The 143,327-nt window shown below is 41.8% G+C and overlaps 5 protein-coding genes and 2 non-coding genes across 10 annotated transcripts in view; 4 read left to right on the top strand and 3 right to left on the bottom strand.

Moving 5' to 3' along the window:
• Positions 1-5,385, top strand: part of HSPA9 (heat shock protein family A (Hsp70) member 9) — a 9,420-nt gene extending 4,035 nt beyond the window's left edge. The window contains exons 4-11 of the mRNA XM_039835930.1: positions 1-123; positions 1,231-1,458; positions 2,316-2,420; positions 2,982-3,099; positions 3,507-3,601; positions 3,949-4,041; positions 4,190-4,330; positions 4,634-5,385. The exon at positions 1-123 is cut by the window's left edge and continues 87 nt beyond it. Of these exons, the coding sequence (XP_039691864.1) occupies positions 1-123; positions 1,231-1,458; positions 2,316-2,420; positions 2,982-3,099; positions 3,507-3,601; positions 3,949-4,041; positions 4,190-4,330; positions 4,634-4,711 (981 nt within the window). The 3' untranslated portion in view covers positions 4,712-5,385. The remainder of the gene's footprint in view (positions 124-1,230; positions 1,459-2,315; positions 2,421-2,981; positions 3,100-3,506; positions 3,602-3,948; positions 4,042-4,189; positions 4,331-4,633) is intronic.
• LOC120581883 (small nucleolar RNA SNORD63) lies at positions 507-577 on the top strand. Its single transcript, XR_005647399.1, has one exon. It is a non-coding gene; the product is annotated as a small nucleolar RNA SNORD63 (small nucleolar RNA).
• On the top strand, positions 1,930-1,994 carry LOC120581884 (small nucleolar RNA SNORD63). The gene has a single exon (XR_005647400.1). It is a non-coding gene; the product is annotated as a small nucleolar RNA SNORD63 (small nucleolar RNA).
• Positions 5,386-16,803: 11,418 nt separating the features above from the next.
• On the top strand, positions 16,804-42,875 carry ETF1 (eukaryotic translation termination factor 1). 2 transcript variants are annotated; one of them, XM_039836228.1, is made up of 11 exons: positions 16,804-16,962; positions 17,124-17,227; positions 33,780-33,955; positions 34,356-34,495; positions 36,908-37,046; positions 37,363-37,553; positions 38,059-38,188; positions 38,749-38,904; positions 39,308-39,372; positions 40,149-40,296; positions 40,563-42,875. In XM_039836228.1, the coding sequence occupies exons 2-11, from the start codon at positions 17,142-17,144 to the stop codon at positions 40,643-40,645; spliced, it is 1,314 nt and encodes a 437-aa protein (XP_039692162.1). In that variant the 5' UTR covers positions 16,804-16,962; positions 17,124-17,141; the 3' UTR covers positions 40,646-42,875. The 2 variants fall into 2 exon arrangements, with proteins under 2 accessions (XP_039692162.1, XP_039692163.1); XM_039836229.1 differs by lacking the exons at positions 16,804-16,962; positions 17,124-17,227 and adding an exon at positions 17,293-17,529.
• A 19,822-nt stretch (positions 42,876-62,697) lies between these two features.
• EGR1 (early growth response 1) lies at positions 62,698-66,564 on the bottom strand. The gene is made up of 2 exons (XM_039836213.1): positions 65,977-66,564; positions 62,698-65,249 (listed from the first exon to the last, which is right to left on the bottom strand). The coding sequence occupies exons 1-2, from the start codon at positions 66,266-66,268 to the stop codon at positions 63,922-63,924; spliced, it is 1,620 nt and encodes a 539-aa protein (XP_039692147.1). The 5' UTR covers positions 66,269-66,564; the 3' UTR covers positions 62,698-63,921.
• Positions 66,565-79,169: 12,605 nt separating this feature from the next.
• REEP2 (receptor accessory protein 2) lies at positions 79,170-85,403 on the bottom strand. Of its 3 annotated transcripts, none has more exons than XM_039836210.1 (8): positions 85,249-85,403; positions 83,339-83,486; positions 82,998-83,074; positions 81,564-81,684; positions 81,218-81,331; positions 80,714-80,855; positions 80,481-80,611; positions 79,170-80,393 (listed from the first exon to the last, which is right to left on the bottom strand). In XM_039836210.1, exons 3-8 carry the CDS (start codon positions 83,063-83,065, stop codon positions 80,325-80,327), a joined length of 645 nt encoding a protein of 214 aa, XP_039692144.1. In that variant the 5' UTR covers positions 83,066-83,074; positions 83,339-83,486; positions 85,249-85,403; the 3' UTR covers positions 79,170-80,324. The 3 variants fall into 3 exon arrangements, with proteins under 3 accessions (XP_039692144.1, XP_039692143.1, XP_039692142.1); XM_039836209.1 differs by having other exon boundaries at positions 80,714-80,861; positions 85,249-85,402; XM_039836208.1 differs by having other exon boundaries at positions 83,339-83,411; positions 85,249-85,396.
• A 1,794-nt stretch (positions 85,404-87,197) lies between these two features.
• Positions 87,198-142,275, bottom strand: KDM3B (lysine demethylase 3B). The gene is made up of 24 exons (XM_039836178.1): positions 141,883-142,275; positions 129,426-129,593; positions 127,077-127,190; positions 125,942-126,047; positions 124,085-124,209; positions 122,275-122,349; positions 119,200-119,799; positions 114,804-116,040; positions 113,689-113,890; positions 110,892-111,106; positions 109,949-110,101; positions 102,357-102,464; positions 101,092-101,219; positions 99,710-99,983; positions 98,716-98,972; positions 96,243-96,509; positions 95,289-95,460; positions 94,845-94,935; positions 94,576-94,706; positions 93,796-93,915; positions 92,699-92,838; positions 92,244-92,420; positions 91,612-91,746; positions 87,198-88,638 (listed from the first exon to the last, which is right to left on the bottom strand). Exons 1-24 carry the CDS (start codon positions 142,081-142,083, stop codon positions 88,558-88,560), a joined length of 5,277 nt encoding a protein of 1,758 aa, XP_039692112.1. The 5' UTR covers positions 142,084-142,275; the 3' UTR covers positions 87,198-88,557.
• Between the last annotated feature and the right edge of the window lie 1,052 nt (positions 142,276-143,327).

The following is a 143,327-nucleotide window of genomic DNA, read 5'->3' as shown; positions in this document are numbered from 1 at the left end:
ATTGTCACTGAGCTGATCAAGAGGACCATCGCCCCATGCCAGAAAGCCATGCAAGATGCAGAAGTCAGCAAGAGTGACATAGGAGAAGTGATTCTTGTTGGTGGCATGACTAGAATGCCCAAGGTATGGACCCATGGAATTCTGGCACGGAGAGCAGAGAGGCCCAGCACATAATGTTTTCTTGGGACAAATAGCTTATATTGTGTAGGGACCTAATTATGTGGCCTTTCTTCCATGTTAACTCTGAAAGGAGGATGAATTTGTTCCCTAATTTCAGTCTCTTTTAAATTCAAAGTATAAGAAAAAGGATCAGGAAGGGCAAAATGTCTTTGGGGTGGTAGCAGGGAGGATGTTGAACTCAAGTCTTGTAGAATTCTTAGGGATGAAAGTTTAAAGTCAGAGATAGCTTAAAACCTTGGTACCAACTAATCTCTAGCGACAATTTTGGGCATGTGTCTTTGCAGCGCAGTTTGGGGTTTCTAATAACATGTCTTCAACAAAGATTTGTGCAGTGATGCATTTTATCAACACATCATTCTGAAAAGACAGGTGTGTGGAAAACTAATTACTGAGCACAGAACCTGTTGAAGATGCAGTTCTCTGTAGCTTTCACAGAATTATCTTAGGCCTTGTAATTTTCTTACTTTTTCTTTTGGAGTACATGGGGCTTAGGAATACATGTACAGAATAAATATGGAGGGGAAAAGAGAGGTTTGGGACCAGGATATCTTCGTGTTAATGAATTGTCCCCGGTGATATTCAGATAGCACTTTTTCCTAGTATTAGTAAAAAAATAAAAGAGAACATGTTCCACATTAGCACTAGTGTTAAATTACTAAATAACCACCACTTCTTTTTAAGTTGGTTTTTAGTTGCTATGTACAAGAGGACTTGGACTATACAATTTCTAAGTCCCCTTGCCTGCACCCTCTATTTCTCGTTTAACGTGTTGTGTGGGAAACCAGGTAAAAAAACCAGGCAAATTTCTCCCAAATCTAAAAAGGCTATGAGATACTCGTTTGAGTATAAGGTATGAGTGTTACCTGCATGATACACTTAGATCATTAACAAGATTCAACTATGAAATAATAGTAATTTGAGTGAACATTCTTGGGTCTGAAGCAACATGTCCTGTGATTTGCTGGAGATTGGGACACACATGTGCGCTCTCCCCTTCTTGGGCCTTTGCTCTGGATAGTGGGTGAAAGATTCTTTTTTCTTGATGCTCAGGTTCAGCAGACTGTGCAGGATCTCTTTGGCCGAGCCCCAAGTAAAGCTGTCAATCCTGACGAGGCTGTGGCCATTGGAGCTGCCATTCAGGGAGGTGTGTTGGCCGGTGATGTCACAGATGTGTTGCTCCTGGATGTCACTCCCCTTTCTCTGGGTATTGAGACTCTGGGAGGTGTGTTTACCAAACTTATTAACAGGAATACCACTATTCCAACCAAAAAAAGCCAGGTAAGAGCCTCCCCCTCCCTACCTTGTAACAAGAGATACTAGGGATGCGATTGCAGCCACTTGGGGAGCTTTTCCTAGGAAACTTCACTTTTTGTTTTGCAGTCCATACTAGTTGAATGTGGATGTCTTTTGTTCTCTTCTTTGTTCCTGGAAAAGTTCTCCTTACCTGTCAGCCAGTGGTGATGATTGCAAGGAAGGTATTAATAGTCTGTCCTTTGCAGGACTGAAATAACTTGTCAAAAGGAGCATCATTAGGGACTAAATTCCCTGTACTCTTCTATTCTCAAAGGCAATAAAAAGAATGGCCTGGCCAGGACTGGGGAATGTGCTTGTCTTATAGGTGAATGAATGATGGGTGTCCTGAGACACTAAACAGGGCTATTTGGACAATGGCTTAGTCTTGGATTAAGAATTATTTCCTGACTTTCCCAATTTTGATATTTTTCTGAAAAACTGGCTATTGCTGTATTTGTGCAGTGATGTATTGCCAACACATCATTCTGAAGAAAAGTGTGGTAACTTCCTGTGACAGCCCAAAATACATGTTCTATCTTGGACCTATTTACCCAGATAAGAATATTTCAACATCATGTATCTTAGCTCCTTCTCGTGGGGCCTTCTGTGCCCAAATGCTGCATCTTTGTAAAATGCATTTGCTTAGCAGAAAGAATAATTACTACATGCCCTTCTGCTGTGCTAATCCTACTCCTTTTCCCTGCAAAGACATAAACCTTTGTTCTGAAAAGAGTGAAAATAGTATACATTAGGACTCTTTTAGTGTTGGGATGTGAATTTCTTTCTTTGGCTTATACTATGTGTAATCAGAATGCCAACCCAAAAAGTTTCTTTCTCCTTAGGTGTTTTCTACAGCTGCTGATGGTCAGACTCAAGTGGAGATTAAAGTATGTCAAGGTGAGAGAGAGATGGCCGGAGACAATAAACTTCTTGGACAGTTTACTCTGGTAGGTGTTGAGAATCCTAAATATGCTCTTTATTCTTTTTTACTGTAAAGTTAGACTATATTCTAACCCCAGATATAACACAAACTGCTGAAACACGGTCTGTATTAACATAGTGCACAAATTCTGCAACTGGATACCCATGGCTTCAGTTTTTCCCTGAAAGCCTTGCTTGTTCCTTAGGAACTTCAAAACTGTTCATATGCAGTGCTAATTAGGAGAAACTCCTAGTTACTAATTTAAGAGACATATTATTAGCTTCTAGTTAGCACTGCTATTGGTTCTTAGTGAGATGAACAATGATAGTTTGTTCTTATTCACTGTAACCCCAGGTACATACAGCTATTAAGATTATTTGCTATAACCAACGGTAACTGGTACGAGCCCTATTTATTTCAGGTAACAAACTACTACCTGTACTTACACACTTGTGTTTTTGTGCAAGCTATCATTTATTCCTCTCTGGAGCCAAGCGATTTGTACCCCAGAAGACCATATAGGTTTGGAAGTAGAGCACTGGATCTCTTTGTGAGAGCTTATTCTAGATTTATTTATTTATTTTAGATTGGAATTCCCCCAGCCCCTCGTGGAGTCCCTCAGATTGAAGTTACATTTGACATTGATGCCAATGGAATTGTACATGTTTCTGCCAAAGATAAGGGTACAGGACGTGAGCAGCAGAGTAAGTATTTTTATTTATCAGACTGTGAGAATGACGTGAAGGACCTTAGAGTTCCTTTCTGTTGGGAACAAGACCCTCTAGGTCATACAAGTCCTTTCTCTCAATCTCAGGGTTGCCCCTTTTTTCCTCAGTTATGAGATTCACATTAATAGATGTGGTGTTTATTTGGCCAAACAGGCACTGAGCCTCTGGATCGCTCAGCTAAAGTTTTGGTAGGCAGGCAGGATAGTTGTTTATTCTTTGTAGATATCAGATCCTTGTTTTCCTTTTTATTATATTACAACGGTATTCCTTGTCATAATTCATATCAAGATTGCCTATTCTGTGCAGAAGTAGTTTCTTATTAATACAGCAGAGAAGAGATAAAATTTTACCTAGAAGGTAACAAAATGCTTTCTTTTCACTAGTTGTGATCCAGTCTTCTGGTGGGCTAAGCAAAGATGATATTGAAAATATGGTTAAAAATGCAGAGAAGTATGCTGAGGAAGACAGGAGAAAGAAGGTGAGTACTTTCTGCTTTTTCAGTTGAGAGGTGAAAATGGGAGTTCAGACATGTGTCCCTGATCTTCTGTCTTCTTTTACCCTCAATCTATCCCTTCTCCCCCTTTGCTCATAACATGTGTGGAATGCCTTTCTTATTCTCAGTATTTCCATATTCTCATGTTATCAATCCAGCCAAAATCTCTTCCAGATATCCCAGACTACCTTAGACCAAGGCGATTTCTCCCCTTTACTGTTTTTACTCTGTAACTATGCAGCAGTCAGTATGTTGCCTTGCTTAGTGAGGACCTTCAGCCATCTGGTTGACTGAGAAGTCTTCATTTATACTAAATTTTTAATTTCTCTTAGGAACGAGTTGAAGCGGTTAATATGGCTGAAGGAATCATTCATGACACAGAAAGCAAAATGGAAGAATTCAAGGACCAATTGCCTGCTGATGAGGTGAGCCCTCTTTTATAATAGTTGTTTGTTTCTCTGTGTGGGTCTTGATAGGTATTTAGTTTTAAAAAAAAAATGTTTCCGAGTATTACTGCTACATGTAACAAGATAAGAAACCCTGAAAAAGTGGAGGTTTGGTTTTGTTTTTAAGTGCAACAAGCTAAAAGAAGAGATTTCCAAAATGAGGGAGCTCCTGGCTCGAAAAGATAGTGAAACTGGAGAAAACATAAGGCAAGCAGCATCTTCCCTTCAGCAAGCGTCATTGAAGCTCTTCGAAATGGCATACAAAAAGGTACAAGGACTGAAAGGTGTTTTGCTCCTAATTTAATATTATAACTGCTCTTGATTACTCACTAATGGCTCCCTGCATAGCCATTTGTAGAACTGGGAGGACTAGAAATACCCTTCCTGCCTTCTTGACTCTACTTTGGGAGTCAGGGCGAGGTCAAAGGGAAGGAGTCAAAAACCACCAGTAGTGTACAAGGAGGGAGGGAGAGTGAAATAGGCAGGATATGACTGCTTCATTTTTTTAGTTCATCTGAAAGCAAACTGTCAGCCTTAACTTTAAATGAGTGGCTCTCAAATATTTTAACAGATGGCATCTGAGCGAGAAGGCTCTGGAAGTTCTGGCACTGGGGAACAAAAGGAAGATCAAAAGGAGGAGAAACAGTAATAGCAGTAAACTTTGGAGCCAAAAGGACAAGGTTATGATGCTTGGGAGTGAAGAGACTTCCTGAGCAGAAATGGGCAAACTTCAGTCTTCTACTGTGTTTTTGCAGTATTCTATATATAATTTCCTTAATGTGTAAATTAGTGCTTGTTAGCTAATGATCACTTAATGAGTGATAATTCCAACAGTGCAAAGTTCACAATGTTATGTCCCTAGTCTATCATTTTTCAGCTACACATAAAAGGGGGGAAGATGATTTCTTGATCATTAGACAACATTGTTTTGTGCTGAAGTAGCCATATTTTCAACGGGTGAAACCATCTCACACACAATGAAGGTAGTCCGAGACCTGGAATGAGACTATATGAAGATGAGATACTTCAAGTTAGCTGAGTATTGCTTACCAACCTGTGTGTGTAAATGAGATTCTTCAACTGAGGCCTTGCAAGGCAAGCCAGCTGTGCCACATTCAGAGGTAGAGCAGGGTAAGCTAGATCAGTGGAAAACTAAGCTAGTTATTTATATTAGGTACAGCTTATAAAACAAGGTAATGTCTCCTAATTTTCGTAAGGCATACTTTTCTAGCTACCTTCTGGCCTTGTCTGGCACCTGTATTCTTGATTGTTCTTTTTGATCCATTCTGGATTTTTTTAAAAAATAAATATGAAAAGCATCTCGATCTCTTATTTGTGAGGGGTGAGAATCTAAGACTTAGAGAATATAACATGTATCGTATTCCCCAATTCCCTGACCTAAGTACCTCAGGTGAAATACAGGATTTCTAACTCCTTAAAAATACCAATTCAAGTTTTGGAAGGCCTGGTATAATGCAGTAATAAGCATTGTCACCGAGGACAAATCTGGTTTAGAGGTTTTCCCCCTTCTTGTAGCCCTGTATGTCTTCGGAATGTTAAAACAGTCTCTAGATCTCCAGCATGAAAACCAAGGCTACTATTTGCAGATTGCTTTCAGCTCTAAGTAGCTTATATATTGTCTAGTAGTAAGTCCTAAGGTATGAGGTTAGTGGCTCAATATCAGGAACTCACTCTTTTCTATACTTCTGCTCTTTCATCCTCAGTGAGTCCCCTTGTCCCAAATTCTGATGTAATTCTAGTTATTACATGCTAACGACTTCAGAAGCAGACAGGCGACTGCATCTTAGATCTCATTTAAGTCTTAATTACTTCCCAAATGTTTTCCAACAGACTTCTGCTCATGTTTCATGGATTACTATCATATCCCATGCCTAAAGGAATCTGTTAATCAAGAACATAGGCTTAGTCTCTATTAGATGTAATTCCTCCTTTATTATATTTTGTGGTGCTATCTAGAATTGACATTCATATATACTAAAAAAATCAATACATTGCTGTAATGTGAAGATGTTGACACAATAATTCCTGGAAAATTGTTCATTAACACCCACGTAAATACTTAAGATTCATGTAAAAAAATAAGTTCTAGGCTCAAGTGTTTAGCCACATGAACATTTGGTGGGAACCTTATAGAATGTGTAGTAATTCTTTATGAAGGATTGTTTTGTGGTTTGTGGTATCTCTGCTTGGCCCTTGCCCACTAAACACATCCAGTGTCTCCTAATCATTGTGATAACAGCCCTTCAAAGATTTCCAGAACATCCCCATTAAGTACTGGCTTACATAATTCAAGACTCATCCTTGGGAGAAGGAGCCAAGCACTCCTTGAACAAAATGGGTTTTGTTAGGGAGAAGAGCTGCTTGGATAGATACCACAACTACTGTCTCAAACTGCCCCAAGTGTAGCAAACATAGAGCAGTATTCTAGTTACCAACCAATAAAACACTGGTGCAATTAGCCTTGAAAGGCAAAAAGATATTTTTTCTTCAAATGCAGTTTCTCTTTTGTGCTGACAAGTGCTCGACAGGTCCCAAAGGAACTTTGGATTTCCCTTCCTAAGTGGTCTTGCCAGTTAAAGGAAATGTGCTGCTTATGATTGCCCAAACCAAAAATACCTGGAGTGAACAAATCTCAGCAAACTTCAAAGTACATCCAAAAACACAATCCCTACTCCTACCACTTTGTATAAATTACTTCTTTGATTATTCCAAGTAGTCTTCCCCACTTAAAATTATATACCTTGCTACTATAGTGTTTTCCCATAGCAGTCAGCAGTCAGAGGCCTACCTACAGGCTTCATGTAATTGGGCCTCTCACTACCTCTTTTTTCCTACCCTCCAACTACTACTTCACCTTGTGATTTCTCCCCCAGATTTTACTTGGTCACCACTCACTTTTCCATAAGGTTTTGAAATTTCATAAAATAGACCCCTCCCCAAGTCATTATTTCCTATCCTTACCCTACTCTTTCTCCATGGCAATGTGTTTGTCCCACTTAATTTGTCTTTGTCCTTCCCCTCACTGTTACGGTCTGAACGTCCCCAACCCCGACCAATCCACATTTGGAATCCTAACCTCTAAGATGATACTAGGAGGTGGGGCTTTGGGAGGTGATAAGTCATGAGGGTGGAAACCTCATGAATGAGTACTGCCCTTGCAAAAAAGGTTCCAGAGATCCCTCATGCCCTTCCACCAAGTGAGGATACAGTGAGAAGTCTGCAACCTAGAAGAGGGCCCTCACCTAATCGTGCTGGCACCGTGATCTCAGATTTCAGCCTCCAGAACAGAAATTTGTAAGCTATGCAGTCTGTTAATTTGTTCCAGTAGCCCAAAAGGACTGACAGCCACCATGTAAACTCCATAAGGCCAGTATTTGTTTTTTTGCTCACTGCTATTTCCCAGCATCTAGAATAATGCCTCATAAGTACTTGAATCTTTTTGTCAAATTAGTGACTCTCTCCCACTGCCCCCAAACTCTGGGTAGATTAATAAGGTCCCTTGTTTTTTAAGTTTGTCTAAACTAGACTCATCTGAAGAGTACTAGCGGTAACTTGCCAAAGCCAGAAACTAGAACCTTAATAGTAAAGATAAAAATTCCTAACTAGAAAAAGAAGCCAAGGTGAAATTGATAGTAATGTTTAGAGGCCTAAAAATGTGGCCCAAGGTTTTTCTGGCCTAGCAATGTGGGGTGGGAGGTAGGAATGACTAGAATAAATTTGCAACTCTATTTTACACTTTCTGGCTAGAGTCCAATTCTGTTGCTACTCAATCTCTGTGATCCTGAAAAAAAATTACATTGCTATTTACCCAGGTAGAATTAACTTTTTCCTCAGCTTTTTATTTTGAAAGTTTCAAACCTACTCTTAGAGAAAAACTATAAGAATAGTATAATGTACACAAACACATACACCTTTCATATAGATTCAATTTACATTTTGCCACATTTGGACTCACATTTGCTCTCGTGCACGCTTTCTCTATATGTTTTCTGAAAATGATACTCCAACCTAAATATCGCAGTACACATCTTCTAAGAACACTTTCCCCAAAACTATTAGACAATTTAATACTGATATAGTAATACTATTATCTAATACATAGCCCATTAAAAATTTTTCCTAGTTGTCTCAATAATATCTTTTAACTTTATTTTTCATCTAGAGTCAAATCAAAGATCATACATGGCATTTAATTATATCCTTTTATCTAAGAATAGTTCTTTTGCCTTTTTTGTCTTTTCATGATACTGATATTTTTTAAGGGTATAGGCCATTCGTTTCAGAATGACCCTTTGGATTCACTCGATTTCCTTATGTTCAGAGTCACGTACACATTATTGGTAGGAATACTACATAAGTGTTGTGTCTTTATCAATACATCAGTTACCAGGGAGACTTAAGATGTCAGTTTTATGCTTTGCTCCATACTTCTTCATTATAAAGAAACCTTTAATAAGTAATCTGTGGAGGTGGCTTCGTTTTTTTAGTATAACATTTATACTAGAAATTCTATCTATAACAGCAAGTAAAAAAATAAAATTTACAGATGGTACATGAATAGATGGGGAATGAAGAGAAAACCCAAATTTTGGAAATAAACTGCTTCAAGCAAAGACCTTTCACTATTTCAGATACCACTGTGACTCCATTCTCCAGTCCTAAGGCTGCTTTTTGAGGGCTGTGTCTCCTCCTTTCCTGTCCTCCAGTATCGAAAAGAACAATGAAATTAGTGAAAGCTCTAGACAGAGGTGCTATAGGGTGACCTACATTACTCAATCTGTGAACAGCATGAAGGATGTAATTCAGCAATTACAGAAAGAACCATTGAAACAGTCATTTCAGTAAGCCAAAAACAACTGAATATCAGCAATTTCACATGGTTAAACCTAATACAATGCTGCATCATCAAAGCCACTTGCAGTAGGTCAGGAAACATAAATATATCTTTACACTAAAGAGAACGCTGCAGCTAAACCAGCCTTTAATAATTACAAGCTTCAACTCGAGTGAGATCAGAAGAGAGAAAATGTTCCACCTAAATCACAGGCTCTTCAACAGGTTCTTGTAGCCCCTGATTCAGAGTGTGAGGATTTAAGGCAATGGTGATGGGGGATGCAGAGTCCACATGAGTGACTTCACGAGGTCCATAAACCACTGATTATAAAATGTAAGACTCAATTTTTCTAGGGAAATGGTCCATTGCTTTTACTGATCTCTTGAAGGGATCTGTGACCAAAAAATGTGTTAAGAAGCATAGATTTCCTAAATGTGAAATCAATCTACCTTAGTGGTCTAACTGGCTTAAATACAAGTCATACCCTCCTAGTTCCTGTCCTGCTTTGCCATCTCAATCTTGCCTTTGCATTTCTTAAGCATTGTTGGTCCATGAAGCCTTCCCCACTCAGCCCACACTGTTTCACTCAAATTCTTACACTCTTATTTTTCAACTTTTTAATGTTCAATTCAGAAACTTCTTATATTCCTCCACCTTCCTTTGGATCATTTTAAAGCAAATTCTAGAAATCAAAATTTTACTCTTAGTATGTACCTCTAAAAGATTATTCTACAATACATCATGACCACATCTAAAAAATGTTAACAAGTTATTATTAAGCAAACACTGGAATGTTCAAATTTTCCTAATTGTTTCATGACTTTTCCAACTGCTAAAGAGTCAGGAACCAAATAAAGGTCATGCCCTATACTAGCTGATATGTGCCCTAAGTCTCTTTCAAACTATAGGTTTCACTGCCTCTCTCTCTTTTTATAATTTTTGTAAGAGTTTGAACCAAACTGACGACATATGCCAAGCAGGAATATCTCAAATGCTCCCTAGGTTTCTTCCCCCTGCTTTGCAATTTCTTTGTTGAGGAAACTAGGCCACTGGTCCTGTAATCTCCTACATTTTACATTATACAGATTGCACTCCTATGTCATTTAGCATGTTCTTCCAGCCCTGCTTGATCTGAGTCAAATTCAGTTTTTGACAAGAATAGATGGTATGTACTTCCATCAGTGGATACATAACGCTGGTTGACTCTACTGTGATGTTAGCAGCCACTAATGAGCATTACCTAGATCACTAATTTCATTAAAAGTATACTACTCTACTTCTATTTTTTCTTCATTTTTCAGCTAGAATACCTCTATAATGAGAAACTTTCCCTAGGTACCTAGTTACCCTGAGGTACAGTTCATATAGGAGAGATTTCTTTACATACTTGTTTTTAGAATGAGTTGGTTCTATAGTATTAATGAAAATGGAGATCAATGCAGTTTCTTGGAAGTTATTGTGAACTCATGGATTTTAACTTATTTTATGTGTTTCAATTCATTGTAGTTGTTCTTAATGATGCTCAAATTGTTCTAACTTTGGCTTCTTGGAGCTTCTTTCTATTGGCTCTTAAGTTCTTTTGACAAGACCCCAGTAGTCAAAGGCAGTCTCCTCAATGAATAATGTTGGGAAAACTGGACAGCCACATGCAAGAGAAGGAAAATGGACCACTATCTTACTATACTCAAAAATTAACTCAAAATGGATTAAACACTATAAGACCTGAAACCATAAAATTTCTAGAAGGAAACATGGGTAGTAAGCTCCTTGATATATGTCTTGGCAATGATTGTTTTGGATTTGACAGTAAAAGGCAATAAAAGGAAAAATAAGCAACTGGGACTATATTAAACTAAAAAGCTTCTGCACAATAAAGGAAAATCAACAACAAAATGAAAAGGCAACCTATGAAATGGGAGAAAATATTTACAAATCATATATCCAATAGGGGTTAATATCCAAAATATATAAAGAACTCATCAACTGTAAAAAACAATCCAATCAAAAATGAGCAGAGGATCTGAACAGCCATTCTTCCAATAAGACATATAGGTAGTCAACAGATACATGAAAAGGTACTCAATGTGACCATCCGAGAAACGCAACTCAATACCGCAATGGGATATCACCTCACGACTGTTAGAATGGTTTTATAAAAAGAAAAAGTAATAAGTGTTAGAAAAGATGTAGAGAAAAGGGAACCCTTTGCACTGTTGGTGGGAACGTAAACTGGCACAGCCACTATGAAAAACAATATGGCTATTCATCAAAAAATTAAAAACAACTACCATATGATCCAGCAATTCTACTTCTGGGTATTTATCCAAATAAAACAAAAACACAAATTAAAAATGATATATGCACCCCCATGTTCACTGCAGCATTATTTATAAGAGTCAAGACATGAAAACAAAAAGTGCCCATTGATGGATGAATGGATAAAGATGTCTCTCTCTCTCACACACACACACACACACACACACACACACGAATACTATTCAACCATAAAAAAGAACAAAATTTTGCCATTTGTGATAACATGAATGAAACTTTGAGGGCATTATGCTAAGTGAAATAAGTCAGGCAAAGCCAAATACCTTATCTCAACTTACATGTGGAATCTTAAAAAAAAAAAATAGCTCATAGATGCAGAGAATTAGTGGTTGCCAAAGGCAGGTGGACAAGCATGTGTGCTTGCATGTGTGTGTGTGTGAGAGAGAGAGAGAGAGAGAAATGGGTGAAGAGGGTCAAAAAGTACAAACTTCCAGCTATAAGTCTTGGGGATATAATGTACAGCACAGTGACTATAGTTAATAATACTGTATTGTATATTTGAAAGTTGCTAGGAGAGTAGATCTAAAAAGTTCTCATCAAAAGAAAAAAAAATTTCTAATTATGTATGTTGACTGATGTTAACTAGACTTATTGTGATCATTTCACAATATAGACAAATAGCAAATCATTACTTTGCACATCTGAAATTAATGTTATATGTCAATTATACCTCAATAAAAAATAAGAACAAAGTCTATCAGGATATTAAAAGTACTGACATAAAAAAAAACCCAGCAGTCTGTTCATTTCCCTTCTTACTTATATAACAAGGTGTTTCAGGCTCATCTTGTTCATTTCTACCTCAGTCCTGTAAACAGCTACTTCTATTATCCCGTCATTTATTTGTTTAACTTTTCTGTGTCCTTTTTCCCCTCTAAAAAAGACTATAAATTTAAGGATTGCACATCTAAATTTTTTTCAGCATTTTCATTCCAGTGCTAAACAGAACAATGGTACACAATAAATATTCATGGACTTGAACTAAAAGATTAGCATCTATCTAGCTATTCTACAAGTATCCTATTGAGTCAAAAAAGGCACCACTGAAAACATTAAGAACTTACCTTTACCCCAGGTGGTCCAAGGGCATGGCTCACTCTTGCCCTGCTAATTATTCTTTCATGTTATAGGAAGACCTACTCCAGTTAGTGAGGGCTCCCTAGAACAGGGATTCTAAAAAAAGAAAAACCATTTTTTTCTATAATGAAAAGAATGAGAAAAAAAAGAATTCTCTATGTGCATTATTTTCTTAAAGTTGAAAACCATTATAGGGTAGCATTTAATAGTCAACATCTAGGGGATCAAACATATGGTAGCTGAAGGAAACTAGACTCTGGGTGGTCATCACACAATAGAACTATAGATGCTAAATTATAATGTACACCCAAAAATTATATAATTGTATTAACCAATGTTACCCCAATAAACTTAAAAAAATAAAATAAAATAAAAATCTTAGAAACTAGAAAGAAATGATCTGGTAAATAACATCTACATTAATACTCAAAAAAATATAGTCATCTTAATTTAACAAGTCTACAAATTTGTGTAAAGATGTTTGGTCATCTAGAAAGGCAACTGCTGTCATTCCTTAGCTGTAGTCCCCCCTCCCACTGAAGGGGGTTACATTTCACCACCTGGTGACCACAGGAGTAACTGACACCTTACACTTGCCCATTTCAAGTCACTTTCACACACACTGCACTCCCCACTTAAGCAACTGTGTCTTATGTCAATTTACACAAATCTTAAATCCTTTTGAGTTTTACATTGTACCACTCACTATAGCTTAGGTCTTCTTCACTGGCTTTTTCTTACTGTAAGATTTCTTTATTTAAGGATGGAATCTACAGAAAAGCATTCCTCAAATTCATTATGCTTAAGTACAGCCAGGAATTTAAGGGCAATCTAGACATTCCTTAACTGATCTCCATCTACTTCATGAAGTTGTAAGCACTTTGACATAGTCTAATTCAGAGACCTTTCAAATTATTTTTTACTTTTCTAGGCACAGAAATATTTTTTTCTTTAAACAAAATTTTATGTGGAACCCTGATTGATGAACGAGGGGCAAGGAAAACACACATATAACTATCAAGATACCTAAGAAAAAGTCATTCATACTATTAATATAGTTAGGGTATATAAATATCCAATATTTTAAACTCCAACTCTGAAAAATTCCAAATTTATAACAATTATTAACACACAAGCCATTGAAGCAGGAGAAAAGATCCCACAGACCTATTTTACTAGCTCCCCGCTTTCTACCAGAAAAAAAAAAAAATCCCTAGGAATTGTACTTTAGATCTGTTCTACTTTTTAGTCTCCCAACATTATTTTCTGTGGGAACATAATGAAGTGAGTAGTGTCATAGGTCCTCAAGAAAATAGTGGAAGAGGACAGCACAAATTAGGAGAAATTCAAAAGAGAACAATGACATTTGCTTGCTGTAAGTAATACTAGGCACTTTACACAAGTTAGTTGATCTAACAGTCCCACAAAATAGGCAGCATCCCCACTTTACAGATAAGGAAACTGAGATTCTGTGAGATTTAAGAAGTGACTTGCCCAAGGTAAGGAGCAGAGTCAGGGTTGAACCCTTCAGCTGCCTAGCTCAGTGGTGTTTCCTTTAACAACCTCATCAAATTCCAGAAGAGTCAAAGGGTACAGCCCTTTGCAAACCTTTCCACAACCACCCTTTCCCCGTCTTCTTCATCTTGACTCCTTTTGAACTAGCCACCACATTACCAACCAATTATTTCATTTTGTACCTAACAGCACTGTATTCTCAAGTTGTTGGTATTTTTAACATCAAAACAATCCATCCCTCTCCTTTCTCCCCCACTCACACTAGGAATGTCATCTATACCCCATACAGTATTTAACTTTATTACCTAACATTAGAGCTGGGGAAGAAGTTCTGAGGTCATCAAGTATAAATCCTTCATTTTTCAGAGAAGGACAACCTGCCATAGGCAATTTTGAAAAAATGTGTATCACCTTTATATCATAGGAGGTTCCTCCAGGACAGATTGGTCATGGTCCTATTTTAAAAGGCTCATCTTTGCTGAAGGAAATAGCATCCATTCTCTGTTCTTCCCAAATCTCTTCTGCTAGAGATCCATGACGGCCTTTGCTTCTAATGCACTGATTCCCAACACTAAATGCGGAGATGATGAATTTGCGGCAACTAGGCAAGTAAGCTTTTGGGTCTACAGTTAAACTGTCCTAGACCATGTTAAGAAGCTGCATATCTTAGAAATCACCAGATTTCAAAGATTCAAAGGTTAACAGCAATTCTATCTGGGATGTCACCATGTTTGCTTTTGCATTAATCACACAGAAAAGCCTGCCTGTGAGGTGGTCTAGAAAGCCTGAGAGACCATCAGACACAGACCTGAAGCAACACTGTAAACATAAAAATGATCAGGAAAGGTGGATCAAGGCAACCTAGTGTAGACAGTAGGAATTGGGGCAGGGAAATGAAGTAGGGAAAAGCTCAGGACATGGTAGATACCTAGTCAGTTAGTAAGCAGTATTTATGACTATTTACTTTAAGCAGGCCTATTACTAAGTACAGTGAATGGCACACAGCAGAAGTACAATAAATATTATGTAATGAGTGAACATATGCTGAAAATTAGAAAATGAAACCCAAAGAAGAGATTCCATACTGAGAATTCATTTGCTGGGGGAGAGAAGATTGCCCTATAGGAAGTCTGTGTCTTTACCATATGGAAATACAAGTAATGGGATTCCTGCATGATAAAATGCAGCGGACACTGATCATGGAGTCCATAAGTAAACTACCTGTGATTCAGAGCAAGTCTCTCTCACCTTTCTTTTCCTCGGTTTCTCAACCTATGAGATGGGGGTAATACTTCATCTCCAAGGTGTGGACAAAGTTACAATAACATGTAAAAAGGATTCAAAGCCCACATAAATGCAATTGCCTGGCTGACATCACTATTTGCATGTCTCATAAGCAATATCAAACTTCAATCCCAAAGTAAAACTTTCTATCTCCCAAAACCTGCTCATCTGTCCCATCTCAGTAAATATAACCATTTCAGTACCCTGGCAGTTATTCTTGTTCTTCCTCCACATCCAACCCATCATCCAGTCCTATCCATGCTAACCACCACTTATCATTCACTTCCATCTGCACTGTCATCACCCTAATCTAAGCTACAATTATCTCTCACTTGAATTACTGCAGCAGCCAAAATGCTCACCAGGCTTCGACTTTTGCCCTCTCCAATTCAAGCAGACCCATCTCCTTAAAAAACATAATTATTCCTTCATGTCATCTCCCTACCTCTAATCTAAACCCTTTAAGGTGTGCATTGTTCTTAAAAGAGGCCAAACTCCTAAACCTGGCTTTCAAGGCCCTACATGGTCTGTCCCCTGCTTCCTTCTCAATCTACTCCCCCCCACCCCCAGCCCATTCCTGACCTTACTCAAGCGCACTAGATTTTCTGTAGTTCCTCATCCTTTGGGTCTCATTCCACAGTTGGGCCTTCCTTCATTACACTCTTCAGAGGGCAGTCTGAAATACTTATGTATCTGTGCAATTATTTTATTACACAAAAGTATAAAATTATAAACGGTTATAAACCCAACTAAACTGAAAGCTTCACGAAGGAAGGCACTGTTATTTGTTTCGTTCATCTGAAAATCCACAGGAAAACCGGGTCTAGCACACAGTTTGAGACCAAAGATTTGATTGAACCCAACTGAGGTTAAGAGAGACAAAGTAGCCAACGAAAAATCCTAAAACAAAAAGATAAAAGTTCTAACTTACACAAGTTGCCCATTTTATTTCAACACTCTCCCCACCTCCACTCTCAACAGCTCAGACCAAACCATTCAAGGAATCAAATACCTCAGGTCTCCAACCTCAGGCAGCCCGTTTTCTTCCCCGCCCCCAAGTCCTGGGGCCAAAGTGAACACATTTTAGCACTTGGGAGAAAGAACATGCCTCTTTTGCGCCTGCAGGTGGCGAGGTCTCGGACCACCCGGGGGAAGTTTTCTAATCCCGACACACTGGCGGGGAGCCTGAACACTATAGTCCAGGCAGCGGTGACATACGCAGGCCGAAGCACTTCGTCAGCTATGAAGGCGCGAGGCGCTTCTTCATGGCTTCTCAGGCGCAATTCAAACCGCGCGTCCGGGCCGGAGGGCCTAGCCGCGCGTCGCAGACGCTCAAAAATCCATTCCATTCAAGGAGAAAGGACAGGACCGACGACGACCCACCCATCTCGCCCTTTAAGAAACACCCCCATTTGAGCCTGGAGGGGCTCGAGTGAACCCTCGCGAGAGCCACCGGCTTCCGCCCGCTTCTTCCTCTCGGTTTGCCGGGCCGGAAGAAAGAGCGCACTTCCCCGCCCCTGGACTTACCTCACAAGGCAGCGCGGCCCCAGCTGTGGCCAATCGGCGGGCTCATTGTAGACCGCGGCTCAGAGAACCAATGGAAAGTCGCGGCGCGCGCAGAGCTTATCCTCTTCCGCACTGGCCCCCCCCTCCCTTCCGCCCGCCGACTTCCAGTCAGCCCCTGGCGGAGGAAGTGATGTCACAGGCCCCATGTGAGCGGATTGCAACACATGCAGCTGCCTGGAGAGAGGGAACCGGTGTCCTACGTCAGAGCCGCCGCCGCGGAGCCGCCGCCGGGGAGGAGCAGCCACTGCCGCCCAGGACTGGGCCCTTAGGTAAGGCAGGGGTAGGGAAAGGCCAGCGACCACCGTGGCGGGTCGCGCGGGGCGGGAAGAGGAGGGCCTCTCGGGGGTGGCAAGGAAGGGGGCCGCTCTGCCCCAGCGGCGGCGCTAACTCTGTGGTCTTGGTGTCTCCGGGCCCCGCCGGGCCGCTCTAGGGAGGAGGAGGCGAGAAGATGGCGGACGACCCCAGTGCTGCCGATAGGAACGTGGAGATCTGGAAGATCAAGAAGCTCATTAAGAGCTTGGAGGCGGCCCGCGGGTGAGCGCTGCGTCCGGCCCCCCCGTGCCCTCTTGGTACCTGGACCTCTCAGGATGGCCGCCCCCGCGCCGCATGGCCGGATGAGGGGAGCCAAGCACTAGCCAACTCCCGCCTTCTGGATCTCTGGGTAGTTGCCCCCTACCCAGGGGCGTGGGTCAACGCGGTTGGCCGGAGAAGGGGTCCTTCACCCGAAGGGGTCCACTCCCGGGGCTCGGACCACTCGACCCCCTCATGGCAGGCCACTGTTACTTCTGTACCCCTTCTAAGCCCTTGAATTCAACTCGTCCTTCGTCGAGTTCCAGGTACTACCACCCAACTCGGGTGCTCTTGGGGGGGGGAGGGCTCGGCCTTCCTTTCCGAACGCCCTTCCCTGATTTCCTCTTTTCCCCCTGCTTTCACGTTCCTTAGCCAGACCTTATTAAAATGGCATCTTTCTCCAAGGTGGGTGAAGTTTGGATGGGGCAGGAAGGAGAGGTGGTCAGGGACAACCTCTCTCTTACTTCCCTTGATTTCTCTGGATCTTGCAACTCTCCCAAGATGACTTCCTCCACATCCTCCAATCACTCTGGAGCTTTCTGCTTTTAGCTATTCCAGGATCAACCTGTAAACTGAAAATGCCAGCGTGTGCAGGGTGGGGGGTGTAGGAGAGGTTTTGGTTGACAAATCTATATCTGCATATCTAGGAAGAATCCAGAGTATGGGGCCGTTGATATGAATTGCAACAGGAAGGGTCCCTTTTAGCCTCTCAGGAACTTCTGGGGATAGAGGTGTCCGATGCTTATTGAAATTCAGAACTGAATTAGGTGGGCTTTGAGTCTCCTTTTGTAAATTTTGGTAAGAAACTCTAGTCGAATGCACTGTGAGACAGACTCCATTAAGACTGATTTATATGCTCTTTTTAAGTTAAAAAAAAAAATCGTTTGAGGAAGGTGTATCAGAAGTATTCCTATTTTCTCACTTATTTTGTTTCTTTCCCATTCATAGAAACTTTTTACTTGTAGGAAGTGGCAAAAAAAGTATTTGGAACATTACATATTTGTCTGAGCATTCTTAGAATAGAGCGACCTGCCTCAGGCCATTATGAAAGTTGTTTTCAGCCCAGGAATTGAACATTTTGGTTTCCAACTCAGGTTTGTCCTTAATTAGTAGATATGCAATGATAGGATTAATTAAGCTCTAAATTATTACTGTTTTATGAAAAATGTGCTTAGTTCCACGGAAGGCCCAAAGTTAAGAGGCTGGTTTTGTGATTGTCTTTTGTTCTTAATAAATTAGTGACAATTCTGCTGGGATGAAGCTTCTGAAAATTTGGCCCTCTTCGGTGACTTGGCCTCTTTTTCTCTAATGAACTGAAGGTAGCAACTTATTCTCTTATTCCTTAGGTTTGTTTTTCTTTGTATTTAATAAACTATTTAGACTTAAAATCTTACAGGAACTTGAATACAGGTAGTCGTGTGCCACCTGATAGAATGAATAATTATTCCCCAAGTTTGAGACTATTGTACAGGAAGGGTGATATAGGTAATGACCCATTACGATGTACTATCAGGAATTAACTGGGTTCTTCTGTTTTACTAGGATCTTCTGTTGTGTTACTTGAATCCTTCAATTTAGTATGGCTTTTTTAATAAATTGCTGTTCTTGCAGTTTTGTTTAAAGTTGAAAGTGACCTGTAGATTTGTTCTCTCAATTTGGAGGTAGGTTCACACATTACAATTTGCATACATTTTATTCTCTAAAGAAGTCTAGACTATGAAATGACAGCTGCACTTTCCTGCTGTGAAGTAACATTGAAGAAATAACACCGCTTAATAAGTAATAGCACTCCTTTCTAATGCTTGATGAAGCTCATTCTTAAATTTTTTCCTAGCCCTTTTACCTAGCCACTTGAAACTTAAGCTTCCCTTTAAAGGTTTTGAAGTTTTTACATCTTTGATTAGCAAAGTTCAGTGAAGTTTAAATGAAGTTCTTACACATAGCTTTTCTTCCAAGTGATGGAGTTAGTTGGACATTTTAGACAGGATTAAGCTGTTTAAAATAGCTGGGGAATAGTTTTTCTCTAAACAGTGTGATTGGTAATCATGTTCAACTTTCCTTTTATTCAGGATTTGGTTGCATCTTGAGCTCATGACAATTTAAAATCTTGGCCATCTCTGAGTGTCAATAAGTCACAGGTTTATTCTGTTTAGCTCAGAAGCTTCCCAATATATATCAATTTATTTTGAGGAACAGGAAAATTGTATTTTCATGGCTGAGTTATATTACAGTCAGACTCTTTAGATTATCAGTGTACAATAAGAAGTTTTTTTTCCTTCTTTGCCTAATAATGCTAAAATATTTTAGTGAGAAATGTAATGGACTTTAAAGACAAATTGCATGGCAAAATGAATCTGTGTGCTGGTGTTTTGGGCACAGTCTGGGTTTCAGGAGAAAACTGAGGTTGTAGTTCAAGCATGGTTATTAACATTAGATAATGAAACTTAGTGATTGATTAATAGAATTGTTTGATTTGAAAGGGTTATAACATGTATAACTTTAAGTTGGGTGGAACATACCTCTTTAGTTTCATATAAGCCTGGTTGAATGTTAGCATTTGCTAGTAAAATAACCAGCCAGTTTTGCTATGCATAAGTGCCATTTAAAGTTAGTGGTTGTTTCTTCCCAGTTTATGATTGCTCCTGGTATATTCTTCACTGTTAACTTAGGGACAAATGTGTACATGAGCCAAAATAGAAACTAGGGCCATGCGAATAGAATGGTAGTTGCAGGTATTCTGAATAAAGAACTAAAGCAGGTGAATGATAGGTGGAAAATTTTAGGGGGTTTTTTTCTAATTTTTTTTGAGCCACCAAGAAATAGTCCCAGAAATAGTGTTGGAACCTTTATAGTTTTCAGGTTATAAAATCATAACCAGAGCCTGTCCTAGCCAAGGACAGTGGTGAGTGTGACAAAGGAACTGCCAAGGTTAATTTGGGCTAAGTTGTGTTTGTGAGTGTTGGAATATTTTTTCACTTATCTTTAGCAGGGAACCTTATATGTTTCAGATATAATGAGGCCTCAGTCAGATAACCCATGTTTGAAGATCAGTTAATAAACGATTTGGGTCTTCTACAGTGGTCTTTAGGCTTTTAAAAAGCCTTCTGCTCAGTTAAAAATAACTTGTAGATACCTTGACTTTGAAAGAATTATAAAGTACCTGGCTATACATGACTCTTTTCTGCCTCCAAATATAACTCGGGGGAGGGGGGGGAGACTATCCTTTACTCTCAATAGTTCTGATACCAGATTTGTGGGTTTTTTCCCCCTACACCAAGCAATTCTCCAGTTCATAGGGGACACCAGCTGAGTGTCCTACAATTCAATTCTGACACTGTGGAATTAGCATCAGATCTCACAAGGGAGAGGGCTCAGTCCCACAGACTGCCCTACTTGCAACGTTTGGGTCTCCCCTACTGACTAACAGGCTGTAAATTGGGGCTTCAGTAATTTGCTGTGATGACTCACAGAACTCAGGGAAACACTTAGGTTTACTGGTTTATTACAAAGGATATTATAAAGGATACAGATGAACAGCCAGATGAAAAGGTACATAGGGCAAGGTCCAGAAGGTTCAAGTACAGGCACTCCTGCCTCTGTGGAACTGGGGTGCACCACCTGGGTTTACCAACCCAGAAGCTCAGTAAATCTCATTTAGGGGTTTTTATAGAGTTTAATCTGCAGCTTGCAACACCCCTTTCCCTGAGGTCCTTGGATGGAGCTGAAAGTTCCTACCTGGGTTAACACAGTCTTCCTGGTGACTAACCCCATCCTGAAGCTGTCCAATAGCCCCACCCTCATTTCATTAGCATAAATTCAGATGTGCTCTTAAGGGACTCCTTATGAATAACAAAAACTCCCATGGGAATTCCAAGAGTTTTAGGAGCTTTGTCAAAAGCAGAGGACAAAGACCAAATATATTTCTTACTGTACCATATAATTATTTTAATCTCTACAAAATTCATCACATTGTGTTGAATTAAAAGTTAGTAATTTTGAGAGATCAATGAATAGGTTTTTTTAAATATAGACAAATATGGACAGGTATGTAATATGAACCGATTAATATAATTTCAATAAATTAAAGTATGTTAAATGCATTTGAATATCTTCCCCAAGTGAAAATTGTTGCTTCTTAGAACATTCACTTAAATGATACTTGGAATATTCTCAACGTGATGAATCTCAGGTACTTTTTTTGCTTTAGTTCTCTATATCCTTAAACAAAGATGGTACATTGTAGTCTTTCATACTGATACCAGAACGGTAGAGGAATTTTTTCATCATCTCTCTGCCCCCTTCACCCCATGAGGTAGTAAAGGGGAGCTGGGGAAGAGAAAAGTATATTTAATAGGGTGTGGTGATGTTCCTAGATCCATTCCAAGTGTCATAGGCTGGCTGCCTGCCTCAACTCAGAACTAGCCCTAACAGCCCTACTATTCTGGCATGGTGTTCTCTACACTGTGAATCTAATGAACAATTACTCTCTTTGAATTTCAACTCTTGACAGACTTCTCATTGTAATAGCAGATATACTTATCTTTCCAAGAAAGGAAGGCTTGCTCTGGACACACTCTTAGGTAAGCAAGAGTGCCTAATCAGAATACCATTTAAGGCCCAGTGCGATGTGGTTTACAGGTTCCCATCCCCCACCCCACTACTCCCCACATACACACTAGTGGGACCCTTTTTCTTTGGGTTTGAGGATGTGCTCAGTGTAGCCCCTTATGCTGGGAAGGTGTTCGATTGTGAGAAAACTTAAAATGTCAGTTTTGCAGCAGGGCTAAATGGTCTTTGATCCTATTTGAAGAGTCAGGAGAAATTTTCCTCTTCCTTAGATCCACTGCTGGAACTGTCCAACTGAGAACTTGGGGCAACAGAAATTTTTTCTGAGTCCAGCCTATTCTCCAGGGATCTCAGGATAGAACCTTCTTGGATGTATTCTGTAGGTGTCTCTTAATTCTTCAGCAGTCTGCTGTCTTGGGAGAAGGGATTAAAGAAGTTCAAGGTTCTTCTTTCCATCAGGTTGGAAATTATGAGGTTTCTTTACTTATTTTTGTCACTTTCTCTGAACAGGTGTCTTTTTCTTTGAATCTAGGTAAATGAAGGTCAAGAAAAAGAATGATTTTGCTTTTATTCTCACCCTCAAACATAATTGAATTTAATTAAGAGCCATAATTTCCTCATTCTCATAGATACAAAGATGAAAACAGACTTGATTCTTTTATAATGATAGACATTAAACTTTCTATTCTTTAATCCAGTCCTTTTTCATCTACTTAATTTGTATATAATAGGTGCCTTATGAGTGTTAATATGTTATTTTTTTAATTCTCCAAGTTGTTTTATATCTTAATTTTAACACCAATTTTTAGATATACAGCTTTCATCCATTGTATACTTTGTCTTTACTCTTGTCACCGTCCTTCCTATCCACTTCAAGGACTTGACATTTTTATATGCCTGACAGTGTGCTCTTGTCATGCAGATAACTTGGGGATGTTGGTCCTGTAACTCTTCTGTTTTCACATTTTCATTTGCTCCTCTAAGGTCTCCTTAAGAAAAATGATTCTAGTCAAAACAGAAGTTGTCTTTCTCTGCCAAATATCTGTGGCCTTCTAAATTAGGTTTTCCCCCTAACTCACATCTAGGTATATGAAAAATGAAGCCCACAAATTCATTTTTACTATTAACTAGTCGGTTTACAAGCTTCATCCCACATCTGTGAGTTGAACACTAGACATTTTGAAAGAAACGTGTAATACAATGAGAATGTGATCTGACACAAAACCCTGGAGTGATGATATGAACTATTTCTAGCCCCATATTAGTAAGTACAGAGTAACAGTACATGTTGAATGGGGTATAGTGTAAGCAGGTAATTCAGGTCTTAAATAAGATGTTGGACATTGTCAAAAAACAAAAGAGATTTTGTAACTACTCATACAGATTTCCTAGGCAAGGCAAGTGTTGTCAAAGAATGTTACAATGTCAAAGAATAACATTGGTGTTATTTGGCTGATAACAGTTTCTTTGATACAGTGGTGGAGTGGAGCCGTAACTGATCTGCAACTTTGAAATTGTGATTGAAATTCGTTCTTGATTAAAAGCCAGTTAGCCTGAAATTAGAGCCAAAAGCTTTGTGTAGGTTGATTGTTGGTGAGCTGTCAGGATATTGAAATAGTGCAGAGCATTTGCACACACGTTCCTTGTTGGTAAAGTTGGCAAGACAGAGCTTAATATAGTCCCAACATAGTTTGCCTTTCAGCCTAAGTAAACTAGTCTGCAAGTAATGAAAATGTACTAATCCTTAAATATTAATTCCTTATCACCTCCAGCATTAGCTTTTTACTGAAAAAAAAGAAAAAGTTTACTTTCTGGCTACCCCATTTCTGTCATCTTAGGGTTTTATTACTCCACTTAAGGAAGAACAGGTTAGAGGTTCATGGCGGAGATGTGTTTTAATCACGTAATGAAACTAATTTTCAAAAGGTGAGCTTTTGACTCCTCAACAGCTCTGTGAGAAAAGCTGTTATTGCCATTTTATTGATGAGGAAATTGAAGTACAGAGAGATTAACATCACAGCCTAGCAAGGGGTAGTGCTAGATTCTGTTTGTGCTTTTCTGATTTCAAAGCCTGTGATCCTGTTATACTACACTGCTTTGCTCATTGATTAGTATTTCTTTTGCTGAAAAGAAACATTTTCCATTCCTTTCTGAAAGGAGGACTCTTGTCCAAAGAGGTTTGCAATTTCCTAGAAGGAGCAGGTGTGCTGAGATCCAGGAGCAAAGATAAAAGAAAAACAGACATGCTATTTGCAAATCTATCCTAGGAAGAACTTGAGTGTGAACATGTTTATTCTTAATGAGCATCCATGGCGAAGGAAATAGCTGCTTTTAAATCCCTCCCCAGAAGCTCATTTGTGTATTTGAAAGATGATTAACAGGAAAGCTGGCTTTTGTTTTATTTGAGAAGTACTTGCATATTGATCAAGAAAGATAGGAGGTGGACTTTGATTTATAGGGTGCCATTTAGTGAGTCCCTGGAATGCTGGTTGTGATTGATAACTCCTGGCTTTGCAGTGATGTGAGAACACTAGAGAAATTTTCCAGCTTCTGCTTCTCCCTGGTGGAATATTCCACTGGGTTAATTCTGTGAAGTTGTTAGACCTTTTCAAAGAAAAAATAAGTCCTGTTTATAGAAAAGTAATACTCCACCAGATATATACATTTTTGTTTTGGATGACTGAGTAATTCTAGTGCTTTTCAGTATAAAATAACTAAAATGAACCTTTCTAAACCCTGCTGAAAATTTTTGGGACAACGAGTTATTCTGTCCTCTAGGGCAGAAGATGTTTTAATGTTTTGGTGTGTTCAGATCTTGGTCCTTCTCTCATCTGGTGATGGCATCTAACCCTAAGGTCATTTGCACAAACCAGTTTCAGGTAATTTTGTCTAGCTTCTTTAAACAGTAACAGAATCCTCTCTCCTGGTTTGATATTCTATAAGGTCTTTGTAAAAAGCAGTCGCATCTGTCTACCTACATCAGAGATGATATTGGGCCATGAAGGCGGATGGGGGAGGATCAAGTTGGGGATGAACAAAATTGAGGGTGGCAAAAGAAGACATTCTGGAAGTGTTGATTCTGTTATGGTTCAGACTTTAGTGAAGCTAAAGCTGGGACATTTAGTTATTTCTAGGCATGAGTTAGTTCCACTCCAAAGATTGGCAAATTTTTAATAGGTATTTTATTTGTTAGTTCAGAATAAATCTCTAGTGTCTGTTTTTAGAAGAGAGTATATAGCAAAGACTCTATTTCTGTTGTTAGGAATTAACCATTTATTCATCACATGTTTGATTATCCACTGTGTGCTAAAATGATTTTTGCTCTCCAGAAGCTTATATAGACCTCTAGTATAACCAGTGTGTTTCACTGTTTGATACTTGTTGGAAGAGAAAACGGGTCAGAGATTTGAGGTGACTGATTCTGAGTATATAAAAAATACTGAACCCATGCCACAGCTGTAGGATAAAGCCATTTAAGCTTTATATAGCTATTTAAAGTTTTAGAAGAGGATGAATTTCTGTTTCTCCCTTATGATAAATTACAAAACAGTTTCTAGTGTTTTGGCCATACTGTTTTGAACTGCATTTTTGGTTTGGTTCTGTCAGAGGATTTGGCAAGTCCTGTAATCCAATAAAGGTAATCACCGTTCCCACAAGGTCAACTCTTACCTCTTTCTTTGGACTTACTCAGATTCAAATAAGACTTCAACAACATCTAAGAGTATTTTTTTACCCCCTTCTAGTTGTGCTATGATATTAATTCTTTCTGACTTAACTGTTAAAGGACAGGGAGTTAGGGCCCAAGGAGCTAGAGTTCCATCTGGTTATCATTTAGTGAGCACTGTCTGCTCTCCCTGCGAGGCACTTGACATATCTTACAGAATCCTCATGACCTTGTGAAGTAAGTAGAAACTGAGGCCCAAAGGGATATATGTAATTTGCCCTAGGTTACGCAGATAGGACAGGGCATGAACCCAAATCTGTCTATTTCTAAAAACCTGTGTTTGCTCATAACAACCCTTGTATGCTGTGCCCATATTAAACCCATATCAAAAAGATTGATTTAGTCTCTAAGGTTAAACTTAGTTTTGTATATTGTTAAAAGCTGGTGATCCGTATAATGTGGCTAGCTTAGCAACTCCAAGAAATTATCTGAGGTTGAATTAAGTTCAGCTTTGTGAGCTTGAAAAGGGTATGTCCTGTGCACAACTGTGTCATCAGACACAGATGAAAGCTTAGGGAGCATATACAGGAAATCCCAACTAGAGAGTATAGAAGGCAGTCTCTAAAATGTTCCTGGTTGGACCTAACCTGGAAGTAATTCTGTTATGTCAAGGTGATGAAATGGAGCATTTGATATGGAGAGCATTCTGGCTGGAAAAAGTTGGACATCTCTGAGCCATCACAATTCACTGTGGTTGTTACTGATAGGGTAAAATGACAGCAGCAGCTCACCTGCTGCAGCAAGTGGGCTCTGTGGGTTTCAGGCGGTGAGGTTATGGAATCTCTCCGTTTCAGCTGGCCAAGAGTATCTTGCTTAAAGGCATAGAAAACAAGTCAGACACATTGATTCTCAATCCTAATTATGTTTTAGAATTTATCTGATTCTATTTGAATCAAACTATTTGAAAATTGAGTCTCCCTCTTACAATCTCTACCACCCTCACTTTCCCTATTCTATATCTATTGAATTAGAATAGAGATAGGAGAGATTTTTTTTATCTGAGTTGTTTTGGGGCTGGGGGGCATTGTTTGTTGCTTTTAGAAAGATCTCCAAGAATTTGGGGTTCTCCTGCAAATTGGCAGTGGATGAGCTTGTGGAGCCACATTTTTTTTTTTCTTCCTACATTTCTAAAGTGTTCTTGAGCATTGTTGATGGTAACAGACTTTCATAATGTATTAGGTCAAAGCATGACTAGATTTTTTTGTTTATGTGCCAGTCCTTTGAGTGACCAGAAGGCTCCTTGTATCCAAAGGATGGAACTCTGAAAGCCCTAAAGTTACACACACGCACAGAGATACCATAGCCCAGGCTTTGCTGTGATTACCTTGAGTTTTTTCCTTAGAGACTTTTCAGTGCTGGCAATTCAAGTGACCAGATGTTTTTCTGTCCATTGTGTTCAGGGGCCATGAAACCTTGGATAGGGTGGGTGGTGTTACCACCCTAACCACCTCCCATCCTAGGGAGAGAGACTTCCTTTAACAGTGTCTTTATTTCTTTAAATTCTCTTCCTTCCTGAGTTTTGGCTAGTTTTATTTACTGTTCATATTTAATCTATTTACAACTACTTTTTCCTGTCTCCCAGCTGTTGTATTTCTCAGAAGTTAGTCCTCTGGGTTAAAGCATTGGTGAATCCTTCTTTAATAAGGGAAAGTGACTCTAAAATGTTGAGAACAAGAAAGAATATGAGAGCAGAGATCCCTGAAAGTATCACATAGCACATTGTTATATGTTGTGTCTTGCTTTGTCCGGTTTTTACGACCTGCATGTGAATCATTGTTGTACCTCGTAATTCACTGGCTTTACAATGAGTGTGTTTGGTTTTGGAAAAGGAATATAGTGAGAAAGCAAGAGTGGATGAAAAAATGAAAATTAAAAAGGTGTAGTTTGCATGTGTAGTGAGCAGCTCCTTAGCTTTATTGGAGAGAGTTGTTCACTCTTTAAAATGAAATATTCAGCTTCCTTGATTTTGTTTTGGTGTTTACATAAACTGGTCAGACAACTTTGATTGGCTCGCCTGGGGGATAAATGAGTGTTTATTTTGTTTGGAAACTTTCCTGGAAAAACTAATCTGCTTATAATAAACCCAAGATTGAAAAAAAAATCAGAGATTATAAAGTAGCCTTTAAATTTCTAAAGTAGAAGCCTTACGTTTATTTAATACTCCTTATTTTCTCTTCACCAGTCAGGTGTCTTATAATAAAAATGAATTCAGAAACTTGAGGTTCCCCCCAGCTGGAGTAAAGAGAGTCACAAAAGGAAGCTAGTGAAAGGTAATTTTTTGGACATTAGTCAAAATTCAAAAGAAGCAAGAGGCTAAGACTAATTTTGAAGGTAGTTTTAAGTGAAGTCCTCTAACAAGATTGTTCTTAGGTATGTATCTTCACTACTTTGTCCCTTCTAGAAATTATTTGGATGTGAGTGTAAGGTTGTTCAACTGGTGGGGCTATACAGTAAAGTTGCTTAATGAATGCTTATCTTCTTAACCTATCTGAACTAGGAATTAAATAGCTGCTTATCTTAAGGTCCTTGCTTTGTCCTCCACTTGATTATCTTGCTTTAAGGATTTCCTTCAGGCATTTTGAGTTCACTGGGTTAATTTGTCCCAACATCCTCTTTAGCCTCAAATTTTCCATCCTTTGGAGTTTGGTGCCTGTTCAGTCCCTGAGATCTGAGCCTTTGATCCTGCTTTCCTTGGAGCCCCTCCTCATTCCACTCCTTACTTCTTGCCTGTTTGCTAGTTCATCTCCTAGGAAACTACTCCGTAAATCAGAGCACGTCAGCTTTTAAAAACTGAGTCCTACTTTTGAAAAATAATTCCGTTGGTCCCTAAAGATTGCAGGAGCCCCTAGGGTGGAAAAATACACTCTCTTGAGAATTGTTCATCTATAAAGAAGTACCAGCCAGTAAAGTCCACTATTCAAACTAATCCATCCTCTTTCCCCATCTTGTGTATTTTCATATTATGTATTTGCATAAGTTGGCAACCCCAGTGTCAAACTTATCTGTCCTCTTTTTCCCCCTCGTCTTGTATATTTTCATATTATACATGCATATAATTGATGATCCCTGTGTAGAGACAGGTAGGTGGCACCTACAATCTAGACCATGTTTGAAGTTAAATTTACTTGCCCAATGTTTCCAGCCCCTCCCAAAGCAAAGTTGTTTAAGGGATGATATTCTTCTTTGACCTACTCCAGAAAGAATTATCAGAAAGGTTTTTTTGGAAATTCCTCTTTAGAAGCCTAGCAAGAAAAGCAGTTTATTACATTTGATTGCTTAAAAATAGGATCTAAAGAGGGGGTTTTTTTGTTTGTTTTTTGTTTGTTTTGTTGTTGTTGTTTGTGGTAATAGAAGATACTAGTTTGTTTCATTTGGGAATTCTTTTTCCATCTATTTCAGAAACTGGACCGTGGCCACAGGTAGAATTGTATGTGTGTCTGATCATTTGATTTCTGGGTACCTTGTCCTGGTTTTCTGAGTTCCTTTTATGTAGTTGTGCTATGAAAATTAAGATGAAAAACATTTTAGAGAGCAATACACCTGATTTAATATAAGTGTGTGCACACGCACACAAACAAGAGATTGTTCTGAATCATTCTGATTTGTCAGTACTATATTTGAAATTTTAGCTGATTTGAATATTGGGAATAACGTTTATGTAGATGAAGAAATAACTCTGGGTCATGTGTGGTATTTTGGAGCTTTATTTTCTATGAAGTATATCTTGGAAGCAGCTTTGTTTTATCATTTTGCTTGAGTGTGTGATGACAACTGAAGCTGCTTATCATAAATCTGCTTGATTCTTTGGTTTGTCTAGAATACTTGCTCCCCTATCCGTGGGGTGGCAGCAGAGCACACACCGTGCTTTACCTCATACTGTAATTAATTAACTTGTGTTCATTGGGGAAAGTGTCATAGGGGTTATGACCAGCTCTCTAGGTTTTGAGTAGAAACTTCAACAGAAACAATGCTAGTTTGGGAGCTGTAATAACATCAACTGGCAATCTTAGAGTAACTATTTTGATGATAGAAGGGCTAGATAGCCAGCTTCAAAAACAAACAAACAAACAAACAAAAAAACTTGTCTGACAAAAGGATCTGTGGAATTTACTGCTAGGAGAAAATTTTCAGAAGGCAGGTCTTGTGTAAATGAGGTCCCTTTCCAATGCTAATACTGCAGAGAAACATTCAATGGTGCACATTTGTGAAATTAATTTTACTATATGAAGATGTTTCCAGACATTTTCAGTTTTCAGACACCTGTAGTTACAAAGCTAATATATAGGTTTTCTGTAATTTTTGTTCCCCTGACTGTGACTCTGCTTCTCTCTTATTAGTCACTTGGCACAAATGCCCATTTGATTTGATGTTGTATCCATCTTTCTGATTTATTTTTCTTGCCTGCTTCCACTGGACATTGGATATTTGCAGTTCTGTTAAAGTCAGTTTGTTGGACTACTGTGGAATTACGCAAGCTCAGTAATTAGTGGAAAGTTTAGGCATGGCATTCGGGACAGTTTTCCCAGTTTACCTAAAGAAAGCACTCATTTGTTTCCCTGTGACACTAATATTTACAATGATTAAACTTGTCATAGCCTCTAAGGACATGATCTGTAAGAATCTCAGGAAGTAGTTTTCTCACAGGCTCATTAGTATCTAGTAGAAACATTTTTTTAAATTATCAAGTTTTTAATATACTTTGGCTTAGATCAACTTTTACCTTCAAAATATTAGTTGACTCGGTTTATACTGTAGATCTTGTAAGAAAGCCAGCCGTTAGAGCTGGTCAGGGCAAATTTAGGGCTTTTAATTTCCTATGTATATGTGTGGTATAGATTTGAGTCTTTTCATATTGCCACTTGTTCTTATAAAACATATCATTTAGTTTTTAAACATAAAATTTAATTTAGTAAACGTAAATTAACATTTCTTAAGAAAAAACTTTCTTTGGCTTTTCCGGTAAGCTGTTAGGTTAAGAGACCAGGAGACTTTAAAAGGAAGTATCCTATTATGTACTGAGTCTTTTCCGTAGATATTTTAATAACAGCTTTATTGAGATATAATTTACATACTATAAAACTTACCCCCCTTTTAAAGTATACAATTCACTATTCTTGTTGTTGATTTTCAGAATTGTGCAACAATTACCACTATATAATTTTAAAACATTTTAATCAGCCCAGAAAGAAACCCCACCCCTACCCCCCAATCTCCTGATCTCAGAAGCTAAGCAGGATCAGGCCTGGTTAGTACTTGGATGGGAGACCACCCAGGAATATCGGTGCTGTAGGCATTAAAAGAAAAGAACCCCCAAAAAAGAAAGACAGAAACACCCCCCCACCACCACCACAAATACATACCAGTTACCAGTCATTGCCCATTCCACCTCAGCAATTAACTCTTCTTTCTCTGGGTCTCAGTTGCCTGTCGTGAACATTTCACATAAATGGAACCATAAAATATGTGGTCTTTCGTGAATACTTTTTTCCTTTTATTGTTGAATAATATTTGATTGTATGAATAAACCATGTAGTTTATCCATTCATTAGTTAAACATAGATTTTTTTCCCCCTTACTTTTTGTCTGTTACAAATAATGCCTCAGTCAACACAAGTGCTTGTGTGTACACATGTTTTTAGCAGTGGAATGGCTGGGTCATGCGGTAACTAACCTTTTGAGGAAATGCCAGACCTTTCCAAAGTACTGTACTGTTTTAATTCTCAACAGCATTGAATAAGGGTTTCAGTTTCTCTACATTCTATCTATATATCTTGGAGAAATGCCTATCAAAGTTCTTTGCCTATTTTTATGTCAGTTGTCTTTTTGTTGTTGGGTTGTAAGAGTTATTTTCATATTCTAGATATAAGTCCCTTTTCAGACATACAATTTACAAATATTTTCTCATATTCTGTGAGTTGTCTTTTCAATTTCTTGATGTCCTTTAAAGCACAAAAGTGTTTAATTTTGATGAAGTCCTCTTGATCTAGATAATCTTTTAAATAATAATTTTAGTGCTGTTTGGGTGTTAATGAGAGTCTATTACATTTGCATTGTCTAAATGAAGAAGAGAGTCAGATGAGAAAAGTACCTTCAGGAATGGGAGTTAACAGGAACCTTTTTTGAAAAGGAAACAACCTAGAATGAACTCTTAGGTGATTTTAATGTGCTGCCAAGGTTGAGAACTGTTTTAAAGGAAGTTTCAAATTTTTTTAAACATATAAATGGGCTAAATAGTTTTTTTAAAAACTTTCATATATGTCAAAATATACACAATATAAAATTTACCATCTTATCCATTTTAAGTATACAATTTAGTAGTGTTCAGCACATTTATACTGTTGTGCAACCAATACCCAGAACTCTCTTCATCTTGTAAAATTGAAATTGTATACTCGTTGACAAACGCCCTATTTCCCCTTCCGCCCAGCCACTGCAACCACCATTCTTCCTTTCTCTATGAAATTGACCACTCCGGATACCTCATATAAGTGGAATCACACAATATTTTTCTTTTTATAACTGGCTTACTTATTTTACCATCATTTGTTCAAGGCTCATATTTGTAGCATGTGTCAGAATTTCCTTTAATGTTGAATAATACTCCACTGTGTCTATATGCCACATTATTTTTCATCAATGGACATTTGAGTTATTTCCACCTTTTTAATTATTGTGAATGATGTTGCCATGAGCATTAGCAAGTTATCTTCTTGTTTCCTGGCTTTTACTCTTTTGGGTATATAACAAGAAGTAGAATTGCTAGATCATAAATTAATTCTGTGTTGAATTAGTAGAAGAACTACTGTGCTGTTATTCATAACCGCTGTACCATTTAACATCACTACTAGTGATGCATAAGGATTCAAATATCTCCACATCCTTGCAAACACTTGTTATTTTTTTTATAGTAGACGTCTTAATAGGTGTGAAATGGTTGTGTTTTAATTTGCATGGCCCTGATGATTAGCGATTAGTTGATGTGTTTTGATAATGTAGTTTATATTTGCTTTAAGTAGAACTAGGAATAATTAAAATGAGGTATTTCTTAACTGATGATGCTAATAAATATTTCGAGGATGTGTAGGTTAAAAAGATATGTTGCTGGCATCAGTATTGAAGTTAGGTTGGTGACTGCTCAAAAGGGACTATCCATGTGGCAGGGCCTTGGTGGTGTCCTCAATAGTTCAAAGTTTAGTCCTGGCTTTTTTTTCTTCTTCTTCTTTAATTCCCTCCACCCACCCCCCACTTCCACCCCTGACCTATAGATGTTGCCATTTCTCCTTAAGAACCAAATCTCTGAAGGCGGGGCATCTCCTCCCACACGCTTGTGGCGTGCATCCGGTACTCTTGGGGGCCTGGCGCACCTGGGATATGGTCCATGGCTCCACCTAGGGCACAAACCCTAGGACCTTCTGCGTGTAAAGCAGACATGCTAACCACTACACTATAGAGCCACCCCCTGGTCCTGGCTTTTAATTCTAGAAACTTGAATTTGTTTGGGCACCCAGAGTTCACCAGGCTCTCAGTGAATTGCTCTTTTCATTCAAACTCAAAGCAGTTGATATACAAAATACATGTAGAGATAAATAAATGCATTTGTTGGTTTGTTTGTTGGAAGGAAGAGAGAGCCTATATGGGATTTTTCCTACCTGGAATATTTATGTAAATTCTAAGGCTCTCTTGTCCCATTATCAGGATATTTGGGGTGCTAAATTAGTGATTATAAATTTTCAAGGTGAGCCTGGAATTTAAAGGAAAAGGAGAACAGGATGATATTAAGTTGGTATTTCATCTAGACTTTGGAAAGACTTGTTGCATCATCCTATGATGGCATCTCCCACTGGAAGAGCTACCAGATTCCAAGCCTCTGCCATGGACTGTCAAATTCTAGCCTGTCATCACCCCTTTACCAAAGCTGCTCTGTGTCCTTGGGGAATGAGGTGTTTCCCAAGTTTCCCTTAAAATGCTTTACTTCTTTATATAGCTACTATTAGATAGCTAATATTTATTCAAATAATTGAACACCTACTATATTCTGAACACTGTTCCTAGCTCTGGAAATACTTTGATGACACTGATATAGTCCTTACCTTCCTAATCACTTTGAGAGTGATCTATTTCTACTATTTTAGGGGCATCTCACTCTAGCTCCCTTTACTAATGATATGCATGATTTTAAACTCTTATGTGGTACGTGAACCTCTAATGTTATTCTTTCTTCCACAGCAATGGCACAAGCATGATATCATTGATCATTCCTCCCAAAGACCAGATTTCACGAGTGGCAAAAATGTTAGCAGATGAGTTTGGAACTGCATCTAACATTAAGTCACGAGTAAACCGCCTTTCAGTCCTGGGAGCCATTACATCTGTACAACAAAGACTCAAACTTTATAACAAAGGTAGTCTGGAGCCTGATCATTTTCCTCCCCTACTTTGTATATCTTGGTTATATTTTCCACTTTGAGCCTGCCATGGTGATTTTGGTCACTGGTATCCCCCTTTAGCCAGCCCTCAGCAGTGTCTCTTTGGTCTTGTGAATTTAACCTTTTGTTGTTGTTGTTGTTGCTCTGAAAGTTAAGTAACATTTACTGTACTTAAAGGAATAAATCTTTTTTAAAACATCTCAAGAGTAATCTTCAAAATGAAGGAGAGAATTCCGCCTGAGAGATTTATAGATATTTCTGCTTGTTTAAATTACAAGTTAAAGGGTCTGGTACAGTAGACTGTGGGAGCATTTCCTATCAATTGGGAAAAATTAGCTGTGGCTTTAAGTATAGAAATTGTTCATATTTTTTGCAGTACCTCCAAACGGCCTGGTTGTTTACTGTGGTACAATTGTAACGGAAGAAGGAAAGGAAAAGAAAGTCAACATTGACTTTGAACCTTTCAAACCAATTAATACGTCATTGTATTTGTGTGACAACAAATTCCATACAGAGGTAAGAAGTTCAAGCACAGAATATTTTCATCACCCCAGAAAGAAACCTTGTACCCATTAACAGTCACTGCCATTCCCCATTCCCACTCCACCAAGATCCCTCAGCTCTAGGCTTTCCCTAATCTATTTTCTGTCTGTAGATTTACTTATGCTGGGCATTTCATATATAAATGGACTCATTCAATTTGTGGGCTTTTGCGAATGCCTTCTTTCACTTAGCATTATGTTTTTAAGGTTCATCTATGTTATGGTGTGTATCAGTACTTCATCCCTTTTTATGACCAAATAATATTTGCCACATTTTATTTTATCTATTCATGGATATGCCACATTTTATTTACCTGTTAATCAGTTGATGGACATTTGTGTTGTTTCCACTATTCGGCTGTTATGAATAACGCTGCTTTGAACATACATGTACAAGTTTTTGTTTGACCATGTGTTTTCATTGGGGGTGTATATACCTAGGAGTGGAATTTCTAGATTCTATGGTAACTACATGTTTAACCTTTTGAGGAGTTTCCACAATGACATTCCGAATGACATAATCATTCAGCATGTTTGAGGAAAGTGCTAAGCTGGGTTTGAAGAACTAGTAAGCTGGGTTTGAAGAAATTATTGGCTAACTGCTCCCTATTTCTCCCTGTGTACCCATGGTACTTGCCTATAATCTTCGAACCCTTGTTTTCATGCTCACAACTTATAAAATCTTCAGTAGCAGGACTATAAGAGCTCCTCCCCACCCCCCATGAAACTTTTGAGTGACAGAGCTGCCATAGGATGAACTTTAAGGATAGAAAGGAAACCTCATTAGAGTGACCTAAATCAGTCATCAGTAGAACAATCAGGAATTCATGGCTGGCTCCTAGTTCAGTCTCTTGCCTTTCATCGACCTAGGGAAAAATCTCTACAGTGGAATTAGAACTGACATTTGTCGACAGTTTACAATGGATGGTTTTTGCTAACTTGACAAGAAGTCCAATTCCAGTTGGATCCTGGTCAGTTACAAAGATGGTCGAGACTGTTCTTTTGGCTGTCACGGCCTTCTTCTGGCAAAGGCTTCATTGGGGAGGCTCTTAGCCACCCTATCCCCTTACCTATATCTGATTTGATGAAAGCAAGTTTTGAATCTTGTTAATTTAAATAGTACCTGGTACTCTCTAGCTTTAGCTTACCTATTAAGTTAGCCTCATTGTTTTTTCTAAACCTGAACTCCCCTTCCAAGGTACCATTTATTGTTGCCTTTGTTTATTTTTGCTTCAGTTGATATGTCAATAACTAGATGTGAAAGTAGCATACTGCACAACACAATCTATGTCCTGTTTAATAAATATAATTGAACATTTTCATGAAGGATAAGTCTATTTCCTGATGAGCAGAGCAGTCTTGTTGAAAAACCGAATCAAGCTACCTAACAGATTATTTCAGTAAAGCAAAATTTTTAGCGTGCAATATTTCTTAATGCTATTTATCAAGCATGGTTTGGTTAAAGATTGTTTCTTAGTAATTAATGTGCTTTCTAGTCAATTCTGAAGGACCTATTTTTTTTCCTTAGTTAAAATGGAACAGATAATTCTTAGCTCTGAACAAGCTACTACCTAGCAAGTTAGTCATCTACCAAGCCTATGTACCCATGGTACTTGCCTATAAGTGAAATCACATGGTATTTGTCTTGATGGAGTTTTCAGACTCCATCATGAAAAGTCTTGCTCATCTCTGTGAATTCCAGGACTAAATATTTGCTTTAAGGAGACAGAAATATAGGGATGTAGTGCTAACCCAGAAGGAAGGTTTTCCCCTATAAAAACTCAGAATCATTAGTCGTATTACCTTTAAAATAAAATTGAGTTTTATATCTTGATGTCATTAATAATGTTCAAAATATAGGAGTTAAATGAAACATTTCAACACTAGAAGATCTTTTTATAGACTTTCTGGGTGTTGTACTTATTTACTCCTACTCTAGAGTTGATTTATAAGACATTATTTTCTATAATGAATATTGCCTATTAATGCCAGGTTATTAATAATAACAGAAAGTCAACTTTTAGAGGTTAAACTTAATTTGACTTCTATGTTCCATAGACTACCCTCAGTCTAAATCAGATCAAACACTGGGAAGAATTTGAGCCCTATAACTCTAAATGAGCTTCATAATCGTGTGCCCGGGTCAGATTTGTTGAAAGGCTTAACATCCGTATCATTGGTTTTCTCCTGCATCAGGAATTTAAATTTGTCTCTGTGGTTACATATTTATAGCTGAAGTCTATAAATTACTACATAAAATGGTTTTTCTGTAGTATTCATACCATTCTGAATGAGGCGAAAGGGCTTGTATATGTCCTTTCGGATTTTGTCTTGACCCTATCAAAGCTTTGGGATTTATTGTATGGTACTTGCGTTTGCTTTTCAGGCTCTTACAGCACTACTTTCGGATGATAGCAAGTTTGGCTTCATTGTAATAGATGGTAGTGGTGCACTTTTTGGCACACTCCAAGGAAACACAAGAGAAGTCCTGCACAAATTCACTGTGGATCTCCCAAAGAAACATGGTAATATAGGAAGAGAACATGAGCCCATTTGCTTTGTGCTAGCAGTAAGGAAACAAATAGTAAAATCCAGGTGATGGGAGAATTATCATGAGATGACTTATGACTTACTGGTGCTTATGGCTCTTCTTTCAACAAGAGAATTAGTAGTCACTCTCTGAAAACAAGTAAAGGTATATGCTAAACATTTAGTTAAGGGAATAGTGATTTTTCTCTTTGTCCTTTTCTTGGGTAATAGCATGATTATTTAGTTACTTAGCAGGGCATCTTGTACTTCTTAATAATTGACTTTTTCTTCTTGCCACTTTTTTTGTCAAAGGTAGGGGAGGTCAGTCAGCCTTGCGTTTTGCCCGTTTAAGAATGGAAAAGCGACATAACTATGTTCGGAAAGTAGCTGAGACTGCTGTGCAGCTGTTTATTTCTGGGGACAAAGTGAATGTGGCTGGTCTCGTTTTAGCTGGATCAGCTGACTTTAAAACTGAACTAAGTCAATCTGATATGTTTGATCAGGTAAGTGAGAAATAGAGGCTCCATTATGTAATTTTCTTACTGGGAATAGAGAGTCCTCTGAGCACTAGGACATGCGCATCTATTTTCACTTTTACGGTGATGTATTCCAGGTTAAAAACCCAGCTCTGAATTGGCATTTAATCCAGAAAGATCTTTTCGTTGGACATCGGCTTAGCCATAAAAGCTATTTTGTACTCTACCACCTTATATGGCAAGAAGCAGCAGTTCTCCCTTTTCTCCACAAGAAACTTATTTTGTTTGTGTTTAATGTGTTAGCCTCTTATAGACCCTAATAGAATATGTGCTGTGATCGGCTGGGGAAGTTTACCCTGGCAGTGTTGCTCACTGAGACTTGCTAATGAATAAATTGGGCCCTTTCCCTATATTCTCCTATTTTAGACATCATCGATCCCGTTGCTGAGTTTTGCATGCCATTAAGAGGTAGTGGTTTTTGGTAATGGTGTTTTGAAGTACTGATTATGTTTTTTTTTTTTAATTGTGTCAGAGGTTGCAATCAAAAGTTTTAAAATTAGTTGATATATCTTATGGTGGTGAAAATGGATTCAACCAAGCTATTGAGTTATCTACTGAAGTCCTCTCCAACGTGAAATTCATTCAAGAGAAGAAATTAATAGGTATCAGTGAAATATAACTTACTTACTTATGTGAAATGTTTTTATGTGTATGCCTGTATGTACATGATTGTATCAAACAAGACACTGAAAAGGTAAAAGAGGAAGGATTAACATTTATATTAAGATCTTCAGTAGAATCATTTTCAATCTTTCTTAGTCATTAGGTCTAATAAACGTGTTTGTCTTTCTACTGTTTTTACCCTTTGGCAATAGGAACCAAACTTTAGTTTTATTTCCCATATTAATTATCCTTATAACAGAGTGATGAATTAAAGAGAGAAAGCCAGAATTAAAGACTAGTGTGGCAGCCGTTTGGATTTATTTCAGATTTAACTGAGCACACACACATTTCCAAATGGTTCTATGTTTGGCTCAACTGTTATCTCTTGAGAGTCAATTTCTGCAGCTTCAACTAATGGTATCATTTTTTACTGACTTTTGGCACTTACTTTTAAGTTGATTTTTTTCCCTCCCCCTCTCTCTGACTTTGAGTGTAAGAGGGTCTGTGTCTACAAAGGAAACTTTAATACATGTCCTTATTGACCTGTCCCTAATCACAGGACGATACTTTGATGAAATCAGCCAGGACACGGGCAAGTACTGTTTTGGAGTTGAAGATACACTAAAGGCTTTAGAAATGGGAGCTGTAGAGATTCTAATAGTCTATGAAAATCTGGATATAATGAGATATGTTCTTCATTGCCAAGGCACAGAAGGTATGAGATTTAGAAAATAAGATTGCTATTTGTTATTGACCTATGTGTTCAGGAATCTTGGGGTGGAGCTCTTGGAAAGGAGCAGTTAGAAAGCAGGTCTGCACCTTGTTCCTATCTCTTTCATTCTGTAGCATATTCCTTCATAGATTTTTCTGCTTGAACTGATAAATGTTTACTTAAGATTGTTGTTTTCTGAGAATAAGGCCTGTCTTAAATGTCTTTGGTGTTTCCTTATGATAGGAGCAGTGTACCCAGAGGCGCTCAGTGCAGATGAATAGTCTTATGAAAAGGTTGATAGGATTAGTTCAGGAGCCCTTTTATCTAACTTAACTCATCTCATGAGACTTGGACTTGTTAGTATATGAGAAGCAGGTTAACACATTTTTTTCCCCCAATACTACAGAGGAGAAAATTCTCTATCTAACTCCAGAACAAGAGAAGGATAAATCTCATTTCACAGACAAAGAGGTATGTGATTGTTTTCTTGGCTTGGTGATACATGCAAGGAAAGATAAATCCATATGTTAGAGCACTGGCAACATAGTCAGCGCCTTGGGAAACTGGGGGCAACAGGAGGTAGTTAGCTCCTATCTGCCACATACCAGTCTGATTCCAAGGAAGGAGCCAAGTCATGGTTACTATGGTTCCTTATTTTTAAAGTAGTTAAACATTCTCATCCTCAAAATAGTAAAGAGGAAGATTTAACTGAATAGTGCCTAATCTGCACTGTGAAACCTGTGCTGCTTTCTACGCTTTCTGTATCAGCTCTTTTGCAGGTTTGGTGTAAATGCATCACCACAGCTTAAGGTGCTATGTGCCCAGCACAGATCCCTTTAAGTAGTAGTAGCTTCCTCAAATTCTGAGATGAAGGACTTGATTTTTCATGAGGCTGCTCTAAAAAGCAATTCTGGCATGTCTCTTCTGAGCCGTTGAATGAGTGCTGCCTAGAGACAGTTCACAGCAGCCTGACTTCTTGAAACAACAGGAACCATAAGTTGAAAAACTGCTAAGTATGTGTTGACATTTCATTACTGAGGCTTGAGCCTGCGGAGGAATGTTGTTTGAAATAATCAGAATTTCTGTACTATCACAATTATGTCACCAGAAACCAGAATTCACATAGAGAGCTTTATACACATACACATCATGAGAGGGGAGAATGGTGGTGGGCGGTGAGACAAGGGTCACTAAGTCTCGATATATCCTTATCCCATTGTTTCTGTATCTCATGGTCGCCCCTGAAGACAGGACAAGAACATGAACTAATTGAGAGCATGCCCCTGCTGGAATGGTTTGCTAACAACTATAAAAAATTTGGAGCTACATTGGAAATTGTCACAGATAAGTCACAAGAAGGATCCCAGTTTGTGAAAGGATTTGGTGGAATTGGAGGTGAGTAGCCAATTAGAAAACTAAAGTTAAAGCCAGGGTCTCAGACCAAGGCCTTTCCTGTACATTACAAAATAGTTAACTTCAGGTGAGATGTGCTCATCTCATCCACTGAGGCAGCACAGAGCTACAGGTTCCTTGGTTAGAACCATTTTTAATCATCACCTCTTTGCTTTCTATAATTCTGCAAGGGAATTGGGCTTTTCTTATTATAGTGAACCCTCCTCACCCTGTGAACGCAGATGATTTATTCTTTGGTTTGTCCCCAGGTATCTTGCGGTACCGAGTAGATTTCCAGGGAATGGAATACCAAGGAGGAGACGATGAATTTTTTGACCTTGATGACTACTAGGTAGTCGACATGGGTCCGGCAAAATGTGCCTCACCCTCCAGCATCCAACCCAAGGAGCATACCCGTGGTGGAATCCAAACAGATCCCTGCCTTACAATTGGAACATTTCCAGAACTTAATCCATGAGCATTGGATATTGAAAAGAAAACCGAAACAAAACCAGACCCAACCCTACACTTTGGTTTGTCATGGTGTCAGCGCAGCAGCCTACAACTAAGTTCCTAAATGCCACTTTGGACTAATTTAAACAAGAATCCCAGTTTTTACTTTTACTCGATGGTGAAATTGGTTGCTCTTGTATTTTATGAAAAAAAAATGATTTTTTTAACCTTCATACATAGAAGCAAAAATACTTTAACTGCTGTAAACCTTCAAAAGTTAATAGAAATGAGATCATACTGGTTTGTTTCTTATTTTGATTGGAGAAAAATTAAATTGCTGCATTTCGCAGTGACCCATTTACATGGCATTCTCAGCTTAGACTGCATAAGAAGAAATATACGTGGTGAAATGTTGGAACCATTTCTCTCTTGGTCTCTTGTTTAATGTTGAAAGGGTGAGCTAATAGGCAATTTCAACTTCACTCCCTCACACTACCCGTGCCCCTACAGACTGTCAGTTTCAAGGATGCAAATTGCATTGCAGCGTCAAACTGACAACATGAAGCATTTGGGCCAGTGCACCGTTTCCTTCCACGTGTTTTGCAGGCGCATTTGTGCCCAGGGTTTGGGAGCCCTTAGCATCAATTGCTTTGACAAGGGTTCTCATAATCTTAGCCTACTAGAAACCAGTTTGGGATGGATATGGGGCTTCTGTGCTATTGCTGGGATTGGGAGAAATAAAACATGCAATATAAATGGAAGCAAAGAAATTTAAAGAATATTTTATTTTGCTTGGGTCTATCCTTGGTCAAAGGGAGGTGGTCGTGTTTTCCTTGTGTTGGATGGCATGAGATTATGTGAATGTTTTGATTTTTTAAAAAAAATGAACTGCAAGGTTTTTCACAGGAACGACAGACAAGACGCGTATGACTGTGCATGTAATTATAAGCCCCTGACCTCCTGGTGGGGTTGGAGCATCTGTTTCGAATATGGGACTTGTAAACACCTCTCATAGGAGAAAGTATGGGAGGCGGGTGGGAAGGGCAGGGGTGGGAAGGGATGGGACACAGCTTCTGGCACCAAGGACTTAACCATGTTGGATCCAAAAGTGGGCCTGAAAACCTGAAGCTCATGCTCACAGCTGAGCTGTGAGTCAGACTTGACCCCAACTAACATGCAAAGTCATGGCGTGCCCGAGGTGGTGACAGTGAACAAAGTGTGTAGGATGTGCCCAGTGGTAGCAATGGAAAAAACGTATACCAAATGGACTTTGAAGGACCAAAGGTTTTAAAAGTCAATTGGTATCACCCCCACACTGATAGGGTAGTGGGGTGCATTTGATTTTCAAATTGGGTACTTCAACACTTTAGTGCCTGACTGCTGTTCTTCACTGACTTGACTCAGTCACTCGTAGCTTTATTGGTCTGAACCAGCTCCTTGTTCCCAGGTTGCAGACCTGCCTATCGTTCCAATAATCCTGTTTCACTTGAATGAAGGGAGTATGTCTTAAATGTAAAGTTTCTGGTTCTCACACTGTATTCTGAGGTCCAAATGACTGTCTGTGGATGTGTAACCTGATGTCTCAACCCCCAATGAGAAGAGTCAGTTCTTTGGTATTCACCAGCGCGGGAGGCTTCACTGGAACAGGCTTTTGCTTTGGGCTCTGCTGTTTGTTTGCAGAACACCCAAGAGCGAGCAAACATGCTCTCTTCGCAGCAGTACCTTAGGGTTTTGCCATTGTAAATGGGTCTAATGTGATATGACAAGACCAGAGAAATTGGATGTAAATTTACATTTTTGAATATGTTTGTTTCACATGATACATTTAGGGTATGCAGCTCCTTTTGTAGTTTTTATTTTTACTATTTAAGTTTGGAAATGATGCCAAATTTTTGTATTTCTTTAATCAATGTGTTCTCTTTGGTGATATATATTGCATTATATATTGATGTGTGTATCAATATATACTGATATGTATTACACTTACACATACAAACACATAAATAAGAGGGGGTGAAAACCGTAGCCTTTGCATTCTCTATAGCCTCTACAGAGAGATCCTAAGCAGCGAAATCTTGGTGTTGTGATATACAGAAATGGAGAAGAGTATTAAACCATATTTAAGAATATACTTTGTGTGCTTGAGATTCTTTAGGAATGCTCCTAGAAAGGTCTGAATGTGGAGACTGAGTGAGCTCTCCAAGGCATGTGTCAGTTTAGTAGTGGGTAAAAACTTTTCAGCCTTAGATTTTAGTTGTCTTCACCACATTTGCCTGTGGAAGGGTACATGCAAAGGATGTCTGAGGTCATGATCCCAAAGTTAACACCAAAGGGAGGAGGTTCAAGTTGTTGGATCCAAACTAATTTGTATCTTCCCCCAATCCCACATCCACGCTAAGGGGAAACCTGCCCCCTTTTTTAGGCATTTTAAGTATGTTATCTCATGTAACCCAACATTGCATGGAGGTAGAGGGCATATCCCTTTTTACAGGTAATGAAATAGGCCAAAAGAGATTAAGTGGTAGCCCTTTAGTAGCAAAGCCAAATTTTAGTCCTGGCCTAATTTTAATTTCGAAATTGATTCTATATCTGGTTGCCTTTAAGTCAATAGAGTGGGCTCAGTGGAAAAGCAGACACTAAGCCTCCCACTCTCCTTTTTCTTGCATTCCTGGCACTGGGTAGGAGAGGAAATAACCATCTAAGAGCAAGTCGGAGGCTGGCCCAGTTGGAGCACTGCTTTTAGGCCAGGTCAAGAACAGAAGAGAATTTAACATTTCTCCAAAGGTTGAGGTGCTTGAGCTCCTATGTGGTAGCTTAGGAAGCCTAGTTGAAGAACCAGGATGGTGCACGTTTTGCTTTCTCCAGATTTAAGAAAACAATGTTTTTAATAAAATTGACCCATAATGGCACTTTTCTGTCACTGCTTTTTCAGCATATATTTGCCCATTTTCTCATCTGGTCTAGTTGATAGCCTTGAAACCCAGTCACCCTTTGGGAGGGACAGACCTGCCTGTACATGCCTTTTCTCCTAATGCATCCCTAGGTGCTGTTTGAAGTCAAAAGTTGGAAAGTAGCACAGTGGTGCCGGATATGTGGGCTGTTGTGCTTGCCTGTCTGGACCTGCAGCACTTGCCATCTTTTCTTCTCTGGCTCCAGTTCTCATACCATGACGCTCCCAGACAGGCACAGTGGATTCAGGGCTGAACGCCAAGGTGAAATTTTAAGTCTTGTGCCAGCTTCTCCCTTGTTGCCAATTTGAGTGAATGCCTGCTGGGACTCATACCTGCCAAGTCCCACCCTGATGGGACACTGCCTCCAGGGACATAGAAACTGACCAGCCAAGGAATGTGAAAACATTAGGTGCCAAAGTTACTGAGGACATGGCTGAACCAATAGGAACTAGAGGTACATGTGAAAACAATTTACCTCCAGGGTTCTCTGATAATCAACTCTAAACCCTGTCCGGGAACTCGGGTAGAGTCTGAAATTGCTTGGCAGGATCATCCTGAGGCTAAGAGCCCAGGGCAGAGTCAGCTCTGTAGACAAACAGCTCTGCTGCTAGCTCTGCCATTAGCTGGGCTTGTGATTTCAGGTAAGTCTCTATCGGTTTCTTTATTAGTGTAAGGAAGGCTGTGAATGTGAAGAGACTTGCCAGGTGTAAAACTGTCAAGGTAGCATCATGGTGGTGAGTGAGACATCTGACATCTGACTGGCTCTGCCAGTGAGATGTGGCAAATTATTTAATGTCTCAGAGCAGCGATTTTTCTACCTGTAATAATGCTCCGTTATGATTATGAGAAGGGTTAAATGCAATAAGGCACCTGAAATGCATAGTATGCCTGACACTTAGCAAGGCCTCCAAGATGAGAACTGCTCCGATGATGTTCCACCACTGTCAACCTTGGTTCTCCAGAAGTGGCCAGGGTTACTTTGTGCTGGTGAACCACCAGGTGGTGCTAGAGTTAAAGATGCTGTGGAAGAAATTTGTTGTTTCTGATGGGGAGAGTTCTGACAAGCATTTATATGTGTCTGGTACAGCTTGCTTACCCTTAAAGTTTGGAGAAATGGAGAGGGCAAACTACCAAAGGAAGTAAGAATGAGTGAACAGAAAGGAAATCCCAGGGATCTTGTTCTGGGTTTTGAGCTACCCAGCTGTAAAATAACTACAATCACTAATACTTGTTGAACAGTTACCATGCACCAGGCAGGGTGTTATGTCATGTGTATCATTTCATTTAATCCTTATAAAAACAATGAGGTAGGTACTGTTTTATATCTGCCTCTCTAAGTTCACAAACCACTAAGTGGGAAAATATGGGACTCAAAGCAAGTCTGTTTGGTTTCAAAGCTGATGTAAATGCTATTCCTTGCTCAAGAAGGGAGACAGCAGTTGCTGGTACTGCTGAGAAGACAGGTGGACTCACCTCACCAACCCTTGTGCTTTCAGAAGCAACCAATGGCTCAGATTGCATCTGGAAAGCACCCATCTATCAGTTTTGACCTTCCCCAACACACATGCTTTGACTGGTCAGCCGAGCTTATCCACAGCCACAGTTGAAGATGGAGAAAAGGAGCTCCCTTGGACTCTGTAGAGGACCCCTACAACTTATCCAGCATCTTCAGAGAAAGATGTACGCACGTAATGGAATTTCTCAGAGACTAGTATGTCTGCTTCTGCTCTTAAATATGTCGTCAGTAGGACAATTAATGAAACTGAAATGTGGACTATAGATAAAAGTATTGCAACAATGTTAAATCTGAATTTGATAACATTACTGTGGTTATGTAAAAGAATACTCTTTGTCTTAGGAAATATACATTGATGTATCAAGAGGTTTAAAATAAGGCATTTATTAAGGCAATTTTTGAATTTTAGAAATGCAGAAAACATAAGAATCATTTAATTATATTTAATAGTTTAGGGTTATGAACATCCATTTTAGAAGTGTGATCATGAGTGTTTAGGTTTAAATTGGTTCACAAGGTATTTAAAACAACTTTGGTTTGATTCTTTATTCAAGTTTGGTTTTTACTCAGAATTTGGGTTTGACTCAGAGGTCAGCATTTAGAAGAATTAGTTCTGCTACAGGGTTTACAGTTTGTGAGAAATCCCTATTGTGAATCAGCCAGTGGAGTTGCAGGGCTGAGCCTGGAAGGAAGAGGAACAGAGGCATGGCAGGGAGAGGAGCTGCTATCACATGCCTCAGAGATGAAATCGCTTTGGGGTTGGACTGGTGCTGGGTAAAATGAGGCAGTATCAAGAGCAAGGGCCCTTCACCCATAGCTCAGAGAGCAACCTGGGGATAATGGAAAGAAGGCAGAGCTGTATCTGGAAGCCTAGGGCCCACTCTCAGGATAAGAGAGTCATTAGACAGTCCTTTGTCTACAGCCACACCCTTATATATCTCTGTTGCTCCATACTTCTTAAAGAATCATCATTTTAGCACCTGAAGGGGACCTTACATTCCGATCCCCTCATTAAAGAGATAAAGCTGAAGCCCAGAGAGCAACATAATGACCTGTCATGCTTGAGCAGCAAATTAGCAGAGTCAACATGAGCATCTGATGTTACAACTCCAAATTCAATGCTCTTAACACATGGATGATCTTCATTATTCTTCATCTAAGCCTTTTTCTCCCCCTATTAGGGATGAGAAAAGGGAGGATCAGAGAGAGTGAGTGAGTGGCCTGAAGCCAAAGACAAAACTGGGAGGGGAAAGGTGGCCAATGTCCAGGTGGGATTACGAAAGCTGTTTTGAAGTCACTTCCCTGTGAGTCAGGGTTGGCTTGAGTGTGTAGATTAACTTGCTTCTCCAGCCCCCAGGGTTCCAAATTAGCCTCATCTAGGTTTTCTTGACTGTCAGACTTCTGACTCTCCCATTCTGCTGAGGCCCCCCTGTTCTCCATTTTCAACCAAATGAAACCTAGAAGGTAAACCCATTTCTAGGGAAGCCTGAAGACCAGGAAAAGAGGATGAAAACTTCAGAGGCACTGACACTCGTACAGTTGAAAATCTGTGTATAGCTACAGTCTGCCCTCTGCATCAGCAGATCAAAAATAGTTTACCCTCAAACAACGCAGGTTTGAACTGCGCTGATCCATGTATACACGGGTTTAAACTCGTGACATCCAAGGGTCAACTGTATATGATCTTTGTACCCAGTTCCTGACACACAGCTCCTAAAACCCTCAGAATCTCCAGAGTGATAAATCTTTTGTATGCTAATGAGATGACGGGTGGCTGGGGGCCCCTAGATAGCTTTAGGGTGGGGGCTGGTTGCCAGAAAGTCAGGATTATAATTGGAACTTCCAACCCTACCCCCACCCTCCAGAGGCCGAAGATTAAGTTAATCACCAAGGACCAATTATTTAATCAATTCCATTAAAAACCCCTAAATGGGGTACAGAGAGCTTCCAGGTTGGTTGGTTAACACACTGAGGTACTAGAAGGGCTCCTTAGAACTCCATATGAATTTGAGAATCAACTTTTCCATTTCTGCAAAAAAGGCCATTGGAATTTTGATAAAGATTGTATTGAATCTAGACTGCTTGGGTAGTATTGCCATCTTAACAATATTAAGTCTTCCAATTCATACCCATGAATTTATTTAGGTCTTTCAATTGTGTTTTGTAGCTTTCTGCATACAGGTCTTTTACTTCCTTGGTTAAACTTATTCTTAGGTATTTTATTCTTTTGGATTCTATTGTAAATGGAATTATATTCTTAATTTCCTTTTTGGGTTGTTCATTGCTGGTGTCATTCTGGTTTTGATTTGCATTTTCCTGATGACTAATGATGCTGAGCATCTTTTTATGTGCTTATTAGTATTCGTATATCTTTTTCAGTAAATGTAATCTTTCATTCTTAATGGCCAACACTGCATTTCCATGAGTGGAGACGAGGGGTTGAGGGGGTCCCTTTGTTTCTCATGATATCTTTCTTCTTTCTGTCTTTCTTTTTCTCTTTATTCTAAAAAGCACTTAACAGGTAGAGGGGTAGCTTCGTGCAGGGAATTAATACAGACACTGGAGCCAGATGTCCAGGTCATATTCTACCACTTATTAGCTACATGAGCTCTTTCAATTACTTCAAGTTTAAAACAGTGTGTTTTGTTAAGTAAACTACGTTTTTATTTCATCCGTTACATAAAAATAAGTGCCTACTATAGCCAAGCACTGTGCTAGACCCTAGAATACAGTCATGCATAAAAGAGATACAGTTGCTGTCCCAGTGGGCTTCCAGGCTAGTGGATCACTCCAATGAATGTGAAACTCCTATTACAATTAACACGTGAGAGAAGGCCACACTTGAGAGTCTGCCACAGAGGAATTTGGCCTGGCCAATGAGCCCAGAGAAAGCTTTTCTAAGGACGCTGGTGCTTGAATGAGCACAGATGTTAACTAGACAAACAGGAGGAAGAGCATCCCAGGTATGAGAACATGTGGGGGGTGGGGTGAGTACAGTTGAGGAGGTAGGTGGAGAGCACTGTGAATAAAGCTCAGAGAATGAAGGGGAGTATGGAGAAGATGAAGCTAGAAGAGAGGCCAGCAGGCACAGGAGGAGCTGAGCCTCAAGGCCTTGCTGAGAACTTGAAATTTTATTCTGAACCAGAGGTACCTCCCTACTCAGTGCCAATAGGAAGGCAGCCTAAGTGCTACTCTGAACTCAGACACCAGTTCCCATCACAGCTCTACCTCTTATCTTTCTTGGTGAAAGATATTTAAAAAGCTGAAGCTATTTTCCAATCTGATTAAATGTGATATATATCAAATTATTCTACAAACAGTATTAGCTATAGTAGGTTCATATTCATTCAACAATTGTTTATTGTGCCAGACAATGGGGATATAGTAGTCAACAAGGCAGACACCATGTCAACAAGGTTTGCCCAATCTAATGGGGGACCCAGTCAAGCAAAGATTCGATGCTTTGATGGGAAAGGCACAGGGCACTGGGCAGAAGATTGGGGAACAAAAGTCACACCCAACCCAGTCTTGGCAGAGAGGGTTGGTTTTCCTTTTGGCGAGATTACTTGTTATAGCATGAAGATGGGGTTGGTCCCATTGGCGAGAGGTTTGGTTCCTGTCCTTAAAGAGAATATAATTTGGTTGAGAAGTCATGCACAAGAAATGAGAAGAAAAATGCATAGAAATATCAGGCGACTGTCATACTGGGTGTCATATTGGCTTTTTTTTTTCCTTTGCAGAAAGTCTCAGCTTATCAATTCTTAGGTTCTAAATATCCCCACTGTGTAAAGGCCCATAAGCTGGGCTCCAGAGCCACTGGAGCATCAGACTCTCTCCACGTAGGGAGCCTCCCAGAATCCCTAGTACTTCATAGGCTTTCTGAGACTCAAAGCCCTCTCACCCAGAAGAGAACACAAAGCCTATCCAGCAGAGGTCTGCAAATTCTATAGCTGGAGAGGAGACTGCTAGAGCTACCCGCTTTTCTCAGGACTTCCCCTTCTGCTAGGCTGAGCTATAAATAGCTCACTGGTTTCCAGCTGGGGATCTCCCAGCCTTGCAAGGAGCAAGCACCGCCTTCTCACCCTGTGCTGCCCTCAGCCTGAAGCTGAAGGGGGTGGTGGCTGGCGGAAGGGGGAGTGTGGGGGGCGGGGGAAGGAGGGAAGGGCGGGAACCAGCACCACAGAGAAGCTGGCCACTGGACTAAGTAAGATACCAGCAATCCTAGAGGGAAATTGGAAAGAGGAGGTAGCTGGGGGTGTGCAGCCTTAGGTGGGAAAACAAGGCCAGAGGCATTCTAGGCCTTGGATGTGCCACCCAGGCCTTGAGCCCCAGTTTTTTTTCCCAAAATCAACCCCCTAAACCTTCAGTTCTAGACCTTAGACATCATCTCCTCTCCATGCACTCAATTCACAGGCACTCAGCCAACCTGAGGCCAAGGAGACCAAAGTTCTTTACCTTTTGGCCTTACCCTGCTACGTGTCTGTGTGTACAAGCCCGGCCAAAGACGGGAAGCCTGTGAGTGATTTTATTCTGGATTAAGCCCAGAGGCTACTAGGCACCAGACACCCCTTACTTGGCATATTCCCTGACTCTGTCTCAAGCTCTGAGCTTTTCTTTTCTTGCCTTGCCCGAGGCAGAACGATCAAGGGCTCACCAATTGGTCCAGCAGAAAGCGCGTACTCTAATGATACCGACGCGCTTCTGGAAGAGCGAGGGAGGGAGGGAGGCGGGGATAGAGGTTTGGGAACTCTGCTGAGGTTTGGTCCCTCTCTCTGACCTTTGCTCATCTCCTGACAGATTAAGGTAGTCACATGGCTGGGCCAGGTTTAAGTCCCTGGCGGTTCTGTAAGGGAGGGCCTGTAGGAGCTTGCTGGTTTGCGTAGTGGATAAACTGGAGCTATCATGCTGAGGAAAGGAGGCCCTTCTGGCTGGTGGGGACACCCAGTGCGTACCGCTCCAGACCTCGGCCCCTCTGTGGGTGTACCCCTGCCCCAGCTCTTGGCTCCCCCCATCCATCCCTTCAGCTTTCCTCACAAACTATTCATGTAGGGTTCTGAGGCCACAGGGATCTTAACAGGTGGAGGTGTTAGGGGCCATACTTGAAGTCAGAGACCCCTGTCCAACGTGAAAAGGCACTGTGGCTGACCTGAAAACAGGGTCTTCTCCCTCATTTCCCTTGCTCACATATAATAACAGTTCTCACATACTGAGCTAGGCACCAGGAATGAAAAGATGAGTAAGATCAAGGGCAGTCTCAATAAATAAACGATGTATAAGTGCATCACAAGCCTATGGGGTGGCGGCGGGATTTCCGGATGGTCAGATGTCCGAACCAAGTAAATGATGAAGCAATTCTACCAGAATGGTGTGAGAAGGGCATTCCAGGCAGAGCAACAGCTTGAGTAAAAGCAGGGAGGAGCAAGCAACGGGCGAGAGGAAAACAGGAATACCGAAGACCAAAATGCAAGGGGAGGAGAAGAGGAGGAGCGGTAGGCCCTAACGCCATGCTGAGGAATTTGGACATTAGACCCTGGGCTGGGAGCCACGGAAGGAACTCCAGCAAAGATGTGCTGTGTTCAGGAATGGGAGAGAAGAGAGGGGCAAAATATGAAGCCGGGGGGGACTGTGGGACCTCAGACCTTCTGGGGATGGAAGAAGCACCGTGCCAACATGGGACGCCCAAGCCTGCCCCGCGTTTACCTCGGCGGGCCGCGCGTTCTCAGCCGCGCCGGCCGCCCCCTCCTTGGCAGCGGGTCCCCTGGCCGCTGGCTCCCGGGCGCGGGCGGACCCGGAGGGCAGGGCTCCCGCCCCCAGCCGCCCGCGGGCCGCCTGCCAGCCGCGCCTGGAAGGAAGCGCCTTGTATGGGCCTCGGGCCGGTAGGAAGTGCCTTGTAGGGCCCGGGGAGGAAGCACCATACATGGCGAGGGGCGGGCGGGGGCTGGCCGGGGGCGGGGAGCTCGCCTGGGATGGAAGCCGTTTCCGCCGCCGCGGGCCAGAGCCTCCGCGCGCCACCCCCACCCGCGCCCGGGCCTGCGGGCCCCTTCCCGGGCGGCAGCCCGCGACTCCCACCCGAGCGCTGTGTCCCCTCTGTGCCGGACCTGCAGGAATGGGGGGCTACCGCCCGGCTTGGACGCCTTACCCGGCCGAGTTGGTTCCCAGCTCTGTGACCTTGGGTAAAAAGCCGTCGTCTCTGAGCCTCAGATTTCTCCTCCGAGGGTTATGGGTATAAAACGAAAGGATGCCCATTAACCACCTTCTGGAGCGGGCATGGCGCACAGTGACAGCTCCGTCATTTTAACAACCCTAGGGTGGGGGCGGCTTTCCCATTTACCTGCTCTCTGTGTCCCTTTAGCCTCTTCCCAAGCCTAATAAAGGACTGGAGAGCCTGAATGAAGAACTTAATGTGGGAGCCGATGGATACGGGAGAGATCTTTCCAGAAGAAAATAGGGCAACCTTAAAGTCTAGAGTTTTCCCTTCCACAATGTGGGGTTTAGACAAAAGGAGTTTCAATCCCAGCTTCTCCCCTTATCAACTGGTTGATGCTGAGAAAGGTAATTACCTTCTCTGAATCTCTTTCCTGATCAGTAAAATGAGGATGATAATTCCTGATTTGTAGGGTTGTTGTGATAATCAAATGGGGTGTGTGTGTGTGTGTGTGTGTGTAACTTGCCTGGCATGCAGTAGGTGCTTAATTCCTCAGTTCTCTCTGCACTTTCCCAAGTGGGTGTGAGGCAAGGGAGAAGAAAGGCTTGAGTACTTGGCCATTCTTCCTGAAAGTTTGTCTCCTTGGGGAAGACTGTCCCTTCTTTGGCGTTCCTGGGGCCTTATCGCTAAGATTTGGTGCCTTTACCAGAGGTGTGTGTGTGGCCCTGATGCTCCCCTTTCTCAGTTCTGCCGCCATCTCAATAATGTGCCTTCCCTGCCTGCTGCTCTTCTCTACCTACCCCAGGGCAGAGGTGACCTGGAACATCTGGCAGGGGCAAAAAAGAACCTGGAGGAAGTTGAAGTTCCCATCACAGCCAGAACTTGGTATCTAGGACACCATACCCACCCACGCTTACTGCAATACCACACCCACACTTTTCAATAAGAGATGGGCATCAATCTCAGGAAAACATTTCCCAGTCCTCCCTTGTTGGCCCTGCCCTGCCCTCATCAGTTCTGCCTGTCCTGGAGTCCCACTTAAACCTAACCTGAATCTTCCTGCCTCTCGGTTGCAGCCCCATCCTGCTGAGCTGCAGTTAGCGGCCCCTAAGAGGTTCCAAGCAAATGTGTGGACACGCACAATAGATGTGTGTCACCCACAGCCTTGTTTCCTTTCATCCTTGTTGGACAAGGAAGCTGTTGTTGGCATGGTAACCTTCTCTGTATAAGTTGCAGCCCTCAAGGATGTTTTTCAGTTCCAGCAGGGACATAGCTCCTTCCCCCCACTGTAGATCACAGGGTGACATGTAGCTGTGTCATTCTGGCCTCCCCCAGAATGGCGATGCAGTGCTGGTGGCACAAAAGGACTGGTTCATGGAGGGCAGCAAAGAGCTTAAAGGAGACGTTGATTGGATCTCTGAGAAACAGGTTCCTTCTGCTCTAAGTGTTGATCCTTGGCCACCCAGAGAAACCAGTTCTGAGGCCCGGGATATTCAGGTAGCCTCTCAGGAACACATGGTGAATGATAAACACTCATCTTCACTAAAACCAGGCACACAACAAATGGCAACAACGCCGGCGTTTAATTCCGCAGAAGCTGATAAACCATAAAGCCTCCAGAATCCAGTGATTTCCTTTTTCCTCAGTTCCTCTGTCGAGTAAATGAATATGTATTAACCATCTCCCATATTTCAGTTTCCCATACATTATTTCAACTAATTCTTCCCACAGTCTGATGAGAGTGGTAATAGAACACTCATTTTACAAATGGAAAGACTAAAATTTAGGCAAAAATCTTAAGCAATTTGACCCAATTTCTCATGGAGTGGTGGCACTGAGACTGAAACCCAAGTTTTCAGATTCCCTATCACATTCCTTTTACAAGGTCCTGTGTTCCTTTGCATTTGCTACTGAGAAGGAAATCCTTGCTCCCAAGTCCCAAGGTATTGCCTTTGTGGGAGTTCCTCAGGAACCAAATGGGCATCAGCATCAGTCTTCATGGCCGTGGGGTCCTGTGGGGTCTTCTGTGGGGTTCCGTGTGGCCCCATGTGGCACTATAGCAGCAGCAGCAGCAGCAGCCTCAAACCTGAGGCTTCCCCCTGCCAGCTGCCTAGTCTCCGTCATGGAGTTTCCCCGGCAGAGGGCAAGCTGAGGGAAAGTGGTTCCCAGCTGCCAGCTTCATCTAGGCAAAATTGCATTAGAGCCAGCCCCGGCTTCCCTTGGTCCCTCCAGAGTGAGCACATTCGGCTCCCCCGCAAAAGGGAGGGGGAGAGAAACACGGAAGGAAAAAGAGAAACTTCCATTTCTTTCCTTGGCTGAGAAGCACTTGGCTTCAAGCTACCACTCATCTTGTAGGTGGGGAAGATTAATGCTGGTCCTCTGGAAATTACACGAGCCACTAAAATGAATCCTTGGGCCAGAGCTTTGTGTGAGAGAGATGCTGGTTAGGAAGACCCTAGGTGTGAGTGCAGTGGAAGAGAGAGACCCCTGGATCTTCTCCTCACCTCATGTGCTCTTTTCTGGGTGTCATTCTTCTTTCCTGAGGGTCTTCTGTCCAAAAAGACAAGAAGAGTCTTGTCACTGGAACTGGGTGAAGAAGAAAGCAGTGGGAGAAGGGAACTACCTGGTTGTGACCTCGAGCAAAACAGGAGAGGTGTTAATAGTATGAACAGTTAATATGTATTTATATGTCAACCACATTTCATTTATCATCCATTTTAATCCCCTCCCAAAGGAGGATCTTACTGTTATCCCTGCTTTAGAGATAAGGAAGCTGAGGTTTATGGGCTCCTCAATAAACATTAGCTCCCAGTTAATGCGAGTGGGCCCAGCACTCAATAGACTTTATATCATTTAATCCTCACCACACATCACTGAGATGGTACCATTATGCCCGTTTTCTACAGGTGAAAACTGAGGCTCAGAGAAGTAGGAAAATTGCCTGTGATCATTAAGTAATGTAAGTGGCAGAGGGATTAGAGCCCATGTGCTTGATTAGAGCACATGTGCTTGATTACTTTGCTGGCTGCCACCAAGGCTTCTCCACTCCTTCTGGGGCTCCTGCTCAGAATCTGCTCACACCTACATTTCCCTAGTGTTCATTGCACAAGTGACAACCTGGTTGAGAGTGTTCACTTGGTTTGGTTCAGACTTGCCACTAGAGTATTTCTAGGGCCTGGACAGATGGGCCTGGGTAGCATGGAGAACTTCATAACACCAGTAATACTTGAACCCCACCAATTAATCTTAACATTGCAAAAAGAGAGACTACTCAAGAGAATTGAAAACATACGTTCACACAGAAACATGTACATAATGTTCATAGCAGTAGCGTTATTCACAGCAGCCCAAAGTGGAAACAACCCAAGTGTCCATGGGTACATAAATGATGAATGGATACATAAAATTTGGTTCAACCACACACAGGAATATTGTTCAGCCAAAAAAAAGAAATGAAGTACTGATGCATGTTTCAGTACATAGGAACCTTAAAAACATGCTTAAGTAAACAAAGCCAATACAAAAGGCTACATATTTTATGATTCTATTTATATGAAATGTCCAGAATAGGCAAACCCATAGAAACGGAAAGTTGATTAGTAGTTGCCTGGTGTTGGGGGTCGGGGTTAGGGTTGGAATGGGGAGTGATTGCTAACAGGTATGGGGTTTCTTTGAGGATTGATGGTAATGTTCTGGAATTAGAAAATGTCGATAGTTGTACAACATTGTAACTATGTTAAAAACTATTGAATTGTACACTTTAAAATGGAGGATTTTATGTTACATGAATTATATTTCAATTAAAAAAAATCTTATCTAGGAAATTAGAGAGAAAGAACCAAAACATTATGTGCCTCTTGATATGCTGCAATAGTGACATATGATGCTATATCTACATACCATCACTTAAAAAGCGAATCTGATCTGATCAAGCCTCTAGGTGTAACAGCCAGTTTATGGTAAATTCATGGAATTTAGCATATTAATTCATTTAGCATATTAAACAACATTGTAGAGGGGGAAAAAACAATACAATCTGTTAAATCCCAAAAGTGGGGAATTCTTTAGTACAAATAACCTAGTTTCTTTAATAAATAAATAGCAAGGGAAATTATTATAGATAAAAGAAACTTAAAAGACTTAACCAAATGCAAAGTGTGGTCTTTTTTAGGTCTTGATTCAATCAAAGGAACTGAGGTTTTTACAGATGAAATTGTATAATGTCTGGAATTTGTTCAAAACAATCCTGTGTCAGTGGTAGGGAGGGAAGAAGGTAGTGTAGAAGAAACAAAATCACTTGTGAATTGACAGTTGTCAAACTACTTGATAGATACACAGAGGTTCATTATACTATTCCCTCCTACTTTTGTGAATGTTTGAAAATTTACACAATAAAAAAAAAAAAACCACGAGGCTTGATTTATCCATGAAATTTTAGCATGTTTAGATATTATATCTTATTTGACAGAAAATGGGCTAAGAGAGAAGAATTGTTTGAAGTGACTCATAACTTTATTAAAAGCTAAAATTAAAGAGCATGTATAAAATCTGAAGTGACCAGCCATGGATGAACCTGAGGCCCATTACTGTTATTATTGCAATAACTAAATTGAAAGTGGAGTGAGGGCACCAGGACCCTCCCACGGAGGTAGCAAGCAGTACAGTCTTTCAAACACCCAGAAACACTGCCAAACTAAGTTGTTGGCCTTCTTTTAAACATCATGTGAGTCCTTGTTGCCTCTAAGAAAAGTACAACCTTCCAATCCTGGCCCCAACCTGCCTTTCCAGCAGCATTTCCTGCCCCTCCTCTCTTTACTTCCTGTCCACACCACCATCCAGTCACTGGTTCCTGAACACACAGACCACCTTGCCTTTGCACTTGCTGTTCCCTCTGCCTGTAAATCCTCCTGTGAACTCCCAATCTTCCTTCCACAACCATTTCCTTAGTCTCCTCCTCCTTGACAGAATTAGTCACTCTCTGTTCCATACACACCTCTAATATATCACACCATAAGGTAATTATTTCTAAATCTGCCCCCTACACAATTCTGTGCTGCCCCAGACTCTTATCTCTATGTGCTCAGGGCCTGACATTAAGTTGGTATTTGATACATGTTTTCTGGATAACAGACTGACTGATTGACTGAAGGAGCAATGTAGACTGAAGGAGCATGCTGACTGTGGTCTCCAGAAAGTTATCCAGACTTGGGCTCTTCCTTCATAGGTGTGCCCACTCAATTAGGGCACAACAAAGCAAACAGTCTAATCCAAGAATAACTGACAAGACCACCTGGTTAACATAATTCGGTCATAAGCAGAAGAAATAAATTTAAGAGAAAGGCTTTGAGCCTAGTAGTATGCATAAATTGTATATTGGAAATGGGCCTAGAGACAATGATAGGGGCAAGATATCAAGAGTTCTCTAAGAAATAGTTGAGGGAGCTTGTTGAGCTAATAAAATGGCTACCCTTTCTAACTTTAAAAAAAAAAAAATCCCACAGCCCCAAAATTTAGAAGCCAGCAACAGCTCACGGATCCTTCTATTCTGCCAGCCACAGAAGACCATCCACCTATGGGAATATTAAACAGCCAACTTGTGTCCAGTAGCAAAGAACCTAGAGCTCTGAGTCCCTAGAAAATCTTTCCTCTCCTTCTTTTTCAGCACTTTTCTTTTCCCACCTTACAACTGAAGAGGCAGATATCTGCAGTGGAGAGGACCTTCGTAAAGACCCATAGATCATGCCAGTCTAGAAAATAATTGTTTGCTTACCTAGTCTAATTTTATCTTTCAAAAATAGAATGATTTTCTTCCAGTGATTAAAAAAAAAAATGCATGCCTGCTCACTTGGAAAATACAGAAAAATATAAACTATGAAATAAAAATTTTCTAGAATCCCACCAGAAGTAACAACCATTAACAAGCTCAGTCCCGTCTGATCTTGAAAGCTAAGCAGGATTGGGCCTGGTTAGAACTTGGATGGGAGACGATCTAGGAAGACCAGGTGCTGTAGGCGTAAAATAATTTAAAAAATAAGAGATTATAAACTGACAAGGTCCTTGCAATCTGTGAGGTCGACCAAGGGTTGCATTGCCTAAAAAAAAAAACAAAAAAACCCCACAACATTTGATGTTATGTGTGTGCACGTGCTTGTATTTTATAAAATTGGAATATGGCATATAAAGTTTTATATATTAATTTATCACTTAAGTATTATATTGTGGGAATTTTTTAGGTCAATAATTATTTCAAAACATGGTTTATAGTAATGACTGCCTAGTAGTCCATTATATAACAATTTATTTAAGCCATCACCCATGGAATATTTATGTTATTGCCAGTTTTACTCCATTATGAATAATACTGTAATTAATAGCCATTCCTGGAAGAATTGCTAGGTCAGAGGGCATAAACTCTTATAAGGCTCTAGGTACATGCTCTTGAATTGCCCTCAGGAAAGCGAGTACTGGTTTATTCTCCCTCCATCGGTGTAAGTGATTTCACATGTCAAAGTGCTTTCCTTCCTTTCATCATGTGTGAAAAAGGCAAGGCGTTTCTATATTACTCACAATGAATATATATTTTGTATTCAGAAAAAAATTAATGTTCTTATTTTCAAGAAGAAGAAGAAGAAAATAAGCATTATTTTCCCCATAAAACAGAGGGGGAACCTGAGGCCCATGGATGAATAACTTAAAGACTTACTTTATGAAGCCTAATAGACCTGAGGAGATTGAAGAAGTCTTTCTGGATAGAGTCACAATACTTCTGAGAAGAAAATTCTAAGGACTTTAGTAGTTTCATTAGCCCAAAATGAAATCTGGTTCTGAAGAGAATGAAAGATGATCCTGAGAAGGCAATTCAGGGGAGTCATCACAAATCCAAAGAGACAAAATCAGTTCTGAGGCTGCTGTGATGAGACTGGAAGTAGCCACCACTCCAGAGTTCCTGTTTTATAGGGACTTGGGGGCAATCAAAGTTGTGTTTGTGTCATTCGTAAAAGACTGAGAATGCTCCCCAAGGTACTAGTTAGCCTCATCACTGATCTGAGAAGGCTTATCCAGGGCCAAGTCAGATGGACCTGCAGTGTTAAATAGGTGGTTCTGAGAGGACAGTTTGAGAAGGATCTTTGATGTTGAGGTGACTGAAAATTGGTTCTGATAAGGCAGCTGGAGAAGATTCAATGTTCCTGAGAAGACAGTTTAAGAGAAGTCAAAGTTTAAACACATACCCAGGCAGGCAGCAAGGGCCAGCTAATCAGAGTTGGAAATACAGACAAGAACAATCCTCTGGCCTCAGCTGCCCTTTTCACTCAGGCTGCTCCACAGTCCCAGGCTCTCAGGGCCCAAACAGGAGGGAGAAAAGTTGCGGTTACAACACTCTCTCAGAACCGAGAGGCGGGATGTGGTAAGATAGGGTTTGTGACAACTAGTGGGTGACTAGGGCCTGGCTGCAGAACACCCTTCTGGGGAAAGAATCCCCAGGAGATAGTAATACAAGGCAAAGTGTACAGATAACCTCTTAGAACTAGTCTCCAGGGGTAACTTCCCATATCATCTGATCTTAGCCCCTTCCTCCTTTTGAGGTAGGAGTGCCTCATCAACGTACAGCCCACCCTTGATCAGGTACCTTTCTCCTTAGAAAAGTATCACCAAGGACTTACGTACCTTTGCCAAGCTGAATAAATAATGACAGTATATCTTGCTTAGTCCCAGACAGCGCATTACCAGGAAGGTACAAACAAATGGGAAGTAGAGCAATAAAAATGATAAAAGGGCTGGCTCTGCTTATAGGAGGAAAGCTTAAATGAAGCAAACCCCTTAGGAAGCTGGGTGCTGACTCTTTGGGGAAGATGGGTGATTATCGCTTTGAGTAAGAGGAAGCTGAGTAAGTGGAAACGTGGTAGAAAGAGTCAAACGTGGGGCTTTGGAGTAAATGAGGACGTGTACACACAAAGACTTTTACTCAAATGTTCACAGAAGCTTTATTTATAGTATCCTCAAAGGAAACCCACCCAAATGTCCATCCACAGGTGAAAAAGGTGAACAAATTGTGCTGCAGCCATACAGTGGAATACTACTCAGCAATAAAAATGAGTGAACTATTTATATATACAAACATGAATGAATCTCAAAATGATACTAAATCAAAGAACCCAGACCAAAATGAGTTCCTCCTGCATTATTTGATTTATATGAAACTCCAGAAAATGCAAACTGATCTAAATGCAACAGAAAGCAGATTGGTGGTTGCCTGGGGACAGGGCTGGAAGAAGGAAAGATTGCCAATGGGAATGAGGAAAGTTTTGGGGATAATGGATAGGTTCATTATCTTAATTGTGGTGATGATTTCACCTGTGTACACATGTCTTAAGACTCATCAAATTGTACATTTTGTATGCATAGTTTACTGTACATCAATTGTACCTCAATAAAGTTGCAATAATAATAATAATAATAATAATAATAATAATAATAATAAATCTAAGTACTGAGGAGAATGGGCTTGTTGGAGAGAGCTCCCTGAAAAAGCAGATGAGACAGTCTGACTTGGATCTGAGAAGCTGAGTTACCAACTTGACCTAAGAGAACTTCCCAAGTTGGCTTGCCTCAAAAAGTTCTTCTAGTTTCTAATAATGGGAAAAGGAAGATGGAAAGGAAAACCACTGAAGTGGAGGGCTAGATTTGCTGTTTGGATGCAAAAATCTTATTAGCACCCAAGATTTATGGGTAAAATGTTGAAATCCTAGCCGCTTGACATCTGATTCTTTTAGACCTGGCCTCATTTTCTTTAGAACACTGGATCTCACTCTGCCCAGTCTTTCCTTCTCAGACTGCCCTAAGTGGCTGAACCAGGGGAAATAGCAGGAATGGGGACAGAAGGGGACATTGCAAGGGATATCTCTGAGCCTACAGTATCCATTCCTGACTTCATTTCTTGCTGGGGTTGTGGTGGGGGATTAGGGTTCTGAGTGAGGAAAGGTTGAAGAAAGCACACTTCAAACCTAGCTTGACAAGCAGGCTAAGCTCCACCATCCTGAATGCTTAGAATATTTCAAAATGGTTGAGGCTGAACAGTCCTGAAATTCAAGAAGAAGGGTCAAGTGTCCTTAGGACCTGGTTCTTTCTTTTACTTCAGAATCTAAACCTGTCCTTCGCTGGAGGAACCCTCCACCCCCTCTCCTCTACCACCCCACTCCTCTCTGTCCTTCTCCACATTCCTGAAGCCCTAGACAATATCCCCAGGTAGCACTCAATTGTTCAACATTATCTGGGTCCCTTCCCAAACCTCAGCCTTTATGATGATAACTTTCATCAGCACTGCCCTGTGCCCTTGATTTCAGATTTTTCTCACAGGGGCAGGAGTTAAAATGAACGATTTCCTTTTATTTTATACTATAAGACTGTAAAATGGGACAATTTTTGAGTCTTACCCTATTTTAGCCATGCCAAGAGACTTGATTTTGAACTGTCAGAACCTAAAGACACCCTACGTGACAGCACTTAGAAAAATTAGCTAGCAGGCTTGGCAGAATTTCTCCCCAAGTCATCTGCATCAGAATTGCCTGGGGTGCTTATTATCAAGGCCAGTTCCAGGACGCCATCCCAGACGTCAAGAATCAGACAATCTGGAAATCTGATTCTGATGCACTATAATAACATAGGAGCTCCTCTGCTTGAAAGCAACAGATTCTCTTTGCTCCTTTCATATTTTATTCTTGCCATGTTTTGTTTCTTGGGAGTATGTGGGAGAAATTCTCAAGAATGTGTAACAGGCATAGACTTGTGTTTCTGGGCATAGAGTGAGATGGGGAGGGGTAGGTGGAGCTGGGAAAAGGTGTGCCAACTCAAATATTGTCCCATCAGGACCTGGAAATTTTGCTAGGAGGCTCACAAGGATATGCTCTGTACTACAGAACATGTTTCAGTTACCCCTGCTCCAAGCTGAGGATCCTGGTCTTATGTGATAGGGCAGAGATTAACAATGTTGGTGCAGAGGCTAGATAAGACAGAATTGGGCCAATTCCAGGGGATTGCTGGAATCCCCCTGGCTCCAGAAGATGTCTGTAACCTGGGAAACCCTCGGAGAGGGAAGAAAAGGGGAGGGAGGTGAGACCTTGACTTCAATCAGGGCCTAATAACCATAGTAGGTAGGGAGGGGGATTCTTTATTGTCCATGATTGAGGGAGGGGTCAGAAGTTGGAAGGGGAGCCAAGGCTTGGGAATTCCAGGATATCAAATCTATTGCACCCACCTGATCAATGGATGGTGATGTCCGCAAGTCAAAGAAGAATTGTATCAGGGCTGGAGGTAGTGCTTCCATTCAGTAATCTATCCATCCACTCTTCTGGGCAAAGGCTCAGCCAACACCCTTCCTGCTTCACACACAAAGCAAGTCAATCAGGTTGACTCCTACTTACCTTTTCCAACTTGTTTTTTCCACCTTTCCTAAGGCCCTGGGTGGATTGGGTGTCCTCTGTGCTCCCATAGAGCACCATGCTTGCTCATATTATATAATATAACAGTGTTGTAATTTTTGGCTTACATCTCTTTCTCCCCAACTGACAATCTGCATTGTTGTGGCCAGCTCAAGGCCTCACATTGCAGACAGATGCTCACAAGCCCACAAGGACTGCTCCAGTTGAGCATTGACCTCAAGGGGCTAGTACCTCAGGCCTCCTACACAACAGGTACAGACTTGGTCTGGATGGGAACCTTAGATACCAGGCAAGCCTCCTGCCCATTCTGTCCCATGTTCTGGAAGCTGCCAAGGATGGCAGCTCCAGCTGGCAAGTAGTGAGATTTCTTACTGGAAGGATTCTTGGCTCGAGAACTGGCCCTCGCCTCTTCTAGGCTTTTTTTACCACTCTCAGGTTTCTGGGGACATGGAGGATGGGAGGGAGAGGCTGAGTCAGCTCCAGCTTTTACTGTTTCCTAAAGGCCTCGTGCCTACCCTTTATCTCCCTCAAGTGCATATGGCAGGAATTCCCAAGAACATAAGATTTTCCCAACTCTTGGTAGAGATGGGGAACAGGGCTGGCTGAACATTTTGGAGCCAGAAGCATGCCTCTATCATACATGTTCTACCCCTACCTCTGGCCTTTTGTAGCTTTAACTAACCAAGATAAGGCTGCAGCTCACCAGATTGAGAAGGAATAGGCCCAGAATCAAGAAGAGGAGACCCACACCCAGTCCTCATAAAGAATTCACTCCAGTGACACACAGTGGGCATGACTCTGATCAGAATATCCTTGTCCCTGTAAAAGCCCCTCAAATATCCCAACAGGGACGTGATGGCAGATCTCTCCCCCTAGCTCAGGAAAGACATGGGCAACCGCAGCTATTTTATTTTCCTTTTAATTTTTCTGCAGGATATACACCACATATCCCATGGGCAATAAAGCGCATTCAATGTGTTTATAAGCCAAACAGTCACTTTGTTTAAGCAAACACAAGTACAAAGTAAAATAAAACCACAAAATAATGAACTGCATGTTCATAACATACAAAAATTGCCGCCTACTCAGTAGGTAACTACAACATTCCAACTCCTGAATATATTTATAAATTTACATTTTCAGTTAAAAAAATAGACTTTTGAGAGTTCAGATTTTTAGATTTTGTTTTCTTACATTCCAGAAAACTGAGGCTCAGCCCAGTCCTCTTCCTTATTTTGCTCCCAAAGCCTCCCCCGAATCATCACTCCTGCCCCCCTTAAGGCTAGAGGTGAGCACGTTCCTCACACTGGCACATGTCAAGCCGTCAGCAAGGCGCATCACACAAAAGGCACCAAGACGTGAAACTTTTTAAACCAAAAGGACGAAAACAAAAACCACTTTCAAAAAAAAAAAAAGAAAAGAAAAACCAAACCATATTTTGCCACATGTGAGAGTACAGTCGGGCAATATTTACAAAAAGGTTAACGGAACATCACTCTGACACATGCTGATTAATACCGAAGGCTGCTGTTTCAAAAAAAGCTTCAAACTTAATCATCACAGCATCATCACAAAATAAAGGATCACCATTGGTTTGCTTGGCTTTTCTTTTTTTTTCCCCCCAAAGTGAGGACCTAACTCCAAATAATACAATAGAATTTTCAAATTATCTTCACATCAAGAGTACCCCAAGAAAAATGAAATCCATGGCACAGACACTGTACAAGGGTGCAGGGCTGGGCTCTGAGAGGCCCAAACCCCATTTTGCCAACTCGATTTTCTAGCATTGAAGGGAGCAAGGGGTCAGGCGTACGGTGGAGATGATACTGAAATGATATATCCAAAATCCATGCAAATCAAGTTCTTTGGATAGAAGTGAAGAACTTGCACATGGCTGTTTCAGGCAGCTGAAGTCAAAGGGAGTAGGGGAGGAAGGGAAAGTGGGCAGAAAGGATTGTTGGCCAACAGACCTTCCACACTGACCCTGGGGTCAATTAGAGGGGAGGATTGGCTCTGAGAACCTCCATCTGGCCTAAGAGGAAACCCTCATAAGGCCATTTCCTCCTCCTGTCCTTTAAGTCTCTTGTGTTTCTTTTTCTCCTTTTTTCCCTTTCTCCCACTTTCCCTTTAGCAAATTTCAATTGTCCTGGGAGAAAATGTTGTTGTCATGTCCGAAAGCCCTGTGGAGGCGCTGAAGGAGTTGGTGACAGATGAAGAAGGGAAGCTGCTGACTTGGGCAGGGAAAGCAGGGGGAACAGAGGAGTATGTGGTGGCCACTGAGGGTGAGGGGAAACCACTGTGCACAGGGGATGGGTAGGTGGAGGAGCCAGGAGAAGAGTAGGAGGTGGGCACAGGTGATGGGTATGAAGTGGTGGCTGAGGATGGGTAAGAGGTAGTGACTGGGGAGGTATAGGAGGTAGCCACTGGCGAGGAGTAGGAAGAGAGGGAGGGGGTGGCAGAAGAGGCCACAACACCTTTGTCTGCTTTTTTGTCCTTTTGCCGCAAGTGGATCTTGGTATGCCTTTTGCGTTCATCGCTCCTGGCAAATTTCCTCCCACAGATGTCACAGGCGAAGGGCTTCTCTCCTGTGTGGGTGCGGATGTGAGTGGTGAGGTGGTCACTGCGGCTGAAGTTGCGCATGCAAATGCGACACTGGAAGGGCTTCTGGCCAGTGTGGATGCGAATGTGGCGGGTGAGCTCATCTGAACGGGAGAAGCGGCGGTCACAGGACTCTACGGGACAGGCATAAGGGCGTTCGTGGGGGGGTGTCTTGCTGGGCCGGTTAGGGTATTTGCGCATGCGGCTGGGTTTGATGAGCTGGGACTGGTAAGTCGTGTTGAGAGCCTTCAGGTCTTGGGAGCCGGACTGTGTGGCAAAGGCCTTGATGGTAGAGAGTGGAGTGAGTGAAGGCTGCTGGGTGCGGCTCTCCAGGCCCTGGAAGGGCTTCTGGTCTGGGGTGCCTAGGCCCAGGTCCCCCTGCTGTTGTGGAAACAGATAGTCAGGAATCATAGGGACCTGGAAACTACCCTTGGCAGCAGGGTAGGCAGGAGGTGGGTACTGGAGCGCAGTACCTGCCGAGCCAGGATAGGCCTGGCTCTGTGGCTCAGGGAAGATGTCAGTGTTAGGCGTGGGAAAGGTGGGTGCCGCTGAGTAAATGGGGCTGCTGTCACTGGATTGCACCGCACAGCTCAGGGGTGGACTCTGAGAGGCTGAGGATGAAGAGGAGGCCGCTGGAGATGGTGCTGAGGATGAGGTGGCCGGTGGGTTGGTCATGCTCACGAGGCCGCTGACCAGGCTGAAGAGGGGCTCAGGCCACAAAGTATTGCCACTGTTGGGCGCAGGCTCCAGAGAGAAGCGGCCGGTGTAGGTGATGGGGGGCAGCCGGGTGGTTTGGCTGGGGTAACTTGTCTCCACCAGAACCTTCTCGTTATTCAGAGAGATGTCAGGAAAAGACTCTGGCAAGACAGAGAAGGAGGAGGCTTGGTTACTGGAGAGCAATCACTGGAGGACGAGGAGAACCCAAGCTGCCAGGCAAGAGGTCGAGCCGGCTACCACTGACTGCCGAGCTGGTTAATAATTGATAGCAGCAGATTGCAATGTTCCTGGACCCGCTCCAGCGGCAGAGCCCATTTCAACAACAGCTGACGCAAATACGGAGAATCCCCCTCCACTGCAGCTCCTAGCGCTCCGCAGTGGCGGCTGCGCGGCGGACAGATTCCCGCCGGCACCCCCTTGGCTATCGCTAGTGCACGTTCCCTACTCTGCGAGGGCTGCCGGGACATCCCTGGCCAAGGGTCAGGGTCCATCCTTGTGGCCAGGCGGCAGGCAAGGCAAGCCTTTGGGTGGGGGTAGGGCCGCGCGGCCCTGCTCATCAAAACAAGCCCTCCCCCCCACCTCCACCCACCCACGCAGCCCCGGAGCTCTCCGTCCAAAACAAAAGCTCGCTCCTCTGCGCACCGCTAGGGACTAGGAGGGTGGAGGTGGAGGCGGAGGCGGATGTCCCCAGGCATCCCTCTAACACATGACCCGGGGGATGCGAGGAATTGAAGGGAAACCCCACTTGCAACCCTGAGGTCCAGGAGCACCGCTGCGGTGAAGGGAGCGCAGCAAAGGCCACGGAGGGAGGACTGGAAGCTAGGATGGTGGCGAAGGGGCTAATTCTCGGCGTAGGCCACCGCTTACCTGAGGTCAGGTGCTCGTAGGGCTGCTCACCCGCCTCCCCTTGAGGGTTGAAGGCGCTGCTGCTGCTGCTGCCCCCTCCACCTCCACCGCCCCCGCTGCTGCCGTTGCTGCCACCGCTGCTCCCCTCGGGGGCCCCGGCGGCACTGAGGAACTGGGGAGCCCCGTTGCTCAGCAGCATCATCTCCTCCAGTTTAGGATAGTTGTCCATGGTGGGCGAGTGAGGAAAGGAGCCGAACGGGTCGGAAATCTGCAGTGGGGACATCAGCTGCATCTCGGCCTTGGCTGCGGCCATCCTGGACGGGCGGGCTGGAGAGCTGGTGTTGGAACGGGTGGGTGCAGCCCCGGGCTGGAGCTGCGGGGAGTACACTCGCGGGGGCCTGGCCGGGTCACATGCGGGGCGCGGGGCACACTGTGGAGAACGCAGGTGGGGTCCCCAGGCTTGCCCTCGCCGCCGGCCGGTGTGGACGCGGCGCTGCTACCGAGGCCCGGGTAGGGGCCGGGGCTGGGCGGCGGAAGCTGGCGGCGGTAGCTGACGGCGGCGGCGGCGACTCCCCAAGTTCTGCACGCTGGGATCTCTCGCGACTCCCCGGATCCGCCTCTATTTGAAGGGTCTGGAAGGGCGCGGGCCCGCCTCCGTCGTGACGTACATGGCCATATATGGGAAGCAGGAAGCCCTAATATGGCAAGACCCGCCGGGAGGACCCGGAGTGACGTGAAGCCCCCTATCCCAGAACGGTGGGCACCACTATCCCGCGCCCCGGGCCTTGCGCCCGCTCTCGCACCCCGGGGACCCAGTCCTCAAGAAAGCCTGAGGCTCAAGCAGCAGCTGGGGACTCGCGGGCTCAAGCTGCCCCAGAGTTCCCGACTTTGCCCCCGCCCCTTCCCTCCGCCTTCTTCCCTCCTCCCAGAGCCGGAAGCGGCCAGGCCATATCGGGCCGCTCCAAATTAGGCGCTGCCCAAATAAGGGTTGTTCCGGCGGGGATCCTTCCTGCTCCTTATATGGCGTTTCCGGGTCGCTGCTTGCTGCTCCCTGGCTCTCTCACTCCTCCCTGGTTCCAAGCCGGGAGCCCGAACGCACGCCAAAGCGGGGGACGCCCAGGCAGGGAGGGCTCAGGCGCGGAGCACTAGGCGCACCGTGCGTGGCTCAGGCGGCTCCCCGGCGAGGACTGGACTGGGGAAGCCCGGCCCTGGGCGGGGGCGAGGGCGAGTCGGGCTGGGGTTCTGCCGCCGTCATCCAGTGCCCGCCCGCCCACCTCTGGGACCGTGGGAGCGGAGAGGGAGCGAAGGGGAGGAGTGGCTGGGTTGGCCGGGGCAGAGGCCGCCCAGGAGAGGCGGGGCCTTGACCTGGTGCCTCGACTAACGGCACGGTGCCTTTCCAGGTGTCACCGGGGAAACTGAGGCTAGGAAATACTAGCCAGATGGTTCCTGTGCGTTGCGGTGAGCTCTTGCTTCTCCACCATCTGCCAATAGGATGTTGGAAGCTGGGGATCCCTCTGCGCCTCCCGGAACCGAAAGGCTGTTCCCTGGTCTCCTCTGGGGAAGAGCCCACCTTTGGGCGACCAGATGAGGGAACTTGGTTGCCCTAGGAGAGACCTGAGTCTTTTTCTCACCGGAAGCTGGTGGTCCTTGTGGTGGTGGGAGACTTCCCCATCTTTATCCAGAACAGGTGGAGGTGGGGTGGGCAGTGCGTGAATCTGAAAGGGGGGCTTCCTTATGGGCTGTCTGGGGACCCCAGGCTAGCACGAAGAGAGGACCTGCTTAGCGGCTTGGTGCTGCCCCCTGGAGGCCCCTCTCCAGCTTGGTTCTCGGATCCCCCGGCCAAGCGGACTTTTCCGCAGCCTTCTTGCTCCCCCTCCCGGCTCCTGTGCTGGGCGCCGAGCCAGGCCGGGGGAGCCTTAGACGCAGTGAGCGCGAACTGAGCAGGCGCTGCAGCCTGGGCTCTCCCTGCAGTCCCTGGGGATCCGTCACCGCAGAGGCGACTAGACTCGGGGCGGGACGACACTCTTCTCCCCGAGTTGGAGGTGGGGGTGTAGGCGGGAATGATTCCCGCAGGTCTCCCAGGAGCCGGACGCGAACAGGGAAGCCCTCCTCGTCCTTTCTACCCCGTAGTCAAGTGCGCGCCCCAAAGAGAACAGGGATTCCGGGAGCGGAAATCTCCAGCACTAGCTCTGAATCCAGGGGAGGTGTTGTTTTTCTGAATTTGAAAAGGAAGCATGAAGTGTGCGTGTGGGAGAGTGCTGACGATACCTAAAGGGAAGGAGGCAGGTCAAGGTCTCCATGAACCCAAGCAGCCTCAGGAGGTCGGGGTCAGGGGGTTTGAGTGAGGGTTGAGAATGGGGTTGTAAATCTCTTGGACTTCATCCCTCTGTTTCACACCCCATCCTCCAGGACATTTTATTATAAAAATCTACTTAAAGAATCCAGCAATGAAGCAGGACTTCCTTGTCTCTCTGCTCTACATCTGAGCTCCCCATCCCAAGTGTCTAGGGCAGGGTAGGAGGCCTACTCTCAACGCCTACCTATCAAGTTGTCCGTTAGGGACAGGAGTGATGTACCCCTCTGAGGCCTTCTGCAGGGCAGAAAGCCAGGCTAGGCAGGGTCAGATGGTCCTGTGTCTGAATGCCCATTTTACCACTCCCTGGTGGGATACCTCAGCCAGGCTTTTTGTATCTCCCTTTCTTCAACTGTAAAATAGGGCTAATGTTAATGATACTCACATGGAAGGATTGTTGTGAAGACTGAAACTTACATGGACTGCCTTGCATCTGTGGAGTCTCAAAGCACAGTGCCTACCTTGCAATTGGCATTCAACAAACAGTAGCTATTGTTATTTTCAGAGGCTTTTGACCCACCCACAGTTCACCCACCCATCCTCAGCCTCCAAGCAAACCCCAGCGATCCGTTTCTGAAAAGTTGTACAGAGAGAGAGAAACATTCTGTTTCTAACACAGAGGACATTGTCCTGAAGAGCTCATTTGAATCCTTCTTGCTACAGCAGAGCACCATTTCTTAGAGCAGAAATTTTCAACCTTGACTGTGCAGCAGAATCACTCATGAAGCTCTGACAAAGAAAGGTTTTACCCTAGACCAACTGAGTCATAATCTTCCTGAGCTTGTGAATGCCAGAACTGAGCAGGCACCTCATTCTAGAATCCCTTTTCTGTCCTTGGAGAGCTACCCAGACCCCAAGAGCACATCCTTCTTCTCCAGCCAGAGCAAGCTGGTTCTCATTCATTCTAACGTGCAAGCTGACCTAAGGTATTTTAAGGTCTTCACTGAAGCTGGGCTCTGGAAATCCTTATAGTCTACATTTTTGTTTTGTGTGCCCAATATCAATTCCCCTTTCTTTTTATAACTACTCTCCAGCCAGCGATTTCTTTTGAGGAACCATTCCAATCCATGTGGTTGGGGAGGATAACCCCATCCTACATCTCAGAGTGGGTATGTCTAGGAAGCTCCAGTCTAAGAGCATTCCATCTCCCTTAGCCATGGCGATTGAGTTAAGACAGGCACATGACTCAAACCAGGCCAATGCAAATCACTTCTGGGACTTCTTCTGGAACCCTTGAAAAAGGGAAATTCTTTCCCTGGTGGTACTCAGCCATTGGAGCTTGAAGGCTATCTTGCCATCAGGACTGGAGAGCCTACCTGTGACTGAAACCGGAGCAGAGGAAGTCAGAGAGAAGAGCTCTACCCACAGAGACTAAGTCTCTGGATACGCCTGGGCATTTTAGTTACGCAGACCAGTGAATTCCTCTTTTATTTAATAACAGAAAACAAGCTCGTTTCAATTTCTGTTACAACCCAGGAGGTTGATTCATACAACAAAAACTTTTTCTTAGGACTAACCGTGGGCAAGACCTGGGAATAAGGCCTAAGGCATAGGCCCCCATCTCTAAGGAGCTTATGGTTGGGTAGAGGAGCCTGAATACCATGTTACACAAGAATTAAGAATAGGAAGCAACCCCATTAGCCACCAAAAGTCAGTTACCGAAGGTTCCAGGGAACTGAGAGGAGCGCAGGAATGATGAAGAGATTTTGGAGGAGAAAAAACATGAAAAGGATCAAACTTTGTGGTGAGGAAGTGAGAGGTACTTTCAGGTCGGGTCTGGGGGTACGGTGGCCAGGAGAGTCCATGTGTGGCCTGTCTGGGAAAAATAGGCCGGAGTAGAGAGGGTTTCTATTGGGAAGTAGTAGGAGAGAAGGTTGAATAAAACATTAATTCTTAAAAAAAAAAAAGTATTTATTGGCTTCTGCTTGTATCAGACTTGGTGCTTTCACAATGGGGGAGGCAGAAGTAGTTTGCCCTCCTGAAAACCACTGCTCAGTGGGATAGATGGAACTAAAAAGGAAAATTTCACACTATGATAATTGTGACATACTAGAGAGGTGAAGAAAGGCATCTCAGAGGAGGCGACGTTTCTGCAAAGATACAAAAAATGAGAAAAAACCAAGTCTGCATAGAGGAGTGTGGTAGGGAGAGCATTCCAGGCAAAAGGGACAGCTGTGTAAAGGCCTAAGGAGGGAAAGAGGTCTGACCACGATCAGGCTGGAGCTTCAGGCTAAGGTGTGGGCAGTGAGAATGTTTAGGGCTCAACTGTATACCTCCACTCTCGTCTCCCTTGTTCTGACCTCCACAGCTCATACAGAAGAGGAGTTGGCCTTCTCAGCCCTGCCCAGCCTCCAAGATGTATGCCCCTGGAAGGCAGCTTCTGCCCAAGAACATTAAGAGGAACTGGCTCAAAGCCCCTATACGCTGCCCAAACCTACGCCCTCTCTGTGGTGGGGCAGTCAGTGAGAGGGAAGGCCTGAAAGCCTCCGTCCTGGGTAGGGTTATGCTGCTGGCCTGCCTTCTCAGCAGCAGGGCTAGGGACACCTGACTTTTCCCCACACTTCTCTGCTCTGTCTTTTGGCAGTGGCACACTTCTGTTTGCTATGACTGGGGGGACGGGAAGGGGAAGAGACATGCTAAAGAGAATTGTCCCCTTCCAAGGAGCCAAATCTCAACTTGGGCTTGTGAGCACCCAACTTGTGACAAACAACCAGGATAGGACAACTAACTGGCCTGGGACCTAAAGGAAACCAGGTTGAGGCAAAGGAAGGCTCTGAGCCACTCCTGCACCTAAGTGCCCATGAGGCCTCAGGCTATGTTTAGGGATGAGTCTGGGACTCTCAGACATTGCCCGCCAGATGACTGGTGCCAGAAGCCTTGGGAAAGGAGAGAGGCCCTTGGAGGACTGCAGGTCTGAGCTGCTGTCTGTGCTCAGATTTTCCTTGCAAACAGGGGTGGAGGAGGAGGCAGAGGTGAGAAAAGAACTGAGCTTGTCCATGGCAGCCCGGGCTCCAGGAGAAAGACAGTGGGAACCATCATGTCTCAGACACCTGACCCAGGGCTGAGCAGCTTGCAGATCTCAGAAGAAAACAAGCCCCTTTTTCCATTGCCGCTTCCTTCTCCCCAGCCCCAGGCTACGTCAGCACCCACATGTGCTGCTCAGATCGTGGTTTGCCACGGCTGTGGCCAGCCCTGGGGCTCAGGAAGTGACTCTTTTTTTGGTTCTGTCTGGGGCCTGTCACACTTTCCGATGGCTGATAGGCTCTGCTGGAAAAATGGAGGGCCTAGTTGTTGATGGGTATGGGGGCAGCTCTGCTCCCACCTCAGGGAGAGTTTTGAGAAGAAACCTGAAGAGGCCAGATATAGGGTGGGACAGAATGTGCACTGAGAGGATGGGGGGAAAAAGAGACAGAGAAAGACAGGGGATGTGAGAGAATCATCTAGAGTGTTGGAGTACGCAGTCACCTTATATACTCCAATCACACGTGGGGGACTGGGTGCCAGATGTAAACCGAGTCCTAGGATAGGTGAAGGCAGGTTCTAAGAAGGGCCCATGCAGAGAAGGGCTCCCTTGGACTTTGAAGAGGGTGCCTGGCATACTCCAGATGGGCCCCAGGGGCTGTTGGGAAGAGATCATGGAGGACTTGGCCCAGGGTTGGGGGTCTGCCTGAGAGAGTTGGGGTCTAGGCTATTATCCTCAGAGTCTCCCTGAGGAAACATATGCCAGACAGAGTTAGGTTAGGCCTCAAGCGGAAGACAGTGGGGCATAAAAACTTGGGGAGGTGGCACAGAGGGTCTGTTAAGGGCAGAGGGAGTGGGTAGAGGTAGGTGAACACTTAGATAGGGCTCTCTAGGTTCTCTCTGCCCCAGAGTGCCCTGCAGATGAAGAAAGCAACTGCCGTTGTCCTTGGACATCAGTCTCCACGTGCCCTATGCTGGGTGACCTCTTTCCCAGGCTACGGCTGGCAGGACCCTGGGCTTAGAGGACAATCCAGCCTGTGGTGAATTCTTTGCTCCCCCAACTCCCAACTGAATGTGCAGCAAAGCAGGCTGCAGAAATCTCTGGAAGCTCGTTAGGCAGGCAGAGGGAGGGGAGCGTTACATAAGAACCCACTGATGTGCAGGAAGTCTAGAGCAGCCTTTAGATTAGAAAGGCAGCGTTCCCATCCAGCCCAGAAAGGCAGGAATAGCAACGGAGGTTATTTCTGGCCCCTAACCACCGCCCAGAGCTGGGGCTGCTCAGCTGGCGGCGGGTGAGCTTGAACTCTGTAGACCTGGTGTGAGGGGGAGGAAGGGAGGGGGCAGGCAGCCCCTGGGGTTACCCGACTCTGACACTGGCCTCACCCCTCACCTCTACCTCCAAACACCAGGATGGAGCAATCCATGGCGTGCTTGTTTCCTCTAATTTTTCTTAATCTCTAGATGCATTCTCTCACTCCCCCTACCCGCAAGACACATTTACGATGTGACAGGCTCTGTGCTGAACACTTGACAGACATTTGACCTCACAATGCCTCACAATGCATTCTCACCCCCATTTCATTGATGAGCAAACAGACTCAGAGAGGACAGGAGATTTGTTCAAGGTCAGAGAGCTGGGCAATGGCGGAGCCAGGATTCCAGTCCAAACACTGACTTCAGGACCCTCTAGCTAAAGCCCAGCTCATACCAAGAACTGTTCTCCGGGGTCCCATAATGAGTCAGACAAAGCTTTCACCCTACAGGGATTCTTGAGTCAAGTGGAATAGGGGAAACAGACATGTGAACAGATCATTTCAATTCATTCATTCGACAATTATTTATAAAACATCTACTCTTCTCTAAGCATTAAAGATTCAAAGAGAGGTAAGAAGGGTACTCCTTTTGCAGTTCACAGCATAGTAGGGGACACAGACTAGTAAACAAGCCAGTACAACACTGTGCATGGGGGAAGCACAGTGACAATGGGAGCCCCTAATCCAGCCCCCACCCACTGAAGTGGTTCCCAGGAGGTCAGAAAGCCAACTCGCCATTTTAAAATAATGTCAGGAGGCTGGGTGGAGAAGATCAGTGGTGAGACCAGCCAGGAAACCATGCAAAAGTCCAGGAAAGAGGGCGAGGGCTGGATGCATCAGCACCAGCTGTCAGGGGCCTCCCAGTTAGATGCAGAGAGCAAGAAAAAACTGACATCCAAATTTGCTGACGGGCAGGTCGGCCCAAAGTACATGCATTTCCGTTGGTACAATGGCAACGGAAATGTTCAAGGAGAGACTGGAATGAACGGCCCTCTATTTTTCCTTCTCCAGCCGTCCCCCTACTCCACCCATATGGGAACCCTGTTTTAGGGCAACATCAGAATGAGTGACTGAAGAGGAAGCTGGCACTCGTGACCAGAAGGAAGAGCTTCCATCCAGATTATCACACTAACAAGTGGTGATAAGAGGGATGGAGAGTTAGTTCTTCTCCCTAGGAATATCCGCAGAGGGGCCTTGGCTTTGCTCTGGGCAGAGGCAGTACTTGTGCTCCTATCAGCAGGCAAAGAGAGGGGATCTTTGCAACTCATAGGACCCATTTTCGCTTTGGTTCAGCTGCAGAGAGAGCCATCATGGCAGGATGACTGTGTCTTGAAGCTGACACTGGACTCAGTGTCTTTTAAAAATTTTTATTGTGGTAAAATACACATAACATATTTTAACCATTTTTAAGTGTACAAATTATTCAGTGGCATCAAATACATTCACGGTGTTGTGCAACCATCACCACCATCCACTTCCAGAACTCTTTTATCATCCCCAAACAGAAACTCTGTATCCATGAAACAGTAATTCCCCATCCTGCTCCCTCCCCTAGTCCCTGGTAACCTCTGTTATAGTTCCTGTCTCTACGAATTTGCCCATTCTAGGTACCTCATGTAAGTGAAATCATATTTGTCCTTTTGCAACTGGCTTATTTTACTTAACATAATGTTCTCAAGGTTCACACATGTTGTAGCATGTGGCAGAATCTCATTCCTTTCTAAGGCTGAATAATATTCCATTGTATGGATATACCACTTTGTGTTTATCTGCTCATCTTTTGATGGACATTTGGGTTGTTTCCATCTTTTGACTATAGTGAGTAATGCTGTTATGAGTATTAGTGGGCAAGGATCTATTTGTGGACTCTGTTTTTGTTCATCATCCATCTCAGCTATCACAAAGAGGGATTAAAATTAGATTTAAGAAGGACTTCCTGGTTTCCTACTACCAGTGACCAGCAGCAGCATCTCCCTCTCTGTATAGTTTTGATAATCAGAGTCTCTTCTGCCACCCTTAATCCCACCCCTAGACTGGGATAATGGCTGCACTGGGATAGGAATGAGGCTTTCTAGAGGTCACTCTGGGGTCATGGCTCTGGATGATTTATTTTTAGAAGCCGGGTGGTGAGGGTTTCGTTGTCTTCTCTTGGGCTCTGGGTATGTTTGCCACCACTCCCCACCCCAGGCCCAACTTTCTCCTTTCCCTGGCAACATCCAGGCTGTCTCCCTTTTTCTCTCCCAGGCTAAATTAGGAGTGTGAAGCTGCTCTTCTTCCCAATTTAGCTTTTGAATTAAAGTGAGAACTGAATGTGGCTGGAAAGCTGACTCCCATCTGTGTGTGTGAGAGAGAAAAGGAGAGCAAGCGAGCCTGAGCACATGCCGGGGCAATCAGAGGGAGGGGACTGATGTGGGCAGCTGCTGTTAACACCGACACCCATCCTCAGGTGCAGGCAAACAGCTCAGCAGAGGGATGCTGAGGTTTGAAGGATGGTGTTTTTCCAGGAGTGCTGCAGGGACACCATTCGAACGTTCCACAAAAATATGCTGAGTGCTTACTACATGTATGCCAGGCACCAAACTAGACACTGAGGAAATAGTCGTGAACAAGATAGACCCATTGTCTATGCCCCAGCTTTCAGTGTGGTGGGGAAATAGGCAATAACCAAACAGAATGATATGCGCCTCAGGGAGGAAGAGCAGGATGCCACAGGGGCCTGGAGGGAGTGGAGTAGGGGAGTCGCATCTAAGCTGATACTTGAAGCACATGCAGGAGCTGACCGCGTGAAGCAGGAGACTGAGAGTAGTTGGGCAGAAAGCACTGCGGAGATTTGAGTGGGTCAGGCTTCTACAGACAGTGCTAGAATCAGGTGTGCGCCACCCAAGACCATCCAGCTCCTCCTCCAGCTCCTCTCTCCTCTCCTTCTTCCAGGGAGAACAAAACTAGATGAAGTAACCTAGGCCAGAGAAGTCGGGAGCACGTAAGTCTCTTCTGCTCAGGCTCTCAATAGTTGAAGTGGGGAGGCAGGGGAATTGCAGGTCTCCTTCTGAGTCATCACTCTGAAATCTGGACCTAGCATGTCCAAGGTGGACATGGAACAGAGGAAATGGGATCTCAATTGTATAAGAGACATAGGTATCAAGAAGGATCTCTGCTTGGTTTAGCTTACCCCATACTTCCCAGGGGGCCGGATGAGTCAGTCTCTGGGGACCTTTCCTATTCTTACTTGATAGGAGTGAATCATGATTCTGGCTGCGATGGGAACAGGTCGAAATCTTGGCAAAGTGAGACCTTCAGTTGGCAGAGACAGGGAAGAACTGTCTGGGGGCCATGCATTTCTCTGTCAGTTCTCAAGTTCCCCAGTGACAGGCACAGCTAAGGGATCCTGGTGTAAAACTTGCCATCAATATTTCAGGAAGTATTATTTATTAATCACTCATCTGGTTGGGACAAAGAAGAGGGTAGTTCATTAGGGATACAGGGCTGGTGGGGTCAGTTTGGGAAAGAAGTTGGAGAAAGGTAGTTAACTGAAGACCCCCAGCCTGGGCTCCTGCAAAAAATACCTTGAGATTCGAGGGTTTAGGGATTAGGATGTCTTTTTTAGCCCCACAGTACCTGAGCTGAAAATAAGGGAAGGGGCAGGGGACAGGAAAAACTGGGGCAGGCCTGGGACTGCCACTGTGGCCATCAGGGAGATCATATCCAGGGAATCTTGCAGCCAGGTGAGCATCCCTTCTTCTGGGGTTAACCTGCCCCTCTCAAGTTCTCTAACCCTTGTCGCCCCTTGAGTCTCTCTCTCCAACTGATCATCAGCTCCAGAAGCCTCTCTAGATGCCATTTCAGAAGCCTAGGTTGGGTACCTTGGGCTGTAGGGCCCTCCTTGGGTCAGCCTGGAAATTTTCCTGCTCCCAGATGTGTCTGATCCTTACCTAATGGGAATAACTGCCCTATGGGTCTGACTTCCTATGGGGTGTGGGCAGGGAGTGTGCACACAAATTGGTCTTGGTGATTGTTTGAGAATCCATAGCTGTCCTATCTACTTGCAAGAATGCTTTCTTTATAAACCTCTAATTTCAGGGAGTGGGGCATGGGGCATCCTGTTCACCAGAACTTAAGTGGACTGGCTGCAGGAAATATTGTCCCCTGCTGGGGCCAGGGAATCCCACACTGGGAGGGAGCTGCGCCACCTAGTGGACTTTTTCCTCCTTGCAGGCTGCCTTTCATCGCTGCCTCCACCCTAAATATGAGATAAGCTCTCAGGTAGAACCCAAATGACTCTAAGAGTTGAGGTGCCTTCCTCCTCCAGGAAGACCCGACCCAGCTCAGAGAGAGAAAAACTGGGGGAATTTTGGAGGGAGATGATCATGTACTGGCTGAAATTTAAGGTAGTCGAGGAGCTAGCCCTGGATTTTGGCCTGGAAACTGTCTCTCTCTGTTACCCTGGATGCCACAGATGTGGGGACCATGGCCCAGAGCCCCCAGTGCGCCTGCCTCCTATGCCTATCCCCCTTTCCTCCAGGCTGAGCAAGTCTGGGTTCAGTTCTGCTGATCAAGGAAAAGCTGGCACAGGCTGGAGCTTCTAGCTTTTCTCTGACGTCATGGCCTGGAAATCCCATTTTAAGCAGGTTCTCTGGGTGTGGGGCACACAGATAAAAGGGAAGGGAAGCCAGCTGAACCAGCTCCAGGCCTGAGGCCATTCTAACCAGAAACCTCAGGTCTGGAGGGCTGTCTGGTGTCCCCAATGTGGTCTAGGTGTGAGACACAGCCCCTACTCCAAAGCTAATTCTCTCTTAATGCCCACTAGGGACCCAAGCAGTGATCAAGCACCCTCCACATAGCTCTAGCCATACATCTCTGTTCTGACCTCTCTTCCCCACTCCCCTTGCCTATAGGGATCTACTGAGACAGAGGGGAGAGGGCAGATGGTCCCAGGGAATGAAATAGCAAGGGGTCACCTAGACCCAGATGTGTCCCACCAGCTTCCTCCTAGGAGCCTTTCCACCCATTATTTTTGTCACCTTCCATCTCTCGTCTCCTCCCCTGCACCACAGGGGCCAGGCACTGTGCCGAGTTCTAAGAAACCGAATGTTTCCATGGCAACGGACAAATGAGCTTGGAAAGCTGAGCATGTTCCTGTTGACACAGGGAAACTCAGATGTTCATAAAGAGCCTGGCAATGCAGAATCTGGCAGTGACCTCCTTAGCTACTGGTCACTGTGGGTGCAAGTGTGTGTCTGAGTGTGTGTGTGTGTGAGTGCGTGGTGCGTGTGCGTGTTATACTGCAGATGCGATTTAGGTTAGAGAGGGCCTAACCTGGTTTCCTGACCATATGAGCAGTCGCCAGCACTTAAGACATCCCAGCACACACCTGGAAGATCCCAAACGCCATATCCTCCCATACCACTGACAGAGAGCAACTACCTGCCTTGTGGACAGCAAGGCAGAAGAAACGACTTATAAGACCGACGACCTGAGTGACAGATTCAGAATCCAGCACCATCCACTAACCCACCACCCAACCAAACTCAGTCCCGGGACAAGCCCCACAACCGGGCCATCCGGCGCCAAAAGCATAAGTGATGACCCCATCGCGTATACATGTCGGGTGAGGTAAGATAGTTGGCGAGGGAGGCGGTGGCATTTTTAGTGATTTGTCAACCTGTGGTCAGGATTGATAGGTGCCCTCAAGACATCCACTCAGCCCATGCCTCAGCCTCCATTTTCCTTCCACAAGGCTGAGCTGTTTTCAACTGCCTCCTCCTTCTCTCCACTCTTTTCCTTTATCTTCTGATGCTGCTTCTACTCCCCTAGCATATTCTCCCTTCTCCTGAGTTCTGCCTTCCAAGGTCTCATCCTAGCTAGTTGTGCCCCTTTGCCCCTGGTGGCCTTGGCTCTACCTCCCAAGGGCTCAGAGCCTAAGTCCTGCAACCTCCTTCTTTTCTCCAACCTAGCCCAGCAGCTCAGGGCTCAGTCCCTCCCTTCTGGGGCCACATGAACCACCTATTTTGCACTAGTCCTTGGGTACCTGTCCTCCTTGTCTGTTCTCAGGGTCAGACATGAACCATGGGACTGGTTCCCCATCTCCATCTGTTCCCTCAACACACTTGTCTCCTCCTTTCAGAGTCTCTGGCTCACAAGCTCCCTCTAACATTTTTTAGCCTTGCTAGGCACTGTGGCCATCCAGTCCTCCAGCTCTACCCAGCAGTCTATCCTCTCTCCCCTGGAGGCCTCATCGGGGTCTTTATCCCTAGAGCTTACACCTGGCACTTTCCATGTGTATCAGAAAGTCCATTCAGGGAGCGGGGGTCAGGGCAGGATTCTGAAGGACAAGAAATCCTTGAGAGTTGGGGCCCCTAGCCCTTCATAAGTCCTGGTCCATTCTAGTCCCCTGGCTCTATCGTGAACCCCCAAACCACTCTCCCAGACTGAACCATCTCAAGCCTATTTCTTACCTTGGAAATCAGAGCTCCTGGGGTTCACAGTCTGACTTCTTACCCCTCCCTCCCACAGCTTTGGTCCTGCTTCATGCTTCAGGTCCTTCCCACCTGTGGACTAGGTGGGGCACAAACAAAGCACAGAGGCTAGAATAAATGAGGTGCCAGAATTCGGTTTATTGGCTCATCCAGGGCCAAAGGTCCAAAGATCATCTACTTTCCACAGAATTAGGAATCCCTTGGCTCCTAAATTTTTCTTCTTTACACATTCCTCCTGGCCCTGACAGAAGTCATGGGCAGAAGCTGGGGCAGCGAGTGGGCTCTGATGGGTCTGTTCACAGGGGGCCTAGTCTGCTTGGCACAGGAAGAAGATCATGGGGGAAAGGAGGGTGGGCCCCCAGGGGAGGAGGAAAGGAACCACCTCAGCAGGGGCCTCTACAGTGGGCCTTGCCCCAGTCCAGGGGCAGGGCAGGAACGAGAGGAGGCGAAAAAGAATTGAGGACAGGGAGCATGAGAGGTCCCCCCCTGGAGCCCTATTCTCTCATGGACTGGGATCCTCTGAGGCTCAGAGGCTAGAAAGGAGGACCAGGGTCGGGGGAAGGGACAGCTGGCTGCGGGGCTGATGGTGGGAGATGGTCACTGCTGGAGAAAAAGTCTTTTACACTCAACACCCCCATGCCCCAGCCCTAGACCCAGAAAGATACAAACACACTCTCACACACACAGTCCTGGAACCCCAGCTCTTTTTATGGGCACATGTAGCACACAGCCCTACCCAATGCCCCCAGTTGGCCTGGCCATCCTGGTCATTTAAGCACACACTAAGTCTCTGTCCTCCATTCACAGCTGTGGCCTGGAGCCCCTGCCCAGGTTCCCAGAGGCCTTCCCCACTCCCTCCCTTTCCCAGGTGCCTTCAGGCCCATCTCTGGTCCATCTGGGCTGTGACTGCACCCCCATCCCCACCCCATGGAGAGCAGCAGTAGGTGCATGTGAGGACCTCAGAGAAGTGGATGGCCATGGTTTTTAGCAAGGCACTGGGTGGGCGGGCAGGGCTGGAGCAGGGAGAATGGTGGTTCAGGCTCTGAAGAGCCCTCACCTCCTTGGGTGGCTTAGTCCTCAACTCCTGCCCAAGCCTCTACCCTCAACCCCCCGCAGCAGGACCTCCCTCCTCTTTTCCAGGCTCTTCCAGAGGAGTGGCCACTGGGCAGGCACCAGAGACAGCCATCTGAAAGGCCCTAGGGCCTGAGACACGTGGGCTACGGGCACAGTGTGGAGCAGGGGCTCTGCAGCCTGTGGGGCATTGCGACCTCAAGCTGAGTCGCCCCCAGCAGAGGTCTTCTTCTTGGGCCGGGTCTTCGGTGTCTTGGAAGCTAGTGGCTGTCGGAAGGAGGGAGCAAAACAGAGGGCTCAGCCTGGAGCCACCGCCCCTTCCCCATCCCTCCAAGCTCTGGCCTGGGCTCTCACCTCAGCTTTGGGTACTTTTTTGATGGATTTGACCCTCTTAGGGGCCTTGTCTCCCACATCATCCTCAGAGGTCTCTGTCCGGGTATCTGCCTGGTTCGTGCTAGACCTTAAACTCAGGGCAGGGTCATCTCCTGCTTGTGGGGAGAAAAGAACAGGGGGTTCCGGGTATCTCTCTCACCTGGCCACCTCCTTGCCCTTGTGTCCCCATGCCCAACCCCGGGCCTTGCCTGTACCTAAGTCCTCTATGGTGTCCAGGAGGCTGCTGGGGCTGGGTCGGAGGCGGCCGTCAGGGCCCTGCAGGGGCAGTGTATCCTCGTCCCGGATCAGGGTCAGGTCCTGCATGCTGAAACTTCGGAGCTTCTCTGATAGCACCCCCTGGCCCTAGGGTCACCACCACGCACCGGGAGAACCGGAGGAAGGGGCGGGGTGGAGACAGAGGTCACCATAGGGCACTGGGCAGCCACTGGGCTCAGTGCCTTTCCCATACTGTCTTCACCCAGTCCTATGGCAGCACTGATAGGCTGGGGCCACACTTTCCCTTTGGAAAGATGAGGAAACTGTGGCTCGAAGAGTAAAAGTCGCTTAGCTTGAGTGTGGTAGAGCCAGGAGTGGAACCCTGAGCTGCACCAGCCCCAAACCTTCACAGCACTCAGGACAGGGTGGATGCAAAAGGACCTGCCCACGGGGATGCAATGACAAGGGGGGACCCCAGGACCTTGGGTCTGTGAACATCTCACCTTGGCAGCAGCAGTGACCGCGGCATTGGCGGCCAGGTTCAGGCCTCTCTTGCCCACCCTCATCATGGTCTCATAGCTCTTGTCTCGGGCCTGTGTGATGTACTCGTCGATCTCCTGAGGGGTTAGAGGAGAAGGAGGAAGAGGTGAGGGGTGGGCCCTGCTGGCCAGGCCCTGCCCTGCCCTTGTTCACACCTGGACAAAGGCACTGCCTTTTGCAGGAGGCCAGGGTCCTACCAGGTCACTTCAGGCTCTGGCCACCCACAGGGAGGGCCAAGAATGTATGTGGCTGCAGGCACTGGGCGGCCTTGGCCTGGGGGGCTGGCTGGGAAGCAGAGTAGGGGCAAACCTTCTCCTTGTTGGACAGTGTTGGGTGCACGAACTTGCGGTAGAGTACACTGGAGCCCTTGGTATAAGGGGACAGCAGCCATATCACAAAGGCGATCTTGAGCTCAAAGTAGAAGGGGAACCTGTTGAAGGGACAAAGGTAAGAGGCAGAGCCTGGGACAGGGAGTCAGGAGGTACGCTGATCCTCTGTATAACCTTAGCTGGCCCCCCACCCTTTAGTGCATTGGGGTTACCATGTGATCATTCCTAATCTCAAGGAGACTGGAGGGTATGGCTGTGACCCTAAGTGGGAAGGTGAGAAGTGAGCCCAGCAGGAATATCCCTCAGCAGTGGCTTCCTGGCTCTTTTCTCAGAGTCTCAGCCTTCTCCACCTGACAGAAGACCACCCACTCTTCTGTCCTGGGGTCAATCTTACAGGTCTACTCTTGCACCCTTATCCCCTTCTCCTCCTTCCCTCCCTCCCACAAAGATGAGCTTCTCTAGCTGTGCTCTGGATCCCAGTCGTTGCCGCCATGACATGCCCCTTGCTTTTAAGGATTGTTCTCCATTACCCACAGTTCCCTCTCTGGCCACATACTCCTTCATGCAGTTCTCCTACATTCTCACAAAGCCTTCATCAAAGCTCTCTCCTTTGCTTGTGTTAGTTAAGAGGCAACTACACTCACTGCCCTCGATTTTAACCTACTTTCTTTCCTCTGCTAAAATTATTTTTCTCAAAGACTTTAGACTCTTGTACTGCAGGTCCTTGAATATTCACTCAACATCATTTTGTTACTATGCTCATGAGGTGAGGTAAGAAGTTAACTCTTATCTGTATCAATTAGTCTGTGGTGAAATTAGTTTGGTTATATATTACCGCATTACTGCTCAAAGTTGCAGAACCTATCGATGACTTAGTGAGGATTTACCATAATCTACAAATGCAATGATCTTTTATCTTCTACCTCTCTGTAAAACTCTCTTCTTTTGACTTCCAATGTACTGTGCTATGTTGGTCCTCCCTTCCAACAAGCATTTGCCCATTCAATAAACATCTTTGAGTGCCTGCTGTGAATATACAGATGATGAAGACATTCTTTGTCCTCTAAATGTTCATACATAGTCTAGTAGAGTCTAGAAAATGTTTTTAAAATATAAGCATCCAATGTGTTTAGGACTGACTCATTTACAAATAGGAGAGCTGTCACTTGCCCAAGGTCTGGCAGAAACAGCTTTCCTGAATTCTATTGTGGTGCTTTGGCTGCCACCAGAAAGAAGTGTAGGGGGTATGTTTGTTCTTATTCTGCTGATCAAGCCAGGCCTGAATGGGGCGGGGGATATCTAGACCCCATGAAACTGTGGTCTCCACCCTGGGTCTCAATCTGTTTGGCTAGCTGTTTAGAGAAAGTCAGAAGCCCTGGACCCCAAGATACAGGGAGGGGATGCTGGACCTCACCAGGAGAGTATGATATCTGTGAGTGTCTCAGCCGTGGTGAAGAAAGCAAAGACGATCCAGTACATCATCCATTTCACCTGAGGGCAGAGAGGGCAGCGTTGGCTGGGGCCTGGGGAAGCCTCTGGAGGTTTCTATGGGGAAGGAACACTCAGGACCTAGACTTTGCCTAAGGGTCACACCAGGACATGGGGAAAGAAATACACAGGAACCTCCTTTGAACCAGGGTCTCATTAGTGCCAACAGTACTGATACAAAGTCACCCCATCTGTAATGTGACCCACAGTCCTCCCCCTATCTCTGCATGTGGGCTGGATGGGAGATGAAGGGTCATACACACTCACATATTCCTTCACGTTTTTTGTCTTCACGGCCTTGTAGGAAGAATAGGCTGGGTACAGGGTGCCAAAGATGAGCCTAGGGAGGCAGGCATGGTTACTGGGCACCTCGGCCAAGAGGAGTGGCCTCTCCCTCCCAGCTCTGCATCAGTCCCTGGGTAGGTAAGGGGAGAAGGGACAGAACTCCAGAGTGCCACAGCAATTGGTTCGATAAAGTCAGGTCAGGGGTTAAAGTCAAAGCAGTCAAGACTCAGGTGATACCTAAGCATGGAAGTACCAGCCAACTAGGGTGATGCCCCTTTCCCCTTATTTTTCTCCAGCCCTTGAGACACAAAAAGACCCAGAGGGTCCAATGTGGTCCCTTCAGCCATGATCCTTGGTTATGCACAAACATATATGAGAGTGTGGGGGTGTCTAGTCACTGCTCTGGGGCTGTCTTCTCTAGACACCACCATGTCCATACATACCCATCTGCCCTCATCCTCTACTTCCCATCTCAGAGCCAGGCTAGATAGGGCCAGGTCCACAAGAGAACCTGAAACTGCCTAACAGGGCACTCTACCTGGCAGTCAGAGGCATCACTGTGGCCCTGGAGTCCTGGGGAACAGAGGACATAGGGACAGGAGGACCTGGGAAGGGCAAAGAGGTTTATTCCCCCATGTAGACACTCTTGGGACCAGGCTCAGGGTACGGTCCTAGGCTTGAGGATCTGGCTGGAGTGGACTTGGTGGTGACCCCATTAGAGCCCACATACAGGTCACAGGTGAGAGTATGAGAGGACCAATGCCCTCAGGGAACCCTTGTAAACAAAAGGGAAGCAGCCACTCTGATGGCCACATGGAATGAGACTGCTGGATTCTCTCTGGGGTGGCATGGGGGAGAGGAAGGAAGGAGACTCCGGTGGGTCTAGAGGAAGCCAGGACACAAGCACATGACAGCAATGAATGGGAAGAAGGCAGCAAGGAGGGGATTCTGGGGTGTCAGTCCCCCATGGTCGAGGCTGAAAGGCAGAGTCCTGAGCTGGAGCTGAAGTTGGCTGAGCCCTGGGTGGAGCCCCTGCCAGGCCCAGTCCTTGACAGTGTGGGGGTAATGCATTTCCACATGGATCCATCTCATAGGGGCAAGATAATTCCCAACTGGCCTTTGGAGATGGGGTGGGGGTAGAATCCTCAAAGACAAAGTCTGGGGTTGTGGGAGCAGGGTTCCCTCCTGGAGCCCAGGGGAGGTGGGAGGGACATAGCTCAGAGATGTGGCTGACCGCCTGGAATGAAGGCCACCTAATGCCCTCTTCTCCACGGCTTTCACAATCCCAGGCTGAGCACACATATCCTCTCCCCATTACCTCCCACACTTTGTCCTCCAAGTATCTCTACTTCCTGATACCCAGATGTTGCCCGCGGGGGTCCTTCAGAGCATGTGCCTTCATCCCCAACTCCTGACAGTCAGTGGAAGAGGAAGGAAGGACACAGCCCTTTGGGGAGGCCAAAGCTGGGTCCTAAGCTATGGAATGACAAGGCCCTGCTTTGCTCCCCACTCTTCCATTAGCTCTCTCCCCCGAGGGAGATGAGAGCCCAGGTCTAAGCAGCTCCTCCAGCCCAGAACTGGTAGTGGGGGAAGAGACATGCCCACCTTCCCTCATAAATCAAGCCGTGGCGCTAAACCCCTAGAATGAGGGAAGGCGAAGGAGCAGGGAAATTAAAAATAAAAAGGGTGAGAAGCAAGGCCTGCCATGCTCCTCAGTATTCTTTCCAGTCCTGGGTCCTGCACTTCCATGTCTCCGGGGAACCCAAATAGGGATGACGTGCCTTTTGGTGACTGCCGTATGAAACCATGGAGTGGTCCATCCCGGGCTTCAATATCCCTAACACCCATCCCCCATCCCTCTCCCACTCGGCCGCGCCCGCTGCCGCACTCACACCACCAGGCGAGAGATGATCCAGGACACCATGGCGAGACGCGAGGCGGGGACCTGGTCCGGGCCGAGGATGCAGCTGCCGGAGGTAGAGCGGCAGCGGCAGCAAGAGCCGCAGTAGCAGCAGCAGCCGCCACGGGGGCCGCGGAGCGCCGAGCCGCCGCCGTTAAAGGGGAGGTCCCTGCCGCAGCAGCGGGCCGTGGGCGGTGGCGGTTCTTAAAGGGGAGGCCGCAGCAGCTGCGGCGGCGCGCCCCCCGCACCTGCTGCTGTCGGGCATGCGCCTTTGACCCTCAATGCTTGGCCTTCTTCTAATCGCTCATTCACCTTTCTTGAATTCAAAGCCCTTGGGCTGAGGTCCTCGGAGGCCTTCACGGTTCCATCCGGACATCCCAGCCCTTCCCCTGTCCTGTCCACATAGGGCTGAAAGACTTAAACATCCCACGAGGAATAATAGCTATAACTTGAGCGCCATGTGCCAGGCCTTGAGCTAAGAGCGTCACATGCATTGTTTCAGTGAATCCTCAGGACCATCCTCTAAGGTAGAGGTTATAATTATCCTCATTTATAGATAAGGTAACGGAAAGATTACGGAGGTTCAGTAATTTACAAAGTGTCACAAAACGACTAAGTCATGTTGCTAAGATATTAACCCAAGCAGCTTATTTTGAACAGGCTATTTTCTTCCACTTGCTGACTAGCAAACCTCCCTACCCCATCACAGGTCCTGTAAAGACACCCACCCAAGGACTCCTGAAGTCAAAGTTATAAGTGCATCTGTCTACCCCATCTTTTCTTGACCATCACCAATCACTCCAGTTGGGAGAAAATCCTCTAATCTGACCTGCTTTTTTTTTCCCAAATTGTCAGTTCCTAAACTTTGCAGGGAGCTCTAAGCTATCCAGGTGGATACCCTGGGGCAGGGGATTCAGACCTTCTTCAAATGCCTGGAGTCTAGGCTGGAGATGGATCCAGGGGCTCCAGTTCCACCCCCATCAGCAAGCACTGGCAGCTGTGAATGCCCTAATTCTTAAGACATTTATATCCAGAATGTAGGCTAGCCCCGAGCCAGCCTCCTGATTTTTACCAAAGCAACAAAGCTCCAACCTTTACAACCCGCCTTCCCCTCACTGCTTTCCTTTCCTGTCCCATTTCAAAGCTTCTGCATTCATTTGCCCTTTATGCAGAGGTGTAATCCTTCTGGAGATCACAGTACCAGCCCGTGACCACCCAGGCTGAAAGGACATGCTCAGGGCTCTGTATTTCGTTTAAGGTCTTATTCAAACTATCTTTGAACCACACAATGATCTATTTCCACACTGACAATTGTATTTTCAGGCTCACTTTGGAAGATGTTTTCCAACAGGCTCCAGAGAAGCAGCCTCTAATGACCTCTTCCTGCTATTCTTTACAACTTCCTCTTCAAAAGGCCTTTTCTAGTTGGAATACACTCTGTCCTAAACCCTCAAGCCACTTTAACTGCTGCTCGATAAACAAAGATAAATCCCATTTGGGTCTTCTTTCACCAACTCTGAGGTGGATCTAGAGCCACGTTTCATATGTAGACAGCCAGGCCTCCTGCTTTGAGGAACCCCACCACTGATTGCCCCAAACCTTGCTCAGGCCATCCCCTTGCCAGGACCCTTTCTCCCTAGACTGTGCCAGGAAGGTAGGATTCCACCTTTCCACTCCATTCACTGAGTATAAACCATGGGAAACCACCTCTCTTCCCACCTCTAACTGGTATGGCCACTTCTCACCCCCAAGCCCTCAAACCACAATGACTTGGCACTTTCTTCTCCCAACTGGGAACAAATTCAGTAGCAAAGGATAATAATCAGATGTAGCAATGTAATGACCATCTGAAAATGAACCATCCTCTACCTTCAACCCCAACCTCCACCTGGCCTTGATTTTTAGAATAGCTGGCACAGAAAGAACTTAGTCCACTCCAAACAGATTTGTTAGATTTTTAATAAGAACATGGAAATCCCAATCAGCCCTTCAACAAAATTAAAATACAGAAAGTGAAATTAAAAGTATTCTACAGTAAATGACTTTTATTTAAAAAAAAAAAAAAAGTAACTGTGAACATATAAACAAGCCTGCAGGGCACTACAGTACAGCCGGAAAGAAGATAGATACATTTTCCAATGTACCCATGGGCCAATGAATCCATTATTTTCAAATAAATTCTTAATAAAACTCCACTGAGTTGGAAAATTTTGCTGAAAATATTTCTGGACAAAAAACCCAAAAATCAAAAAGCCTCATGTAGGAAAATCAAACTTTCCTTTGAATTTGGAACTGTAAGAGGAGTCCCAAGGGAACGCTGGTAATAGGTGGAAATGGTTCCTGGAGTCACCAGTGTGTGCATGTGTGGAACACACCACAGCTCAGACATGACAAAGTTCTTTCTCAGATGGCTGTTCCCTCAAGATAGGACTGAGACGGGGAGATGGGGGGTGGTGGTGGAACTAAAAGAATCCTAAAAAGCCAATTCTCTTAAATTCTGCTTTGGCTGATTTTTGTGCTATAATGGGCAGTTGATTTCTAAAAATCATATTTCTTCAAAGAGTTTTATTGAAAGGAAGACTAAATGTAATGTGCCTTTCCTCATAAACCAGGAAAACAACTGTGGTATTTCAAAAATTCTAAAAATATCTACTTTCATGAAATAGTAACTATTTCACTACAAACCTATTTTTCACTAAATACACACGTTTCCTAATCCTGGAGCCTCCTGGGAAAAGCAGTGGGTTCTCCCTGGGTCCTGCAAGACTCCAGTGCTCACGGGAGAGATTGTGGGGAATGGCTTCACCCCGTCACCTGGGATGGGTGGTGTCAGAGGTCACGTGCAGAGACACAGTCAGGCTTTTCCCCCAGGCATGGTTAAGCAATTAGCCCCTACTTGTACCAGTTATGTGATTCCCCCTACCTCCAAACCATTCCCACTTAAGTAGGCACAAGAGAAAAGAAAAGGTGTGCCCACATTCCTGGTTTCCACAAATCTTAAATCACAAGAATGTGCAGGAAAGCCTAGCGATGTTCAGGCAATTCAGAGTCCCAAAAGGCCACAGGATGGGAATGTGGCACCCTCAGCTTGGAATCTGAAACTGTGTGTGTGAACAGTGCGACTTTCCTGTGTCAACCTTCGGTGTTGAGGCAGCATAGAAGAGAGTGGCTGGAGAGTTTGTAATACTGACCACACTGGCTCCGAGTGAAGGGTCTCTGCTCCAGCAGAGAACCCTGCCGTTCCCTGTATGTGTGTGAGTGAAAGACCTGCTTCACAGGGGAGTTTTGAATTCCTCCATGCCTAAGACCTTGCCAGTTTGGATTCATGAGCCTTGAGGGTGCCAACAGCATCTTTCACTGCGTGATAAATGATGTTCTTCACCTGGAGAGAGCAAACAGCATGGTTAGTTCATGGCAGGCCCACGCTGTCTTCTACAAATGAAAATGTATGTTCTACACTGTCTATATAAGCCTACTGGTTAGTGAAGAAACCCCTCAACTAGCACTGCATGCTTCCCAAATCAATCCCAAAGGTAATTTTCAAGTCACACAGGATATAGGTCTATATTCAAAAAAGAATGATGAAATAATTTGAAAGGCTATATAATCACCATTATGTATGTGTTAACTATGTGCTAGGCACCATTGCTAAACTCTATATGTGGACTTTCATTTAATCCTTACCATAATCTTATGAGGTAATCTTTATTATCCACATTTTACAGATGAGAAACTGAGGAAACCAAGGTTCCATGGTGAAGAACCTTGCCTAAGGTCCTGTACCTAATAATGCACTAATAAATAAATGAACGGGACTACATCAAACTAAAAAGCTTCTGCTCAGCAAAAGAAACTGTCAACAAGGTAGAGACAACCATCCAAATGGGAAAATATATTTGCAAGCAATGCCTACAATAAGAGCCTAATATCCAAATATACAAAGAACACATACGACTCAATAACGAAAAAACAAATGATCCAATCAAAAAATGGGCAGAGGACCTGAACAGACACTTCTCCCTAGAGGACATACAAATGGCCAACAAATATATGAATAGATGCTTAACATTGCTAGCTAGTAGGGAAATGCAAATCAAAACCACAATGAGATACCATCTCACACCTGTTAGAATAGATATAATCAACAAATAACAAATGCTGGAGAGGATGTGGAGAAATAGGAACCCTCATACACTGCTAGTGGCACTGCAAATTGGTACAGCCACTATGGAAAACAGTTTGGAGGTTCCTCAAAAAACTAAGAATTGATCTACCATATGATCCAGCAATCCCTCTACTGGGTATTTACCCCAAAGACTTGAAAATCCATATCCGAAAAGATATTTGCACACCGATGTTCATAGTAGCATTATTTGCAGTGGCCAGGACATGGAAGAAACAGAAGAATCCTATGACAGATGATGGGATAAAGAAGCTGTGGGATATATATACACAGTAGAATATTACTCAGCCATAAGAAGAGATGAAATACTGCCATTAGCGACAACATGGATGGACCTTGAGATAATCATGCTAGGCGAAATAAACTAGACAGAAAAAGTTGAAAATCACATGATATCACTTATATGTGGGATAAAAATCTAAAAACAACAAATGAGCAGGACAAACAGAGACTCATGGACATGGATAATAGACTAGTGGTTATCAGAGGGTAGAGGGGAAGGGGGAGGTATATAGGGTGGGTAAAGGGTAAATATGTGGTGAGAGAAATAAATTTGACTATGGGAGGTGAACACACAGTGTAAATATATATATGCCTGTTAAAATGTACAGGTGAAACATTAGATTTCATTAACTAATGTCACCATAAAAAAATAATTAATTAAAAAAGAATAATAAAAAAAATTTTTTTAGATTTAAAAAAGAATGCACTAAAACAGGTAAGATTATTGTCTAAAAGGAAAATGTTATGTTTGAAGTAGGAAAATACATTAAAAGTTATTTAAATAAACTAGCCTAAAGACAGTTTAAAATGAACAGGATAAAGACAGTTTTACACCAAGATGGTGATTATTTTGGGGGAGGGAAAGTGGGGAGATGGAGTGGGAAGAGTACATGAAGACTTCAGCAATATAGTTGTTATATATGTTTATGTTATATATGTGTACATATGTATATGACACTTTATTTCTTGAGCTGAGTGATGGGCACATGAGCCCCCCTGTACTATTCTCCATTAAATTTTTTGTATTAATTCAACAAATATTTACTGAGTACCTACTGTTGTGTCCAATACTGTGCTAGGAAAAGCAGTGAATAAAACAGTAAAATCCCTGCCTTCGAGGAACTTAAATAGTTTACATTCTGGTAGGGATAAAAACATAAAATACAAAGTATGTTAGATGGTAAAAAATACTACAGAAAAAAATAAAGCAGTGACAGAAGACTGGGAGTGCTGGAGATGACCTGTTAGAAGCAGAGATCTATTGGAGATGGGGTCTGAAATAAGTATACCTGAATATTTGCATTATATCTATAATATCAATGTTATCTATTTATCAATGTGATAAACTGTGTATAAGAACTTTATGATTGAAATGTTCCATAATTTTGAAAAAGGAACAGCAAAACACATCAGACTCAAGGTCGAAGGCAATTTAATCTACCAGGAACCAGGAAAAATCTTCGACCTCATCAGTCACTGATCACGGAAAGCACACCTGAGCCACAGGCATGATAAAGGAAAACTCTCCCATAGACCGAGAGAGATGTATTCAGATGGCTGAAGTTTGACCTAGGGAAACTTGCTTCCTTACTGTTTCTTCTTTTTATGGTACTAAAGCACCCAAGTGTATTAATAATAAGATTCTTCCCTGAAAATTCCAATCTATTTGAGGAACAGAAGAAAACAGAAGAATAATCTGATTGTCCAGCTTAGATCTGCAAGGGGAAAACAATCTTCACCCCTGTGAATGCAATTCTTAAAGACACGGAATGCAGTCATGAAAACAGCTCTATAGAATTGAGTCTGTACAGAAACCTGCTGTGAGAAGCAGCTTCAGAAAAACAGACCTTCTCCAAAACATCTTGAGAACAAACTGCCACAGTGCTTTTCTCACCTGCTTGGGGAAGTCAGTCTAGTCATAGTTACTAACCCTGAAACACTGTATCTCCCAAGGGCACACTGGAAATGACTAAGTTAAAAGAAAGGTACTCCTAAAGCCAAACCTGAAGAGGACTGATTAAATACTTCCTAGAGGGAGGGCTCCATACCCCCAAACATGGTTCCTTTAATCATCTGTCCACAGTCTTCAGAAAGCAGAATGTGTCTCCTGTGTATGTAACTGAGTAGGAGATGAGAAGACAGGGTGGGGATGAAGGAGGAGCCATTTACCTGCAGTTTATCCTCATGGTTCGTATGAGTGTTAGAGAGATGCCTAAATTCCTGTGTTAGGCGGAAACAGTGCTTTACATGTTCTGGAGACACAAAGTCTTCTGCTACTTTTATGCAACTGTATAGATTGTGCACCTGGGAGGGGAAAAGAAGAGGGAAAATATTAGGCATTGGAGATTTGATAACACATAAAAAATATCCATGATATAGTTTAAAAAACCTTAGAAATACTTATAATAATATTCCATTTTTATAAAAATAACACACGCAGAAACATTCTAAATATAAATTTATAAATAAAAACAGTATTTGCACAGTAAAGGATCTGGAAAAATAGACACCAAATTGTTAACAGTAAGCTACCTCTGAGGAAGGCAGGATAGGGGGACTGAAAGGGGGTATGGCACAGGGTGCTGAGCTGGGACTTCCACTTTTTCAACAGTTTCCATTTAAAAACTTTTAAATGAGCATTCAAAATTACATAGAAAAAAATTTAAAAAGCAAAAAATAAGTAGTAATTTAAGAGCAATCTATCTACTCCAGACATTTATATCTATTGCCAGATGAGCAAGAAAGTCAAAAATAAGGAAGCCCATGGAACTGTGGAGCCCAATCCCTAAGATGGAACCCACCTGGTGTGGGGCTCCAGCAGGTATGAAGACAGCATCTCCCAGGAACTGAACGATGGCCCAGCCTTGTACACCATACTCTTCATAGAGTCGCTTACGGAGGGTCTGGTCCAAGTACCAACTTTGGTCATGAATTGGGTCATGATCAGGGGGATTCTCTTGGCCTTGCTCTTCTCCAACCTGAAGCCATGACCAAAAGACAAAGACAGAAAAATCGACAGATACATAAAAATTATTAACAGCATAAATCCAACTTGCTGTAGCAATGTCCCTGGTGGGCCACAGCTTCTGCTGTATTCAATAAACATCCTCTAGGTGTAGGTTCAGCTCTTTGGAGCATTTTGACAAGAGGCACAGGTCTTTAATGCCAAGTGACTCCACATGAGAAACCCAAAGCAGGCTGTCTCAGCATCCCCAGACCCCTAATCTGTGAGCTGCGAGCCCACCCAGGAGCATACCTTTCGGAGGAGCTCCCGGATCTTCTCTGCATCCTTGGCTGCATAGATATGCCACAAAGCACCGGGCTTCTCCTTTCCATCGTGAATCCTCTGCTTTGTTACCTCATCAGCATCTCCCTCGTCAATTGTCTTGAGTACCTCTGAAAAGAGCAAAAATGCCACTTACCAATGTAACCAGTGCCTCTAAGTAAAATGTCTAATTCAAACAAGTTTAATCTCAAGTTTAATATTGTCCTTCTGGAGTAATATAAGGTAGATTCAAAACTCACATTGATCTAAGCTTCCTATACACAGGAGAAGGGACCCATATCTTCCTTACTTAATAAAGACTCAGCATTTTTTGGAGGTAGTTTTAAAACATATTTCTTGTTCAAACTGTGTAGCCATATCTGATGTCCAAATTGCAGATTATTTCCTGTTACAGGTAGATGGACTCTATATACTTTATCAAGACCTCTTCAAACTCTATGGAGTCTATGGATTTAAGGCCACAAAGTGTAAAGCTTCTCTGGCAAGTTAAGAGGGCCAGCTTCTAATGCTTATCTCTTATAATCCCTTAAGGGTAACACAACAGAAGGATCTGCAGGTGTACAGCATCAAAAGCAAATGTGTGGCAGGAAATATACCAAAGTAATGATGTGGATTATCGCTGAAACTTGAGATTTTTAGTTACTTATTCTCTTCTTTAAAATTGCCTATGTTTTCCACAACTTTCAGTAATTACACGTTAATCTTACACTGAGATAGGAAGTACAAATGCAGCAAAATATCACTTTTATGCTTCCTGTCTGTGAAAGTGCCTTGTCACTCCACAGTTGATCTGGCTGATAGACCAAGTAGGCTGGTTTGCCCTTTCTTCTTCATTCCTTTTTGTGATGCTAAACACTCAGTGGAAAAGGGCTGGTCAGAGATACACAAGTAGCACTCTTCTGTTAGAACTTCCCTTCGTCTAGCAACATCCACGGGGCACCTACTATGCATCAGGTCTGGCAGAGATTTAATAAAAAGCTTTTGGCCCGACTGAGGAGGAAGAAACCCAATTCCATTCCTGAGGCCAAGCCTCATCATTCCGAAGCAGTGGGTTCTAAAAATTGTACCTTCATCATGAGCACCTTCCCCGATGGGGATCCCAACATACACCATCACGTTCACTGCATCAGACACATCCAAGTGAAGATTTGTTGTGCCAACTCTTCTATCTTCTGCTGTTATCAAGCCTGATGGTAAAAGGAAGATATGCAAGGTGAAAGGAATATTCTAAAGAATCCACACAGACCCTGTAAGTGAAAACATACTCTAAGATGTTCTTAAATGAGTAATTTTGGGAGAATGCAGTTTATCTGTTTATCAAGAAATCCTCTCATTTCTTTTCTAGTGTTTTAAGACTGATTTCTAGCTTGGCTGACACTATCATTAGCTTTGGCCACTGCACCAGTTCCATCCCACCCCCTCCTAAATGATCTCTTCTTCAAAAGCAAAACAGAGCTGGGTATTAGTGATATTCAAATGAAGTTTGGTTTTCACAGTGATTTAGGACATTAGTGAGGCTTCACAAAGAGCTGGTTGGGTAGCATGACACTCGGACTTCTTCACTGTTATTTAATCAAGTCTCTTAAAAACTAAGAATCATGTCTCCTTGGATAGAATTTTTGAGAGTCAACTTTCTAACTACTGGAGACATACAAGCTTATGGATTGGGCCCATATGAATATCATGCAAATCAATACGACAAAAGCAAACATACTGAAAACCCTCCTGGATACTATTATTATTAACTTCTCCAGAACCTGACACTTCTCCTCTATCATCTCTACATTCCCTATAGGTGAGATGGGAACAACAGTGTCCAAAAAGGCAATATGGCGTCGCTCTCATACCATAGGCATTGTACATCTTGGGGCCCAGATCGGGCCTTACAAAGTAGCTGGGTAGCCTAGAGGCCAGATTAAGCCTGCCATCTCGTTTGGTATATTCTGGCAGAGGAAGGTTCTCCATCAGATCTTCAAATCTACAAAAAAGCAGGAAAGATGACTTAGATTGTCACTGGGAAAAAAAGCAGAGAAGCAAAGTTCATTTTCCTGTCATTTTGTGATGGCTTCAGCAAGGCAAAAAAGTCTTTCAAGATGACCCATTGCAGTTCACTAACCTTGTTGGCATCATGTCCCGAAAATCTTCCCCAGGAGGCCAGTCCTTGAGTTTAAGCACCATTGGCTGTCCATCTTCTGACCGTAATCGCTCTGGAAGACAGAAAGCACTCCTACAAACATCTGTTGGATTGGCCTGATTTTCCAATGACTATAAGTTTTAGGAGATTAAGCTCTTATTTTCAGACTTGTAAGCTCCCATAATGGACTAGATGGGCTTTGTTTTCTTCACCCACTGCTTTAGTACATGCTATATTTATCCCCCTTCTGTAGAGTGAAAGTGCTCCACACACCCTATGAGCTTAAGCTCAGGTGTGCTCTGGGAGACATGTGACTGCCATGTGAGCTACCTGGTTGGTACCAGGAAAGAATGTTTCTCCCCACAAGAGGATATAATTTGTTATTCCAAGGGCAAGTTTGGGCATACAGATGTCAAAGCTACTTACTGCATATAATCTCGAAGCCATCCCAGAAATCCCGAACTTTCACATCAGAAATTATAGCACAGTTCCTGCAGTTCACCAAGTCCACATCCTGGTCTCCAAATTCCTGGCTAAAAGCTTCTGGCTTCCAGAGTTCAGACTTGAGCTTTTTATGTACCCCTGAAACCAGCACTGGCTGTGGAAACAAAAGTACCCCATTTAGCAAACACTTTTAGCTCAGGACTAAGGGACAGAACAGAAGGATTTCCTGGGAACCACCTCTTCTTCTCCATGATGATTTGTTGTTCCTTCCCAGTTTCGGAATCTATGGATTTCAACATGTCAGCTGAGGCCAGTTAAAACTACTCCTGCTCCATTATTATACTTGATTCTTACCCTGGGAGCATACCATAGAAATCACTTCTGTTGCCCTGGTACCTACCACTATTTTGAGGTCAGAGGACAAAAGCTGACAAATGTACCTTTGAGAATACTTCTTCACAATGAGAATGAAAAAAAAATCTAGAGAATTCCATAACCTCCTCGTTCCCCAAGCACCTGCTAAAGTATAAAAATCAGGGAGTGTCATCACACTATCACACAAACTTCTGTGGCCTTGAAACATTTATCTAGAAAAGTACCACCCGCTTCCACCTACCTTCACCTTCCCCCACATCACACTTAAGGATTTTCCTCTAAAGGTGTCATTAATACCAGATCACCACCTAACAGGAATTTCAACTGCCCTATTAAGAACACAGAGCTACACAGCTTAGAAATAAACGAATCTACAGTGTGTTTTTAGGAATCTTCTGATTTTGAAAAATCCAAGAAAACTCGAAGTAGCAAGGCTGTATACAATGAAATTGCTTATGTCTAAATCTCCCTGGCTAAAGATCTCCTAAAGAGAATTGCCAACTCTCCTGGTAGCTGTGGCAGGCAGATAGACAGCCCAGGGAACTTCTTATTCTTACTTACCTGGCCTTGCTTCCAACACTCTCGAAAGATCTTCCAATTATTTTTGTTGCTGGGGTCATGGAGACACAGAAGTCTCCCATCACAGAGCCAGGAGTGAGAGGTATGTGGGTCCAGAACATTTAACCCCATCACCATCTCCTTCACCTCCTTTTGGGCATCAGTCAAGTTACAGGCCCGCTTTGCAGCATCTGAGGTTTTCTTATTTTCTACCACTGAGGCAATGATGTGGTCAAGGAAGTTGGGTAGGCTGGCCTTGTTCTTCACCCCCTGCCAAACACAAATCCACCAGGTAAGTTTGACTGAAGCAGCATGAAAAGAGCATTCAAAAAATTTGTCTGACAGTTGTATTTATAAAAATTTCTGATCTATTTGATTAGATTTCATAAAAGTTATTGAAATGTGTTTTATAATTGGAGGGCGGAGCCTATAAGTCAGTATCTTAAAATTCCCTATCCTTTATATTTGCTTTTACATTAATGAAGAAAAAGTACAGAAAGATCCCCTTTGCCTTAAGAGATTTGACATCTAAAAAATATCTTTGCATTTAGCCTTGCATATGCATATACATGTAGACTGCAGGGACCACAGAATGCTGTAACTGAGTGAAAAAGATAATTTACTTTGAAGGTTATCAATTTTTTTCTGGCCAGCATACCCAAGGGATACAATACTTAGGCTTTTGTAAACTTGATAATCCTATGCCTGAAGTGTCGCTAATCATTATTTCTATAGAATATATGTCATCATATAACATCCTGGAAAATTTTTTAAAAAAATGGAAAACTGGGGCTCAGAGCAAGTATATATATAAAGAAGAAAAAAAAGAAAAAGAAGAAAAAAAAGCCAAAGTAATTTTTTAAAGTCATTTATCCAAAAGAGAGACAACCTACACTGTACAGGGCTCAACCACCCACAGCTCATCACATCTTGGCCATTAATCATAAAACAAAATGTGAAACACTTATGTACTTGTTGAAATGATCTCTAAAATATATAAACTGAAAACAAAAACACTATGTAGAACATTTGTGTAAAAAGAAGGGGAAAAAGCTATAGACACATGACAAAGCACTGAAAGGAGACTCATGAAACAATAGCGACCTTCAGAAAGGGAAATAGGTGGCTAGAAGACAATGGTGGGAAAGAGACTTTTCACTGTATCTTTAAAATTGTGTACCTCTCGTGAATTCATTTGTTCAGGAAATGCTTATTAAACACCTACTATGTATCAAACACTATGGCACTAGGTACACAGTGGTGACTAAAACAGTCAAAAATGCCTTTAGAGAGAGACAAGACAGACAATAAATAAAACATACAGTAAGTCATATGGTAATAAGTGCTATGGAAAAAATTTTAAGTGCAGAGAAAACATATATGAGTGGAGGATGGGAGCAGAATGGACTTTTAAAAAGGGTGATCTAAGAAGAAAGCTTACTGAGAGATGACGTTTCAGGAGCGAGAAGAAACCGTTGATGAAGCTAGCCATATGGTTACATGGGAAAAAAAGGTCTAGTTGGAAGAACGGACAAGTGCGAAGGCTCTGAAGAGGGTACATGATGGGCCATGTTCAAGGAACAGCAAGACGGTAGGTGTGGCCAGTGCAGAGTGAACAAGAGGAAGAGTGGTAGTTGAAGTCAAAGAAGTGAAGATGCAGAGATAGGGCTGGAGCCTTACAGTTCACTGAAAGGACTCTGCTTATAAGTGAAACAGAAAGCCTTTGAAGGATTTTAGGCAGAGGTGACATGTTTTGACTTACATTTTATTTTAAAAGGATCACCTAGCTGCTGTGCTGAAAATGGACTGTAGAGTGGAAAGAGAAGAAATAAAGAGGACCTGTATAAGGAGTTTACTGCAAAAATTCATGCAGAGAGGATATTGCCTCAGACAAGAGAGGAAGCAGTGGAGCTGATGAGAAATGGGTGGACTCTGAACACATTCTGAAGATCAGACAGAAAGGGTTTGCTGACAGATTAGTTATGAAGTATGAGAGAGAGGAGTCCCAAATGACCCCAAGATTTGTGGCTGAGCAATTGGAAGAATGGAGAAGCCACTGACCAAGAGAGGAAAACTAAAGGAGGAGCAAGCTTACAGGCAGATCACGAATGTGGTCTTAGATGAATTAGGTTTGAGGAGTCTATTAGATATCCAAGAGAATGCAATATGAATGTACTGTCTAGGTTAAAAAAAAAGAAAAAGAAAAAAAGTCTGTCAAGAAAATAAAGTGATTTCTACTGATGACTGAAAATTTCAAAGTCTCAATTTCTACTGACTTCCTAACATGGCATGAAAGGTTCACTACTTAAAAGGAATGCAAACATGCCAAAAATTAATGTAAAGAAAGATCTTATTGGCTGGACAGACAATGAAGAGAACACAAGTCACCCACATACCCTCTAACCCAGTTATCAGCTCTCTGATGGTTCTTTCATGGGAAAGCAGCAAAGGCTAGAGTTGTAGAGGGGACACTTACTGCTGAGGATGTAGAGAAGACCGGGGGGAAGGGTATGCCTGTGTCCAAGGGGGTTTGAGGAAGTTTTCCGGGCCCGGAGTGAAGGAGGTCTCGAAGGCTAGAGCCTTCGGTTTTGTTGTTGGAGGCAGTGGGACCCAGTAACAGACTGTTAAAAAGCTTTGGAGTCAACGGAGAGACCTTTGCAGTGGAGTTGAACGAGTCCAGCCCAAAGGGTGAATGAGACTCTTTATTGAGCACCGACCTCAGGGACCCTGCTTCTGTAAGAACATAACCGGGAACAGCATTAGGCATGACAAGAACACCCAGTAGGCAAATGACTCCTAAAAATCAGCCAAGTGGGAAGAGGAAAGATTCTACCCTCCCCTGCCCCCCAAACTACATACGGTTTGTCTGGGCCAAGCCTGATGAGCTATTACTATGGTAGGTCTCATGGCCAAGGAGCTATCCTACTTCTTCCTTTCTTTTCCAGATCTGGATTTCAAACTTCCTTCTGTTCCCATCCATCCTTCATCTCCCTCATTTTCTAAGATAGTGTTTCTTCAAGTGGGTCTCCACAACACTTGTATTGGAATCACATGGAGTACTTATTAAAAATTGAGATTCTTGGTCTTACTCTAAGACGTCCTCATTTAATAGTTCTGGTGGGGCACAGAAATCTGCATTTTTAACAATTTTCCCCATGATTCTTGTGCCCATTAAAAAACTAAGTCTAGCCCTCGAACCTGGCGGCATAACAGAGCCATCTGGGAAGATTATTAAAAACCTTGCATCAATTCTGACTAAAAAGGTCTGGGGTAGAGCCCAGGCATGTGCCTTTAAAAAAAGCTCCACTTTTAGAAAGAAGTTGAAAAGGATTCCCTCATTTTATGTGATCGGCCAGAGAAAGCAAGTGGTATGTTTCATACATGTGGATGGTAATGTGTGAGTCTGAAGAATCCCAGAAAAACTCAAGTGTTCCACCTACAGGCAGAACAGAGGTTTGCATCCATCTCACCTTTTGTTTCTTCTTTAGCCTTTTGAGTAGCTAAATCCGCCAACCAGTGCAGGGCAGAGGAGGGTGGGGCTGTGTCAGGGCAAGGGGGCCTGATGGCTTTTAGCTCACTATTGCTATTTGATGCCAAACTCTCTGCTTTTGGAGGCTCATCAACTCTGATGTCAGTACTGTCGGCTTTGGGATCGGGCTCTGGAGCTGTTACCGCTGCAGTTCCTCCTCCGCTTGAGAAGGTGGTTTCATTTCCAGAAGAGGCACTAGGGTTTATGCTAGGAAGCTAAAGCACAGGAGGCCAACATGGTTAGAGGGCTCTCTTTGTGTAGAAAATGTAAAATACAAAGAGTATTGGCTGCTGACACTAAGTAGGTCTGGGAAAACAATCTGAAATTGTCCCATAAACTGCTATTTCATTCACTCATTCATTCACTCATTCATTCATTCAACATAAATTTATTGAGTCCTATGATGTGACAGAAACTATGCTAGGTTATGTGGAAAGAGCAGTGAATAAGACTTGAAAATAAAATAGGGTTTTGTTTAGTATGTCTGAGGCTCAAATTCTGCAATGGCAAAATGGTGATTAGAACCTGACCTTATAGAGCTGTTCTGAGAATTAAATGAGATAGTACATGCAAAGAACTTAGCATAGTTTCTGGCACACATAAACTCAATAAATGTTTATTACTCTATTGCTAAATTTTCCACATGATTTGCTCTAATATGGCAACCCTACTGAAAATGTATGTCAAGATTCTTAAGCATTAATCTCTATGCCTCTTTTGACTATGTGTTAGTAGTAGCATTCCTGGGCCTGCAATGTAAACAGTTAGTGTGTGTGTGTGTGTGTGTGTGTGTGTTTAAAAAACAGCCTCTTGTTCAAAATAGTCATCGTCAGAAAGTAATGACCTCCACCTCTGACAGAACAATGACAAAATCAACAGCCTCTGGAAGTCTGGAGGCCTGGATTGCTTTCTGGGTAGGATGATCCCAGCTCAGAATGCCAATATTCATATTTCTGTTCTCTGTACCTAACATGACAAGGACAAGGACTATACACACAGATGGGTTGGTATTCCTAGTAACCTTTTCTATACTCTTCACCAGCACAGGACCCTGAAGTATAAATCTTGACAAAATGAACAGAATCTCTTGTGGTATTTAACAACTAAGTCTGAATTGGTTCTAAAGATGAAACTTTTGCCAGTCAGGAGGAATTAAAACCCTTTGAGTAACTCTTCTTAGGTTCTTTATAGAAAGGCTTTCTTTCCTATTCCTTAATTTCTCAGGAATCCTAGGAAAGGCTGGGGCAAGAGGTAAAAAATGAAACATTTCCTGGTACTAAGAACTTAAGTTTCATTCAGTTATACCCAAAAACACCACTTTACCTGTGACATCCCATTGGTGACAGCAGGTCTCAACACAGATTTGTTTTGCCGACTAATACAAGGGCAGTTGGCTTTAATTCCCCACTTGCCACGGGCAGCATGTACCATGTCTCCAATATTATACAGAGCTGGAAAAAAGACAATAATAACACTTAACATCAGAATGCTTGAATGTGCCAAGTATTGTGTTAAAGACCTCATTTACATTATCTCACTCAATTCTTACCACATTTCCACGAGGTAGCAGCTTTTCTCCTCAATTTTTGATGATGAAACTGAGACTCAGAAGTTAGGTTGTTTACTCAAGTACATATAGTTGGCCAATAGAAGTACTAAGACTTTAAACCAGGTATACGTAGCCCTAAAGTCTGTGTTCTCTTAACCATTCATTAATCTACACTTTCTCCCTCCTCTACAAAACCTAACACGGTGTCCTCCAGGGGAAACTTATAAGGGTAGATTCCTTAATGTGGAAGAGTATGTAAATATTTTGAAATGTATACTTAAGATTTATGTACTTTACTGTAAGTTATACATAAAAAAAAAAAAAAAAAGAAGTAGGAGAAAAAAGGATCAATGTAGACTTTACACAAACCTTTAACCAATGCTTGCACCAGCAGTGCACAGGCACCCTACCACTGTACTCAGGGAGCCCTTCTGCTGCTGGGAAGCAATGGGGTATAAAGGATCCAGGAATGCACCCCCCTCCCCCACCCCACTTTCTTTAGTGGAGAAGAATATAGGTAGCAGTTCTGCAGATTCGCCATCTTCGATGCATGTATGTTAGTGGAAGAATACAAGCTGGAAACAGACTTTCTGGAGGAATCACTGAAGTAAACTGGGAATGTGACACAAATATGACCATTTATTCCTACTGTTAAGCTGCCTTCTTCATGGTCTGAAGAGGTTTGATTAGCTTCAGCAAGATTTTTAACAAGCCTAAAACCAAAGATCTTTCTGGCAGCATGGGGACTGACTTTTTCTATTCTGGTCCTGCCAACCATAGGAATGTAAAATGCTATCTAGAAAAGTAGTAACCAGATATCATTTGCTCTCCCACCAGAAAGGTGAAGCAAAAAGTGTGCAGTGGCTGCATACAATCTAACACATATATAAAGAATCAACTTCTCAGAGATATCTGCTGAGGCTTCAAAACAGAAAAATCAGGCTGAGACAAATCATTTCGACAAACTTTATGATGCGTGAGTTGTATCTCAATTAAAAATATTTTCTTCCTACCAAATCTAAAATAGGAATTTTCTTACCTGTACCAGGGATGATCTGTGTGGGCATGAGATTCTCTGGTTCATGAGACTGCCCCTTTGCACACTTCAACCAGGAGAAAACCTCTTCATCACCCATCTCTTCTGTCTCTAAAACAGAAGTGAAAGACCCTCATAAGATGTATCCCTCTCAATAAGCTGGAGTTTCAGACCTCAAAAGCCAATTTTCTCATGGACCAAAAAAGGTAATGGCTAACTCTTTAAAAATCTGCTTCAATGGGATATAATTTACACACAATAAATTCAACGATTTAAAGTGTACACTACAATGAGTTCTAACAAACGTACAGTTATATAAACACTACCGCAATCATGATATAGAACATTTTCATCTTCCTTCCTAAAGTTTCCTTGAGTCCTTTGTAGCCAATACCACTGGCACCACTGATCAACTTTCTAATACTAAAGTTTTACTATTTTTAGAATTTCATGTAACTAGAAGCAAATAGTATATAGTCATTTGTGCTGGGTTTCTTTCATTGAGCAGCATGATTTGAGACTCACCATATTGTTGCATCTATTCAGTAATTCACTCCATTTTATGGCCGAGTGGTATTCTATGGCAGGGGTCCCCATCCCAAAGCTGCGGACCGGTACAGGTCTGTGGTCTGTTAAGAACTGGGCCGCACAGCAGGAGGTTGAGCGGCAGGCGAGTGAGCAAAGCTTCATCTGTATTTGCAACTGCTCCCCAGCGCTAGCATCACCGCCTCAGCTCCACCTCAGATCATTAGGCATTAGATTCTCATAGGAGCACTGATCCCTGGTGCCAAAAAGGTTGGGGACCACTGTTCTATAGTATGAATATAACACATTTTGTTTACCCATTCATCAGCTGGCAGACATTTAGATTGTTTCTAATTTCTGGCTATTGTGAATAAAGCTGCTATAAAGTACAAGTCTTTGTATGGACATGATGTCATTTCTTTATAAATACCTAGAAGTAAGTTGTGGGTCATATGTTAAGTTTATGTTTAAATTTTTTAAAAATGGCCATACTGTTTTCCAAAGTGATAGTATCAATTTGCATTCCTACTAGCAGTGTTTAACATTTCTTGTTCTTCCACATCTTTCACAAAACTTGGTACTGTAAGCTTTCAAAATTTTAGCCATTCTATTGGACACAGTGGTTTCTAATTAAAGTTTTGATTTGCATTTTGCTAATAAGTAATATTTTTTTTCATGTGCTTATTTTCCACTGATTTCTCTTCTTTGAGGCATCTGTTCCAATCTTTTGCCTGTTTAAAAACTGGGTTCTTTGATTTCTTGTTAATGAGTTGTAAGAAGCCTTTATTGTCACAGAAGTCCTTTAGAAAATATGTGATTGGCAAATCTTTTATCCCAGTCTGTAGCTTGACTTTTCATTTACTTAAGTGTCTTTTGACAGCAAAAGTTTTCTAATTCGATTAAATTTTTCTTTTGCTTTTTATGGTATATCTAAGAAATATTTATCTAAACAAGGACACAAAGATTTTCTTCTATTTTTCTCCCCTAGAGGTTTTAGCTTTTATGTTTAGGTCTATGATTTACTTAAGAGTCAATTTTTTTGTATATGGTGTGAGTAAAAACAAAAGTTCATTTTATTTCTTTGAATATAAGTATAAAATTACTCCCGAACCATTTGTTGAAAGGACTATCTTTTCCCTATTAAATTATCTTGGCACCTTTGTCAACCATCAGCTGACTGTATATGTGTGGGTTTACATATAGACTCTGTTCAGTAGTACTGCCAGTGCCTTAACTACTGTAGCTTTACTGTAGTCTTCTAACAAAGTAGTATAAATCCTCCAACTTTATTCTTCTTTTTCTTTTTTGGTTATTTTAGGTCTTTTGTATGTCATATAAATTTTAGAATCAGCTTGGCAATTTCTACAAAAAGATCAACTGAGATTTTGATTGGAACTGCATTTAATTGACATCTTAATATTTAATTTTCTACTCACAAATATATCTCCCCATTTAGACTTCTTTAATTTCTCTCAGCAATGTTGTGTTCTTAAGTAGGTGTTTTTTACATATTTGCTAAATTTATCCCTAAACACGTCATGTTTTTTTATTCTACCATAAATGACATTAATTTTTAAATTCAATTAAAAAATGGTTCATTGACATTATGCAGAAATATAACTGACTTTTGTTATGCTGACTTGTATTCTACAATCTTGTTAAACTCATTATTTTTGTAGCTTTTTATATAGACTTCTTGAGATTTTTCTATATAGATGATTGTATCATCTGAGAATAAAAACCATATCACTTCTTTCCAACCTATATGCCTTTCATTTTTTTTGATTATGCTTTTGTCTATCTTCATGATGACTAACCTCAGCACAATGTTGAATGGAAGTTGTGAAAAGTGGACATCCTTGCTTTGTTCCTGTTCTTAGCGGGGAAAACTCAGTTTTTCACACTATGTGAGAGATGTTCCTGTCTATAACTAGTTCAGTGTTTTTCCACCTTTATTTCTTTATTTCCCTCCATCACATAAAGAACCTTTTTAGACATTTTGTGTGTATGTGTAATTGTGCATCCTGCCCCATGAAACTTGAATACAAAATATACTGTGTATTTTTATGTACTATGGCCATCTGGAAGGACACAAACCATTGTAATATCTTACAATGCCAAGAACCAATTTTCACCCCTATAGAGAATGCATGATCTAGTTTTCTGAGAATTTTGACAAATGAATTTCCTACGTGTCTTGAGATAATTATATAGTTCCATTAATACAGTCAATTGCATTGACTAATTTCCAAATGTTAAACCAACCTTCCGTTAATGGAATAAACCCCATTTGGTCATGATGTATTATTCTTTTTATGTATCTATAGATTTAAATTTACTTAAATATTATGAAAGGATTTTACATCTATGTTCATGAGAAACATTAGGTCTGTAGTTTTGCTTGCTGTCTTCATCCAGTTTTGATAACAGTGTAATGCTGGCTCCATAAAATGAGTTGGTAAGTGTTCCCTCCTATTTTCTGAAAGAGTTTGTATAGAATTGCTATTATTTCCTTCTTAAATGTTTGGCATAACTTGCTAGTAAAGCCATCTGGGCTTCAAGTTTTCTTTGTTAGAAGATATTCTAAACTACAAAAACGATTTCTTAATATAAGGTTATTAAGGTTACCTAATTCTTTATGAAGGAACTTTGATGGTTTGTGTCTTTCATGGAATTTCTCTATTATATTTTTGTCAAATGTCTCAGTATAATGTTGTTCAGAATTTTATTGAATCCTTTTAATGTCTGAATGATCTATAGTGATGTCCCCTCATTCCTAATATTGGTAAATTGTAACTTCCCAGGATTTTTTTTTACTAGTTTTTCCAGACATAAGTTTAGCTGTTTTAAATATTTCTTCTTTTCTAATAGAGGTGTTTACAATTATAAATTCTCCTCTAAGCACTCCTTTAACTGCATACCACAAATAATATGCTGTGTTTTAACCTTATTTCACAATATTTTCTCATTTCTCTTGTGATTTTTCCCTTTGATCCATGGGATATTTAGAACTGTATTTCCAAATATCTGGATTTTTCTAGCGATCTTTTTAATTTATTATTTTATGATCAGAGAACATACTCTATATGATTTCAACAAGCCTTAAATTTATTGACTTCTTTTATAACCCAAAATATAATTTTTATAGTCTATTTTGGTAAAGTTTCCATGTGAATGCAAAAATAATGTGTATGCTACTATTGGATGATGTGTTCTGTCAGTCAGGTTAAGCTGATTGATGGTGTGTTGTTTAAGTCTTTCATATTCTTACTGATTTTTCTGTATACTTGTTCTATCCATTGTTGAGAGAAGGTTTTTGAAACTTCCAAGTATAGTTGTAGATACCTCCATTTCTCCTTTCAGTTTCATCAGTGTTTGCTTTATATGCTTTAAAGCTGATAGTAAGTGCATAAATATTTTAAGATTGTTATATCCTATTGATGAATCAAGCCCTTTATTAATATTAGATAATGTACCTATTCATATTAATATTCTTTGCTCTGAAATTTATCCGGTCTGATATTAATTTAGTTACTCCAGCTTTCTTTTGAATAGTGTGAGTCATGATGTATCATTTTTCATTTTTTTACTTTTTTTTCAATTAAAATTTACTGGGGGGTGACATTAACAAAAACAAATAAGTTTCAAGTGTATCATTCAACAGTAAGTCTATATATATTGCATTGTGTATTCACCACCCAGAGTTAGATTTCCTAACATCTTTTTACTTTTAACCTACTTGTGTCTTCATTTAAAGTTGGTTTCTTATAGACAGCATTTTAATTGCAAAAAACAATTTGACAATATCTTCTTTTTAATAAGTGTTAATCTATTCATATTTAATGTAATTATTTATATTGCTGGGTTTAAATTTACTGTCTTGCTATTTGTTTTCTATTAGTCCCATTTTTAAATTTTGTTTTTGTTATTTTGAATTAACTATTTTTTACGATTTGATTTTTGTCTCCACCTTTGGCTTATTAGCAATACCTCTTTATTTTCTAGTGGTTTCTACGGGTTTGTAGTATCTAACTTATTACATTCTATCCTCAAATATTTTACCACTTTACATATAGTAGGTCTCTTACAAAACTATACTTCCATTTTTCCCTCCTTTCCTTTGTGCTGTTATTACATATTTCAATTTTATATACACTGTAAAACCTGTAAAACACATTGTTACTACTTTTACTTTAAACAATTATCTTTAAAAAGGTTAAAAATAACAACAAAAAAAGGTCTTAATGTGTATCTACATTTACCATGTAGGTTATTCTCCATTTCTTTGTGCAAATCCAAATTTCCATATCATTTTCTTCTGCTCAAATGACTACCTTTAACTTTGTAGTGTGAATCTGTTGCTTCTTTTCTCTTTATAACTGTTTTTCAGTAAGTTGGTTATGATGAGTTTTCTTAACTTTTCTTCTGTTTGAGGTGTATTGTTGGATTTGTGGTTTTATAATTGTCATCAAATTTGGAATTTTTTGGCTAATAAAGCCAAATTTTGCAAATGCACAAGTATTTTTGTCTCTGCCCTCCCATCCTTTCTCTTTCTGGAATCCCAATTATATGTTCAATAGATTGCCTGATACTTTCTGTAGTTCAGCAAGACACTCCTCAAATAAATTTAAATCTTTCTTCTCTCCATGCTTAGTTTTGGACAGTTTTTATTGCTATGTCTTCAAGCTCACTGTTTTGGTTCTTCTGCAGTGTCTGATTTGCTATTAATCCTAGTAGTGTTAATTTTTTTTGAGATATTTTTCATCTCTAGAAGTTTCATTTGGGTGTTTTATGTATTTTCTATTTCTCTCGTCATTTTCATGTTTTCCTATGTCCTTAAGCATATTTATAAAATTTGTAATAGCTGCTTTAAGGTCTTTTTGCACTAATTCCATCACTAATGTCATTTCTGGGTTTGTTGCTATTGACTGACTTTTTCCCCCAGATTACTGGTCATAGTATTTTGCTTTTTTTGCATACCTGATAATTCTTGATTGAACACAGAGCTTTCTGACATTTATGTTTCTGAATATTAGATTTGTTATAATCCTTTAGATAAAGTTTGGTTTTAGTCTGGCATATAGTTAAGCAACTTGCAGATCAGTATGATCCTTCCAAGGCTTGCTTTACACTTTGTTACAGCAGCTCCAGAGAAGCCTCTATTCTGGGACTAAATTAGTCCCACGACTGAGGTGTTACCCTTTTGGACTCTACTCAGTGTCTCTTTTCTCTGGTTGATGGGTATACAAACTGCGAGTTCCATAAATTATTCAGTCAATTGCTTTCTGAAAGTTCTTTTTTGGGGCCTTGAGGAGTTTCATCTCATGCATATGAAGACCACTATATAGCCAAAAACTGATGATCTCTGCAGATCTCAGTGTTTTCTCTCTACACAGTTCTTACCTCTTCAGTACTCTGCCTCACTGTTTTCAGATTGATCTCTTTCTCAACTCAGTCAGATTGCCAAACTCTGTTTTAGTTGTCTTTCCCTGTGCTACAGCCTGGAAACTGCCTCCAGGCAGTAAACTGGGGCAATTGTAGTGTTCACTTTGTTTCTTCTCTTCTCATAGGGATCAGACTTATGCTGTCTGTTGTCCAATGTCTGAAACTGTGGTTTCCTATTTTTTGCCTGGTTTTCTTGTCGTGTGTGGTAGGAGAGCAATTCCTGTAGCAATTTACCACTCATAGGCAGAAGTGGAATATCTAATAGCTACTTACCATGCAGTGCCTAGTGGGTGTCAGGCCCTGTGCTAACCACTTTACATACACTATTTCATTTAAACCTCGCAACAGAGCTGTTAGAGAAGTACTCACATTATCTTTGGTTTATAGATAAGAAAACTGAGGCTCTGAGGAGTTAAGTAACTAGCCCAAGATACCATAGTTGGTGTAATAAGATGTGGAAGTAGGTTTCAAATCCCAGTAGCCTAGGCTCTAAACCACTGTTATGACAGTTACACTTATCTCTGAGCGGGAGAAGAATGAAGAGGAGGTCAAGGAGCGAGGAAGATTCTTGGTATGTAATAAGATAAAGCAAGAACAAAGGTAAGCAAAGGATTTGAATAGACATTCCTCCAAAGATAAACATAGGGCCAAAAAGCACATGAAAAGATGATTAACAGCATTAGTCATCAAAGAAATGCAAATCAAAACCACATAAGAAGATACTACTTTACAGCCACTATGATGGCTATAATAAAAAGACAGATAACAAGTGTTGGTAAGGATATGGAAAAACTGAAACCCACATATATTGCTGGTAGGATTAAAAAATTGTGCAACTACTTTGGAATATGGTTTAGCAGTTTCTGAAAGGGTTAAAATAGAACTGTCATATGATCCAATAATTCCACTCCTAGGTATATACTCAAAAGGATTGAAAACATGTTCACAAAATAGCCTGTGTACAGAAGTTCATAGTGGCACTTTTCATAATAGCCCAAAGTGGAAATAATCCATTGACTGATGAATGGATAAAAAATGTAATATACCCATACAATGGAATATTATTTGGCAATACAAATTAATGAATTACTGATATGTGCTATGACACAATGAAACTTTAAAACAGTACGCTAAGTGAAAGAGGCCAGTCATAGAAGGCCAAGTATTGTATGATTCCATTCATGACATACACAGAAAAGGCAAATCTATAGAGACAGTAAGTAGATTATGGTTATCAAGGGCTGAGGAAAGGAAGGAATAGGGAGTGATTGCTAATAGGTTTGAGGTTTTCTTTTTGGAGTGATGAAAATGGAATCAGATAGTGGTGACAGCTGCACAACCTTGAGGATACACTGAAAACCTTTAAATTATATACTTAAAAATGGCAAGTGTTATGGCATGTGAATTCTATCTCAATAAAAATGTTATTTAAAAAAAAAGATGATGCACAATTACCCTTTCTTTGATTGTTTTAGCCCTCCAAATTAGGCCGAAGCACTGGCAATTGTAAAGAATGAAGCTAAGCAGCTAAAGATGGGGCAAAAACCCATTCCTACTTCAATTTCCAAGTGCCATACTTCCATTGCCAGGTTATATAAGAACTGCAAAGTACAGTACTTGCTTACCACTGCGTGGACGGCTTTTCCTGAGCCTGTAACAGTCAAGGCAGACCCCAAAGCCGCATTTGCGACAAACCCAGTGGATGTTGAAGAGAGTTGTTTCACATACATCACACATTTCCCGTACACCACGTACTGCTCGTTTCCATGCCACTTTCTCTGGTGGAAAGAGGAAGAGAAATACTGTTGGCATTGACCATCCTCAACAACAGCAAAAGACCCCAAATCCACTGATTCTTACTCGTCATTTTGTCCAGCAATAATACTCAAGAGATTTGTGAAGTGTGTGTCTCTACAATTGTAAGAGAAAGAAAATACATGAAATTTCTAATATTTCTCAACATGTGTCAATAGTGAATGAATGTCTCATATGCTGCCACTTGTAATACCATAAAATTTTCATAAAATTTAGGGGAGTTTGAAATACCAAGATTCTTCTTTTGAAATGTGGAACATACTTTCATTGTATAATTCTGCTTAGCCTAGAAATAGGATCTAGCATCTCACAGACATAGAAATATCATAAACGTCTGAATAATGTGGGTTCTAGGTGTGAAACATTATACCCAGTAGCACTTCATCTATGTACAAACCACAGAGTATAGCTTACTGATATAAACTGGTTCAAAGCAAGCTGAAATTATTCAGAGTGAACTAAACCGAAACAAGGATCAACATGCATATTATGGCAGCTGTGATATAATTTCATAAAAATGAAAGGCAAGCAGGGAAGGAGTTTTTGGTTAAGTGCCAAAAAACAGAAAGAATGAGGTCTGCTGGATAGAGTTAGGGCCTAAGCTATACAGTTTGCTAGAAAGAGAAGTCTTATCGTTCATTAATTCATTTATAGAAAATGCCATTTGCCACTCCTTCCACTCCTCCCTTTAAGCAAAAGAAAACTAAAGTTTCAACTAGGAGTGCCTGGAAGACGAGCCAGAGGATGCCTTACGGTGTGGCTCCACCATCATCATGGCCTCCTTCTCGGACATCACGAGCTGGCAAAACTGGTCCCCAACGTTGGCCAGGATGTATTTTGAGGTTTCTAGGTCTATTCCTTCTGCTAGAGAAGAAGAGGGAATCCACAGGTTCATGGCATCAGGGTCACTTTGCTGGGGACTCAGAAATCCCTCCACACGGAGTACCCCCTTTCGAGTGAAGATCAACCTGAGACAAGAAGTTAGTCAAACAAATGGTAAGCAGTAGCAGCCATGCAAACTAACACACACCTATATCCTAGGACCTAAAACAAATCAAATGAGACTGTACAGGAATCAGGCTGAATTAAGAATTTTCACCACATCTGACCAACAAAGTAGATTCTTTACACTAATAAGGTTTGTTAATACTTAGTAGGTCTGGGTTCTTTGAAAAGCTGTCCCAAGAAATGGCTACCACTTTATCCATCCACTGAGTATATACCTGTGCCCATATCACTAGATGTAACCAGGGAAAAACACATAGAGCTCACTGTCACACTCTAAGTTCATGCCTACCTACATCAAGTGAGCCCTTAATATTGCCTGGCAGTCACAGTACAGTTTCCTGGTGCACTCCCTCTTCTAGCTGCCTGTTTCCTATCCCATCCTTTCTTTTTTAAACCTCCAATATTATTTCCCCATGAAGACCCTGCTAAGTATTCCACTGAGAAAATATAAGTAGCCAGAAGAGAACTCCCACAAACTCTCACCACCATACTATTACACCTTCCTGCAACTGGGCCCATGTACTCCATCTGATCTTCTGCTACAGTGAATGAACTAAGTCCCAGCAAAGCCCAATCTCTCACAAAAATCCTCTCAAAATTTCTATCTCAAAAATCCTCTTGACCCCACACCCTCTTCCATTTATTTGCTTGTTAGAGAAGTTTCTTTAAAGTTGTCTATAGTGATTGTTCCAGTTTTTATTTTTTCTTAATCCACTCCTGTTATGCTTTCCCCCACCAATCTACCAAAATTGTTTCTGACAAGGTCATTCCCTTGTTAAATTTAACGGTCACTTCCAGTCCTTATTTTACCTGACCCTATCAGCAGCATTTGCCATAGTTCATTGTTCCTTCCTGGAAATATTTTCTTCGAGTGTCTTCCAGGACACCAAGTTGGCTGTTCTTTCTCCGCCTCCTTTACTAGTTCCTCTTCATCTTTCCCATCTCTAAATGTTGGAAAGCTCCAGAACTCAGCCCTTGGAATGCTTCTCTTCTGTCTACACTGATTCCTCACATGATCTCGATTAGACTCACAGTTTTAAATACCTAGTGACATCCAAATTTTTACCTCCAGTATAGACCTCTTCTCTCAGCTCTAGAGTTGTATATCCAGCTGCCCTTTCAACATCTCCATCTGGATTCTAATAAACAACTCATACTTAACATGCCCAAATTAAAATCCCCCATTTTCCATTCCAACTCCGTTTTTCCCTAAGAAATCTCCTTATCAGTAAATGGAAATTCCATTCTTCTAGTTTTCAGGCCAAAAGCCATAGAATCATCCTTGACTCTTTTCTTTCATATTCCACATATGACCCATCGGAAAATCATATGGGCTCTATCTTCAAAATATATCCTTAATCCAACAACTTCTCATCACCTCTATTGCTACCTCCCTGCCCTAAGCCACTATCATTTCTCACCTGGATAAGTCCAACAGCTTCTCTCTGCCTTTACCTCAATGTAATCTATTCTCAAGAAGATTGTCACAGTGCTCCTTTAAAACATTCATCAGTGTCACTCATCAGCTCAAAACCTCCAATGACTTCTTATTCAGCATAAAGGCCCTTAGAGGAGAACTTTAAAATCTGAACACATCATTAACTCTTTGACCTTAACTTTCTTCCTTCTTACTTAATTTTAGTCACCCTAGCTCCATAAACATAATAGGTATATTCCAGCCTCAGGATAGTTGCTCTTGTTGTACCCTCTACCTGGAATACTTGTCTCCCAGAAAAATGTGTGGCTTACTCCCACACCTTCTTCAGGTCTTTTACTCAAATATCTTTCTCAAATAACCCTATTTAAAATTACAGACTTTCTAGCCTCCTCTTTCTATTTTTTCTCATAGTTAATATTAGTTGATATACCATATATTTAATTTTTTTTCCTACTTATTGTCTGCCTCCCAAACTAAAATGCAAACCTCTCAAGGGCTGGAATTTGATGGTTTTGTACACTGCTAATCCTCAGCGTCCAGAACGATGACTAGCATACGTTATGTGCTCAATAAACATCTGCTGAATAAGTGAATACACACCATGTGGATAAACCATTTGGATTTATTTTAAAAATTAAAGACCTTTAAAAGATCATTTATAAGAAATTCCTCTTCTAAGTTTATCGAGCATAAGAAAAGTGGCTAAGTAGCTAATGTATGGTAAAGGCAGGGAATATTCCTAGGATTTTTCAGTTATCTCTAATTCAAAGATGATTCACTTATCTCTTAATCTTATATCCCCTTCCTTCTAGGGGACTCAAGTTACTGATTTCAAATGGAATCCAAATTAGGACTAAATCAACATAGCTGAGGGGCTGGCAGCTGAGAAGGTTCAAATTCAATTCTTCAAGGACAAAGCCACGTGTCATTTTGCAATTCAAACAACTAACTGGCTACTATCGTCTAGCCACAGCACAGACTCTGAGAGCAAAGGGGTAAGAGAAACAAAGAGAAAGATGGTGTGATGTTTACTGATTCATAATAACAATGGGAGTTACATGTCACTAATGGAAACTAGGAAGGACACAAAAAAAGTCTGGGTACCTCCGGAAGTGAAAGAAGCGGCAGGCAACAGTGGAATCATCTTGCTCCTGTTCCTTAAATTTCCGATACCGCTCCAGGCGGCACTCACGACACTTGTGCAGGTGAGGGGCTACATTGATGCATGACCCATCCTGCAGGAAGGGCTCTCCGGATTGCTTTAGCTTCTTCACTTTGCTTACATCTTTCAGGACTGACTGGCCAACTGTGGCAAGGGAGGGAGGAGAAATGGTTGGTCATGACAGGTATAAATGAGACCCAATGAACGTGATCCTTTTGAGGACAGATAGTTGTCCTGACCTGGGCCACTCCTCTTTGCACTGCTTGGGCATGTGCCCATCAGGTCCATCCGTGACAAAAAGGGAACAGAGAGAGCAAAGAGGCTTCATTTGGGAGCTAAGAACCATGGAGAATTTGTGGGAGGTGCCTCATTATAGTGAAACAATTCTGGGCATGGGTGAGGAAAACCCAAAGAGAAAAAAGGTAGTCATCAGTTCTCTCTAGCCCCTCAGGATATAACTGTCCAACTAATCAAGGGCTTTTGGCTCCCATGGGATAACAGCTAATGACGACAGCTACTTTTATCACCAGACTTTTTTTTTTTACCATCAGCTCTTATACACTTCTGGACCATAATCTCACACCATAGGACTTAATGGCTTTGGAAAAGGCATTACAACCTTTTACATGTGCCAGAGAGAAGCAAAGTGAGGGGTGATTCTCTTTGCTTTAAGTCAATGAAAGGCTGCTACGTGAAAATGGAGACCAATACTCAGTAACTCTCCTGAAGTAATTAAAGAGGATAGGCTAAAGAGTAGAAAGGAATGAGAAAAACCCCAAGGAAAGTTCCTGACCAAACAGACTACCAAGGAAGATCAAGGATCTTCCTTTGTGGGATTATCATTCACCAGGACAGATACTGCTTACAGTGCTGATGTAGACACAATTCTGCCCTGAATCGGGTCTGATGAGGGGTCTTTGTTAGGCCCTTTTGGCTATGTAATTCTATGAGATTATAGAACTTTCCATCACAGGGAGGGCCTCTGCTGCCCAACAGCATGACAGGCATTCGAAGCTAGTGCCAGAGCCAATCCCATGTACAGCCCCAGCAGGATCACCTTTCAGGGGTGCGGTCCGAGGCCGGCCCTTGGGGGCCTGCTTCCCTTTGCTTTTGCCCAGCAACAGCTCAGCACTGCGCTCTCCATTGGGGCCCAGCTTCCCCATCAGGTGCTCTGGAATCCCCTTCAGGCCAGTCTTGGCCTGCAGCTGCTCCTCAGAGTCGCTCAAATCTGACAGGTCACTGTTGGTGCTGGAGTCTGAGTCCTGTCTGCAAGCCAAGCTTCGTTCATCCAGTGAGAACCTTTTCACAGCTTCAAAAGGAGCTTTGTTCTCCTGTGAAAAATCTGCTGGAGAGGACAGAAAGCTGCCTGAGTGCCTGCCAAAGACGTTACTAAAGGTTTTGAGGAGGGGATTGTCCTGCTGCCCAGGCCCCACAGTTGGCCTCTCCTCTGTGGGGCTGGAGGAGAGAGTAGGCATCTCAATGGGCTGGATGAGGCTGCTGGTGGGTGAACTAGAACGGCCATTCCCCATGGCAGAGAGGCTCGAACCCCCGGTGGTAAGAGCTGAGCCCAGAACACCAGACACCAGTTTGGAGGAGTCAGTTGTGATGAAGAGGGTTTTCTTCTTTGCTAAAGATGCCGAATCTGAAGAGGAGTGAGACTCGGACCAGCTGGGTGCTGCCTTGGAGGTGACAGTGGTAGCAGAAGAAGAGCTACTTGATGCCTGAGATGCAAAGCTGCTGAAAGGATTATGTTCAACTTTCTCCACAAATGCCAAGAATGGGTTAGAGGGCTCTTCTCGGGATAGTTTAGGGGGCTGTAAAAATAGATTTTCATGACTCTCTGGGGTACGGGCATTAAGGAGGCTCCGTGGGAAGGCTGGTGTGAGGGTGGGCATGGACTCTGCAGGCACTTTCCGGTCCACAGAGCTGCCAGCCATAGAGCCTGATTTAGTGTCTGCTCCAAGAGTGGATCTGCCTTTACACAGGCTCTCAAGGCTTTGTTTGAATGAATCTCGACTGGAGGAATCATCAGTCAAGCTCTCTGAAACGGTAGTGAAGTAGTTACTGGTGGGTAAAGTTTGGGACATGCATTGAAAAAACAAGTTTTTGGAGAGATCAGAGTCTTTCTGAGATTCTGGTGCAGAGCTACTGCCAAAAGAGAAGCCCAAAGATTTGTTTTCTGTGGTTAGAACCCCATTGGACTGGCTCCTTCCACTTCCAAAAGTCAAAGGTTGTGATAAACTTGGGAGAGACGCTCCAAATCCAGAAGAGGCCAGAACAGAATTTCTTGAATTCTGAAAAGAAGATAGCCTGAGTTAGTGATGCTGGTTTCTCTTGATAACCTTATGATCTCTTTCTTGGACCTAGGCAAACATTTCCTGTGGGCCAATCAACTTCTCTCTCCTGCAATTCTATGAAAACTGCTCTTGTAACCAGATTTCACCAGCATTAGGGAAGAAACCTGCCACAGACTACACAGAGAGCATCTTTAGTAAGGTGAGCTAGAGATAGCAGGATGCCATTCATCCTGCCACTCCCAATTGTTAGCCAATTGGATGTCATAGCACTAGGAAGACATGTAGACTTCTTACTATCTATTTGGAAATAATGACTCCACCAGGGAATTGGTAAAAAGAATTCCTGAACAGACATCAGCTTTTACTTTGAAATATACCAAGTGACCATGTAATATTAATCTACCTCAATGACCTTAGGGGCTCTTGTTAAAGTTTTGATTTATATAAGCTATTGCAAATTTCCAACCTTACAAAAGTGACTTCAGCCCCATGACAAGCCCATTGTACATTAAAAAAAAAATCCTTTTATTAGTCTGAAACTCCTGAAGATAGACCTTTTTGGAATTAGGCCATTTATTTATGGGTCCAAGTCAATCTACAAGTTGAATATCTATCTCAGTTAAAGTTAGACCTAAAGATGTTAAATTAAAGAAAGCACAATGGTTTCTTTAATGGTTATGTTATCATTAGGATCTAACAAGTCCCCAAACAGTAAAAGTGTAGATATGATATACCCACCCAACAAAAGCATTCAGCAAAACAAACTGGACAATGAAAAAACACTTTCCTTTTTCTACCTCAAAAATGTTAACTTCTGCAAGTGAATAAAGAAGAGTGCGTGTATAAAGAAGGGTATATATTATATACCCCTATACAAACACAGGAACATCCATAGGTAGGTATGAGAACTTAGGCAATATGTGTTAATTTAATAAAACTCAGATCCTAGCACTTGACTAATGAACCACAGATTACTAAAAATAAATTAACCTTCAGGTAGTAGAAGATATCCCTAAACATTAACTTTAAAACACTGGAAATAAAAATGATTCCATGACTGCTTAATGGATAGTGTTTCCTTTTGGGGTGATAAAAATTTCTGTAACTAGACAGTGGTGATGGTTGCACAACATATGGATGTACTAAATGCCGTGGTACTGTACTCTGTAAGTGGTTAAATGGTAAATTTTATATGTCACTTTACCACAACTAAAAGAAAGTTCCAGATAAACAAAAAGGCTATGTTAAAAAAGAGGGGAGTGTTAATTTACTTAAGGTAGTCTTTAAATATGCAAGAGACATCTACATTAAAATTTTCTTTGAGGGAGGCACAGAGGTACAAGAACCAGGAAGGCCACTTGTTGACAGCTGCTAGAGAGACAGTTCCAGGGCATTTTAGAGTTCATTATTCTTTTTTCTTTTCCTTCTCACTAACGGACAACCACTGACTTAAATCCCTTCTCAACAAAAAAGAAGAGAATAGACAGACACAGTCCTAGGCTTTGCAGTTGTTTCACTAGCAGGATTTGGCCAGGAGCCTTGACACCTGCATGATGGCAAAGAACCAGTATGGTAGCTCAGGTTTCACTACTAAAGTTACCCTTTAAAAATAAATACACACATGAATAAAGAACAATTTGGATGGTCTTTCATTTTCCTTCAAATGATTAAATTACAAATCCTTTTCTTATAAGAAAGTGATGACAAGCTGATTCCAACTAAATTTTTAGGGCAAGAAATTTTCTGGGGGCTGTGTCCCTATTTTAGATTTGATTTTATAATGGAAACATCCATTTCTACATTTTAAAATCCTATCTCAAGAAGAATACATAAGTTGACACATTAGCAAAATTACTGATGTAATCACATAAATTTCTCCAATCTGTTTGTAAAATGTCCTTTGAATCCACATTTCATCGATTCAGCTTTGCTACTCTCAAGAATAGCAGCGTTTAGTGGAACGCTTCTTGTAGCATGTAAAACTTGGTCTTTTTGTAATCCCCATTTATATCCATACTGCCTTAACATGGAGATAATTTTAATTAATTTGAGCACTATGATGACATACACACTGGAAATCCACATAAGATCTTCACCTAGTTCTCTTGAGAATGCTGGTCAACTAACAGAGGACAAATCATGAACAGTGTGAAATTTGCATTCATAGGCCTTCTTCTCTTCTGCCCTACTCCCCCTGCACACTAGGAATTAACAAATTGCATTTTCTAGGGAGGGGAAAAAATCAGATGAAATGTATATGCCATGTTTTATCTGGCATTGCTATACCTAAAATGATTCCATTTTAGGATGTGAGCTCCTTCAAATAGGTATTTCAATTCTTTGTTTGTAATATACAGTACTTAGCACACAGTAGTTTCCTATACCTAATTCAAAAAATCATTTAGTATATCTTTGTATTTTATATTCCAGCTTGAAAAAAATATGACTAGCATCATAAATCATACTTTGGTGACCAAATTAAGAGTCATAACTAATTCTGATATTGTTTCAGATTTGATTATGGAGCCAACTTAATGTTAATTTGTAATTAACAAAAGTTTCAGCAATGATATACAGGCATATTAGATAAATAGTAAGCTGGATACTACTGTGATTAATTCCATCAAATTTTCCAGATAAGGCTTAAAAAGATTAAGTTAGGAAAAAAAAAAATTTATGGCCATATGCAATCATAAAAAGGTCAATCTCAAGGGAAAATATCATAGAAAATTATGAACTAAAACATGACTTGGTATAGTAGCTTTCAGATAGCCTTATTATAGTGTTGACTACCAACACTGTAATCCATTAACCTTGCCTCTCATAGGCCTGGTGGAGGCTCAACCACCATGTGAACTAAGTAGATAACTGAATTAAAAAGATTCTCCATCAGATCTATTTTAACATCTCATTAAATTGGGTTGTATCATCAGTTTTGAGTAGCCTAACTGTTCAGGTGACTTAAGATCTGATAAAGTCATTAAAATATACACATTTGCCCAATGAGCAGTAAAGGACTATCCACATGTTCGATTTAAGCACATCTCAGAAATACTCCTTTCCTGTGGCATTTGAGATGCCTTTTAATGTGTTCCCAACAAAGCAGGGTGAAAGAGTGAACCCAAATCTTGCAAATCTGCCCCTGAAACAACTCACCTCTCCTGGGGCCTGCGACCGGCTGTCTTTCTGTTTTTCTGGCCCAGTCCCTGATGCAAGGCCAGTGTCTGAGATCCTCACCGTGGTTGGGGTAGAGCTGGCAGTAGTGACCACAGCTGCTGAAGCCACCATGCCCTGGCCAACTTGTTCCAGTGTTTTTCCTGCCTCTTTGCTTTCGGCTCCACCCACCTCTGGGGTCAAAGGTGTCTGACCTGTGGTTGCAGAATATGGAGTAAAAGGTACAGGTGTGTCCCCACCTACAGGCTCATCCTGCACCACCAGAGTCCTGCCGTTTTCTTTGGTGTAAGTGGCAAAGCGAATGTTGCGGTTAATCTGGGGGACAAATGTAGTCGGTGGTTGCTTGGCTCTCTGATCCAGCCCTGGCTCTCCACTGGCATTCCCTCCTTTCCAGGGACCTCGGCTTGCCTCACCTCCATCGTTCCCATTACTGTCTACTTCACCCCTGTCTCCTTTTAATTTCTTTGATGCAGGGTCACACCCAGAGTCCGAAGCACTTTTTCTCCTCCGGCCATCTTTCCCCTCTATGCTCTCTCTTTTCTTCTTTCCTTTGGAAGATTTTACTGCTTTTAACGTACCCCCCTACAAAACAAAATTCAAAAAAGATTTATTACAAGGGACTTTCCATTCTGCAAAAACCATAAACCGTTAGCTCTTTCCCATCTCTAGAAGCAGAAAATCAAAGCAGGCACAGATTGCCAAATTCCAATGCTGGCTCTAAGACATCCCTTTCATCAAAAAGCTCAAATCTTCCAGTGACTCAATTTACACACACATATTCAACATAATGGTCACTAGAGATGAACTCACTTGGCAAACCTTCTCTTAAATAAAGTGCACTACTTCCTTAAATGGACTTTTTTGAAGGTTTTAAAAATTTGTGGGATTTCTTTTACAAAATAGAACACCAAAGCTAGGCTGGGAGTTCATTTTCTCCTTGATATTTATCTCCTTGTTTGACAGAAACGGACATTTAAAATACTGCAATATAAAATCTCCTCCTCCAGAAGTCACTAAAAACTGGTGACAACAATAAGAAAACCAACATTTGTGAGTCTGTGACCAAAGGAAAAGTGAGCCCAACAGAGACAGGTTTGGATTGCTCTTAAAGACACTATAAAGACACAAAAAAATCTCCAGACCTTATTTCAAAGCATTAGACAGAGCAAAGCAAAAAAGTCAGGCTACTACAGCCCAGTCGAATCTCAGCTTATCCAATAATTTCAGCCTATCTAATGATATCTTACTTGTGCCTTATTTGAGAAGGCCAGATAACCTTAAAAGATACAGGGTAGAAAGGGCAATTTCTATCTTATTCTCTAAGGACATAGGGCGAGAGGCTTAGGACTCAGCTAACATTCCTTCAAACAACCTTTATGCAGCAAGAATTTGTATCTGGAACATATTCAGACTGGTATCCCACCTTGAAGCAAGTATTCTTTTTAGCTTTACTCAGATAACTTTCAGATAGTTTAATCTGATGATAATGTGTTGATGTGGCAATAAGCTAATGAAACACAGTTATTTAACCATTAATATTTACTAATTTAATAAATCTATCCTTACTGCCCTTAAATATTTATAGTCTTTGTGCACTTCTGTACCTCTGTTGTAATTATTATTATAGCTGTTATAATAAACTTTTTCAAATTTTATTTCTTTTGTCAGTTTTAGTTCTTATATTTTTTTATTCTTTGTTGCCTTCATTTTCATCTTTTCTCTTTCAATTTCCTTCCATAACTCTTAATCAAAGCTCAAGATTTCTTTGTTTCCCCATACTTTTGGTAATATTAAAGTAAGTTTCTAAATCTTTCATTCAAGAACTACTTCTGTTTGCTAAGAATTGTTTTAAAACTTTTTTATCTCTTCTTCAACCTCTATCATCACCCAGTTGTAAACTACAGAAGTATGATCAGTGAAATCTCTCTTTTCTTGCTCACTCATTCAAGACGAGGTGACCACGGATCTCTAAGAAGGGTTACTGTAAAATCTGGCAGGACTGTCAATAATAATTATGCTTTTCTATCTAGCTAAAAAGATAGTCACATCATGGCAAAATTAAAAAGGGAAGAATCAACATCTGCTGCTGAAAAACGCAAATCTCACCTGTAACTCATCTGGCCAACCTGGCTCAAAGCAACCTCCCTGAGCAACAACACTCATGTATGTTCTACTTATGGTGAGCTACTCACATGTGAGTGGGCAGCCTAGGACACTGAGACCAGCTATATCTATCAGGCGAATAGTACCTGGCACAAAACAGTTGCTAAATAAATGAAATAAGGACGGGAAGAAAAAAAATGGGGGCCAATATACCATCATCAAAGTAACAGGTGTTTTCAGCTATGTAAACATAATCAAGAGATTTATCCTATTTGTAGCCAAGATAGCAATATTACAGAAGTGCTAAGAGACTATGAGAAATATGTTCACAGCTAGTCAATGCCCTATTGAAGGAAAACCACACCGGATTCCTTGATTGGTTCAGGGAATGATTTATAATGCACCATTTTGGGGGGCTATAATTTTGAATGAACCAAGAGTTGGCCTGGGTCACAGTTATTATAGAGTAATCCACTGTGTGCTGAGCACTGCACTAGGCACCTGTCTGATTTATCTTCTTGGGATACAGAATTTCAGATTCCCTTGGAGCTCACTACCATCCAATGGAAAGAAAAAGAGGATGTAGCTTCTCCTTTATTTCTTATTAATGAGTAAGGTCATGAATATTATTATTGCTTATTATAGCTTTAACTGTCTACTGTATCTTTAAAATATACCTATCCTACAATAACGTAAGAAGAAATAGTTAGGCTATGGATTTTAAAAAGGCTAAGCAACATAGCCATGATTAAAAGGGTTTACTCAGACTAGGTCTCTTTCTTGAGACTATCCTCCCTTAATTAGATAAGACTGTGGAGAAAGCAAGACATCTACAGTAAGTAGCCAGAGCTCAAATCCAAAGGGCATCCCATGGATAACACACACATAAGGAATCGACATAATAACATAATGCAAGCTCATGAGTCTGCTCAGAGACTCAGTCCATTACTGTACCTCGCTCTGAGGCGTTGAATTATCCATCAGCATCACATGAATCAGTCTGGGATCTACAGACTTGATCTCACCACTCTACAGTAGGAGCAGAATAACATAATATGAAAAGGGGAGAGGAGAGATTTAATACCTATGCACTAAAGACATAATTACATATTTTTCTAATCTATGTAATTATTTCTTTATTTGTTTCTACTCCTTTACTAGAATAAAGCCTCCACCAGAGATTTAATACCTATGCACTAAAGACATAATTACATATTTTTCTAATCTATGTAATTATTTCTTTATTTGTTTCTACTCCTTTACTAGAATAAAGCCTCCACCAGAGTGGGATCTCTACTACCTTACTCATTTCTAGTGTAACAATATCTGAAACGAGGTCTGGACGATGGTAAACATTCAAATATTTGTTAAATGCCCAAGGGCCATTTTTGGGATATTAATTTCAAATTTTGCATCTCTAAAACTTTCCTATGCTGTACATTACAGAAAACGAAAACCTTCAGAACCAATAATCATTAAAAGCACCACTTTGCCATTGAAGAATAAAAGCTTTTGAGAGGGGCCAATTTGACAGTGTCAGATTTAATGTGTATATCCTTTGACCTCGCATTTCCACACCTAGGAATTTATTCCAATAAATAATGTGAAGCAATGTACAATAATATATGTTCAAGAATTTCACTGGGGCATTATTTGAATTGGCACAAATACTGGCAATGATTTAAATGTCCATCAGTGTGGAGGTAGACAGGGTAAAAAAAAATTTAATTTAAATCATTTCTTCAATTAAAAAAATAAATTCAAAAAAATAAAGTAAATGTCCATCAATTTAAGATTAAATTAGTCATGATATATCCATTCGGTGGAATATTATGCCTCTATTTTAAAAGGACAAGGCAAATTTCTATACATATTTACAAATAAAGATGTTAATTTGCAATTAATTTAAAAAAGTAAATTATAGAACTATAGATATCATATTATCCCATCTGTTAATAAAGTATATATTTATATAATTATCATACAAATAGATAATATATAAATATTATACACACATGGTCTTTGGAAGAATATATACCAAACTGTTAATGATGGTTACCGCTGGGGGTAGTGCTATTTGCCTAGGGGAAGGGGTAGCTTTCAATATCTACTTTATAATGTGTATTGTCTAAAATTTTAAAATGAAAATTTAATAATTATTTAAAAACTCATAAATAAAATCATTTATGTGTATATTACATGTGACTGCTATGGTCAAGTCTGAAACCAATTCAAAGGTATTATAAACATATATTTATTTGCCTCAAAACACTCCTCTATTGTTTTTCCTATACAATTCTCCAGGTAGCTCTAAATGCTATGTTTTTTCTGTTTACTTCATTAGAAACAATTAACTTTTTTAGTATCTAAAGGAGAGTGGCATATTACAAAAGCAAATATTGACTAGACTTTTAACTACTACTAACCTTTATGAATATAATAAAATGATAATACCACTTCACATTTGTATATTGTTTTACAGATTTCAAAGCACTTTCAAATACAATATTTTACTTCCCAAAACAGTGCTGGGAGGTGCGGGGGGGCGGGGCAGGGGGGGTGTTACCTAATTACCTCTAATTTCCATATAAGAACAGTGAGGTTATTAAGAAAGTTGAACAGCCTTTCTCAAGGTCATATAATCATTAAGTGATAGAGCCAGAGATGGAACCTGAGTCTTCTTACACAGGTGAAGTGCTCCCTTTCTCTACACCACCCACTGTAAGGTGATGGATGGACCTTAGACGAAATAACAGAGCCTCACCTCAGTGACAGATACCTCCATAAGACGGGTGATGGAATCTTGATGGCTTACAACACCGTAGAGCCAACTTTCTTCCCCCTCTGGCTGGTATACTTTGACCCTGTGACCCTGAACACTGTAGGGACCTAAGAGAGAACGGTCAGTACTGAATATTTTTGGCTAAGCTATAGTTTTTCGTAATTGTTTCTAAAAGCAGAAAGAAAACTATGGTATAAATATCTAGTACTTTCAGTCCTCTTGTATGGAGTTGAATAAAAGAGCATTTTCAGATTTAACACACTAAGCAATTTAGAAACAAAACAAAAAATGGTTTTTCCCAGTGACCTTTGTAAATTCAGTTTATTTAGAGATTTCTTAGAACCTCCCAGGCCTCTAGTTCTACCTTATTTCAATCTTACAATTCTAGAAGTTATACAAGGAAGGGAAAGGAAACCTACAAATCAAAAACTACAGGTAGTATGAAAATATACTTGGATCTATCTGACATATACATAAAAAAAGTGGGAGTCCAGTCAGTTGAATGTACTATTTAGTTAAGCGACCATAGGAATGATCTATAACCATTTATACTCTGCTATCTGACTTTTAATAACAGTAGGTGCAGAGTTCAATTTAGGAGGTTTCCAGCCTCTGCACTAATAATAGTCTGAACAAATATAGCACCTGTCTTCCTAGGAACACAGAGTTTCAAAGATATTACTTTATCAGCTGGTAATGTTACCCTGCAATTTCAGCTGGCCTTCCAAGGACAGTTTCTCTCTCTTGCATATCTTATACATTTGAGTCTATATAGCTAAATCGTTACTTATTTTAAATGATCTCTCAGAGCTCTAATTAAGTTTCCTTAATTTCCTATCCATTCTCATATACATCTCCACGTCTTATTCTATCTACTCGACTTTCTCTCTGCTATCAAATTTTCCTCACATTCTTTCTTCCTCACATCTTTTCTTGATTATTAAGGATCATTTTATCCTGATACTCTCCTTCCCTAAATAGATCAGTGTTCCTACCTTTACCTGTTTAGATTTAGTTGACAAGAGAACCAAGGACCCTATCTCACTGAAAATCATGATCATGATGAGGTTCAGAAAGGAAGAGGAATGGATGTACAACATGAAGGGAAGGGTAAATGAAGCAACAGTCTACTTTCTGTGTAGTCTTGGGCAAAATCTATATCTGAACTAGAAAAAGCTAATAATTCTTTCTTGTTTTCATTCTTAAAAGATAACATGCTGTTAATGTGAATGAGTCTGTAGACACCTTCCTTTATGAATATACCTTGCACTTTAGTTGTTATTTGTTGGTATTAACAGTCTTTAGGATGGGAGACCACCTAGGAAGACCAGGTGCTGTAAGCATAAAAAATAAAAATAAAAAAATAAGGGATTGTAAGCTGACAAGGTCCTTGCAATCTGTGAGGTCAACCAAGGGTTGCCTCGCCTAAAACAAAACAAAACAAAACAAAACAAAAACCAGTCTTTAGTCCTTAAGACGCTTATGGACAGTAAGCTCAACAAGGGCAGAGGTTTTTCTAGCTCGCAGTTATTCTAGCTCATATTCATTAAGGTTATGCCTTAGTAAATATCTAAGAAATGAAAAAAAAAAACAAAACAAAACCCACAACAAAACTATGTATATGAAATGTAATATAAAGAGGAAACAGTGGTCTGAGTGAGATCCTATTTTTCCAGTCTATTCTAGTGATCCAGCTAACTGGAGATACTCTTGACTCTACCCACAAAAGGAAGACAAATGTTCAGAGTTGCATTGTGTCCTCCTCATTCTAGCACTTTCAACACTGACCATACACCTGATTCTGAATTCAGAGACAGAAGACTATCTATCTGTTCTTACCTCGGCTGAATATCTCTTGCAGCTTTTGGTCACTGATCAAAGCATTAACTGTTTCTCTCAGTGCAGCGTGTTCCAAAAGAATCTGGTTTTGGCTATCTGTTCCCATCTGGTAAAGATAAAAGAAAACAAATGAATATTAAAACAAATAGCAATCATATCTAACCAGCAATAAAATCATACCCCCGAGAAGCTCTATATCAGCATTTATCAAAGAATGTTCTGTAGAACCCTACTCTCATGAGATGCTCTGCAAAAACTGATGCTAAGATCAGTTAGTTTTAGGAAATATTATATACCATATCTTTTTACAATAGCATATAAAGGCTATGAGAATGTAAGAAAAAATTCTGTTCAGGTCAGTGTTTCTCATACTTATTTGATCACAAAACATTTTATTCCTTATAAATCTTTTTGCTTATTTGATATTTTTCCAACATTTACCAAGTGCCTACTCATATAAGCACTAGGATTACAAAGATGAATAAAGCAAGGTTGCTGAAATGGAGTGATGTCAAAAACATATCGACAACAAAATCATCATTAATATTTCACAGAACACAGTTTAGGAAATAGTTCTCTTAGCTGCCTCAATAAGACAGCAAAATTCTTAGAAGTCTCCTAATTTTTAACCTTCGGACAGTAACCCTTACTAATGAGAAAAAAATATTACCATCCATAAATTCTGAAATTCTAACTCAGATGCCAGTTTATTCGAACTACTAACTTATCCTTTTTCTCTGTAACTAAAGATATACCCAAGCTCTTCAATATTTAATGCTGCTTCAGAACCAGCCCAAACTCCCAGCCTCCCTGCCACAGACAGAAGTGTAAGCTCCCTCAGACTCAAACTGTAGAAGCAGTCACCTCTGGGAAGCCATCTCTTCTGAGGAGACCCATAGAATTGTGGTCTTAAGTGTTAAGTGGCATGGGGGTGGAGGGGTGAGGGGGTTGTGAAAGAGGAAAGAAGCCTCAGCTTTTCAAGGAAGCAGAGAAACTGTAAAAGGCACAAGAAATTATTGGAAATAATTTGTTTGAGTGCTAAAAAAAAAAAAAGAGGAGGAACATTATATTTATAATCAACAAAGAAATTAGCAAGAAGAGAAATAAACTTAGAACTAAAGCAAATGTTAAGTACCTGGAACAAATGCAACCCATTAGCATCTGACAGAAAACGAAGCTCTCGATCCAGAAGGTATTCAACTGGAACCACAGAACCCAAACCGAGTTTATCTACTAGGGGAGTGAAAGTCTGTGAAGTACAAGAAACTGATTAGAACTTGGAAAAGAAAATAATAATTCAACCGAATCTCTAACTTCAGAGAAAATATCCATTATTAATATATCTTTCACTCTAGTAAATACAGATAAGCTAAAGTGTTAAGTCCTTGGAAACATTCCCAACCCAGCATCTGCCCTCAAATAATCATAGAAAGCAAACCAGAGCAAAAAGTTAGCTCGATATTCTTACTTACAGTAAAAAGGACAAGAAGAATAAGAAATTCCTCATTTTTTGCTAGGGATCTGACATCTTGCCTGGCTTAAAGAGGGCATTTAAATTACAGTAAAGTCCCCAAATAAGAGTTATACCATTATCTCTACAATTACTGAAATCTTTGTGAAAGTTCTAAAATAATCACTGGTATAAACATGTATGGGTAAATTCATGCATATTACTGTTTCATAAATAAATAGCCTATAAAGTCATCCAGGGGCCCATATCAATTGAGCTTCTTCTAAAATTTCAATTGGAAAGTGGCCTTAAAAACAAATGAAAAAGATAGTATAGTAAGTGATGATACGTATAATCAAAGGCAAAAAATATTTGTTTTAAATATTATTTATTTAACTTGGTTAGCTATAAAAGAATGAGATTTTTAAAAAATGTAACCATTTCTACCAATACTTTGCTAACAAAGAAAGATACAAACAAATACTCTCAGAATTAAGTTTTTATAGCACTGCTTTTTCTGACTTCGGAAAACAAAACTTAATAATTTAAAAAAGTTTAAGCACGAACAACAAAAGCAAAAGTGAACAAGTGGAACTATGTAAAACCAAAAAGGCTTCTGCATAGCAAAAGAAATGATCAACAAAATTTAAAAATGGAAGAAAATACTTGCAATCATATATCTAAGAAGTTAATATTCAAATATATAAGGAACTCATACAACTCAGTAGCAAAAAGCCCCCAAACATTAAAAAATGAGCAAATCACCCAAGCAGGCATTTTTCCAAAGAAGATATACAAATGGCCAACAGGTACATGAAAAGGGGCTCATCCGGAAATGCAAATCAAAGCCACAATGAGATACCACCTCACACGTGTCAGAATGGCTATCATCAAAGACAAAAGGTAAGAGCTGGAAAGGATGCAGAGAAAAGGGAGCCCAGTGAACTGCTGGTGGGAATGTAAAATGGTGCAGCCACTATGAGAAACAGTATGTGAATTCCTCGAAAAATTAAAAGTAGAACTACCATATGAACCAGCAATCTCACTTCTAGAAATGTATCTGAAGGAAATTAAATCATTATCTCAAAGAGATATTGCACCCCATTTTCATTGCAGCATTATTTACAATAGTCAAGACAGGTAAACAACCTAAGTACCCAGTGATGTATGAATGGATAAAGAAAATGTGGGGTGTGTGTGTGTTTGTGTGTATGTGGCCACATGAATATTATTCAGCCATAAAAAAGGAGGAAATCCTGCCACCTGCAACAACATGAATGAACCTTGAGGGCATTATGCTAAGTGAAATAAAGCAGAGAAATATAAATATTACATGATCTCACTTACATGTGAAATCTAAAACTGAACTTATAGTTATAGAGAGTTGGTGGTTGCCAGGGGTGGGGGGATGGGAAATGGATGAAGATAGTCAAAGGGTACAAACTTCAGTCATAAAATGAGTTAGTTCTGGGACTCTATATCTGGGAATCTGGTTACTATAGTTTACAATACTGTATTGTATACTTTAAAGTTGCAATGAAAGTAAATCTTAAAAGTTCTTACCACACACACACAAAGGTAACAATGTGAGTCAATGGACCATGTTTTTTTTAGCTAACCTTATTGTGGTAATCATTTCACAATACATATGTATATATTAAATCATTACATTGTATATCTTAAACTTACACAGTGTTATATAGCAATTAGATCTCAACAAAGCTGGAAAAAAATAGGTTCTATAAAAAAAAGAATTTAAAGATTACAAACACTGTTTCATAACCTTACTATGAGAAAAGACTAAGGGTAGAAAAATTATTCAGAAACAAAAAGTATCAAATATTATCAAATAGAAAGCTTCAGAAGACACAGAAGAAAAGGTCTAATTTTTGCTTTGGTAACCTCAGAACGAAAGTGTGTTAAGAACAAAGCATGGAGTTTTGGGAATTCTAAAGAGTTTAGCTATTGGATAAATACCATAGATATAGTATAGGAGTAAAGCCCAATTATGTTCTTAGCCAATAAGTCACTCACCAGGGCTGGCCACTGTGCAATTGAGACTCGAGTGCCCTGGATAAGGACTGGGTCCTTCCGGGGTGCCCATACTAGAGAGCCTTCCAGCAGAAGCACAATAACTTCTTCAGCATGAACTTTAACCCAGGAGTGTTGTTTCCAGTTACAGCCATCAAATTCTACAAAGATCTGCAAAAAGAGATAAAAAAGCAGCTTGGAGGTCACAGTTGGAAAAATCCTACGTTATTATATATAAACAAACATAAACCCTGTTTTGAACAATTGACTAGGAAAAATTCTACTAACTTGTTTTTAAGTTTTTTTAATGGATTTCAATAAAAACCAATCTTACTTGAGAGCCAGGAAGCTAGTCTCAGCCTCACTCTGAAAAGGCAGGATAGGATTAAGGAGGCACGAGTTATCCACAGACAGTAATTTTAAGTGTGATCCCACTGGAATTTGTAACTCTTAGTTTCCAATTCACACAAAGGCGCACCAGCTAGGGGCTTACTATATATAAGGCACTGTGTTAGGTTCAGGAACAGAGAGAAATCTAGCACATTTCCTGGTCTCAAGGAGCTCATACTCTAACAGGTATGAAGATAAATTTTTACACTTTTACTGAAAATGGCCGTGAACTTCTTTTTACTGTTTGAATAGGTGATATGTGTACATCGTACAAAATTCAAAAGCATAAACACTAAAGGGAAAAAAGTTGCCCTCCTAGTCCTGCCCGTGAATTTTTTAAGTACCACTGCCAGCAATGATCTCATATATGCTAGCAGAGGCATGCTGTCATTACAATAACGCTGTGCGTCCTCCCAGAAGAGACACTTCACTTTTTGAGATATACTTAAGTAGACATTGAAAAAAAATTTTTTTAAAGCAATTCATATTAAATGAAACCATACTTTTCTAATAAATAGTATGTTTAGGTTTGGCTTTTCCATATAAATACTGACTTCTGAGCAAGTTCAATGTAGCATAAAGAAGAGGACATATGCAATAGACACATCCAGTGTCTAAAATATAACTGGTCACAAAAGAGCTAGAGTATTTATTATTTATTTATATTCCACTTCATTTTCAAAGAATTTCAGTTGGTTTCTGGGAAACATATGCAATAAAGCGATAAAATATAAATTAAAAAATCAGGGACAAGCAACTACAACATTAAGTCAGTACCAAAGTGTAAAAAGGGAAAACTTAAGCAGGCAATAAGGATCTATACAGCTATAAAACTGAGTAATATATTTGGCTCTGAGCTTCCTTTTAAAGGTCAATCTGAAAATGGAGAGGTCAGTTGCATAGTTCTCACTGTCTAAAAGGAAAACATAAAGCAATTACTCAGAGAGGCAACCCTTTTCCAACCACTTGGTTCTCTAAGAAATTTTCCTAAGGCAACAGTGAGTGATGTAAGACAATGTCAGAATCTTCACAGCAGTGACTCCCAATTGGGAACAATGAAATTATCAGGAAGACCTCTAGGTACTTGGGGCACCAAGCATTTCCTGTAGACTAAATACTAGAGTTCTTATACATGTATGTACTATTATTTTTCAAATATGATTATACAACAAAATCCAAATCATTAAAACTGTTACTGAATTCATAACAGTTTTTGCTAGTATACATGTTCTCATCCAGTCAATATAAAAATTATACTTACAACTATATGAAAATTCAGGATACTTATAAAGTATGAGTTATTGCTCAGTAGCCTCGCAAGTCTTAATCTCTTTACAGGTAATAAATACTTGTGAACTGAAGTGCATTGCTGAAAAGTTATCCCAGAAATCAAATTCATTATATAAAGCTCCAGTTCTATTATTTATAATAAGCCAAGAAAGCTTCACTTCTATTAAAACAAACCAACAAACAAACAAAAAACAAAAAAACATGATGGGGAAACAAGACCCTGAGGGAGAAGGGGGAGTTTTATGGAAAAAGAGAACACTGAACTGCACTATATTTAATATATGAATGGGCTCACTCATATACGCATATATGTTCTAGGGGAATAAAACACAACTTCAAGTAACTTGCAGGTGACTGGAAAGAGATGTATTTAAATTTACATTTAAGTGCACACTCAGGCACCAAAAAGTGTAGTAGCAGCATAATGAAGAGAGTTTGGGCCTTAGGTTCCAGGAGGCTTGGATTTGAGTCTTAACTCCACTTTCTATTAATTGCAAAACTTGGGCAAGTCAGTCTTCCCTCCTCAAGTCTTAGTTTCCTCCCTTGTGATAAGTTACACCTGTCTTACAAGACTAGTTGTGAAATGTAAATAAAGTAATAGATTCAGAAGCATTTTGGTCAATTAAGAAGCATTACTTGGACAATAAGAAGTCATAAGACAAGGAGAAGTAAAATAAAGTGTGGGGGACGTTCAGAGGCCAAAAAAAGTTCCATCAAGTTCTATAATGGCAGAAGCTACAGTACACTGAGGGGAAGAAGAGGAAGATGAGGCTAAAAAGACTGAGTTCAATGTGAAAGATCTTGAGTACTGGGATTCAAAAAATTGGGCGTTATCCAGCTGCCAATGGGAGTTGTATGTATATGTGTGTGAGTGTACATATGCAATTGCCATTAAGAGGTTTCTACCTGAGGTCAAGATATGGATAGAGCAGTTGGTTTTAGGAAAACTCAGCTAGCTATCAGTGGGCAGAGATGGATTAGAGGGAAGGGGGAAATACGGGGTGTTCTTACATGACCTAGAATGGGAACCGTGAGGCTAGGATAAAAGTGACTCGTGCTCATGAGAATCCATGAGTCCAATGACTGGCTGGATATAAGGTAAGGGGAATTTTTAAAATGACTTGGATTTTGAACCAGAGACTTAGGAGAACAGTGGTGCCATTACATAACTAATGTCAGGAGGTGGCAATGGCTGGAGGACAGATGGGTCCTTGAAAGCTATGAAAAGGAGAGTATGGGGGGTTCAATGCCCGGGCTGAATCTGACCCTGAGTGACAGTACTCTACTGGACATCGATTAGAAAACCACAGGTTGCGGCTCCATGGTGACCAATAGCTAGAAGCCATGCTGCAGTTCTAATCCGCCAATCATTTAAAAAATCAACATGAGTTAAAAAATTCTAAGTCATACCAACAGACGAATATAAGAACAATACTAAGTCATTGTACTAAAGCTGTAATAATTTTTACTCTTTGTACATTAAGAACTTAAACATTTAAAAAATTAATATTCAGGAATCGTATCATATCTGAAACCATTAAGGAAAAGCTGAAATATTTGAAAGCCAGATTTCATCTAATTTAAGGGCAATTATCTCTTAACCTGCCTGGGCAAAGAATATGGAATAAAGTGCTTAACTTGACAACCACCACAGTGCTGTTTGTTCTGGGATCGAACAACAGCTCCAGGATAATAGAAATTTAAGAGCGATATGGATATATGTAAACATGTTCTCCCAACAGTGAAGCTTATTTCTGGCCCTAGCACTGTGCCTCACCACCATCTAGAGTACTAGAAGGAGTTAGAACATGTAAGGAAAAGAATCATTTCAGATCAAAGTACATAGAACACAAACTGTTAAAATGGCAGTGGCTAAGCCACAGGACAGGAAGAAAAGATATAAACTAACAAAAACCAATGGTAGTGGTTGGATTGAGTCAGATGGCCAAGGCAGATTGATAATCTGAACAGAACAAGATTGAAACAGTTTGGGTTGATTTTTTTAGTCTTTAAAATATTTCTACTATTAGAGCGAAAGTTGCAAATAGTACTACATGCTATAGCTAGAACCCAAAGTCTACATGTAAAATATTTCATTAGTTAAGGAGAGTTAGTGGTAAAACTCCTTTTATGGTCTATACATGATTTATATTCATTTTAGTGACATTAAACTCAAATAAATTATTTAAAAATAAGTTACCCTAAGTGATAAAATCGGATAGGAGTAATCTGAGTTATATAAGCCTTCATATTTATTATGCAATCATGTTAGCATTAGTTTGATTATAGTTTTCCCTAAGGCCACTCTTACTATAATAAAAAAAATTAATATTCACACACTCGACAAAAAGAATGCCTCATGTGTGTGTGTGTGTAGTACCAAGAATATCAAAGTGAATAAGGCAGCACTTGACAGGAGGGACTAACACCCTAGATGAGCCAACAAAGAGGTACAGAAATTATTAAGAGGGACAGAGATATGTAACAAGGGCAATAATAAAGATCTGAACATGCTATGTTAAGTTAGAAAAGGTATCTGCCTTGGGAAACTAGAACAGTTTCACAGAGGAGGTAGTAGTATACAAGCCATGTCTTAAAGGACAAGCTGCATTGTTCTGGCAGAGAAGGTAAAGAAAGATTTTCCAGCAGGTGCAAAGGCAGAGAAACATAAAAAGGCAGAGAAACATAAAAAGAAGAGTGTTCCAAGAGGAGGAAGAGAGTAAGCTGTAAAGGGCACATTAACGGATAATAAATTGAAACCTAGTGGCAAAGGTGTCTTGTTCCATTGGTGGAGTGTTTTTGTGTTGCTTTGTTTTTAATGTGCATTTGAACATCTTTAGGCAGCGTCTGTATTTTCCATTTGCCAACCCCTGTTACACCCTTTGGTCTGTCACCTAGCTGTTTCTCATAAGCCTGGTCCCTGGACACAAGTGATTTTTGTAGGTTACAGGCCTTGAGGGAACCCTTGATAGTTTTGAGAGGGAGGGAGAAGACATAGTAAAGTATGTTTTAGAAAGATACTGCCACCTGGGGGGAAAACTTCTCAAAATTCAGTTTAAACAGGAAATCAAAATAGAAATCACAAAATGTTTTATAATTAGGGGAATGGCTAAACAGACTTTAGTCATACTATGGAATAGCATAAAGTTTTAAAAAATGAAATATATCTAAATGGACTAATGTGCAAAGACCTCCAATATATATTATATGGAAAACAGCAAGTTGCAGGCAGATTTGCGCAGGGGGCGGGTACAGGAGGAAGACTGGGATAGGAGAGTTTATAAAGCTATTTTAGCCTTATCAGTCAATGTCCCTTCTTTTTTTCCTTTAAATATGTATTCATATATTACCTTTATAATTAACTCTTTTAAAAAAGGAACGAACTTAGGGATCAGGTTAGAAAATAAATTATAGAGGGAAGAAATTGGAGGCAGGGAGAACAATTACAAAGCAATGATAGCCAAGGAAAGAGATGAAAAAGGCCTCAATCAGTAAGAATGTATGAATGGAAAACAGTGTATTTGAGAAATCAGAGATTAAAAAAACTGGTTAATGATGATTGTGAGAGAGTAAGGGAAATGGAAGATTAACTCTCAAGGTTCCTAAATTTTCTTTTCCAATTTCCCTACCTTCATTCTAAACAAAATATAATCTCTGTTACAAATGATTTTACAAAGCTGGGATATCTTGACAACCAAGACGGAGAATGATGTTTATCTAGACTACTACTGTTTTCAAACAAAAAATAATTTTCTCTCCAAAGTTTCCTTGATCAAGAGATAGCTTTCTGAGAGCACATCTTCATTACAGTACAGTTTTGGGGGAAGGGGGCTTGGGGAGATAGCTTTCTAACAATTATCCCCAATTTTTTCCTACTAACATCCTCAATAAATTAAATGACTAGCACAAGGATAACCTATATTAAAACTCAAGTACATGTAGTGCTTTTAGGGGCTTTGGAATCGCAAAGCTCTAGATTTCCCTCTCAATTTCCCCATTTCTTAGTATGTAGCCAGGAGCAAGTTACTTTAGCCTCTTTGAGCCTCACTTCCTTTCCTATAAATAGGGACAGTTTAAGTACCTTAAGGGATTGTCATAGGATTAAATTAAAGCACAAAATGCCTAGCTGACTGTGTGCTTCTGATAAATATGCATTCCTTAAACAAACTCAACCACTGGTCCGGTTATAAATTGGTATGACGTAAAAAAAAAAAAAGAAAAAATTGCTATCTATCTATCTATCTCTTAAGAATCTCAAATATGTGTATACTGTGTCTCCACAATACCACTTTTGGCAATAATCCTAGGAAATAACCCTAAACATAGAAAAGACTATTCACAAAATGTTCATCACAGAATTATCGATGAAGCTTAAAATCTGAAACAAAATCATATGCAATGAAAGGAGAATAAATTATCCAGCCAATAAAAATTGTTAGATTTTCTTACAGAGCATTTATTGTTTTCCTTTCAGTTATGAAAGCAATACATGTTACCTGTAGAAAATACAGAAAATCACCAAGAAAATTAAAATCAACCATAATACAAAAGTTTTTAGTAATACAAGAAAATAATTGCCACATTAAGTGAAAAGGCAAAACTCAAAATTGAAAATACAATATTCACCTTTTAACAATTCTAAAAAAGTTTAGAATACGTATCAAAATAGAAACAGCAGTTTCTAATGGGTTGTGACACTACAGGAACTATTTTTCTCTTATTAAAATAATTTCTACATTTGGTAAAATGGGCATGCATTACTTGAGAATCAGAAAAACCTTAAAGATCAATCATAAATACCTTATAACAGAGGGCCATAATGTAGAAATTCTATTATAAATCAGAAACGAAAGTTAATGATACTGGCTTCTAAAATATTTTACTTTTTAAGATAGAGTGGTAGAAGAAGGCCTTTAAAAATAATAGAACAATGCATGTGTTCTCTGTTCTTGATGAACTTACAATCTAGCAGGGGAGATAAGCTACATATCTGTAACAAGAAAAACTGGTAAGTATTCCAAAAGAGGTATCCACAAAGTGTTAAAGGAATAAAGAAGAAAAAAAAGTGGGGGATCCAGAAAGGCTTTATAAAAGTGAACAGACAGGCTTTCTTTTCTCTTTACAGGATTTCAATGCATGACAATATTAAAAGCAAAGGGTAAAAGGATAACAATGCAATGAAAACCAGAAAGTACTAGGAAAGTGGAGGATCACGAAATGAGGGCTGCTTGCTGTAAATAGTTATTTGGCAACACCCAATTTTCCTTGTCGGATTTCTTTGCACACCAAGGATTCTTATCTGTAATTTGGTCTCTTGAGTAGACCAGGAGGGGGCTCTGTGCAGACCTCTGGATAGGTGTATTTCCCACTGTAAATTAATAACCTTACATGTGGATTTACAAATCAGTCTCCAGAGCGTTTGGTTAGTGAGACTCAGTCCTCCTGAGCCTGATTATCCCTGAAGACACACAAAAAATCTAGTTTCTGCACTTGCAAAACAGAGAGAGGTCACACATGTGAATCCCTACTAAACAACTAGGCAGGTTTTACCCATCTACAGAACAAAGGTAAAAGACATTCTGGCAGTAGGGGTAGTGCAGTGGGCAGGGCTTAAAAACCACCAACCTGTCAAAGGCAGTAGAAAGCTGAGAGGCAGCAACAGGTGTTGTATCCCCCCCGGCCTTGTAGAAGCTCGCCTACAGGAACCCACCCCAGCTGTTGTTGAGAAAATTGCTAACAGAAAATGTCAAGTTACTTACCCACCATTTAGGGGGGTAGAGGGAAAACTAAATCGACCAGAACAAGTTGGGGATGAGAACTAGGCAAGTGGGCACTAAAAGAGGGAATAATAAGTCCCTCGGCAGGTGGGGAGTTAGTGAAGTAACTCTTAGAAACAAATGGGTAATTAAGAAGAAAAGATCTGATTCTGTACTAAAGAGAGAGGATGGTGGACAAAATGACCAGTGTATAACATGCATAGCCCAGAAATAAATAGAATGCAAAGACAAATTAAGGTAAAGCTATTAAAAATTGTACATATGACAAATTTTTTTAAAAATGAACTATACAAAGCATTTGAGTACCTGAAAAAAAACATTAGCTCAATGTTTCAAGAATAGCCTGCTGTAAGAGAGTTAAAATGAAAAGTGTGATTAGAGGGGTTCACACTTAAATGTTATTCTTTTGTAAAATCTCATTTTTATTTGAAGTTCTCTAAATCGTACTGAGCCACAAAAATATATTCTATTTACTTTAATAAACAGAGCATGATATCATGGTATCACTCAGGTATTTATTTAAACTTTTGGAATTATAGGCAAGAAAAGGACACTTAAGGATAATCATTAAAAGCCATAAACTCCCATTTCAATTAGGGCTGAAGTTCTATGTTTGTTTGAACACAGGTTGAGAATAAATACTAATGGATTGTACACTAGAAAAATGGTACTATCCTGGACCTGACTATAGTTATTAGACAACTAGAAAAAAGTACAGAGGTATTTTAAAGGCCACCTACCCTGAGACAAAGAGGAAAAGATGGAGAATGAGGTAAAATAAATAAAGTCTATATACTCTTTCACTCCTCTTGGAAGACTCCCAGATAGAAGAAACATGGTACTAGATCACATCATCTCAAATCAAAGGAAAGGAGTATTTTAGAGTCCACCTTTCCCCTAGATAAAGATGAAAAATTGAAAGATAAAAAAAAAAAAAGTAAGGCAGATATGCTTTCACTCTTTTTGCAAGTTCTGGATAGCTGAAATGGTTAAGCTACATCTTTAAAACAAATCAAAGCTACTAAAAGCATCATTCAATTCTACCATATAGCAAGGAGAGTTTCTTTAATAAAATTGGTGCTGCCACAATTGGTTACTCAGTAGGAAAAAAGTTGGATCCTCCCCCACACACCTCACATGCTATTTACAAAAATATTTCAGATGAACCAAAAATCTAAAGGTAAAAATACATGAAAATATTGAAAAAATTTTGAAGAATATTTATATAGGCTCAAGAAAGGGAGTTATTCCCAAGCAAGTAAACCCAGAAGCCATGAAAAAAGTCTAAGAGATCTGAGAATATAAAAATTTTATTTTTCTGTGTGGCAAAGCAACCTATAAACAAAGTCAAAAGACAAATGAGAGAAATAATTGCAACATACTTAACAGGTAAAGGGGGTTAACATCACTATTATGCACAGAACTTGTAGAGAGTGATAAGACCATTCTCACTTTTTCAAATGGGCAAAAGACAGACAAAAATAAGTCATAAAAGAAATGTAAAAGGTCAGTAAACATAGAAAAATACTAGTGGCCATGAAAATACTAGATACAATTTTTCACCCATCAGATTGCCAAAAATGACAAAGATGGATGACACTAGCGATGCCAATGATGAGGGGAAACAAGCACTGCATGCATACTCAGTAGTGGGAGTATGAAATGTTACAATCTTATTAGAAAATAACCTGGTATTACCTAATAAAATAAAAAACACATATATTCCTTAACCTAACAATCCCACTCCTGGATGGCTGAACTACAGAAACAAAACCATAAAGATATATGTATAAGTATCACTGTTTTGTAGTGCCAAAAATTTTTAAATAACTTGAATGTCAATCATAAGAGGGGAACAATGAAATAAAAATTACAATACAACCATTTTATGGAATATCTGTAGTTATCTAAAAGAATGAGTAAGATCTACATGTACTAATGACCAGGGTATAATGTTAAATGGGGAAAAAAAAGCAAGCTGTAGATACTGTGCAGTATGATGCAATTTGCTTTAAAAAAGCAAACTTTTATAAATGAATGAATTTTTTATATTTTTTTGTACCAGTATTACAAAAGATGAGCAAAGCCTTTTTTGGTAAGTGGGAGCTGGTTAAGGATGGATATTGTTGGCTTTTCCTGTGTACTCTTTTGGGTGTTTGACATTTTGCAAAATATAAGTTTTGCTTTCATAATAAAAAGAAAATCCACCTCTTTTTTGGTCTGTGTATTTTTTCATCTATCATACCAACATCTGTGAAGGTCTCAAGGTCTCTCCAACTTATACGGACCAATAATGATTCAGGAATACAAAGAGGACACAGTTATAAAAGATTTAGAGATAAATGCATAAAAATCCATTAAACTAATTTTGCAATAAGACTTAAAAAACATAGCAGGCGTATAGTGAAATACAGATAAAGCTATTCTTCCGGGGGGAAGGGGGGTTGTTTTTCTACTTAATGTAAAACTCTTACTAGTTATTTGTTAGCATAGCTTTGATGAAGATGCAGATGTCATCTATCAACAAAACTCCCAACAATGGGATCCCGACTTTCCTTTTTTCATATTTCATCTTAAGGTAGCACTTGGCTTTAGTATTGTTTTCCAAAAAAGGTTCATTAAATGGATCAGGACTATGTTTTGAAAGATTTCTGAATCAAAAAGTATTTATAAAGAAGATATTAATGGAGCCTAAAATTGAGAAGTGTTTTCAATCACTTCAAAACTCATTCATCCAACCCTCAATTACTCATCCTTAACAGGGGGCGCCCTGCTATGCATTACTCAAAACCAAGCATGCCTGAAAACATCTTAAACATAACTGAGTGAAAACCTGCCCAATCGCAGGCCAGCAGCTTGCAAACTCCACCCTTGAGTACAGGAAGAACACTTTTGATTGGAAGATGGTTGTGTTTACTACGGTGTGTGGTACAAATTGGAAAGGCCCACATGTCTAGGGTCCAAAGGAAATCTCTTCAATGAAAAAGGAAAATAAACGGCCAGTTCTGAATCTATACTAGTCATTGTCATTAACAGAACCTCATCATAGCAACAGCAATTCTTGAGCAATTTTACAAGCTGGTGAAATTTCTAAAGGCTCTAAGTTTTGCTGTGGCTGTTTTTCTCATCTATGTCCCTTGATCTACATACAAGACAAGCACAGTGTATTCTCAAAACCCAAATGTGCCTTTGCTTCTATATACATACAGCTCCATGCAAGACATCAACACAGTTGTACACTTTGCTTTAATTTCCAAGAACCACTGCAATTTTTTACTTGGTTTGAGAAACCAATTCCTTGGGCCCAGTAGTAAAATCATTCAGCATTTGGCTTAGAAGGTGTCCAGCATTTCAGTGAGCTTCAAAACCCTCTGCCCTTAGGGAGCCCAACTGAACAACAAAGTGAATGGGTAGCCATTTCAGGTGCAGAGCTCATTAGCAATTCATCTAATGGAGGATACAACTAGAATATAAAATTCAGAATGAAAAGCTAGGAGAGGCAAGGCCTTTGGTCAAAGTTTGCATACAATGGTTGATCTTAAGTATGTTTTGCATTCAAGGGGGTAAATTTCTGGATCAGAAAGGGACACCTCTTCCCTATCTCAACCTGGAAATCTTCTAAAGAAAGCACAAAGGAATTAAAATGCAAATCTTCTTAATCATCATCCTCACATTCTTATATTCCTGGTATCCTTTTACAAATTTGCCCCATTGAAAGCCTCATAAATGTCCAAGCAGCGTTTTCTTACGGACATGGAGAAAGATCAAAGCAAGTGAACTCGAGCAGCAGAAGCAAAGCCTAAGTCAGCCAGCCACAAGTCAAACAACCCATAAAGCTTGCGTATGGGGGGAGCGGGAGAGCCTAACACCGCTAATCAATAGGTAGAAAAATAACAGAAACCTACAATATTACTATTTAATCTCACAAAATGCGTTCCTATTTATAGCGAATAAAAAATATCTGCAGAAAGAAAGTTCATCAAGAAAATCACCATCTGCCTGATCTATGACATTCCAAAAGAATCCCCCTATTTTTCATAGCCTTATCGTAACAGAGAAGCTAGGGCCGCTATCAGAATAAGGAACTAAAGAGGCTTGCCAAAACCCAAAAACAGTATTTCGCCGCCACATTAACACACATCATGGTCCTGAACACTAGTTAAGTCATATTATTGAACAACTTTAATCACAAAATACACGGGGGTAAGCATTCAAAAGCGGCTAAGCCCCAATACAAAGTTTCAAAACAAAATCTCTCCCAAGGTTGGGGGAGTAACCGAGCTGAGAGCAAAAAAGCACCACCACCCCAGCAGCCCCATTCTACTGCTAAGACGGATCTCAAACTTATCAAAAACAGCCACAACTGCAGCTCCTGTCACCCAGAAGCGCAAAGAGAGAGGGAGCCCGACCGAGTCCCGAGAGCTGGCCTTTCTGGAGACCGCCAGGCCGAGCCCGGCTCAGACAAGGAGGAAGTAACTGGCAGATAAAAAAGCCCCGAGCAGCTCCAACTGCAGCCTCTGTGTTTCCTACAACTGCTCACATTCCCGCCCCACTCAGGGCTCCGAGAGGAAGGGAACAGGACGCAGGTCTCCCGGGAGAGGCTGGGGGCGACAGGTCCGCGTCTTCTAGGGAGCAGCGGCAGCACCGGCCGAACTCTTAGGGGCTCTGGAGCCCAGGGTTCGGGAGCCTGCTTCGAAGGAGTGTTTAGTGGGGGGAGGGTGTAGCTGAAAAAGGGTCGCTCAGGAGGCGGTGCCTGCCGGGTGGAGGCAGCAGCTTCTGGCACCCTGACCGCCCCCCGGGGGAAACCGGGACGCGCACCCCGACGCGGAAGCCATGCCTACCAGAGCTCGGGGTGCTCAGGGGCCAGTGGGGGGCGCTGAGGAGATCTGGGGGCGCGGAACTGGGTCACCCCCACCTCACCGCCCCCTCACAAAGGCCCCCGGGGAGGCCGCCCGCAGGCCCCGCAGCCCCGGCCTCGAGTGCCCGCCTGGGCCGCCACTCACCGCTAAGTCCTGGGGCACCGCCCCGCTCATGGCCCGCACCGTGCCGGCCCGCCAGGCCCGAGTGCGCAGCGCAGGCCCCGGATCTCCGCCCGCCGCCGCCGCCGCCGCCGCCGCGGGGACCGAGGCCGAGGCCGAGGCCGCGGTGTCCGCGAACAGAAGCAGCAGCCGCTTGCCCACCGGGGAGGCCGCTGCGTCCGCCATCGCCAGGGCCAGCCAGACCCGCGCTCCCGCCCGCCGCCTCCCACCACCTTCGCCGCCGAGCGCCCGATCCGCCCGCAAGGCCTCCCTCCGCACCACCCTGCGGCTGCTCCCCCCCACCCCCCCCAACAGCCACCACCAACCACCGGCGCCGCGCAGCGCCCCCGGTGGCCGGGAGCGGAGCCGCAGCCCTGGCCCCGCACAGCGCCCCCCGCGCTCCGGAGCGGGGCAGCAGCACCGGGCCCCTCGCAGCGCTCCGCCCCAACCTCCCCGGGGCCTGCAGTGCCCCCTGCGTCAGGGAGGGGAATTGCAGTTTCGGCCGGGGTGGGGAACTGGGCGAGTACTTCATCCCCTTAGGGCACCATCCAGGTCCCAGCCTTCCTTCAGGGGGTACCATATCTAGAAGGCTTTAGCTTACGCTCCTGGAACACCAAAGACTTTTACTGGGGTGGGGGGCTGAGGGGCAAGGTACCTAGTGTGTGGATGTTTTGAGCTAAGAAGTTAGCGCCCCAATGTCCTATTGGTTTCCTATCCTGAAAATACGCACTATCCTTTCTGTCATTGTCATTTAAGAAACTTTCTCCTCATTGGTCCATGGGACACAGTATCTTTCTTCTCACTGGCTCATAACATGATACAACCCCCTTTTGTACTACCAGTACTTCACAGGTTCCTTTCCAATTGACCAATGTGTTACATCCATTGGATGTGATGCCACTCTTTCCATTGGCTGAAGGCCAACGTACTTCCAACATCTTGGTCTTTTGACTTAAACTCATAGAGCTGCTTCTCCTTCCAAATCTGCCAGTTATTAGGTCCAGGTGTTTCTCAACTCAACTTTTAGGGAAACTGGAACAAGACCAACAGTAAAGAGATTCTTTTCTCTGATTCAATAGCACCTCATCTTACCATGGAAGTAGTGAGGCTGGGGACAAGGAAAACTCCACCATGTTTACCTGAATTCATTAATTACAGGTGTGAGAGATTAATAGCTCGTTAGAAAAGGAGTTGTACAGGAGACTGAATTTTTCTGCCTAGATTGTTTTCACACCAGACAATAGGAAACCTCAATCATTAATGTTGGTAAAGTCAGAGACTAGCAAAAGTTCCATGGTTGGTAGATGCAGAGACTGAGTATACAAACTGGAAAGATATAAGGTCTAGTAATAATCCATGATTGTTACCCTAAAAGTGGCTATTTCTTTCACCGATATGCCCTACAGACATGAAAGAGCAGTAGCTGGTTT

The sequence above is a fragment of the Pteropus medius genome, unplaced genomic scaffold (genome assembly GCF_902729225.1).
Source record: "Pteropus medius unplaced genomic scaffold, Ma_sr-lr_union100, whole genome shotgun sequence".
NCBI classification, from domain to species: domain Eukaryota; kingdom Metazoa; phylum Chordata; class Mammalia; order Chiroptera; family Pteropodidae; genus Pteropus; species Pteropus medius.
Note: the sequence above shows the minus strand (reverse complement) of the source record. Positions and strands in the feature narration are given on the sequence as shown.

Excerpts from the sequence above, each read along its gene's own strand:
- ETF1 (XM_039836228.1), top strand. The coding sequence starts at position 17,142 with ATGGCGGACGACCCCAGTGCTGCCGATAGGAACGTGGAGATCTGGAAG. Across the intron at positions 34,496-36,907 it reads ACAACAAATTCCATACAGAG|GCTCTTACAGCACTACTTTC; the intron begins GTAAGAAGTTCA and ends TTTGCTTTTCAG. Across the intron at positions 37,554-38,058 it reads AATCTGATATGTTTGATCAG|AGGTTGCAATCAAAAGTTTT; the intron begins GTAAGTGAGAAA and ends TAATTGTGTCAG.
- EGR1 (XM_039836213.1), bottom strand. The coding sequence starts at position 66,268 with ATGGCCGCAGCCAAGGCCGAGATGCAGCTGATGTCCCCACTGCAGATT. Across the intron at positions 65,250-65,976 it reads CTACGAGCACCTGACCTCAG|AGTCTTTTCCTGACATCTCT; the intron begins GTAAGCGGTGGC and ends CTGTCTTGCCAG.
- KDM3B (XM_039836178.1), bottom strand. The coding sequence starts at position 142,083 with ATGGCGGACGCAGCGGCCTCCCCGGTGGGCAAGCGGCTGCTGCTTCTG. Across the intron at positions 94,707-94,844 it reads CGGGACATGATGCCAACAAG|ATTTGAAGATCTGATGGAGA; the intron begins GTTAGTGAACTG and ends GCTTTTTTGTAG. Across the intron at positions 92,421-92,698 it reads TCCGGGAGCTCCTCCGAAAG|GTTGGAGAAGAGCAAGGCCA; the intron begins GTATGCTCCTGG and ends TCATGGCTTCAG.
- REEP2 (XM_039836208.1), bottom strand. The coding sequence starts at position 85,280 with ATGGTGTCCTGGATCATCTCTCGCCTGGTGGT. Across the intron at positions 81,685-82,997 it reads ACAGATATCATACTCTCCTG|GTTCCCCTTCTACTTTGAGC; the intron begins GTGAGGTCCAGC and ends TCCCTTCAACAG. Across the intron at positions 80,612-80,713 it reads GGACACCATAGAGGACTTAG|GAGATGACCCTGCCCTGAGT; the intron begins GTACAGGCAAGG and ends CCCCACAAGCAG.